The 144,179-nt window shown below is 41.4% G+C and overlaps 1 protein-coding gene across 5 annotated transcripts; it reads left to right on the top strand.

Moving 5' to 3' along the window:
* Positions 1-32,845: 32,845 nt before the first annotated feature.
* ZEB1 (zinc finger E-box binding homeobox 1) lies at positions 32,846-135,291 on the top strand. Of its 5 annotated transcripts, XM_054390174.1 has the most exons (10): positions 32,852-32,909; positions 114,748-114,952; positions 118,236-118,251; positions 120,944-120,989; positions 122,136-122,297; positions 124,042-124,244; positions 127,697-127,802; positions 129,463-131,264; positions 132,841-133,021; positions 134,642-135,291. In XM_054390174.1, exons 1-10 carry the CDS (start codon positions 32,852-32,854, stop codon positions 135,181-135,183), a joined length of 3,321 nt encoding a protein of 1,106 aa, XP_054246149.1. In that variant the 3' UTR covers positions 135,184-135,291. The 5 variants fall into 5 exon arrangements, with proteins under 5 accessions (XP_054246153.1, XP_054246149.1, XP_054246151.1 ...); XM_054390178.1 differs by lacking the exon at positions 118,236-118,251 and having other exon boundaries at positions 32,846-32,909; positions 114,748-114,948; positions 120,927-120,989; XM_054390176.1 differs by lacking the exons at positions 114,748-114,952; positions 118,236-118,251 and having other exon boundaries at positions 120,927-120,989.
* The last annotated feature ends 8,888 nt before the right edge of the window (positions 135,292-144,179 follow it).

Below are 144,179 nucleotides of genomic sequence, written 5' to 3'. Positions count from 1 at the left end.
GCCAGCTCCCCTTTTCATCACCTTCCCTCTGTGCTGAGGGGGTTTCCTGCTCTTTCAGCCCTTCTCCCTGCCTCTCTGCTCAGCTCAGCAAGCTCTGGGCCGCCTCAGTTCCTGGCACTAAGGGTCACCAGCCCTGTCCCACTGCTCCTGGCACACACTCACCAGCAAAGTTGCACTAACGCTTTTCTTTGCCTTCTTTTTTCTCCCCTCCCTCTTTCTTGAGGTGGGATCTGTCTTTCCTAATAGCAGATAGTGTGAGCAGAGAGAAACCAGACTCGAGGCAAAATTCCCATTTACTTCAGTGGGGGCAGGTTTTCACCTCAAGTGTTTCATGTTCTGGGTGCTGGACAACAACATGAAAGGACTCCACACCAGTAAAACCTGAGCCGCCACAGCCATTCCAGCCAAGCAAACACAGATGCAGTTCCTGGTGCCCCCTCCAAGCCCCTCTCCATGGCCATGCAGGCTCTTTCCAGGACCTGTGAAGGTCATTAATCTGTCCTCTTAGCTGTTTATTGTCACTATGTTGGCAGCTATTGCTGAGTGCTTAGTTACCGCTGCATAGCCTGAACTGGGCTCTGACTTTTACTGCTACTGCCTGGCATTACCTTCAACTTTCTTGACTTTCAAGTCTGCTCCACTTCATCCTTTCACATCTTGTTTGTGTTATTGCTACTGATGGGGCTTTACAAGACTCTTTGGTTGCCTGAGTCCTTCTGGATGCTGCCATGCTGCTCCTCTGGCTTCCTGGGACACTCATGTCCCCAGCACTTCTGTGTCAAATCAGTTCATTCCTTAGATCTTGCTATGTCTTCCTTGTTCTCCCCTGTGCTTTGCCAGCTTCCTTCCCCTGATCTGTCTTCAGTTCTATCTCTACTGCTGCCCTGAGTGCCAGCTATGCCCATATGTCACTGCAGATCACACTGATGTTTGTTTCCTGATAGATGTTCTTCCCCTTGGTCACTGTCCTGTAGTGGCTTTACCCTGGGCTCCCTTTGTTGCTGTGAGCTCTGGCTGATCCCAGTGTCACTGTGCCTGTGGCTGCTGACAGCCTGTCTGTCAGCTTACCCTGGGGTCTTGATTTTCCTACTCTTCAGAGTGTTGGTTTGCTGGTGTTCAGTCCCTGGGAGGGTTGCTGCAAGAGCACAGCATTTCCAGGTAGACTTCTCTTCTTGTCTGTGCAGGTTTTGCTCCTGGCTCTTTACAGTCACTCCTTCTTTTCACTTGTTTTGTAGTACCCAGGGGAAGAGGTCTTGTGCTCAGATTCCCATGGCACTGAATAATTTGCATTTTGCTGCAGTGCATTACAACCTAGTGTCTGAGAAAATGTACCTTGTGCTTCGTGATCTTAGTTCTTGCCTGAGTGCCCTTCACATAGCCCACATTTTAGAAGGAGCAGTAACAGTTTAGTATGGCCATGTAGTTCCTGTCTTTAAAATTGAAAAAGTCAGCTCTGACTCTATTTCAGTGCTGGTATTTTCCTGGCCTGATCACTCAGTGATCTCTCTATTTGATGTACATCATCCGAGCATCCCAATCTGGTTGGCAGAGATACTCACTGGCTTGCCTGCAAGACCATCTCCTGATGACAGTCTGCTGGGACTCCTGCTCCCACTATTGCTGTGACCACAGATGGTCTCTTACCAAGCAGCAGGATCAGTTTCTTTGGCATTATCCCTTTAAAAGTGGCCATGAGCTGCCTTGCTATAGAACCCAGAATTCCTCAATATTTTGTTAGATTCCCAGACATCCCCACTGATTGTTGAGAGTAGTAGAAAGAAAGTAAACAAAAAGGCTCTAGCTTCAATTTCTTCTTTTCATGACTATGGCCATGGCATTCAGGTTTTCCTCCCACTTGTCCCCTGCTCAAAGCATCTTTTGCCTGGGAATCCAGCACTGGTATATCCCAACTCTCTACCTGCTTTAGAGATCATTTATTAATCCCACAACCTGCTAACTGCACATCCGAGGTCTGGGGGCCGAAGCTGAGAAAACAAAGGGGATGACACACAAAGGTGTTGCACCTGTAGCAAACACTGAACCATCTGCACACAGATTGACCTTTTACTGCTTTCTCCAAAATATTCTACTTTGCATGCTGTTTCCCTCCCCCAGCTTCCAAGCAGGTTCATATATCCAGAGTCTAGCTTGAGACCTCCTACCAGCATGACCTCCTACCTTGAAATCACTCATCTTATTAAAACATTCCTCCAAGGTAGTCTGGCTCTATTTCACAAATAGGGAATCAAACAGTCCAGAAGTGCAACTCTTGCCTTAGAAGGGGGGGAAAAACAATAACATATTATTTGAATAAAAATTGTAAGAAAGAGACAAAAAAAATTATTTTACCCCGGTAATGATATAAGAACAGAGAAGAGAAAGTTTTACACGGCCTGGTGCATGCTAGGTTAGGAATTCACATGGGTTTAAATCATTCCAAGCAAAGAGCAATGATAGTAGTGTAATTGCTTTAATATACAGAAGGCTAACAGCATTTCCTTGTTTAAAGTGGGGTAGGAATTTAGGACATCATGAAGAGCAGACTTTGCAAATAGAAAGCATTTTATAGAGTAAAAGTTACTTTCACTAGGCTCTTCTGCTTGCTTTGTCTAAACAATACAGGTGCTTGCAGGTCCTACTCCAAAAGTGCTGCAAGTCTTCTATTAGGACAGAATCTGGCTAGTGCCTTGTTCTCTCTGTCTTATGCAAAGAGGAGAAACCACAGCTTCTCAGAGGCATATTTTGGTAAGGCAAATAAATTGTGGAAGGAATTGTGGCCTCTGAGGGAGTTTTAAAGTTTCAGTGAGGTAGAATGCTTAATACTGTGATTTAATTTAAAAGTTTTAATTATGCATTTTTCTAATTAGGGAGCAAAAACATACAAAATTAAAACTGTCAATAACATAAAGAAATGAGCTTGAGACTGAAGGATTTGTGTCAACATCTGGACCTGGGGCTTGAAAACGATGTGGCTGAGGTAATTCCATTTAATAAACCCAGCTTATGAACAGTATACACAGCATATGAACAAGTGCAAAGCCCAAAGTCACATAAAGAGTGTATTTCATTCCTGGACATTGAAATAACAAAAAGGGCAGAGTCAAAGGGCTCCTCTCAGCATATATGCTTTAAATGTATGTGGAGGGCCTGTGTGACACTGAAATAATAACACTGGGAATATGGAAAATGAGACTAAGCAATATTTACATTACCCTTTCTTTTTTTCATTGGGGTGAAGGGTTAAATGTGGTTAGCAATAGGCTGATTGGGTCAAGAATATGAGTTCCATCTCCTTTTGAAAGCTCTCTGAATAAAAAAAAATTAATTAAATGTTTTCATAAGGTCAAATTCTCATTGTAATCTGAAGCCATTTCTCCCAGAAAACACATATTTACTCATTAATGCAAGTAAGAGCTTTACAGTGCCAACTGAAATAAAATGTTTACATGGACTGCTCCTTCAAATCTTTGGCACCCTTTTTCCCATGTGCCTTTCTGTCGCAGTCAGGAGGTCAGAGCTACCCACTAATGCAAAGGGATTAATTGTGACAGCTGTAGATATCAGCTATGACTGCATTAGCAAGAAGCCTGCTCTAGTCTCAATATGACTATGAAAAGCTGTATCTGCAGCCACACCTGGGCCTTGTGCTTTTAGGTTGAAATCACAGCAAGTTTAAGGGCAGCTCTAAAAGCAGAAATCTCTCCACTGTCAAGGAAAAAAAAAAAAAAAAGAAAGAAAGAAAGAAAAAAAGCCTGAAGCCTGTGTCCCTCAAAACCAGAGATGTTTCTGAGAGAGCTGAATCTGAGCACACCAACGTGATGATGAAAAGACAAGCAGCCTCTAAGAGTTACTTGGAGACAAACAGCAAGCAGTGTGTCATTGCATCAGTCCTCAGTGCTCCTGCTTCTTATGGATCCAGTTATCTCATTTCAGACAGTACACAGTAGAACTGCAAAGAATCAAAGGTGTGTGATTGAGGATCAGAGATCTGGAACAGCATTTGCACAGGGGACCTGCAGTTGCAAGCAGTCTCCATTTCAGAAAGGAGGTGGCTCCTCTTTAATAGGGCTGTAATGGAAATCTATAAAATTATGAGTGGTTTGTGGGTGAAAAAAAAAGGAAAAGGAACAATTAGATACTGTCACAACAGAACTGGGGGCTGCCAATGTGCTTATCCAACAGCAGGTTTAAAGCAGCCAAATATAAATCCTTTTTCTTGCAGTTCATAATTAGTCTGAAATCTGTTGTCACAGGATATAGCTGAAGGTATAACTGAGTGCAAAAGAAATGAGTTGTGCTTCGTAGTTAAACACCATCATAGAGGATATGACCACCAACAGGTGATGAGCCCCATGCTCCAGACTGGACTTCCTACTGTAAAATTCCTTAAAATGCTGGTTGTTATCAAGTGGGAGTCTATGGCTCCTTCTGTAGTTCCCCCTTTCTCCATGGGGCTCTATCATGGCTTAAACACTCTAGGGACAGTACCAGGGGCTGAAGTAGCTGGGTTTGATCAAATTTGCTAGTTTTGATATTCCTAAGAGTGTCGTGGGCAGGTGGCTGCTCAGCATGCAATCACCAGAACATCCTCATGGCAGATATGTGAGTATACAGACCACAGTCATCATGAGCCTGGAGTTGGAAGTAGAGAGTATAGAGGAAGACTACAGCATCAGACCCATTTACTGGGGATGTGAACACAACCCTTCACAGGGGATTTGCCTCCAAACACAGCCTAATTTACACTTGTCTGAAGATGTCTGAACTGTGATGATGGTATCTTTTTGGTAGATACTTACTACCTTCACCTAGCTGATGACCCCAAGTGTTTCAAAGAACATACCAATGATTTGCATGATTCATACCACAAAGCATCTATTAAGTCTGTTTCACTGAGAATTATCACAGGGCAATCTTTAGCTGAGAGTGCCTTTAAAACAAAAGAATGTCCACTTACACTTCAAAGCTGTTTGTCTACTTTGAAAATAGTAATTGGAAGCTCTTTTCCCTTCTCTGCCTCGTGTTTGGTTTTGCTGCATAAAATAATCTGTAAACCGGTGCTGCCTTTCTGTCAGGTCAAACCACAGCTCAGACTGCAGCTCTATGATGAATAAACCTCTCAGAAATCATGGACCAGAAAGCAAATGAGAGATCATTCATAAGTGATGAATGAAAGTGTGTAACCAAATTGTGAAAGCTTTCGATCCCGGTAGAGGCACTCAATGGTTAGCCAACGTGATTTCCAAGGTGTAAATCTGGGTCTGCAGATGACATGGGGAAAGCCAGCCTCTGCAAGATAAATTAATCTAGTTTACATACACCTGCCCCTAAACAAGGCCAAAGACAAAGTAGAAGAATTTAATGACTCTGGGAAATGACTAAGGGAAGAGAAAACCTTTCATGTATTGAGGACTCACTCAGAGGCTGTTTCTCAGCTGATGGCCAAGCTCGTTTGAAGGTACACGGAAATTGCAACCAGCATAGCCCAAATGGTTTTCCTTTGGGTGTCAGGACAAACCTGAGGATTTATTAGGCCACAAAAGCCACAAGGCTGATGATATTGGTTCTCTGGGATGGAGCTGATGCACTGCTTTGTGGGATGGGGAAGAAAAGCCTGGGCCCCCACTGCAGCTGCTCAGTGGGCAGGCAAAAAAATTTTCCCCTCAGCATGCTCCTTCCACCTCAGCTTTACACGACCATGAGGTCCAATGAGGGAAAGCCTTAGGTAGATAAAGAAATACAGTCCATTTTGTTTTCTCCAAAATGTCAGACTGTTTCTTGTACTCATACATTCAAAGAAAAACTCTGAAGAAAGATGATGAGATTTTTTCATGCGGTTTGTCACTTGAGACCTGTATTTTCATGCTTCGAGTTTTGCCAGTCATGTTGAGGGTTTCAGCATTGTTTCCACAACCACAAGCAACATCAGAACAAAGCAGATCCCTCTTCCAATTTCAGATTCAGTCTACTGATTTATCAGAAAAAAATCTTTTATAAGATGGCTGAATTATTTGGGTTTGCTGCCTTAGAACAGTTTTCTTATTTAGATTCATAGGTTCAGTATTTCTGCTAATGTTGCTCTTCAGACACTCTTCTAGGTGGATGCTTCAGCTATCTTTTTCCTTCAGGAATGGAAGCTGATGATGGCAGTAAGCACTTTATCTTTGCCTTTTGAATCTGTCTTGCTTTTCCAGTGTAAGGGAGAATATACTTGTTTAATGCATGCCTTTAGAACGCTCACAAAATGCCAATGCTTTCTCTGGCCAGAGAAAAAAAGGCCTGAAGTGAAGTCTTAACCAGCATGGTTGCACATCACTGTAATTCTATGGAGTTCTGTAATTGTGCAGTGCACAGTGTGGGCTCAGTTTTTAAACATTTGAATCACATTTTATTTTATTTGCCTAATTTTTCTCCTCAAATCCTTGTTACGGCAGCCTGCATATTTTAATATTAAGATTTATTTCCTTCCTATTTCCTAATGTTCCCCAGAGACAGCAAAACAGCTTGACTACAGTTAACACAAATTTTAAAATGGAGTCCAAATATTTAATTGAATTGGTCTCATGTCAGTGACTTAATCACCTAATTTCTGGGATTCTATTTCTGTGATACAAATTGTCAGTGAGCTTGGAAGATCGGTTACATTGCTGGAGACTGGAAATAATCTCCTTCCAAATGACATAAATAGTTGAACAATACAGGCAAAATATGAGCTGAATGTACATCCAATGCAAACTTTGGCTTAAACAAGTCAGAACACTGTGTCTGTTTTTCTTTAAATTTATTTTTATAGAATACTAAGTGTCTATTTGAGTTATACTTTAAGATTATGGCATTATTAATATAATGCTTCTGCATGCATGTGCTCAAAACCACATTCATGGTTTTTATTTCCCCCCCCCCCCCTCAGTGTTGTCTTATATTACTTGGATGAAAGATACAGGAGCAAACAGCTCATTTTTGAACACATGCAATCAATATCATGGTTCTCCACCATCTGCAGTGCAGAAACAGAGACAACCTTGAGTGCTGAGGATTTCCAAAAGGAAATATCATAAGATGAAAGTTGGGAACCACACTGGAAACTATATCTCATATCTTTGTCTTAAGGATGGGTTCTAGATACAATCTCATCTCATTATTTAAATAAAGAATGTACTTTAATGCTTAATGATAACAATATCACTCAGAATCTATATATTGTTATATGCTATATACTCTAAATGTTTTTTTATCATTACCAGTTGATGAGTATAGAGCAAACCTGGCACACTCAAATAGTGCTCACTCAGCTCTTCAGTTTGCCTGGGAATGCAAAGAGAGCCAAAACACTTTCTTGAAACTGGAGAAGAAAACCTGAGGTGTGGCACAGAGCAAGAGAAGGGAGTAGATGTGCTTCACAAAACAGTGCTTTGCCTGCTCCTCTGATAGTAGCCACCTTCTAACACACTAATGTCTTTGGAAATGGCAATTTCGTGGTAAATCCAAGATGTAAACTTACCCAAGTCGTGCTGCAGTACTAGTAAGAGGAGAAAGCCTTGTGGCAGTGCCAGGAGAGCTCGTGGAAACTTTACATGGGGACTTTGCATAGGTAACTGCTGCAGAGAAAGAGGTTTGTGGCTGCGTGGTAGAGGCACTGCTTTCCCATTGCCTGCAGCTGAGGAAGGACACCTGGCCTCAGGGACTGTAACATTATACACTGCCAACAGACCCAAGGGTGAATTCAGTCTCCAAACATGAAACCTGATGACTTTAGCAGCTCCACTGTTTATGGGACCTTTTCCTAGGTGACTGATAGCAAATCAAAGGCTGGCCATAGCCATAAGGCCCCCCAGGTGGAGGCAACCCAGCTGTGCACATCGCCAGGCTGCAGGGAATGGTGTCCAAAGGATGCCCCAGCTCCTGCTGCGGAGTAAGGAGCAAAGGGGAAAGAAGAGTCAGGCCCCAGCAGAGGCTGTGAGAGACAATGCTCACAACTCTGTGAAACAAAAGTACAAAGTATAAGCAAAACAGGCATATTTCCCCACCATCAGAGCAGGTCTGGGGCTTGATTATGAACCATGACAAGCTGCCCAGGAGCTCAAGCTGGGCTCCACTCACAGGGGGAGCAGTGGGAGTGCTACCTGGAGAAGCGCAATGCACAACACTCTGAAACTTCACCATCTGAATTAAACTCACTGCAGTGTGCAAATCTTCATGAAATGTTTTAGGCTTTGACACACTTGGATTTTATGGTGACCTGGAAAGGGGGAGTCTGGAGCAATGTGCCTGGCAGGTGGATACTTTGTGAGCTTCAATGTGTAGGCTCAGTCTGTCGCTAAGAACCTAAACAATTACGACTTGGATACGGCCAAACAGATATTGCATTGTTCTCACTTTTTGTAAAGCAAATTCATTGCCAGACTGAGACTTTGTGTGCCAGGTTTCAGACTGGAGTGCACTTTATGGCTGAGTTATAAACCTCTGGAAGAAGAGGTTTGTAACCTAAGTGCTGACACAGCCAGAGCCGTAGCAGTGAATGGTATTGCAATGATATCTTATTTACCTCTAGCAAGAAGTATGTAAGGAAAACTCAATAATGTATTCCTGCCTCTGCACATCATTTAAACAGTAAAACTTTGATTTTATTTGGTAGGTTAGAATGACAAAGTTGGTGCATTGATCAAGAAAGAGTAGCACTGGTCTGTATATTCCTATGCATCACCAGATTTACATATTTGCACATGATGAAGCACTGCCATATTTACTCTAAATTTATTAAACACTATTTTGCAGGAACTGACAATTGAGAAAGACCAGAAAACCATAGCACAGAGTAAGCAAAACCACAGCAGCTTATTGCCAATGACTACAGCTGTTATAAAAGGAACCTATAGGTGACTGCTCTATGTGATTGAGTACCCAAATGTTAGCTGGTGCTGTTTTTTATTTTTTTTCCCAGATATGAATAATTTACAGCAGAAACCCCAGAAATGCTCTGCTGTAGTATGACATCTGCTTAGCTGAACAGGAAAGCATTGCATTGAGCTAGAAGATCAAAACAGGAGGATGGTCATCCATAGGTAATCTGAAGATAGCAGTCTGGACACTATGGCCAGTGACTGTCAGTCTCTGCCACTAACTCACATACAGTACATCTGTTGGGGATGTCCATGGTGTAGAATTTGCTGTGCAAGAACCAGTGCCTATGCTTTGGTATTTCTGTACTGTGACCTCTCTGATGTCCATTACTGGGTCTGGAAACCTGAGCTTGGCAAGCTGCATTACAAAACAAACTTTCTAATTCTGAGAAGTGGTTTTTCAGGCACCACTGGCACTTCTGGATGAAACATGTTCTGCCTTCTGGAGTAGACAAATAAGTCTACCCATGCACTGTGTAATGTTTTCTTTTGTCCTTTATAAAACTGAAATGACTGAAATAATATTTCAGGAGAAGATTTTGCTATCCTTGCTCCAGTGTGCCTTGGCAGTCTCCACGCAGCAAAAAGTTTCTCCAACTTCATTGGAATGCCTCTTGGATGGAAGATAGGGCTCATGGTGAATTTAGTTGGCCTGCCGCTGCTGCAGGAATTCAGGGTGTGCTTTTACACACTACACAGGAAAAATTACACACATGTCCACCTACAAATGTATAGTGTCGACATGTATCCAAGAAAAACCATTCTATACATCAAAGAATGTGTCTTTTTGGCACTTGCTGAAATAAGAACAGTCAAGAATTTGTGGCCTGAGCTCTTTTTAAGTCTTTATATGATGAGAGTGAGCCACAGTTTCTGAACATTTTTGCAGCACTTCCCTGGATCAGTCTCCTTCCCTGCTCCTCTCGCCAACAATTCTCTACAGCTTGCCGGGCTTGAGCTCAGTCATTACTGGTAAATTTTACACTGTTCTGCTTAGGCAGAGGAATCAAACTGAAAAACTCAAAACAGATTTTCTCCTTTTTTTTTGGTAATTTGTTTATTGCTCCAGCTACAAAGCAAAGGCAGTCTTTGCTCTGTAATTTGATGTCCGCCTCCTTCTCCGCCAAGGTTGGTTTGGTATTTCCTTTACAAACCTCAATTGTTGGCATTAAAAACTTGGCCATTGCAACTCTACTGGACTAAAACTTGGCAAATAATTTGTCAGCTAGCATTTAAATTCTTTTACTAAATTCTTTTTATGAGCAACCTATAGCCAATCTTTATTCTTACAATCTCCACTACACTTCTCTGTCCCCTGAAGGTGAATCATTGGAAGCGACTGGCTTGAAAATGCTGCTGACTCCCCTTACAAACACTTCACTGCAGAGCTGCAGAGCCCAGGCTCTGTACCAAAACCACAGTTCTCCTTCTGTCTGTCTGCAGGCAGCATTTTTTTACACTTCTCCATATCAGGAATAAGTGTCTCAGCAGAAGAGTCCTTACCAAAGTTGGAAGGGCAGAGAAGTAAGAAGGTACATGGTAAACCTCTCCTCATGCAAGGGTGAGTGAGCCATTGTCAAGGGTTGGGGCTGGGCCAGCCACTAGACAAATGAAAGATGCTCTTCCTTCCCAGAAGGAGAAGAGAAAGAGAATGAGGAGCAAGAGAGACAGATTTACAGAGTAGGAAAAAACCCTAAAAATACTTTAATGAGAAGAATAATAATAACAATAAAATGAAATATATACAAAACCACACAAAATCAATACTGTTACCATCACCACTGATGTTGTGGGCAGGCACTGGGGAAGACTCAGCAGCAGACAGACCCAGATTTAGCAGCCGGATTCTGGAACTGGATTCAGGAATGTGCAGGCGGAGACTGAAGACAGAATGGTCAGAGTCCCCCTTGCACACTGGCTATTGAAGAAGAGGCTTGACCCTTGTGATCCCTCAGCTTTATGATGAATACGAAATCCATGAGATGTAATCCCTTTTTGGTCAGTTCAGGGTCACCTGTCTTGTCTGCTCCTTCCTGCATGTTCGCCCTTTTACTTACTGTTCCCCTGACATGGCACACAAGATCTAGCAGTGACCTTGGCCTCTGTAGGAGCAAGTATAACAAGAGGCTTTCTGCATACCAGTCCTTGGTACTAACTATAAACATGGAGTGTTATCACTGCTGGAAGCAGATACTGTTTGTGAAAAGATGCTGTTATCTTCAGAAAGCGCAGTCAGTGAGGAGAGACTTAGAAAAGAGACTAAAATGACTGAACAGAATTAGTTCTGTTCTAGCTCAGACCAGGACAGCCATTAATCAGATTGAAATCATCATTTCTCTGTTCCTGTAGAATGAATTCAAGGGGAAAGGCAATTTGCCTTCTAACTCTATTGTATCAAGTAGCAATGAGGAAACACCTCAAAGATGCAATTTGTTACTTAATGTAAAGTGTACCCAAGTCCACCCCAATGATGATGTGAGACAGTCTTGACCATCAGCTGACATCCCACTACATGTGGGTTGACACCCAGCCTCCTCCTGAGTGAATATATCAAGGTGGTATCCCAGCAGCACGAAGAGGTCCCTTCATGTGCACAAACTCCCTGCCAGCAAGCCCCACTGCCATGCCCAAGTGCAGCACATTTGCCCAGAGCTGGCTGGTAGTTAAAACCTGATCCTAATAAATTGGGGGCAGGGGAAGTCAGGAAAAATAAACCAAGTGCTTATTGATCTAAGAACCATGAGTAGAATAGAGAGGAGCTTCTTGAAGAAGCATAGTTAAAGGTGACAATATTTAGCTCTGTTCCTCAGAAAGCCATGGAAAGGCAGGTGCAAGTCCCATCCTCCTCATCTCTGACCTCCAACACTTTCCTCCTCATCTCTGACCTCCAACACTTCATGGAAGCTAAGCAGCTGCTAGGAGCTGGATGCACATTGGAGAGGCAGGGAGAACAGGGGAAAGACTTCCTACTGTGACCTGGTCACAGGATTCCTGGGAAATGTAGCAGACTACCTGAGTCCTGGCAAATTGTTCACACAGGTAATTGCAGTTTTTAAAGGAAGGCCTCTTCTGTAATTGCCTGTTTGGAGGTGAAGGAGATATTCAGAGGACTGTGGTTTAAGTTCTGGACAGTAACTCCATTTTTGGCCTGCTAGTTCCTGGTCTGCTAACATTGAAAAATCACTTTGGTTTATGGTGCATCTTAAGTTCTCCCTGACTGACATGGGAAAAACCATTCAAAGCCTAGTATGCCAGGGTGGATGGGATTATTTTTCTGAACCAACCCAGTTGCAAGGTGTTCTCTTGGGATAGGTGGCATAGCATCTGACTCATCTGCTACTAGGGAGTGCTGCTAAGTGACCACAAGCTAAATAAACCTGAATTCCTCAGTCATGACTGAGAGGGATAATGAGGAAAGTTCTCTCCTGCTCTGCAAGTAGCTTCTGCAGGTGTTGAACATCTGGAACTCCCTCAGCTCCCAAGATCTGTTAACCACAGAGAAGAGAACAGATTGAGTAGATTATTGCAGGTTTGGATGATACAAGAACTCAGAGACCTTCCTGAGGAACAAACATTGTTTATAAGTGCTAGCTACAATTTTTTGTTCCCATGTTAAATGGCTTTCTTCTAGTAGTTCCCACAAAGGTTTTGGTTTTCATGAAAAGTATGTTAGCTGAACAAATTACCTGGTCAGGACAGTCCACATAAAACACCCAACTAAATTCTCAAGCATGTGAGTCATTTAGTTTATCATTGATCAGGAAAGCAAAATATATGTTTAAAGCCACACAATTTAGTAAAGATAACTTGTGCTTAAATTCAACAACGAGTGTTATTTTTAGTAGTTGCAGATCATAAGTGGACATTTTACAGAGAAACCTACAAAAGTTAGTTGTGCTTTCTGGTAGTAATTACCTCCCACAAATATGACTCACTTCTGCAGTTTAAATGCAATGGTTTAGTGTCCCAAAATCAACAGTTTTATAAATAAATCTCTGAATCACAGACTGAATGCCTGAAGTGTTTAAATATTTCTTACTGGCCTGGGAAGTAGTTTGCATCTAAGGCTTTTAGTTCAGAACAAATTCCCAGTGAGCAGTACTGATACTAGAAGGGAGTAAATACAAACAAAACAGGGAGTCTTTGGGGAGCTCTGTAACAGAACAGCATAAACTAAGTTTCCCCAGCCTTTAATACTTCTCCTGAGATGAAGTGGGACTGCCGAGTTAGATGTGAATAGGACCCATGATGGAAGCTATTTTCCTGTTTCACAGCATCCTGTTCCGTGGAAAGTGTGCCCGGGGCAGAGGTGGCCTTGTGGCACGGCTTTCCCGGCAGAACTAAGGGGTCTGTGCCAGGTCTCCTGGAGAAGCCAGAGCAGAGCACTTCCCCCCGGAGTTTTTCACCTGTCGGCCTCCTGCGGCTCAGCACAGGGGCGTCCTGCAGGAGGGATCCAGCTGCCTCCTGGGGCGTCACCGTCCCATAGGAATCTGCGAGAGTGCTCCAGCTGCCCCCTGGGGCGTGCACGGTCCCACAGGGACCTGTGACACGGGGAAGGGAGCACAGCTGGGTCGGGCACCCTCTGTCCCCACCACTGCTGCCCGAGATCACTTCCCAGCTGCGTCTGGGTCCCCTCCCATGGCTGCGGCTGCAAGGGAACCATCGCCAAGGGCGGACGAGGCCGCACAGCTGCCGCGGCTCCGCCCGAGCAGGGAGGGCAGGTTCCAGCGGTCGCTCCGCTCTCCGGGGCTGCCCCGCAACCCATGCCGAATGCCCGGCCCGGGAACCCTCCTGTCGGAGCCGTGCCGTCAGCCCTGTCTCGCTGAGAAAGGAGCACAGACCTGTAGATAAGCGGGGAAAGGGGAAAACTAAAGTGATCTTACCTGCAGAGCTCTAACCCAAAGGGAAATAAGCGTTCCCAGAAAAAGCATCATTTTTGTTTCGGTTCTTGTGGGTATTCTTCTAAGTTCACTGCATGTTATACTCAGATTGTCCCCAGTTAGAAAAGGGAAAAACCCAAAAATAATCACTTTGCGGTCTGATCCTGCTCTACCAGCACGGCTCTCTTGACTTAGAGGTGACCTAAATAATACTAATCTGATCAGGTGTAAAAGCAGAAATATTTGTACACATACCCATGTAAAAATGTTCTGCTATACATGCTGTTAAAATTGCAAAACCCACTCAGAAGACAAGAAATGCAGAGATGCAGCTGAAAGCTAGAAACCTTCTATCTTTATTTAATTACAAACTGCCAGTCAAAGTCACCACTGAATCCGGCTTGCTGGCGAGAAGCTATATATCGTAAGTGACAGCACAGAACATGTAGTCCTTGTTATTTATATTTAATTAGAGAAAAAAAAATAGAGAGCAAAAGGAAGAGGCAAGGGAATTGAAAGGTAAAGAAATAGGAGCTGAATAAAAGAAGGAAAGGAGCAGGGACATTTCAGATGTCATCCTCTAGCAATTAACCAACCATTTGAACCAAACTTCAGGCACAGACTCTGCAGCCTTATCTTGGTTTCTAAGCCTTGGTGTGATCTACAAGACAGCCCACAGATGAATAAATGCATTCACCTCTTGGCTGACTCATCCTCAGGCATTTGCCTTTCTCCTTTATTTATGTTTCAGCTACTATAAAATCTCTGCCCACCTTTGTGGGACACGTGGAGCTTTGCTGTTTCTGCTGCATGACCACTCAGAGACCTGCTGTACCAGCCCCATAAGGCAGCAAATCCTCCACCTGTGAGTTCTGAAAAATATTTTATTGGGAACAGAATGGGGAAAGGACTTTCTGTCAGCTTACCTCCAGCAACCAGAAAGTTTAATAACTTTGTCAGGTTTGGTTACATTCATTTATTTTATCTAGAAATCGATGTTCCTCTGAAATTATGCAGGCAAAGCTTAGAATAAAGCTTATCATCATATATTTTGAAACCCCATTTTTGACAACTGTGCACAATATAATTAAATCAATTGCATGAAAAGGCTGCAGTGGTTCCCCACGAGCTGCAGGCTCTGTGTATGTTGCCAGCTACTTCAACACTCACTTTCCACAGGCTGCCAGCGCTGCTGCAGCAGGCAAGCATGTGCTGTGTGCAATGATCTGAGCTGATGCAACTCAAAAAGACCAAGACTTAGAGTTTTACATTATTATTTTACATAAAGTATCAGTGCCTGGAAGAAAATGAATAGATAATAATCACCATCAATATAGCACATAGGTTTTTTTCAGAAAGAGGGAAGTAATAGAAATCAGCTGGAACTTCAGAGTAGAAAGTGAGAGATCAAGAGCTTCAGCTAACAAGAGCAGAATGGCAACCCCAGTGGAAGGAGATAAGCTTGAATGTGCTGGTTGATCACAGGATTACTGCAGCTTACTAGTCAGTGCAGTCCTGAGAAATTACAAATGTGATTATAGAATGCAAACCATAATCATAGGATACAAAACTGTGGGCAGAGCATAGGAAGGATGCAGTCCCTTGTCCAAGGCATTGGTGACACCTCTCTTGACATCTTCTGAATAACTGGGTCACTCACGTTCAGAAAAGACAAAGCCAAATTAGGACAGGTGCAGACAAAAGCCACAAGGTTAAGCTGTTTATTTTATGAGTAAAACTACCTTATTATGAGACTAAAAAAAAACTGTTGAATAAGGACAGAGAGGAGATATGATTGCTCTCTTTAAATCCCTCTTATTGGTGTTATTGATGCCAAAGAGAAGAAATCAAACAAACAAAAGAAACAGATCTAGAAATACCATAGCAATGGAACACATTTACTGAACTAAATGGGTTTGAAAATCCACACTGGCTTTTCTGAACAGTGTCTGAGGGCTGTGTGGCCACACCAGCCTTCCCAGAGCCAAGTCAGAGGTCTTGGAATGGGAGCAGACAGGCCCAGTTAGCCAGATCTAGAGACAGAGTGTATGGCAAAAAACAGCTGGCAGATTGCTGGTATCAGCTGTGCCCAATCTACCAACTTACTCCTGCCTATTCTTACCCCTTAGTCACCCTTACAAGGAGTCTAAAGCCATGGGGGTACTTTAGTAGACTAGAAATGCTGCCCATTTACTACTGAGTCCCTCTCCTTGAGGGAAGCATGTTTCTTGTAAACAGACCTAGGAAAAACTATTTATCCTTTCTTGCATTATGGATCTATGAGGTGCAGGAGGAGGGTGGCTAAAATATAAACACCCCAAGGCTAAGCCATTCAGGGAACAGAGCTCAGATACAGCCTCTCCTGCTGCTCTTGCAGAGTGTAGCTGCTCTGCCATCCCCTCTGAGAAGAAGTGAGTCATTAAAGGTCACGTTTCTCGTCAGGGACAGTGAGTTCCTGGGCAGGTTGTGCCCTAGGCATAACTGCAGCACAGCACCCTCTGTCCTCACTCGCTCTCACCTCCCTGCATAGAGTCCAGGCATAACTGGGTTCCTATTTTTGCTCTTGCTAGAGTGCCTGAAAACATAAAAAAAACAAAAAAGGGAAAAAAAAAAGTCTTTGCAAAAGGAGATTTGAAAGAGAAAAAACGCTTCCCGAGTCAGCTGCGCTTGCTGGCCCTTGTGGTATGCTCCTTATACATGTTCAGACACTTAATGTAGCTCCAAGTCTTTCCCCTGCTATATCTGCCTCTCCAATGCTCTGTGTAGATGTTGATCTTCTGCTTGGTATCACAGTTGTAAGAAGTGGCAAATGCGCAGTCCCAGCCCTGGCTGCAGGGACAGAGAGGACAGCTACGTAACTGCCGGAGGCAGGAGGCTGGCACATCACCCTGAGAAGGCAACACGAAGCAGTGAAGAAAATGGAGGCTGATTAATGCATCCACAGCGCAAAAAAAAAATGGACAGTGATTGTCCTTTGTTTCTCTGTTTGTGACTTTGCAATGTGGATTTGATTACAGCAGTCTGAACTCAGCAGATTTCCTCCCAGTGAACAGTGGAAAACATTGATGCTCTATTTACACACAATTTCTGGGAAGCCTGTTGCACATACATATCAACAACTACTTGCTTGGATGGTTTTTATTTAATAGGCTTTTGAAAAGCATATGGAGAAAATTTCTGCTGTAGTGCATTTAACTTAGATATGTGCCGTGCCTGGAGGAATAAGCTCGTAGGAGTTACAGTGCTTTTGTGTCTGGGTAAAGTGTTCTGCTGTAGGGATGGGTGTTTGGTCTCCCCTCTTGTGATAACCTCTGGGGCCTGTGGTTGGATTATACCTTGCTGGAGAGTTCATCCTGTGTGTAGGCAAAGCTCTGTGAAGAATTTGTATTTGTTAAAATGTTTTGCTCAGGGCCTTGAGTTTTATAACATTTTTTATGACATTTGCTCTTTGGAACAATAGCTACAACGTGCTCGTTTTCCTTTTATTCCAAGCTCCAGCAATCCCTCCAAAATGGCATTACATAACATAGCACATCTGGCCTGGAAAAGGACACTTCAGATGTTCTATATTTGGGTTGCGATCATTATTTTAATGTAGGTCTAGTGAGAGGATTTGAAGATAGATAATGTGTCTAAAAGGAGAAAAAAAAATCTACTTTCTCCTTTTATGGTGTTTGTTTTAGCTGACCTTTCTTTATTTCCAGATGACAGGAGAAGCCCTTTGGAGCTGACATACAGGAGCAGTATGGAGTACAAGCAAGGTGGGTCTAAAGTCTGCAGGGACTCCAAATATCCTGCATTTGTAGTTAAATGAGTAGGAATTGCAGCCCTGGAACCCCACAACCTTTGGTTACACTTCAGCGTAAGGGATTATTCACTTCCTTACAAATAGTTTCTGAATTTCCTAGTGTGCAGTAGTAAGTTTGAACATACAAAAAGCAGGCCAGTGCTATTCAGACATTTTTTTATTTCAAAATAACCCAGTACCTGATGCAATTCACTTTAAATAGTAGATCCTCAAATAATTGTTTTAAGAGCTTCCTTAAAACTCATTAAGGGACTTTTTGTGTTTCCCTATTGAAATTCACAGTGATCTTTTCAGCAAGGAAGAACCTAATGAGGGTCCTAAATCTAAAAAGTCTTTACACAGTTAACGAAAATGAAGTTAAATATACAGGTTAATTCTTTGCAGGAATCCAAACTCATCCAGCCATAAAAGAGAAGTTATAAAATCTGACTATGCTCTCCAAAGCACAGAGCAAAACAGAAAAGTGAGCCCACTTAAGAACTTGTCTCAATTTAATCAAGTTGCAAGCACACGAAGTACTCATTCCTCAGCCAACACTGCGATTTTCAGGTGGGAGGCAAACCTGCAGGATAATTCTGAACAGGTCTCACAAGTTGTTTAAAAGTGCATATCCATTATTTAGAGCTGAAGTATTTGTCTTGTTTCACTTCCAGTGAAGGTCATATTTCAAATTTTTAGAGGCTTAAAAAGCCCCATTCAGGCTGGTTGAGCAGCTACTTCCACAGTGCAGAAAGCAAAAGACAGCACACTCAAAAGACAGCAGTTTAAATGTGAAGGACAAGGACATACATGCTATGTGTAAGGCAACAGATCTCCTGTTGGGAAACGAGGGGGAACTGAAAGAGAAAAGACTGGGAAGTAGGCAAAAGAGGAAAGGAGACAAGAATAAGCACTAAAAACCTGAGTCAACATTAACAAGAAAAGACTCCCTGAAGGGAAGAGGTCCCTTTCTCATGACTTGAGTCATGACTCTGTTTATTGATTTAAATGAAAGAAGATAGATACCACATTGTAGACATGGTTTTTAATTAGCAAACAAACTAAAAACTATAATTAAAGCATCTGTTTTAAAGAATGCATGAAAAGCAGCCTTAGTGTTTTGACTGTGACCTGTTTAGTCTGCTTTGAGCTCTCTGGAAGCTCAATATCAGAAGTTGTGGACCAGATGGAAAAAAAAAAAATAATACCAGGCCGTTTTTTTCACCTGAAGATAAATCATAGGACATGAACTAGGTAGATAACAAGTAAGCAATAGACAAACCCTTGGTTTGGCTTCTGGAATTTGTAAGCACCATACACATTGCTGGTTTTAATTATGGAAAATCAGTATTATAGCTTTAGTCTGAAAATAACAAACAAACAAAACTTCTTAGAGGATTTTAGAATGCAACAATGTCTTAAATGCCTTCAGGATGCAGCAATGTGTTAAACTTGGACATCAGAAAGTCCCAGTCCACATTGCTTTTTCTTCTGTATCTTACATAGGAGGGGTACTTTCAGCATGCTGTAGATCAGCTGCATATCCAGCGTCATTAACTCTAACACAGTCTTCAACAAGGTTTTGAAGCTCTGCAGTGTCCTTGGTCATGCTCACAGCTTGCAGCAATCACGACTAAGTTGCCTACATACTCCCACTGGATTTTCTAGGTCCAAGGGAGCCACAAGAACATATGTGTTTGCACTGATCCCACACTTAGCTCACCACAGGAAAACCTGCTCAGGCTTGCTCTAAGCCTCCAGTTAAATGGAAGAACACAGATAACCTCTAGGGCCTGACCCAGTACCCACCAGTGTCTCAGGGTGTCTTGGCAATACTGCCATTAGCCCATCAATCAATCCCTTTGGTGTTCAGCTCCAGGAGCTGTTTCCAAACCAGCAGCACTCTGTCTCTGTTAAAACTTGTTGGTTTGTGAACTTATCTCTAAATACTCCCACGGGAAAACAGCGAAGTGTCAAAACCCAGTATCTTAATTTATTGACATATTCATTAACCTGCAAAGGAAAGCAAACACATTTGTTCTCATATAATGAAAACAAAAGTTTCATACTGCTACTGTAAACAACCATTTTTTTTTTAGCAGTAGTAATGCAGGTTCCACATTTTTTTATTTCTTAGAAGATTTTATTGATGACAGAAAAAAAAAAGAACTAAAGGGAAGGATACATGGACAATGAAGAGCAGAAGGGATTTTTACTTTTTTAGAGCACAGAGAAAACTTCAGAACCAGAGCCTCTGACTATGGCACATCAATATTATCCCTGTTTGGTAGCAATGGGATGGATATTAGAACCAGGCTTAATGGAGAATGGAACTAAGACGTAGCACCATGTACAGATAATTTCAACTGATCTCCACTGACCAAGATCCCAACATTGTGTCACCTTTAAATATTGTTGATATTTTTATTAATACGGTTAAAAATGTCAGCACCCAAAGAGGATTTGGTAATACCTTCTAGAAAAACACCCAACAAGAAATCAGTGAGTAAGAGGGGCCTGTTTTCAGTTTTACTGTGATGCTAAGGCCAAAATTCATTTATAAGAGGGAGAATAAAGTGTGCACATCAAAGGGAATTTTACTGGTAAATCAAGGAAGAAGAATAACTTTATACATTCCATCAGCTGATCCCCACTAAAGTAACAATTGCTAGGAGGTTAAATGTGTACATGTTTCTGCTGCCTTTCAGCATTTTACAGGTGGATCAATCAAGTGTTCTTCAGGGAGTTCACTCTGTCCCTGCATTGGAGCATGGTTGGATAGATGGATTTTTTTTTTTGGTAGGTAGGTTGGTTGGTTGGGGTTTTTTTGTACATCCATGAGCTAAATTTGTACTAATTTCTACTGCCTATGTATCAGTTGAAGTTTGCCACAGAAAGCAGAGTAGACATTGCAAAAAGAGGGTGACTTTAGCCAAATTTTAAGCAAGGCATTTCGAGCTACTCTACATGGTCAAAATAATGCATTTTGCTTAATTGCTGATGAATAATTTGCTGAACTTCTCACTCTTTCTCTGATGAATCCCTCTTTTAAAAGTCAAACCACAGAAGACATCCAGAAAAGAAAACCCCTGCCTAATCAGTTAAATCTTAAACTAACCAACAGCTGAAATTATAGCCAACTAAAACCTGCCTCTCATAATGGAAATGTCAGACATCCTTAATTATAGGTCACCACCAGTTCTGTCTACAACAGCATAATTTTACTTTCATCCATAGCAATGAATGGAGTTTAGGGGGAAAAAAAATATCCACCTATTAAATCCAAAATCCAGGCTGTTCCTTCACTACCACTCTGTTTTGGGCCAGCCAAACAGCTACAAAATTCCCACTCCACTTGTTTGCTGTGGTTACACAGTCCTGTGTTATTTCCACTATCTCACACACATAGCCAGAAGAACTTGGAAGATGAAAAGATTTTTGCTTTCAAATATTTTCCTTTTAAAAGGAGAAAGCTAAGTGTAATTCTATTAATGCATTATTATTTTGGAGTGACTGCTGAAGTCAGGAAATTCCAAGTCAATGCTATCCTATATTCATTGTGCAGATGTACCACTTTCTCTTCCTCTTTTTCTCGTTAAATATAAATCTGTTGCAGGGTATTTTTCATTACAGAATGTGCAGTGGGACAGTTTCTGCAGCAGTGCTGGAGTCACCATGCAAGGGAAATTTGTTTTGCCTGAAACAAAGTGTAAAAAATGGATGAAAGCAAGGCAGAGTGTGCCATACTCCACTGGACTTTCACGTTGATGCACTCAAGAGACTGTTCATTTTCAGAGGATTTTCTGGGAGGTGTCCCTGATGTTGCACTACAGGTAGCTTTGTTGTGGTTTGGTTGTTGTTGTTTTGTTTGGGTTTTTTTTTGTGTTTTGTTTTGTTGGGGTTTTTTTGTTTTCTTTTTTTTTTTGTTTTTTTTTTTGTTACACCGCGTACCAAGCATTCGTACTTAAAATTCAAATGTTTGAAAATTCTCTTGTTCTTTAGCTGTGCTTCACTATTTTGGAGCATTGCGCTCTAAACCGCTTAGGAATGTAAAATCGAGGTATTTAGAACGAGAGAGAAAACAAAACCCACAAAAAGTCAGACAAAACCAACCAACCAAAACCGCCTCCAAAACAAACAAACAAAACCACCACATCCCAACAAAATCCAAACCAATCAAGCTACTGACACTAACTTACAGCCCAACTTTTCCTTCCCAGACTTAGGTCATCTTCCTGCCTCGGGGCTCTTCCTAATTGAGGATCCTTAATTAGCGGATGATGCTGTAGGTTCAATCTGACCTTGCCTCTTTGTTCTGCTGAACAGGGAGCTAATGGGCACTTTCCTCAGGCTGCAGGAGGGGTGGCGAGGGGTGTCCCTGGGAGCGCTGGAACAGAGCGGGCAGGGGCTGACCTAAGCCCTTCCCTGCCCTGATCCTCTCTTGAAGCTGTTGGCTGCCGACTGCAAATCAGAAGAGTTTTCGGAACGCTCTGGTTGATGGCTCCTCTAACCAAACAGGATTTAAACACAAGAAGGCAGCTTCTTTTGCCGCTGCAAACCTACTGTCAGCCACCACTTTTCCAGAAAAAGCTGTCTTGTTGGACTTTATACCCAAAGCACATTTTTACTTCTCCTCTTGTTGCTTCTCTCTGCCTTTTCATGAGCAGTCTTGCCGGCTGTATGCCAGTGACACCCACTTCCACCCATCCCTCCTTCCATCTGCACAGACAACTCCAGGCAATATTGCCTACTCTTAGGTCCAATGACTACTGTAACTGCTTTTTACTGCCCTTAGATGAATGAAGGACAATTACAGGCTGATTACTCCCAACAGGTTGGATTGAAGCACTCTCATAATAACATGAATTGCTACAAAATACTAAATACATATGGAAAAAAAAACCAAAATCCAAACCAAAAACCCAAAAACCAAACAGATGCCATATGCATCAATTTAAGCAAGGAGAAATGGACACTATGCACCAGCACCTTTGTGTTCAAAAGATCACAGAATCATAGGATTCCAGGTGGAAGGGCTCCCAAGGATCATCTGGTCCAATGTTTCTAGGTGATGCTGTAGTTGAAATTAAATGGCCCAGCACCCTGTCAAGCTGAATCTTAAAACTGTCCAGTGTAGGGCAATCCACTACTTCCTTTGGGAGATGATTCCAATGTCCAAGTGTTGTCATTGTGAAAAATTTTCTTCTAGATTCTGACTGGAATCTCTCTGGGAGTAACTTGTACCCATAAGGTATGGCACTGATGCAGGCATATCATACAGTAATGTCCACTATAGACAGCTCTGTAGGGTCTTGACAAAAATTCTTCTCCAATAGAAGACCTGTGGATGAAATCCTTATGGGATGAAGCTGGGTATAGCCTGCAACTGTAGTTCTTGGGTGCTGTGTGTCATGGGTCTCTCCTTGTATTTTTCCTGGATATTCAAATGCAGAAGCTATGACAGCACTTCAGCTCTCCTATTTCCTTCTATAACTTCCTCAGATCCTCAGCTGTAATTAGGACTCCCAAGGGAGAATTTGTAATCACTTAATGCTGACTTGACTCAGCAAAATGTGATGAGGCACTGGCCAAAAACCTCTTTGTGTTCATCTCAGAGTGCTGCTTTCCAGAGCAGCTTGCTTGCCTCCTCTGTCTCTTCCCTAAGTGCCTTCTGCAGATTCCCACTCTGGGAGCAGTTGGATAAGCAGTGCTGTCTGGTGAGGAGGAAACGTGCTTCAAGTTGTGGATGTGCCACCAGCAAGCACAGCAGTGGACAACTGGTCAGATGGGCTCTGTTTGGGAAACGTGGTTAGAGCTTCACAGAGCAGCACCAAAAATTCCATAATGGAAAATGGTAACAAGGAGATTCCCTCAACCTCTGTGGAATGTGACCTAATCCCTAGTGGAAGAGGAGTGGAGACAAATCTGACACTCTCTTCCACATATATCACCACCTCTGTGACATCTTAACATATATAATAACCAACATTTCTTAATATTTCTGTGTTTTATTATAATTAACTATGCAATTATTATTAAATGACTGCTCATTATTATTTTCTGTGTTAACACTAAGCCAGTAATTTCTTTAACTCTCTCTCTCTGGACAGGAGAGGGTTGTACTCAGCCAGCATCTAACGGAGGAGTTTAGCTTTCATCTGATACTGCTTTGCATCTTGCTTCAATATGTTCTGATTAAATGTGGCAAGAAGAAATATTCTAATATTGGAATGGTGCTTTACTTATAAAAGGATCCCAGATGGTCAGATAAGAGAAGAGAGGTCTCTTACACTGAAATGAAGAGTAACTTGAAAATAGGAGATTACTAGTCCCTAAAATCATATGGCATCCTCTAACAAGATAGAAAAATGACTGCTGCATCATCATCCTGAAACTTGCATTCTCAGGCTCGAGATCAAGGTTTGATGCCTGTGTTTTCTTTTTGAGATCATACCTGCAACTAGGCTGTAGGAAGGGCTCTGCATAGTGTGGTGATGGATTGTGGTCCAGTGAGCACTGGAACCTCTTGAGAAAGCATGAGCATCCCCATGACTTCAGGAAGTGATGGATCTTCGTAAGCACACTTACCTTTCATAAATTGTCTAGTGAAATACAGGGGAAGCCATATGGCAGCTGCTAAAATTAGATCTCACTTAACATAGTACCTAATTGCAAGGCCACAGAGCCTACATCTGTCAGAACTGGGCGTAGCATGAAATGTCAAATGCAGATTTAGGTCCAAGTAGAACTGCAAAAGGGAAATTGTTTTTGACATTCTTTTAATTGTCAAAGAGCTTCCTAATGAATTTGTTGAGATTCTAATGTGGAAGAGCAAAAGATTTGGAGACAGCAGGAAAGTGGAATAAAGAATATTTGGAGTTTTTCTATTACCTGTCCCCCCATGCCCATGTCCTGCAGAGATACAGAGATATATAACCCTAGATGGTATTTCTCATTATAGTGGATGTTCCTGGAACAAGGAAGTCCAAAGGAATCCTAAAACACTCTTCTTGGTTAAGGAATTTCCCATGCTGTGATTTTGACAAGCTTCTTAAAGCATTTGGGAAGCCAACTGTGATTAATGGAACACGTCTGACATCATGTATGGCTTGTTTATATTGCATGGCATACAAGTCAAAATCAAAAACAAGCATTTGCCTACTGCTGTCTTCCATGGATACTCCAGGATTGTCTTCAGAATGGGGTTTGCATAACCTGCATGATTAGGATTTGGGAACTATTTTGAAGGAGGAAGAAAGATACATTAATGCTTTGCTGAGTGACACATCTTTGCAAGGTGCAGGAAGAGATGGGTTAATATAGCTAATGACATAATATGGGATAAAAGTGAAAACTCTGTAACTTGCAAAGGGAAGCTTTAATATCTCCATTCTGTAATGTTGCCATCCATACTTGGATATAGCTGAAGCAGCTGAAAAGAAAAACATTGATTACACAAGTAGAAATGGTAACCTCTTCAGATAAATGGGAGGAAAGACTGAGTCTGCAGCTGCTGCTCCAGCGTGGTACTTTTAATTTGAACTGCTGCTGTTTCCAGTTTGCTAATACATGGGGATTTGAACAGCAGCCTGGGCTGTGGTGGTGGTAATCTCCTGGGGAGGGATGGGGCAGGCAGATGCAGCTGTAACCACAGGATCACAAATCTAGGCCAGGCCCATGACTTTGTGACCTTCCTAATCTTTAAAAATAGCTTTATGCATGTGTTTGTGTATACAAACAGCTGCAGTGTAGTAACAGATACACACCATCATTTTAGGAAATTTGTTTTGTATATTTTTTAGCATTCTGAAAGACAAGTTAGTGAAGAAAGGCACTCAGCTCTCAGGCAGTAGGACACAAGAGACAGCATCAAGTAGCAAGCAAGAAAAAGAACATACAGACGAACTTACATCAAATATTTCAGTGTTAGTTTAGCCATGGGTTTTGCTCTGGTACATTTGGTGATCCCTGGCTGGCTGGACAGTCTGTCTAGTATTTTCTTCTACACATGAAGGATGACCTGTTTGCTGAATTTGGCATTTCAGACCGGTCACAGCAGTGGGCAAGTCTCTCCATTTGGATTTTTTTTTCCTCAGCCTTGCCCAAGTCAACAGAAAAGGTTATCCATCAGTATATCACAGGAAAAAACAGGCTGTGAGGAACAGTACCAAGCCCATTTGCTTAGGATTTGTATCAATATGCATCAGTTGCCTATGTCCTTAAAATGCAGTTTCAGAGGCTATAAAACTAATGTGCATTACTACTTGAGAGAAAATGTGACTGTGATTTAGTCTGACTCAGATTAAGACCAGACTGTAGTTAAAATGTCTTCAAACAGACTCTAAAAAATAGTTGTGCACAAGCTACCTTTCACAGGGGAAATTAACAGTAGCTGCAAACATAATTTTTCAGACTTTGTGGAATAAACATTTAAGCAAGCAACAATGTTAAGATAAAAGCATTACAGAACCCATAAACATTATTTAGGAACAGAACAATCTTTATGAAGCCATCACCAACTACAGATAAAGCAGTCTAGGGTGAAGCATGCAAGTAAGCATAGTCCTGGATTCATGGTGAAGAATGTTATTGTAGTGAGGAGCTTTTCCATTTTGCTAATTGACCTTCCCATGAAGTTCTAGATGTTATTTAGAATAAATGGCATGGCACCAAGAACTATTATTAATAACAACTAGGCAAATTTCTTCTGCCCTTTTTTTTCAAGATGCTGCAGTGATGAATCCAAACTCAAACACACCTGTGTGCAGGGATACACTGAGCCTTTGAATGGAATCTTTGCGGGGTAAGGTTTTCACAGTTATCCTCTCTACCCTAAGCCTGCCCAAACATTTTATAAACATTTGGCTGGATTATAAACAATTTTTTAAAGGCTTTATTTTTTCATGCCATAACAAATGCTTTTGTTGCCTTTGGTGTTGGGTGATACATACTACATTACACAAAAATGCAGAGAGCTGGTATGGCCTTGTCAGGCAACAGAGTCTAAAGATACTTGGCAAAAAGAGACACCAGCTGCAGGTGAGGCAACAAATTCTAGGACTTCACCCTGCAAAATTGGAAGCAAACATTAGAGTGGAGAGATGAAGTCACTTCCATATAATCCAACAATTATATGACAGGAAAACATATCTCACTGACTGGACCGATGTCAAGAGTAAGAGATGGGGTGGAATTCATCTCACTTAACTTCAGATGCCTATAAAGTATACCAGGCTCTACTGACTAGATCTCCACTAATTACAGAGGCAGTCTGGAGGGACTAGCCCAGGAATCTAATACAGGGAATTCTCAAATCATTTGGCTCATGGAAATCTCTGGATCACCTGCCCTGCTTGAAGCAACTGCTCTAATCCAAGCTTACAATACTGGGGTAAAAAGGACATTTTCTATTTGATTTCACATAAAATCTTTCCAGGCTTTTATTTCCAAAGGGAAAAAAAATTGAAAATTTTTTGGGTGGATGGATCCAAAACTTTCCTTTTTTGATCTTGCAATCAAGAATTCCTGATATGCATAGCCTCACAGGAGAATTAGAACAACTTTCCAGGTCTTTATCAATTTATGACCATTCTTGCACTGAACTGCTGTTCCCTGTTCCAGTAAACTGAACTCAGATAGAATTACACTAGATTTTACATGGCTCTGTGGTGCCAACAAACTTGGGCTGTGCATTTGAGTTTCAAACATGCTGTTGTCCACTTTCATGCCATCTCCTTGTACCTACCAGACCCCTACATTACCAAACAGTAGAATCAGACCAACTATGCTGAGTACATCAAATCTTCAGCAAATCTTCCCATCTCAGAAAATAACCATTTCAGTATCTATGCTTCTACCCATGGCATTGATGGATGATTTGTTGAGGTCTTTTAAGCCAAATTGTATTTATTTGTTTTGGTAGACTCTTACATTCTTTTTTTTTCCTCTGGTTTTCTTTATATTAATTCTGTATATTCAGAATACATACTACAAGTTCCAAAACTATAGCAGCTCCAAAACAACAGCTTTCCCTTTATGTATTATCAAACATGTCCTGCAAAAGTATGATGCACTTTGCAGTGAGGAAAAAAAAAAGACAAATAACAAATGAATAACATCTAACAATAGAATGTTTTCCAGCAATTAAAATTCCCAAATATAATTAAGAAATCAGTTTTAAGCTGGGATTTAAAGAGCTGGGTGAGCCAGCTGTACAGATAACATAACAAAGAGAACGACTCCAAATGAGAGCCAAATGAGCAATCACACAAAACTGTGAGACAGCAAACAACAAGAGGGCTGGAGAGCAGAACTAAATCAGAAACAGAGTGTAAGTTACAGAAGGAAACAAACATGAATCATATGGGGAACTCTTTACAATACGTTAGTGTTTAATTAGATAATATAATGGCTAAGGACACTCATGCAGAATCATCATGAGCAAAGACAAATGGAGAATGTGCTACTAATAAAACTGGGTAATCTAAAGTGCACCACAACAAGCTCAGATGTAATTTAAAACAAGAAATAATATTTTGATGCAGTATTTTGCTACTGCATCTAGTAGTAGAAAATAAAGTATTGAAGCAGACATCCTCAACTGAAGTTCCAGGTACTTTGAAAATGAATTAAAAAAAAATTCACAACTGTTCAGAACCCAATGCTTGTACCCAAATTTGCATCCCAGTTCTACTTTGAACAGGCAAAATTTGCCTTTTGGATGAAGACTGTGGAGTATCTTTTTGATGTCTTTCGTTTTCTAAACCCATTTTCTGCTTGCGTGAAGGCTCTGAAACAGAGATCACATCTAAAGTTGAAATTAGCATAAGAATGGAATTGTAGGTCCTGGTTATGTTTTCATACTTTTGTGCCCCATACCAACCTGACATAGGCATGAGAACAGGTTAATTGCTTTCAAGAGGATAACAGCATGAAAGAAGCAGGGCAAAAGGAGAGCAAGGGAAACAAGATGGTTTAAAAGGCCTTTGTGACCTTCACAGACACTTTCTCATAACAAGGAAGATTTCTGAAAAGTCAATCACATATGTGCAAGTCATGACAGCTATAAATAGCCATGTACACATCCATGCTTCCTGGCAGCTTACATCCTTGTACTTTCAAGCAGGTACAGCCTTCTCAAGCCATGACAATTTATTAGGAATCATAGCTCCAAGCTTCAAACAAACAGGTATATTCATGGTAAAGTACTGAAACAGAAGAAAAAAATAAGCTGAAGAAAATGGAAAAAAGAGGTCATTTCTCTTGATAAATATTTACAAACTTTAAGTGAATGTGGAGATTTCAAGTGGCTTTGCCATTTTTTCAGACTGGAAAACATCCCAGGGTACATCTTCAAAACTCATTAGATTCACTTGGAAGCAAAAATAGAAACTGAAAGACCGTCTGGAAGGGCACCAAAACTGTATGTTGATATCTCTAAACTCCACATTTTATTCAAGATTAGTTTCTCAACTTGCCATAGTCAAGCTGTGTATTTCTGGGTCAGTTTCTATAGAGGACAAAAAGCATATTTCCAAAACAGGAAAAAAAAAATTCTAAGAACTGACATTTCAAGAAAATGCAGGGAAGTGAAAATGAAGTTTCACTAATGGAAATCAGAAAAGAAAAAAGAATCTCCACAAACCAGAATTGAAACGAGAAAACATTCACTGAGTCATTTTCCACTATAATTCTGAATTCATTCAACAAAATGAAAACCATTAAATCTAGAACACTTAAGATAGAATGTGAAACTTCCTTTCATAAACATGAGTAAGGAGTGGGCACACAGAGAACTGGTTGCTTTTATTTAATAATACAAATTTAAGAGACCATAAATCACAACACAGCAGACGTGACTATTTTTAAAATGGCAAAAACTGTCTGCAATAATCAGAGGTGGGTTTGAGCATCCATACTCCAGTGTGACTACTGGAATGGTTTTAATTCCTGCTTTTGGACAATGGAATCTCAAAACAGGTGAAGTACAGTTGCTATGCAGTCTGACATTTTGACCCAATATGCCTATTTTGGTTGCCTAAATTCCCCCCTCACCCCCCACCCCCAAAATTATGTCACTGGAGACAAAATTATTTGTTATGGCTCACCACTGTCTTTGAATTCCTCCTTTGAAGAACCATATTCTCGAGGCAGCCCCATTTAGGAGGATGCAGTAAATACAGGGCTTTGCTGAGATTTTGCAGATTTGGACATTAATTCCTGCATCTCTGACTGAGAAGTCAGATGAAAGCTGTGCACCATAAAGAAAAATGGAATTTTTCACTCTTGCAGCACAAACCAGTTTAAACTACATATACAATGTACAGAGCACTAGAGAATAGGAATTTTAACTAGTGGGTTTGCATCCAGGATTAGAAGAATTTATTAGGTCCAAACACTTTGACGGTGGCTGCATCCTTGAGATGCTTTTTAGGACAGTAAATAATGGGAACTTCGTATACAAGGATATGATGTGCCCAGTTGTATGGATTAAATACATCAAAAGTTTAAAAACCAACCCAACTGACATACCTATTTAAAAGCTGTGAATAAGATGCTTCCACAATGAGTATATCAATATATAGTATAATCAATCAATATATAATCAATAACTTGATGCAAAACATTCTCCTCTGCTCTTTTAATTTCTAAACCTCCTTAGGTTATCTAACATAACATACACAAAGCATACTTTGGTTTTCTCTTCTCATTTATCAAAACCATAGCAATGGAGAGCTAGCAATGCTCCTGCCAGTTTCAGTTCTGCTCTTCAGAAACTAATGGGCAGCAAAAATTGTCACCAGCTACTCCTAGCTGCTTGGAGATCTCAATAAACTAATGCTCAAACAGACACTATGTCTATTTGAAAAAGAGCAATAACAAACAGCAGGAGACTGTTTCTCTCCTTGTTCTGCTAGGAAGCATAAATTGCTCAAAATGAAGAGACAAGAATTCTTATCCAGAGGTGAAAAGTGACACAACTCGATGAAAACAAGCTGCTTAAAGAAGAGCCTGGAATTCTGTGTGGACATTGCAAGGAAATATTGTTACAAATCTACAAATGTCTCTACAGATATGTTGTTATTATTTTGACTATTGCAAGTACCTTCTAAGACACGACACATTTTAAGGAACAAAACCCTGTACATGATAATTTGGTTAAATTCATCCATGGAATGATAAAAAACAATCAAGAATTCTGGAGCACCTTTTGCCCTCATTTGCAAACAGCTTTACAGCCACAGGTATCTTCCGTATAAAGACTTGACAAGCAAAGACATTGAACATTACAGCTGAATAAAAATGAGATTTTCCCCCTTTGACTTCGCAGTTCACTTAAAATTTTGCTGGAAAGTTTCATTTTTATCTTACTGTTGGTTTGATGTTGCAGTTCCTGGCTACCCCTCTGTTTGTGCAGTACTTCCAGCTAACACCACAACTAATGCTTTTTAAATGACTTCTAGTAGTCCTTCAAACACTTTGTACTGTTTGATTTGTTATCTCTCTAACCACTCTCAGGTAGATCAGCATTAAATGGTTGAGGTAAGCAACCAGTTCATATTGGGTAAAGATAAGTATGTAAAAACACTACACTCAGATGGACCAACTCTTTAGAGAGATATCAGTCAAATTATTTGTACCTGTCACAGGTATTTTCATGCAAGTACCCAAACTCATGTACATTTCTGAGGCCACAATTAATTCTGGAAAAAAAAAAAAAACTTGCTAGATCCTTGAGTAACTGTATCCATTTTAGCCCCTTACCTCTTTTCTAAGCATTTGATTGTTTTGACTTCTGGGGAAGCTTCATATGCGAGGTATTTCCACAATCTTCCAGTGTTCAATAGTTACTTTTCTAGAGACATCTTATGCTGCTTCTATCAGATGAGGTGGCATGTTAGAGTGTGTGAACACAGCACATGCAGATAACATAGAGTAGCTAAAGACCTCAAATTCACTAGTGGATCAATTACTTATTACAAGTATTCCACTAACAGAAATTCTTTCATTGAAAGGTAATTTGTTTGGATAAAAGAATTCCCCACAGAGTTATTCTAGGATAAGGGGGGGGGGGAGGAAAGTAAATAAAAAAGCCTAGAAAGAAATGGAAATTTACTAAATTATTTTATTGCCTGAAGTGAAAAGCAAGAGTAAATAAACAGTACAAGTTTTTGATGGTAATGCTTTAGCTTTTGATACATTACATATGTTTATTAAGCCCAAACGAGGTTGTTTATGAAATATCTGTAAAAAATGGATCCCTTCCCTTTTTATTTTTTAGGGCATAAAATTTTATACCTCTTCTCTTCTTCGTGAAAGCAGGAAGTATGACTAAGGAAGCCCCAAGAGTGACAGATTGCCCATACTGTGGGAACAGCATCACTGTCATCCAGCTGTTTGTTTCTTGATTGGATCTGTAACGCAAAGATTACCGTCACGATGTGAACCAGCCCGTGCCAGCACCGCTGCACTGCCCTCCCTGCCGGACTCCTTCCCGGCCGGGTAACGCTGAGGGAGCCCGCAGGGGACACAGGCTGCAGAGGCGGAGAAGAGCGGACCTTGCGGCGGCAACGTCCGCATCACCGCCTCAACGGCGGAGGCAGGTGCCGGGCGCGGGAGCGAGAAGCTGGGTCGGCACAGGCTCGGCCTTGCCGAGCCCGGCCGTTCCCGCTGTACCTGGAGGCGGCTGCCGGCGGGCTTGCACCGAGCAGGCCGCAGGCCAGCGGGGCAGGAGGCACCTGGAAGCGGGGCGGCCCGCCCGGGCCGGAAGGCAGGATTCGTGCCGGTCCCTCAACGCGGCGATGTAGGACGAGCGGAACTCCGCCGCAGGACACGCGGATAGCGAGGATCCCCCACCACCGCCCCGGGGACCGGAGCCCACCGACACAACTCCCGACCCCCAAGACTCCAGCCCCCTCCCCCCGCCCCGCCCAGCGGCGATCTCCCCCATTCCCCGCCAGCGAAAAGCTGGGGGGACGCAGCCCGCGGCGGATCGGGGGATGTCCGGGCGGCGCCGCAGCCACCTCGCGGAGCCTCCGCCAGCCGTGGCCGCCGCTCCCGGTACCTGCGGCCGTAACTTTTCCCCCGCCGCCGTTCAAACGTCCTGCCGTAAAGCGCCCGTCTCCCCTGGCAACAAGGTTCCGGCCGAGCACTAGGTGTAGGAAGGTGATGTAAAAGTAAAACCACCCAGTGTCGTAAACCAGGTCCGGGGGGGAGGGGAGGGGAGGGAGGGGGGAGGGCGGGGGAGGAGGTGACTGGAGCATTTAGACACAAGCGAGAGGATCATGGCGGATGGCCCCAGGTGTAAGCGCAGGAAGCAGGCGAACCCGAGGCGCAATAACGGTCAGTCAGCCCGCGGGGCAGCAGCCCGGCCGCGCTGGGGCGGCGGCGGGGCCGGGGCGGAGACCGGGCAAAACCGTCCCGAGCGCGGAGGGGGGAGGTTGGGCGGGCGCGAAAGTAATTCCCCCGCCGCTCCTCGCCGGGAGCCCGGCTCCCTCCGCACCGTTATATCCGCTACCTGGTGCCTCCCTCGCCTCGCCGCTTGCCTCCCTCCTCCGCCTAGCGGTGCCTCCGCACTCCGCCGCCTGTCCGGGACCGTTACACGCTGCCTTCCCCCACACGCCCCGCGACCGCCCCGCCGCCGCTGCGGGGAGCGGGCTCGGGGGGCCCCCCCCGGCCGCGCCGCCGCCCTCCGGCCCGGGCGGGGACACCGAGCCCCGCGGGGAGCGGCGGGGTAGCCTCCACTGCCCGGCCGGCCTCGGCAGCCGTAACTCCGAAACTTGTTACCTGCGCGCCCCGGCGGAGCGGGGCCTCCCCGCCCGTCTCCCCTCGCCCCGGCCCCGCGGGCGGGATTGCCCCGCCGCCCGCCCGGGAGCGCCCCTCTGTCGCTCGCCGGAGTTCCCCTCTCTCCCGGCCGGCGCCACGGGGAGGGCTGGCGCTCGCTTTTCGGGGGGCGGTGGTGGGGGACTCCGGCAGCCACCCGGGGAAGGGGAGGGGGGCACACCCGGGGAGCGCTGCTGCCGGCAGTGGGGGTGGCACCGTGGCCGCAGCAGGCAGCGATTCGCGCGGGGGCAGCGCGGCGCGGCCGCCCCGGGCCGGCGGGAGGGGGCCGGCGCCCCCGCCGTCCGCTCGCCGCCTTCGCCACCTCCTCCCCACCGAGAGCTGGTCCTCGGCGGCGGCCGCGCTGCTTCCCCGCCCTGGGTCCCACCGGGGCGGTGGGGAAGGGAGGGCTGCTCCCGGGCGGCGGGGGCGGGCGGTGAAGTTTCTTGCCTTCCCTCTGGCTTCGGAGGTACCTGTTTGTATAATGATGGGTGGTAACGGTTTGGCCAGGGGCCCTCGCTCCGCTCTCCGTGCGTGTGTGACCGACTGCTGCAGTCTATATAAGGAATTACATTTACATTTCAGACTTCAGGGCTGCCGTGGGGCTGGTGGTGTGCTTTTTTCCTCTTTGGTACGTGTGTTACTTTAAGATGCGTTTGGAAGGTACACGGCAGGGGGAATAAAACGCTCGTAACACCCACTCTCTACTTATTTTCTGGAAAATGGAGAAGTAGTTCTCGTAGCGACTCCTCGCAATAGGGTGCAGAGCAGGAGGTTTTGTAACCTTCCTTGGCAATTTTAGGTTGTATGTGGCATTTCCTGTGCAGGGTCACAGATAGGAAGGCTTTCGCCTGCGATCCGAGATGTTGTCATACGCAGCGAGCGGTCTCCGAAATAGATCAGAGTCACGATCGGTGCCTGTCCTCTGTAATCCTGACTGTTTCGGGCATAACGTGGTGATAAACAGCGGCCTTTCCAGGGGCTAACGAGTTGGTTTGATTGCCCTGAACTTAGGAGGGCTTTCTTATTATTGCCGTGTGCGTTTGCTAGCAAGTATTTTCGTTTGCACGCTCGTGTTACTAATTCCTTGTCCTAGTGTAAATATTTATGTTTAGCTCATGATTGGGCTGTGCTAAAGGTAAGTTTGCAAAGTGCTCTTCTCTTTACCTTATTAAAAATGTTGATGATCAGAGAAAGGGGCTTTTCTTGTTGCTGACGACATGTGTGTGACATGTGAGTCTGAACCACCCAGCGTCTGTGCAGGAGCTGTAAACATGTTTACCTGAACAGGAAAGAAAATGGATTTTTCTCTTAAAGATCCGGTGATATGACTGTCATACTCTTCGAGCGTATCAACAGATGACTTGAGAGAGAGATTTGGTGAAAACCTAGCTGTTGAAATCAACAGGGAAAAGAGATTTTTTTTTTAATCGCTGCAGCAAATGGCAACTTGTGCAGGTAGAAAAAAAAAAAAAGATGGTGTTTAGTTTTCTCCTGCATGCATGTCAGCCCCCTCCTGTCTGCTGGTTTCTCTCTCAAGGGAGGGATTTATTTACCACACTTGCTGTCAGTGTTTTTCCTTTGTGCTTAATATTAGAAAACCAGATTTGAGGCTGTTTAGCACAAAACATTTTGTCTGCAGCATGTCTCACTTGCAGAAAACAAAAGGTGTATAGGACGTGGTATCATGCCAGGTATTTTTAATCTTCATCACTTTTAGACCTCGTTGCTGCACCTATTTTATTATTAAAAGCCTCTGAGTCAACTGTTTCTGCAATGTAGCAAGTAGTGTGTATTGGTTTAGGCAGGTTTTGGTTCCTATTTTTGAGGAATTAAAACCTATTTAAGTCATGGTGCAGTGAAGCATCAGGATCAGTTAGATAATAGATTCTGGATAATAGAGATTTCTCAGCGGTGGGTTTATGTTTGACTTGCAAATGTTTACTAAAGAAAATGACTAGAACAATGTTAACCCTTTAACATTTAAAATAAGTGTGAGACTGTGGTTGGTTTTTTTTATTTCCTAAATCTCTAAATGCGCTTTGCTCTTCCAGGTGAGTTATCTTCTGTCAGAGAGATCCCTGTACAGGAGATGCTTCAGCAACTGCCTTGTTTGTAGTATACACTAAATCAATTTTGTGCTGGTCCAGTTGCCTTTTCCCCCACTTTCCCCCAGAATGTGGGATTATTAGACAGAGATTGCACTTGGCATTCAGTATACCAGCTAATAATACTGGGCTATGACATGGAGTTATTCTATTACAAACTTTACTTCTGTTTGTCTGTTGGTAAATATAACACAGCTATTCCTGTAAACTTTTGGGTTTGGTTTGGTTTTCTCTCCCTGTGCTTGTGGGCCAGAACTTATGGCTGCCATCCTGCTGCGTTAACTGTAGCTGGAAAGGTTGTCTTAATTCTGGAGCTGGTTCTTTTTCTACCTTGTTTACTGGCCTCTACAGAGCCGACTGGCACTGCCATTAAAACTTCCAATTAAAAGAAAATCTGGCACTTCCCTACCTGAAGAAAACTGTCCTGTGTCATTGTCCTTACTTCTGGCTAGTACATGAAAGCATCTGCTGCAGCAAAGGAGTTAGCAAAGTGTTGGGACGATAGCACCATACTGATAAAGCAGAGACATAGCACCCATTGAGAGTCTGTTTCTTTCTACCTTTCCCCCTTCTCTTTTGATAGAGCAATGAGGAGGATAAAAGAGGGGTGTGATTTTGGCCAGTCATCTGAATTGCCACACTATGCAAATCCTGTGTGGTCTTTTAAATAGATTCAGTATCAGCAAACATTTGTTGGGGTTTTCTCACTCTGTTTTGGCTTACAGGGCCAGCATTAGTTGCTTTCTTAGCCTCTTTCATGTATATTATAGCATTCTCTTAATTCTTATTAAACAGCAAAAGTAGAAGTAACGTTCTTTAGCAATGCTATGGGACAAAGTAAAACAAGCAAAATATTTAAAACTTCCCTTACTTAAGGGGAAAAAGAGGTACTAATTTATAGTGATGTTCCAAAAAAGATTAATCTAAGTTTGTCTTCTGTTCTTCAGATGTGTGTTTACTGGGGAAAAAGAAGAATGCATGAAACTGAGCGAATTCTACATGCTCTCAGGTCTGTGTGAGGAGAGGGTATGAGGCAGGCATTTTTGTTACTCTTTGGTAACTGAGTTCTTTACCAAAAGGTTACATGGATTGACTTGTGCTATTTCAGTTGCTTTGCAGTTGGATTTCCTTTCTTTTTATGTTTATTACATAATAATAATTTCATATAAAGTTCTGCTACAAAGCAAAGGACTGCAGGAAGATCGTTAAGTGCTTTTGAGTAAGGCAAGTGCGTGGTGTATTTCTGTTAGCTCCAAGGTGTTAACTCCTGGCAGAATGTCAGGTGTAAGTGATGCCTGGGATACAGCATTCCTTGCTGTGTCCGTCTTCTTTTGCACACCCTTCTTTTCTTTTTCACTAGGTATTGTGTTTTCACTCCAGCATTAATTTAAACTTGCAATTTGGGAATTGAGGAATGTAGCCCAAGTTAAAATTCCAGGCACAGTGAGAAGGTCTACATGGACAACTGCATTAACTGTTTGAGTCCAAGGAAATCTTCTGTCATATAAACAAATTATAGTTCTGTTTTAACGTTAACTACTGAAATATAATAGGAAGGCAGTTAAAAATGTCATTGTATCTTCATTTTTCTCTGGGTAATCTGTGTTTGTTGTTTTAACAGTTGTAAAGTGTTTTGAAGTAATTAGCTACCAGAGGCAGAGGTGCTTTTTTAAGGTGATTAGTTGCCTGAAACTGGTTTCTTTGCTCATATGACTCTGGTAAACATGCTGCTGAAACAGTTGATGACACTTTCCCTCTGACATGGGCTTCCCTAGCAGAGAAGTTACTCAGATTGAAACATTTTTTTGTTGTTAGAAGTGTGATAATTTGATTTCTGTGGACTCAGCCCAGGTTTTCTGTTGCATGTTTTACTGTAACGTTGTATATTTGTGCCCACTGAGTCTTTCTATGGGCTTTGGGCTTTGTGACTGGTCCAGTTACTGATGGCATTGCTGACTTTAGGGTCCTGCTCTCCATCATCAGTGAAGGGTGAAGGGGTCCCACAGGGCTCTTCTGTCTCCTTCTCTGCTGGGACTCAGGTGGTGGTAGCAACCTGTCTGTTCTTCTTAGGAAGTTTTACCATGGTGGTGGGAGAGGCTGGAGTAGTCTAACATAAAAGTCAGTGCCATTCCTTTCTTCATGTGGAAACATCTGTTTTAATAGGGTTTAAAATGCCAGGGAGGGATGGCAGACATTTTTAACATGCGTGGGACAGTGTTACTATGTTAAAGAAATCAAGCCAACCTCTGTGAAGCTTGGCTTGTGGGCTTTTTGATTCTCAGTTTTTAACAGTTTTTTTTTTTTCCCCTGAGCAAGTGCTCTCTATTACAAGGAAACTGCTGGAATGACAGCATTTAGCCAAATGGCTCTTACGAATTTCTTCTTGAACAGTCAGTCATTATTATTTACCAAAAATATAAGCTCATAGCTTTCAACTCATTAGCTGTTTGTAGTCATTTCCAAAACTAGCTAATTGATATTGCAAGCTGATTAAGGATACAATATGCTTTGTTGACTGTAAATCTGATATTTAACACTACATACTGCATCTCTGGAGATCCTAAAGATTCTGCTGGTGATAGGTTTCACACAAATATTCAAAACAAGAGCTTGAAAACAGAACTAACTGGGTTTATGTAGGCTTTCATAGCAATTTTCAAAGTGCAGTTGCAGATGAACTCTCAAGTGCTTAATAACAATATTCCTGAAGTTCTGGCCATACTTACCTACCTTTTTAAAAAGAGCTCACCAGGTAGGATCTTTGCTGTTCCAGGCAAGTAAGCACAGGACCTGGCTTGCATCTGCAGTCTCAGAAACTTTGGTGCTTCATTCTGGCAGCTATAATGGGCCTGTTATTTTTGAGAACTAAATTCTCAAGTGACTTACCCAAGGTCACACAGGAAGTCCATAGCAAGACTGAGTTCAATCCATTTTTAATCCTTGAGACTACCCTTACATTTGTCCTGGTCTTGAGCCTTAAAGAGAAAGAACAGATTTATCATTGAGCAGTTTACTGTTCCTTTCAGTTTTAAGTAATGAAGCTTTTTCATATGTATTGTCTTGAAATACTTTTACTTGCGGCTAACAAGTGGTGCTGTGCAACCCTCAGTTTTCAGCCAATTTTTAGATGGTATTGAGACAGTATCTTCACTGGTGATGCTTCCTGTCTGCATGATCAATGTTGATGTAATGATGTGCTGGAGAAGTAGTATTTTGTCTTCTTGTGTTTATTACATTCCCAACTCTCAAGTTCAGCCATGTATACATAAACAGAAGCAAAACACAACAGGAGGGAGTTGGTTTAAGACCTACACTGTTAACACAAATATCCCTACTCTGATGTGTGGGGTGTTTTGAGGACTGTTTTTTTTTCTTAGAGGTTAATATCTGAGCACAAATTATGTAATTAGATATTGGTTTTCTTGGGACAGTAACAACTAAAGAGGAGTCTCAGCATGTAGTTGTTATTTCTGGTATTTGGAAATGATTTCTAGGTAAATGTAAAAGCATTAAGTTCTCCTTAAAACAAATTCCCCCCAGAAATACATAAATGTTGGGTCTATAAAGTCTGCTTGATTGGGACAAACATGTGGCTAGTTTAGGTTTTACCACTGCAACTGTTTGTCACAGGGGGCTGCTGTTGCTAAGACAGAGCCATGCGGGAAGTGGCTCTGGGTGCAGGTGGGTGATGCTCTTGCTTGGGAGGCCTGGGCAGTGTGGGGTAAGGCAGGTGGGAAGGGTAATCTGGTAGCTTCATTAGTGAGGATGTGTGGTTAGGTCTAGTCAACAGGCAGTGCAATAGGTCAGCTATGGTAGGGACACCTTGTTGAAGTAAATAGTGTTTGAGATCTTCAGTAATTTAAACAAACCCAACTAAACAAAAAAAAAAACCAGCAGCAAACAATCAACAAAATCCCCAGTTACACCATGGAGAGTGAAAAGATATGTGTATGAGCGGACAGAAGTTATGGACAAGGGCAAAGAGCGTGTGTGGGAAGGAGGGAGGCTGGAATAGGGGAAGGGAGTGTTCTGCTTCTCACTGGAGATTTGATACCTTATTTTTAATGCACCTTGGTGGCTTTCCAGAGAGCAGTGAATCTAGGTCCTGGTTGGTTGTATGAGAAGATCACACTGGGAAGTAGCTAGATGATGCCTTGAAACATTGGAATCATTGGGGGATTCTGTAAGAGGGTTTTGTGTTTCTGTAATGCTTTCTGCTTGTATGTTACAAGTTTCTTAACCCTCTAAGTCATTGCCTCTTATATTCCAACTGTGTCAATTTATTGAGCTATAGTTTTCAATTGCACAGGTATTTCTGAGTCTTGGTTAACTTTTCTGGCTAATGCCTGCTGTCTTATTTTAGGTTATTGGAAAGAGTAACAGAAGTTTGATATTTTTAAAACCTGTTCACACTTGCAGCTTGCCCCCCCCTCTTTTAAAGAAAGGCTAGGATTATTTTCAGTTTTCCTTTTGTGTTGAGCTGCGGTTTATTTCATAACCTATTTGTCCTGTTCTTGCATAGGTAAGTAAGTCTTGTGTGACAGCTGAGGAAAATGGGCAGCAGAATCAAGAAGAGTTGGGAGCTGACAGATACTGACTACAGCATAGCTTTATAAATCTGTTTCAGTGCTGCTGAGAAAAATACTACCCCCTTCACCACAGTATGTAAGCCCCGTTCAGGCAGTAAAGATGTATGTAATGAGTCTTCTCTTCCTGTATCTGAGCCTATACATCTGATTTCCTTGTGTGAGTGCCTGACAGCTTACATTCATATGTTAGGAGGATAGGTGGTGGTAGAGCAGAAAGAAGAACCTCGTTAAGTTTGTATCTTTGTGTGGAGCAGCCAGGCAGCGATTCACATTTGGTTAGTGCTGAACATATTAAACAGGATTCTTTAAACTTGTACATTTGTCCCTAAAGGTACTCCAAGTAGGGAAGAAATCATTATTTATTTTATTTTACCTTTGCCTCGCTATGTGCTTGTTTCTGATGCTATTACTGTAACTGTATCTTTTATTTTAACATGCTTTTTTCAGAGCAACAGAAGTTAACTAAAAATACACTTTCTCATCTTTGAGAAGTCAGTACTGTTTGAAAGCAGCCTGTTTCAGTTCTCTCCTTTTCAGCTGTCATTCCCAGCTGTCACAGTCTCCTTGATGTGAGGACTTTACCCCCGTTGTTGCAAAGCAGTTTGGTTAACAACTGCTGTCACCCAAAGGTTAAAACCTGAAAACTGGAATCCTTTGTTGCTTCCCTTACAAATGTTTGCTTTCTGTTTGGTGGCATCTCCCTTGTTGCTCTGCCTTCACTGTGTTCCATCTATCCTGGTTTTGCAGAACTATGTAAAGCAAGTGAACATGTCCAATGATGAATGTGTTCTTCCAGATATGTTAGGGGGCTCAGTTATGACTGAGGAGAGGGTAAAAAAACCATAAATTCTGTCTTGTGCTGACGTTTCATCCTATCCAGTTAGGATCTGTTAGTACAAATTAGTACAAACAGTAGCCCTTCTTGAGTAAAAGGATGTGCAAAATGACTGTTTTCAACTTTCAAGACCCCCATATGATATTGGAGTATATCAGAAGGAAAAGGAACAACTCTTCCTTAACTGATTAACTATCTGCATAGTATTATGTGCTTCTTTTAAGTACATTTTTGGACTTCATGCAGATAGCCTCTGTGTTTCTAAGAACTCAAGAAGTGTTTTGGGCTTCACACAAGTCAAGTTAGATCAGGAACGTTGGAGGAGCTGGCAAGATGATAAACTTGGCCTTTCAGTGTGATGCTGAGAGTGACTTTTATGTACAGTGTTTGAAATAAAGGTGTTAAAAGAGTGGTGTGGTAGAGAATATCTTTACTTATGAACTCGTGTGCCTGTTCTTGTTGAGATCAAATGCTACTTGGGCCAGTAACACTAGGGAACACCTTCAGTTGTTGTGATATGAGGTGCTTGTGTTATTTCAGCAAGCATTCCTTCTCATTTTCACTGACAGACACTGAGGGCAGTTTTCTGTTCCATTTTGTAGAGACATCTGTCCACAGACTGTATATGGGTGAAAGCAAAATGGAATTACAAAACCTCACAAATGTGGCATGATGGAAAAAGGCCTGGGGAAATCTATTCCACCTGAAAAAGGGCAATCTAAAGAACAGAAAAAGCAGACCTTAATTACAGAGATTAGGTTGCTTTTTGCTAAACTGGTAGATTTGACCTAAAGAAGCAGGTTGGGGTTTTTTTTGTTTTCTTAACACTTTCCCTCTCTCCCAGTCTAACAATTTTTGTTAATGCTCAGAAACGTAAGGGAGAGGAGTTGTCCTTTTTTTTTTCCTCAATACATTTGTTTTTAAACAGTTTTTTTTCAATGCCTGGAGGAATTTCTGCTTTGTGTCATTTCAGGTGTGCATTAAATTTTCCTTCTTCCTACCTTCTAGTCCATTTTATTCTTTCTTAGTATCCTACATATTATCTACTGTAAGTTATGTGGAATTTAGACTATAAAAGGAGGTGCAGAATCTGTAACCTGTTCAGTCTTCTGTCCTGTTTTGTTTGTCTTTCCATAGCTTTTCCTTTCTTTCCTACTATTTCTGGGACAGCTATGCAGTAAATTCAAGTGAAATAGAACTAGTCACTTACTACTGGTTTCATTCTTATGTGATTGTTCATAGGAAGGACCTAGGTACAGTAGGCCCCACAAAGAGCATGAGGTAGTGAGTAAGGACTTTGAAGCAGATTTGGAGCTGTAATGACTGGCTTCCTTCCCTGTTGCTGTCCCTTCCCCTTCCTTGCAAAGCATTTTCATTTGAAATACTAAGGTGTGGTCGTCAGGCATATCTGTTCTCAACTTCCAGTAATTTTTTGTTCACTACTGAGCTACCCCATAATTACATATGCAAATGTAGTATTTCTTTTTTCCCCTCTTACCTTGTACATGTGGGAGAGAAAGATAAGGTTACAGAGTATGGCCAGGGATGGTGCTGCTGTTGAGGAGCTGCTGCAGATGGCCACAGAAGGGGAGAAGTACTCATCCTGCAGGACAAGACTTGCAGGGGATTTCAGAGCTTCTGTGACTCAAAGACAAGAAGAAAATAGTGTTCTTGATAATTTTAAGTTTTAGGTAGGAGCAGATTGCTGGACAACTTGTTATAATAACCTGTCTTGATATATTTTAGCTCTGAGAATTAATTTGCATTTACAGTAGGAATTTGTTTTGTAGACACACACATGTATAGTTGTATCAAATCATTTTATCTTCTTAGGCTGCCTTGAATGCTCCCTGTAGTCACACAAGCTAAACTTCTGTTGTTCTTAACAGTGTTATAATGATATTAAAACTACAGAGACTAAGTGGAAAAGACTATTCATGGTAAGGCATACCTTGTATTTTTTCCCAGATTTTAAATTGACTGCCATATTTTATTCCTAAACCCCTAAATATCTTGTACAATAAGTAGTGGAAGTAAGATAGCATCAGTTCTGTATTTCAGTCAAAATGTTGGGAGACACTTTCTGCACGGAAGTGGAATAATAAACAGAAATGAGGAGCAAAATTGTGTAGGTAGTTGCAGCATAGGAAAAGGGAAATAGTTCAAGTGACACAGAATGCAGTCCAACATGCCATAGTTCTCTGTTTCACCATGTGATTAATCGTTGCCTAGAGGGATCAGCCTGCATAGCTGATGTGGTAGTGACACGATGGAGAGACATGACTTATAAAGATGAGCCAGGTTTGTACCTCAGCATGTGAGTGACTAGAACTAGTGGCAGACTTTCTGTTTCTCTTAGTCTGTTCACTCGAGGGACAATTTTATCTTTCCAGCTGCAAAGGACAAACAGACAATGCATATAGCAGAGGTTTGTAATCCCGACAGAAAATTCTTACCATATATTTAATGCAAACTGTTGCTGTGGCTGTGATGCTTTAAAAATATTATGGCCAGCACTGCCTGTGGCTGCTGAGATGCTCTCCACCAGAACAAAATAAGTTAGTTAAGAACTCCAGCAAATATGGGCATTTTCTATATTTTAATATGAAGCTAGAAGCCTTCTCCACTTAATTACTCCAATGGCTTTAAAAATAATCAAAAAGCTCCTTGTTATGCAGTATGCTATGCAAATCATTTCACTGCATTTGTGCTTGCAGATTTACAATGTCACAGTAGTTTGAGATATAGAAAAGTATATACAACTTTTTAAGTAAATCTGAGTTCTTTTCAGAGCAAGTAGGAAAACAGAAGTGCTGAAATTGACAGCTTGCCAAATGTCTTGTTCTCATAGTTTATAATTGCTTATAAACATAGCCCTTATTTCATCTAACTTTTGCCAATATTTTTAAAGCATTTTGAAGGTCTTTTATAGCAAATCCTCTGACTAGAAGGATGCTTGTGACTTTTGAAGTTCCAAGATGCTCACTAAGTAAAGCCTTCCAGGTTTGTGTCTTAATGTATCTTAATAGGCATCCTAATTAAGCCTGGTTTGTTGTTTGTTTGTTTGTTGTTGGCTTGTTTGTTGTTTTTTTTAATGTCTCTCTAGCCACATTGTCTTCTTTCAACCACAGAAGCATTAAATAGGCCTGCAATCAAATGTGTGCCTTGTTGATTCTTGGGTCTACTCTCAAAGCACTTTGTAGCTGAAGTGTGTGTGCGTGTGCACGCAACCATGTGTGCTGTTTTCCTGCCTTTTCCTTTTGTCTGTCAAGCTTCTGGCTGATAGCAGATTAGCCATCTGAATGTGGGCAGCAAAGAGTAATGGGCTGTACAAAATGCCTGAGGCTTCTTGGATGCAATAAAATGACTCCATTATAAAGCAAAAAATGACAAGCCTGCCATGGAGGATATCTGTATTGGGGAGACGGAGAGAGTAGCCTTTGGTTTATGGTTGTGTTAATGAGTGTAAAATAAACGTAATTTTTTTTTTCCAACTGTCAAAGGTATTCCTAGGTGCTTTACAGTGTAGTGCTGTAGATCCTACCTTCCAGCAGGAAAACGAGGAGCTAAATGGATGATGTACTACTTACTGTTCCTGGTTGCTCTATGTGTATGTGGGGAAAGGAGGGAGTGATAGCATGAGGGCTCAGTTTTGTTTTACCATGCAGGTGTGTGTTTGGTTGGTTTTTCTTTTCTTTTATATATCAGAGGTTGGAAGGGACATCAAGAGATCATCAGGTCAACTCTCCTGCCAGAGCAGGATCACCTAGGATAGTCCACACAGGAATGCATCCGGGTGGGTTTTGAAAGTCTCTAGAGAAGGAGACTCCACAACCCCCCTGGAGAACCTGTTCTAGGGCTCTGTCACCCTCATTGCAAAGAAGTTCCTTTTCATGTTGAGGTGGAATCTTCTATGTTCCAGTTTGAACCCATTGTTCCTTGTCCTATCACTGTATACTACTGAAAAGAGCCTGGCCCCCTCCACTTGACACCCACCCCTCACCCCTATAGACATTGATCAGATCCCCTCTCAGTCTTCTCTTCTCCAGACTAAACAGCCCCAGGGATCTCAGTCTCTCTTCATAAGGGAGATGCTCAAGTCCCCTAATCATCCTCATGGCTCTCTGTTGGATTCTCTCCAGCAGGTCTCTGTCTCTCTTGAACTGGGGAGCCCAAAAGTGGACCCAGTATTCCAGGTGTGGTCTCACCAGGGCAGAGTAGAGAGGTAGAAGAACTTCCCTAGCGCTGCTGGACACACCTTTATTGATACATCCCAGGATCCCATTTGCTCTCTTGGCCACAAGAGCACATTGTTGTTCCATGGAGACCTTGCTGTCCACCAGCACTCCAAGGTCTTTCTCTGTGGAGCTGCTTTCCAGCAGGACAGCCTCTAACCTGTCCTGGTGCTGTTGTTATTTCTCCCCAGATGTAGGACCCTGCACTTGTCCTCATTAAACCTCATGAGGTTTGCCAGCACCCAGCTCTCAGCCTGTCCAGGTCATGTTGGATGGCTGCACAGCCTGACAGGTGTCAGCCAACCCCCCCCAGTTTTGTATTATCAGAGAACTTGCTGGGGGTACTCTCAATGCCCTCATCCAGGTCGTTGATAAAGATATTGAACAAAACTGGACCTAGTACCGATCCCTGGGGGACACCACTTGCCACACACATACTTTTTTTTTTTTTATATTTCTAATGTTTTGATTAGTTACAGGATTATATAATTGGCCCTGCAGAAGTGTTTGGTTTATTAAATCTTTTGGAAGATGTGCTAATAGAGTTTTGAAGGAAATTGGGCCAGAAACGTGACTGACTGAGACAGAAGATCCTGTTAGAGTAGGATATAAACTATGAAGCTGTAGTGAATTGGATGAAGCAGAGCCACAAGTCTGTGTGCAGACATACAGTAGCAGGATAAATGACTAGGAATCCTATCAAGATTTTTGATAGCTGTACTTAGCCACTATAAGAACCTGGTGTTTAAAAAAAGCCCTCTCAATTCTCTAGTTTACTGTGTCCATAAGCAGTAGTGGCTGCCCTTGTTTTCATAGAATGGCTTAGGGACCTCAGAGATCATCTACTCCAACCCTTCTGCCATGGGCAAGGACACTTCAACTAGTCTTGGTTGCTCAATGGTTTGTCCAGTCTGGCCTTAAGCACCTTCAGGGAGTGGGGCATCCACAACCACTCTGGGCAACCTATTGCAGAGTTTCACCACCCTCATACTGAAGAACTACTTTCTAAGATCTAGTCTAAACCTACTCTAACTTCCATTTACAGCTTTAAAGATTTGTTTGTTTTCTGGAATACAAGTTCCATAAAAGTTGCTCTCCAGAAAAAAAGAAATACTGCATTCATTTGTACTAAATGGAGGATCTTCCTGGATTGCATCTGCTTGGAAAATGAAGACAGCTTCTCGTAAACATGGGCTTCCAAACTGTCTGACATGTCAGTATAAAAGCAATGGAGGAATTGTTAAATCATGCAAAACTTGTCCTAATATTCTTAATTTTAAAGAAACCTCTTAACTTGCATTTGGTTTAATCTGTCTTGTTGTGAGTTGGTTCAGTGTGTCAATGTGGATGCATATAACCGATGTGGACTCTGGAAATTTATGCTTCAGCAGCAAAATGTAAACATTGCAAACTGTCATAAATAAAACTAGAATACTCTTTGAGTAACCTTTGTGGTGTTTTTCTCATTCAGTCAGCTGCTGCCAGATCTCACTTGGCTGTTCTGGATATATATTCCATGCATTGCATGGATTGTGTCCCTTCAAGTTCTCCTTTTAGCTGCCACACCACCTCTTCCCCAGCTTCCTAGATTGATTGCCCCTAAGGGAAAACCCTACCTCAAAATGTGTACTTCGTGTGTGCTTCTTTCTTTCTCTTCCTCTCCCCTAGTGAAGTCTGACACACACACATCCTCCCTCCCCACCCAGAAAAGAGACAGCTGAGAGCGATTTTGAGATTGGTTGTAGCACAGAGCTCTGCAGGTGCTTCTCCCTTGACAGCAGGATTAATTCACTTTACATACACTTTTGTTTTGCAGTTCAGAATTGTTTCTGTGCTCATATGAGCTTTTTATGGCACTGAAGACTGTAGCTGCTTTTGACTGAAGCCTGTAATAAAACAAAAGCTTAGTTAACTACCTCTAACAGTGGGTAGTCTGTGGATGGTGACAACTAAAATCCATTCCAGGCTAGTTTATTAAGAGAGGATCTGTGGGGTTTTTAGCCTCTTCTCTTTCCTTGCTCCACGTGCTTGCTGTGGTTTACAGTAGGGAGGCACGAGTTTCTGCAGTCACTGGTGGCTGATTTGAAAGACATTTGAGTGAAAATAAGCAGGCTCTCTTATGGGGGAAGGAGGGAGCTTCCTGTTTTACAACTCTTTCCTCATCTGTGCCCGAACTGGCACTACTGAAAGTAGGATGTTATACATTAATGCAGTATAGAGAAGTCAGATTTATGAATATGAATTAAAATCTAGAACTAGTTATGTCTTTTATGTCATTTTTATAATTGGACATCATACTGAGAGAGGTGTTGCTGCCTTGGTCTGACCTGGCTACGGTGTTGTGCCGTGATGGCTTTCAGACGGATTTGGGAAGCTACAGAATACCAGAGACAAAGTGAAACACTTGAAATCTCAGCTTCTCTCAACCACAAGAAAACGTAGGAAACGGTTTGTTACCTTAAAGGTATTTAAGTAATAGGGGGAAAATGACTCTTTTGGCACTCAGTTTTATTTGCTGCTTTCTGTGATATTGAGACTACAGTGGAGGAGTAGCTGGTTGATATGAGGAAAGTTGGAGTGCAGGTATGAGGAAGGTATGAAAGCATCAGTGATTAAATTATTCCAAACATTTATAAAAGTCTTGTGTTGTGGTATGCCATGAGGGGAAGGGGAATGTACTGTTCTTGCTTCCTAAAGGTGTGTGATTGCTCTTAATCATTGGCAAGTGATACGGTATGTCAAATGATATAGTATGTCAGTCTGACTGAGCAAGCTGCAGACTATTTCCAAATGTCCCTTTTGGACAAATTCACTGAAGTCAGGAGCTTTTGAGAACTTTAACAGGGTCTTTGATGGCTTGAAAATAAGCATTTAGTTAACTAGTGGGATTGAGGTTTTGTGTTTAAAAATACAGTAGTAAAATATAATCCTAGCACTAATAAACAGGTTTATCTTTCAATTCTAACATCTTTTGAGTTGATATTTAAAAAATATCACTCTATTAATTTCTTGTTGGCAAGTACTAATGCAGCAGACTTGGAATCCCAAGTTTAGGACACAATTATGACCACCAGCTGCAGAGCTATGGAGTGCCTGAGGTGGTGTGGGGGAGAACTCTCAAACCTGGAAATCCATATTTTCAGGTTTAAAAGATAACCAATTCAGTGTACCACTACATTTAACTCAAAGAACAAAGGATTTTAAAACTTCCTGTGGACAAATTGTCTTTTATTTGCTAATTGTAGTGAGGAGGAGGCGAGACCTTAATGTTTCCTTTGTAAAGTGTGTAATCTACAAACTATGAAATCACAGAAGGATTTGTACAAATGAAGGTGCAGTGTTTGGCACAGAATGATATGTCTGGAGGGTACAAGCCTGTGCAGGCCCTGTGTGAACCCTGGTGACTCCAGTTTTGAGGAATCTCCATGAATCCTCTGAAGAATTCTGAGGAAGAGTCTCTTAGATCTATTTCACAGACAAATATTAAAAAGCTTCATGCTTTTTCCTTATCTGGTAGTTCTTACAAGAAGTTAAAGGCCTCAGTACAATGTTGTTCTCCCTCCTGGATGAGGTAGTGAACTCTGCTGTGCTTATCTCATCTAGCTCTACAGGAACTTAATGATTTTAAGATATGCAGGGCTACAGTGTATTTTCATCTCCTTTCTTCTCCATCCTCTTTTATGCAAGACTAGTTTAGAGAAGGAAAAAAAAAAAACAAAACAACAACAACCCCCTCACCCCCAACTTACTAAAAAAGGTCAAAACTATGTTTTTGAGCATAAATAAGGGTTATTATTATCTCTGCTGTAATAATAGGTGGTTCAGGTTTCTTAGAGCAATTCTGTAGAACCTCTGTGCCTATCACAGAGTGCTTCAGTGGGCACTGTGTAATGGATGGGAACTCTTTGCAAGGTATTCAAAGATTGACATGTAATCCCCAGCAGATCAGCCTGTAGTATGCGAACAAGGAGTATCAAGCTCTGTTCTGGAGGAAGCATATGTTCCAAATCTTACATATTCCTTCACATGTGCTTGCCCTTAGATTTCCTTTTTTTGCAAGAGTGTTTTGGAGAACCACACAGCCAAAAGCACTTTGATGCCACTGCCTTGGATGCTGCTGGTGATAACCTATTCAATACCTTTGATGGGTTTTGTTTTTTTAATCTTCTACACCTCACAGAGTCCTACACTATCTGGTAGCTATCACAGCTATCTACAGAATTTAGAATATTCTAAAACTAGTAAGCAACTGCACCAACATGATGAATCTATTTGTTTACACAGCATGATAGAATGGAAGGCTTTCCATGTCCTGAGCATGACCTGCCAGTCATTAGGAAAGCAAAGTGCTTTGTTTCCACTTGGGGACAGAAGGGAGCAGAAGCAAGGCCTGCCTTGCCTTGTGAGATCTGTTGTTCTCCTTGTAGTATCGTGTGAGGAAGAACAAACTTTTTTTTTAGTAATCTCTCTTGTCCTAACCCCTTGAAAAACGTGTTCATGTTTTGGGTGTTTTTCTCTGTTTCTGCAGGTGGGATGCTCATGGAAAGCCTCTTACTTGTGGGTGTCCATTTAGGCAGGAGAGGTCCCAAACAAAATATTCTGTCTTCTGGTTTCTTAGTTATTTGTGGGGAAGGGGTGTGGATGAAGAAGTCATACTGGGCATCTTGAAGTCTGAGGGCCTATTTCCTTAGCTAAAAAGAGCAAGCACGTTTTGTGCTTCCTTGAGAGGTTTTTTCCTATTTGTCAAAAAGGATAAAGGCTGTCTTCTGCCCAAAGGTTATTTAAACTGATGTCTGAATGTATGGGAGCATGTAATGCAACTAATTCCTGTTGGCTAATGGCACACATCCCACTAAACACAGGCTGTCTTGCTACTTCCTTGAGTAGCAGTAATGGGTCCTTTGCCTGTCATTACCAAACTGTATGGCTTTGCTGGAAGCCTCAAGGAGTAAAGGCTGCTTTTTGGCAGATGCACTCAAAATACTTTGGCATAGAAGCTAGGGGCAGTAGTGGGAAGTGTTGATGTCCTACCCTTCAACTGATCAGAGGGCTGGAGCACCTCCCCTGTGGGGACATGCTGTGAGAGTTGGGGCTGTTCAGCCTGGAGAAGAAAAGGCTGTGAGGGAACCTTAGAGCAGCCTTCCAGTACCTGAAGGGGGCTACAGGAGAATTGGGGAGGGACGTTTTACATTTTACAAGGGCTTGTGGTGATAGAACTAGAGGGAACAGATTGAAGCCTGAAGGTGGGGGGGATTTAGGCTGTATATTAGGAAGAAATTCTCTACAGTGAGAGTGCTGAGACCTGGAATAGAATGCCCGGGGAGGTTGTGAGTGCCCTCTTCCTGGAAGTGTTCAAGGCCATGTTTTATGAGGTCTTGAGCAACCTGGGCTAGTGGGAGGTGTCTGTGCCCATGGCAGGGTGATTGGAACCAGGGTGGTCCTTTCCAATCCAAGTCGTTCTATGAATCTATGAACTTGGGGAAGTCTGAGTTGCTAACAAAGCAACAGAAACATACCTGCTTGCCAGCTGTGGCATCCTTATGTGAAGCCTCCTCCTGGAATAAAATGAGATTTACAATTTTCACCAGTAAGGAAGTCTACTGAGATCTGCTGGTGGCAACCTGCTTTGTTATTTGTAATATATAAAGGCATATGGTTGTTCCTAGGAAAGCATTGCCTCGGAAATGCCACTTTGCAGCGAGGAGATCTCTTCATCTGCAGTAAAAACAAACAACAACTCGTTTGCTGAACTGTGACCTGTTTTGGAGTGTCAGTCTTGCAGCTTGCTGAATCGACAGCTGGGCTTACCACTGTGCTGCCTGTAGCTTAAAGCAAGCTTCACAAAGGCTTTGGGAGAATACATTTGTTTTGCCTGCACTGTTATTTCTCAGAAGGTTTTCAGTTGCTGCTCCCTTACTTTTCATGGCCCTGAAGCTGTCTAGCCTGATACTACTGATCCAAGGTAGTTTCTAAAGCACCTTCTTCAAATGTATTTAATGAAGGCTGGAATACTCAAATAATGTTTGATAAACTGAGAACATCAATGAAAAGTTATTCATTAAAGCTTTTTGAGCTCTCTGGTTTAGCTAAGTGACTTAAGTGTGACTTTTTCTACTTGAATCAGCTGATCAAACTTTAGTTAGGTAGAAAAAACTGTGGTTTACTTTTTAAAGTGTGAAGGCATATAAATGCTTGTTCAGACTTTCTAATAATAATTGAATATTTTGCAGATGACTTACATGAGTTGACATTAAGAATCTGGCTAAAAAAGAAAATTGCTCATCTTTTCTAGGTATGATGGTTCCAGCTGTGAGGATTAAATGTTTGTCCAGAATTTATATTATCTCTTGAGTTGAATTTTGCTTCAAAATGCTAAGAAATATTCTTGGCTGGCACAAACTGTATGTCGGTGTCTGTGGCAATAGGAGTTTAAACTAGTTTATTTTAAATCCTAGCTAGAAGCAGCTGAAATGCTGCTGAATGACCTTTGACATAGGGACCCATGAATGCCCCAAGTATGATTTCACTTTCACCATGTTCTTTGTCAATCTGAATGCTTGTCAAATCAGATGTGTGTTTAGACCTTTTCACTGAATGTGCTTGGAGGGAAAGAACAAAGCCTGGGGTCAACTTGGCATAATCCCTGCGTTTATCTTTATTCTATTATAGTGGCTTGTGGGGGATGGAGTAACTATTCTCTGAGGTGAAAGTGCAAGTAGAGTGTAGGTAGGCTATCCGTCTTTTGCCTCCAGACTTTCCCAACAACCTGACTGGTCTCCCATGATTTCCTTGTGCTGATGCACAGTTGATTAGGCTGATTGCTGGCTGATCCATGTGATTTCCTATTTGTTCTACCCATAACTATTTTGAGGCTGCTGCACCTATCTGCTGATGTAAGCAACCATGCAGAGCCTGCCTTGGGTAGCATGCAGAAGTGGATCTGTGTTACGTAGTGCTTTGTTCTCTGTGGTGGACATGGGAGGGGAAATCACACAGGTTGTTATACTACAACTACTTTTGCTTCATTGCAAGTTGTCTTTTTATTTTAAGAGATGAACAGCTTCAAGTATTGGCTGCACATATATATCTTTTTGCTTCTGCAGGCTATTAGTCATAAGTAAGGAGTGACTAAGTCTGTTATTATCCATTCAAATTGGGAAAGGCTTTGTCTCTTCAGGGAAGAACCGTAGAGTTCTACTAAATTATTGTTAGAGACTTTTTGTGGTATTTTTAGATTTTACTCCTGTGGTAGATTCACTTCACAATACAGGATTGTTTCTGTGTGGAGCTGGAGTGGTCTGAATCTGTAAACGAGCTATTGTGCAGGAAAGTACAAGTGGGTGGAGGAACCTTATGACAAAAGGCCTGGTTACCTTTACAGTTTGTTCGCTCTACCTCATACACTTTGTTTCAGAAGAAAAGCACTATTCAAAGCCTTGGGTATAAGGAGGCAGTCTTTCAGACGAGGCTTGTGGGAAATTTCTCTCTGACTTGTGGGTTTTCAGCTTGCGTCGATTTACCCTGCACCTTCGGAGGCTTTGCCCGAAACAGCTTAACTTGTCCCTCGGAGCCCCCACGCCTCGCGGGGTGAGCGCTTCCTAATCTGACGCTTCAGCCAGCGTTTGCCACCTTACATGTGCACTTCTTTGCCTTTTTTTCTCTTTGCTTTTTAATCAGACTTTGCAAAGTTTAAGTAAAGAGGGACTTTTGTTCGTTTTAAGGGCTTCCAAACTAGGAAATAACTTTTCCTCACTAACTTCAGAGATTAAAAGCAACATTAAGCAACAAAGAGATCTCTCTTTTAAACCTACTAAGAGTCATTCTGAAAGCATGAGTGTGCTTTTTTATTATTATTATTATTATTTTAAACTAAATTTTGAAATTCGATGTTCTCTGTGTTAAATCTGCAGTTCTCTCTGGCTTCTTCCACTGCTTTCATTGTTTACTTTCTCTTTTCATAGCTTACTGGAGAAGTGCTTAAAATTAAGCCTGTTCATTGTGCTTGAAAACAAATATGCTTTACCCAGCGCCCAATTTTCAGATTTAAAACACTTTCTCAGAAGACTTTGATGATGAACTGCATGGTTTGGGGTTGGTGTTTTTTTTTTGTTGTTGTTTTTTTTTTTTTGTTTTGTTTTGTTGTTGGTTTTTTTTAATAGGAGAATTGAACTGTTTCTGTCCACCTTGGAAGAGAGTGGAAGGAGTACTGTGGAGAGAGCAGGGCTTTGCTTTTCTTCCTGGACCGTGGGTGGCTGCTCAGCTTTGTGGCTGGACATGAGCACCCAGAGCAGGCTCCTGCTTCCGTTGCAGAAGCAGCTAAAGGAGCCCACAGCCTCACAAATCACAGCCCAACACATGAGCTGAAACGAAGAGACTAGCCCAGCAGAACAATTTTAAAATGAAGTAGTGGAGGCCTGGACCTATGCCCATGTTAGCTGGCTGTGCTGTGGAGGCAGTAGCCACTGGCAGGAGGGCAGAAGAGGTATTTGGTGTTAGGAAGCAGTCTGATAGGATTACAGTGATGGCTTTCATTCCTTGATAGCTGCATCCTTTCAAGGTTTGCGTGTGCTGGAGAGAGACATTTTTGCCTCCAGTCTGCTTATTGCTGCTAATAACTGTTTTAGGAGAGTAATTTGGAGGTCTTACTGTCATCATCACCTCTTGCTGCTCTAAGGAATAAGTAAGTTTAGTGCCTTTGTTCAGCATTGCCACAATAATTTTGCTCAGTATCTCAGACAGGCTGAGCAGCACGGTGTTCCTCCAAATTGTTCACCCCCTTCCCATCACAACCTGTCCCCCTGTACTTCTTTGGATGTTGCACTTACATAGCTGAGTGTCACCAACCTGCACCCAGAAGCCTACATATCTGACTTTGTTGCCTGTATAGTCCTGTAAGACTAATGGCAGCCAGAACTTGCATCTTAGAACTCCCTTATTCTTACAGGCTGTAAACTAGTAAATTATATCTAGAATATTAACCTACAAACACATGCCACAGTGTTTACTGTTTCACAGTAAGCAATGCCCTGAACAATTTCACCATACTTCAGGGAAAATGATACATGTTTTTCGGAGTTGTTATGAGCTCTCATCTACCAGTCTTGGGTACTTGTAAATTATACCAGAAAATATTTTTATTGTATTAATCATGACTAAAAGGCAACAGTTCATTGTTCCCTTTTGCTTTTTCAAAGCTTTTTAGCTGGTAAATCAAACCTGCCTTTCTTCAAATGACACTTAAGCTGCCATTATATAACAGCATTTATTCTCTTATTTCTGCCTCTCTGTTTTTATGTCAGATTAAGAAAATACATGCTGTGTAAAAGCTTCTCTTTATGCCCTCCTTCTCCCAAGACCGTTTTAATCTTGAGATGCTAAGAAACATTTTCTAGTAACTAATGCTCTGGTGACTGCCAAATCTGCTGTGCCCTCTTGGGTTGGTTTTATTAACTTCTAGTGGTGTGAAGATGGGATTTGGAGAAGCAACTCTACCAGCTGTGAAGTGAGAAGGCTGAACTGGAGAAGCAGTGCTAAAGGAAAAAAACTTGCTGTTTTGTACCTAGCTACATGCATAGTTGCTTCCAGGGTCTTCTAAAAAGGTTGAAATACCTGTTTCCTTTCTGCCAGCCACAGGTGGGAAGATATGCAGTAGAGGGAGTGAATTAGTGGTGGAGCAAGCCAGTCAAACCTGCTGTTAAGCAGCATTTCTTTTAAAAGATAGGAATAAAAGAATATTCCTTCTTCTAAGTGATAGGAATATTAAGAAAGTAACAATGCTCTTGTTACACAATGCTAATAATCCATCATGGAAAGAGCGAAACGATTGAGCTGTGTGCTGCTGATCTAATTTTACAGATGGTCATAAATGCAGTTTAGTTTACAGAGGCAGCTGTATACTTCAGTAGCACCAACAGCAGACAATTCAGCAATGTAAACTTAGTGTGTCTGATCTTACATTCCCTCTTACTGTCCTAGAAAAGGTGCCTGGGGAAATAAATGAACTCTAATGAGCCTTAAAGGCTCTCTCATTTGGATTAATTTAGACCATAAAGGCACAGGCAGAAGTACTTTCAAAGCCACAGCTCCTGGGCAGAATAACTGACCAGAAGCCTGCCATGCGGGGGTCCTTCAGCTCATCTGCCCCTGCAACTTGCCACACGGCAGAACCTCCCTGCTAATTTGGAAAGCCTGCCTTCCGATGCCTGGAGTCCACTGGTGTGTCAAGCCTTCCTTCAAACTGTGCTGAAACCTACATGTGCAGTAAGCCATGTGAACAGCCTCATCTTAATGCGGAAGAGGTGGGTTTGGGCCCCAGGTTTTCCTCTGGGCACAGTGGAGTTGACCCTTCTAGCATGTCTGGCAGCCCCAAGGTGCTGGGTTTTTTCCTTACTGTGAGCTTTAGCTAAATACTCTGACTTGGTTATGTTGTAGAATACTTTATTCCAAAAGGCAAACTTGAAGTTACTTTGCTTGTTTGTTTGAAACTGACATTGATCCTATTTAAACAGCAACTACTGAAGACTTAAACGAGCTGACAGCTCTGCACTCCTCGTACCGTGGAATTGTTTGCTGGGAGTTTTACTTGTTGGTTGGTTTGGCTTTTTTCTTGGAGCTGTTCCTGTCCCAGTAGCTGAAAGGGAATACAGGGCAATCAAAATAATTACGAATTTATGTGCTCAGGTGAAGTAACAGAGAAGTTGCTGCTGGGAATGACTTGACAAAGTATGAGATGAAGGAAATAAAAGGCTTAGGGAAAGCATTGGCTCTCGTAGTCATCAGACCTTAGTTAGTGTGGAAATGACAGCTTTTGTGAGACTTCAAGAAGACAGAATAATGTAGAATCAATGTCACACTATTTGCAGCAATATTTCGTTCAGATTTCCCTGTAATTGCTGCTTGAATCTATGCTTTTACATTTTAGTCCTTGACTGGAAATCGTTCCTGGTCAAGGTGGCAGACAACCCAAAGGAGGATGAGCTGAGGTGTCAGCCATCCTCTACCTTGGAGAATCCTGGTCACCAAGAAAGCTGGGGGCAGATCAAAATCTCAGCAGGCTGAGTTGGCCTCTCAAGGGTCAAGAATGTAGCCTTCTGCTCTTGTCCTTTTCTGCAACTGTGTGATACTGAGGGACTGAGAGAAGGACATTAGCCTGCATAATTGTTGAACACGTGGTCCCAGCATTATTCTATAGGCAAGCAATTGGTGCAGTCCTTGGCTCTGCCAACAAGTGGATCTATGCAGAGGATGCAGAGATTATCCTCTGTATTTATTTTATCTCACAACTGGGACAGATTAAGAACAAGTGGTCCATTTACAGCAATTGACAGAAGTGGTACTTCATTGTCATTTTGTAGTGTCCAAGCATACAGTAACTCAAATTCTCCTGGCTTCTATAGTGTAGGGTTTTTTTTTATTATTATTTGTTTTGGTTTTTAAGAATAGATTATTTTCTTTTGCTCAACCTTTATTTACTTAGCTTTCTAGTTTTGTAAGTCCAGCACTAAGTGCTTATGTATAGCATCTGATGAAAAATGGGGCACAACTATAATGCTTAATTATTAAAAAGATAAATGTTTGTCAGCCTTCCTCTTCTCACACAGTTCATGAATGAAGGATATTTTCCCTGACCAGTTGTGTACTGGACGTTATTCAAATGTGTTGCTATTTTTGAAGACACTTTTGTAGGACAGGGTATCTCCCTCCTTATGTATATCTAGAAACCATTTGCTTTGCATGCTGACTGAAACGTGTATGGAATGTAATTCAGGATTTCAACTCGTGCTTCATCAGCCAGGTTTTCTTCTACTGAGTTGTGTTTTCTCATGAGAGTCCTTGCTTAGAAAAGGGGTTTTTTTAAAGGACTGTCATCCTAGCAGTTGTCTACAGCATGTGTATGCTTGGCCTACCAGCATGCCCATGTACTTTGGCTGTGTGAACTGTAGAGTTGGCTCACAGACTAGAGCACCTAAATTTAGATGCCAGGGTGTGAGCTCATTGCTTGTGCTCCCATTATAGTCTGCAGAGACCTAGTCAGTGAACCTGAAGAGCTGTTCAGCTCACTGTACATAGGTACCTGCTTTAGATACCACTAATGATAGTAGGAACTTAGGCAGGTAGTGATGCATAAAGTCTGGATTTTGTTACCTGTGAGCTGTATCTCACCCTCTTACTATTTTCATTTCTAACAGCTGAGAAACTGTTTCATATCCTTCTTGCTGTTAAAACTGCTCTTGTGAGTTCTGTCCTGTGTTCTTCTTTTTTGAAAATTAGAATCGTGGTTGAAATTCCTGAGTGCTAACAGCTACATCTTGAAGATGATACCTGTCTCAATGCTTTCTCTAACAGTCTGATCTTCAGTATCTTACAGTTTTCTGGGACTCAGACTGGTATCTTAATTTGGCTGGGAAGCAGGCATCCTGTATTGTTCCTGCCCTTTCAGAACACCTCCTTCCAGAATACCTTCACAGAATCACAGAATTAACCAGGTTGGAAAAGACCTTTGAGATCATCAATTCCAACTAATCACCCAGCACCATCTAATCAACTAAACCATGGCACTAAGTTCCTCAGTCTTATTTTAAACACTTCCAGGGACGGTGACTCCACCACCTCCCTGGGCAGCCCTTGCTCAACAAGATACCTTGCTGAGCTGTAGCTGGACCCATCTGATTCAAGTGAGGTTTATGCTATCTCATAACAGGAAATGAATGAGCTCCTTGCAACCAGTGTACTATCTTGAAGTCTTGTTAGGAAACAGCAACTACATTGTTCAGTTTTCTCTTATTCAGTTGCATGTTCTATCAGAGTTGGTCACAACTAGCTTTAATGTAATGTTAATTTCTATTGATTACTTAAATAGTGCTTCTGAACTGAATTGATGATCAGAAGTGAAACTGATGTGTGGCACATTGGGTCAGGGAGGTTTGGTAATGGGACAATCCACTTTGAAAAGTAACAAACCACTCTAAAGAGCTAAGATTTTTTTTTCCTTTCCCAGTGATTTATTTTCTTTTCCAGTGCAATGGCCTTGAGTTCAGTGTGGTTAGAGTTATTGCCATTTTTTTTTTCAGATTAAGGAGGAGTCAATTATATAACCGAGCAACTTAGATGCAGAAGTATCTTTTCTTACTGCCTTGTTCTTTTTTTTCCTATTATATTAATAAATTTTAAAGATTTCATCATAGCCAGAGAGTGTCTCTCTGGGTATACAAACAGCTTAGATTTTGCCATGCCTCAATATCGAGAGTGCTCACTAACCACAGAATGTGTTCTGTACTTAATGAGTTCAATGACTGGGGAACACAGAAGAAGCACCTGAAGAATGGTGCTTAAACAAGTAGGTGGCTTTAGTTAAGTCTCTCTGCAAAGCTCCAGCTAAAATTCCTCCATCTTTTAGTTTTCATATTTATACATATTTTTTTCTTCACAGGTTTTTCAACTTTATTTGTGGAGGGGAAGAGACTTAAGTTAGAACAGGAGTAGCTTTGCACCATTGCAATGAATCAGTGGAGTGGTGAAACCCACAGTAGGTGTGCCGTAGGAACTCAGCTTGTAACCACCTCTTGTAAAACCTCAGGTTCTGACGTCAAATGGTGAGATTTTTTTGAACCATCCCTTCAGGTGCAGGTTTCTCAGGAGTAGACTTAAGAGGGGACTGTAACTCCTTTCTCAAAGTTCATGGTGAGTTTTCTTCAGTAGATACAAATTCATGCAGCCTTGCAAGAGTCCTTATGTGTCCTTCTCTTCCTTCCCATGATTGTATCAGAGTAGTGTCTGTGTACTTTGAAAGAGTGGCTTATATCTGTTCCTTGTGTCCTGGCTTTGACTTGAGAGTTGTCAGGTGACTTAAAATTGCAGAGAACCTAAATTTGTAAGTTCTGTATTCATTTCTCTAACTTGCCACTGAAAAGAACTAATTTAATTTTGTGGACTAAACATTATGTTAATCTATTCCTGTAGAAATCAAAACATCTCTCAAGTTATGCAATAAAACCTATTAAAAGTCATCACATTTCTTCAGTAGTCTGATCCTTCTGTTAATGCAAATTTTAAGAAGTCTTTAGGGAAAGCCTGTTGGATTGGTTTTGTGTTTTGTTTTTTTTTTTACCTCCAAACCTGTATTTTTAGCTGTTCCAAATACCCTTTTGAGGAATTTGATAGATAACCTTATAGACTGTAGTGTAAAAGAAACAGGTGACCTGAAAGTTACTTATCCAGCATGTAGCAGTAAGTAATTGAGATTATCTACTCAGAAGGAATCTTCACTGGATGAATTCATATCGACCTTTTTGGGATTTCAGTCTCCAATAGCTGGCTTCACCTGGAGTGCTCCTGGAGAACTGCATCCAGCTCTGGAGCCCTCAACACAGGAGGTACATGGACCCGATGGAGTGGGTCCAGAGGAGGGCCATGAAAATGATCAGGGACTGGAGCAGCTCTCCTGCAAGGACAGGCTGAGGGATCTGGGGTTGTTCAGTCTGGAGAAGAGAAGGCTCCAAGGAGACCTAAGAGCAGCCTTCTAGATGGGACCCTACAAAGAAGGCTGTAGAGGGACTGTTTATAAAGGCCTGTAGTGATAGGATGAGGGGCGATGGTTTGAAATTAGAGAAGATTTAGTTTAGATGTTAGGAACAAGTTCTGCCCCATGAGGGTAGTGAAACACTTGTAAGAGATTTCCCAGGCAGGTACTTGAAGCTCCATCCCTAGAGATATTCAAGGCCAGGCTGGACAAGGCTCTGAGCAACCTTATCTGGTGCAGAATGTCCCTACTCACTACAGGGGTGTTGGACTAGATGACCTCTGGAGGTCTCTTCCAACCCAAACCATTCTATGATCTCAGACCGTAGCTGCTCACTGCTGTTAATGTGTGTACACCTTGGGAAGTGTGGTCCTGAAAGACACTGAGGTTTGTGGTGGCTAACTGCAAGCTTGCAGAAATGGCTTCTTGTTTGTGGGAAAATGCTAAGGAAGTGGTGGTGCAGTTGTATGTGTCACTAGTAAAGATTGGAGCTAGGGTATCATACCTGCTTCTTGGGCCAGCTCTCCAGAATGGTTGCCAGCATAGCTCGATATGCAGGAAAGATCATGTCTGTGCTCATAATAAAAACAAACAAACAACAAAATACCCTAAACCACTGCCAGAAACAACAAAAATATGGCATAAAAATGGCAGTGGAACTGTCAGTGCTTAGAATAAAGCAGCTTAGCTTGAGGTCACCCGAAGGAAGGGTAGGAGGTCTTGTGGTAAGTCTCATAGCTCAGAGAAAGGAAGGTGTGAAAGCTGAATTTCCAGCAGGCAAAGGTAGACATAGATTGCTCCTCAGTAGGTACTTTTAGCATTGCTTCTGCTGCTATGTGCCAGATCTTAAAAGACAGTTGAAACCAGGGAATTTACCAAAAGTTGGTGAGTGATGTCATAAGTGAATTTCTTAAGTGATCCTAACAAGCCTTTCGAAACAGTAGATTCCACATTAGCTAGGAATTGTGGACTTCTTGAGTTGGTGATGTAGTCAGGACCTCTGACCATCATGCTGGTATCTGGGGAACACAATTCTTTACACGTGTACCCCATGAACCAGTATAGACTGGGGGCTGACCTGTGGGAGAGCAGTGTAGGGGAAAGGGATCTAGAGGTCTTGGTGGACTACAGGATGACTATAAGCCAGCAATGTGCCCTTGTGGCCAAGAATGCCAGTGGCATCCTGAGGTGAATTAGAAGGGATGTGGTTAGTAGGTCAGAGGTACTCCTCCCCTTCTACTCTGCCCAGGTGAGGCTGCATTTGGAATATTGTGTCCAGTTCTGGGCCCCTCAGTTAAAGAAGGACCTTGGAGAACTGCTTGAAAGAGTCCAGTGCAGAGCCACGAGATGCTGAAGGGAGTGGAACATCTTCCTTACGAGGAAAGGCTGAGGGAGCTGGGGCCCTTTAGCTTGGAGGAAGCTGAGGGGTGACCTCATTCATGTTGATAAAGATGTGAAGGGCAGTGTCAGGAGGACAGGGCCAGGCTCTCCTCAGTGATGTCCAATGGTAGGACAAGGGGCAATGGGTGCAAGCTGGGGCATAGGAGGTTCCATGTGAATGTAAGGAAAAGCTTTTTCACTGTAAGGGTGACAGAGCCCTGGAACAGGCTGCCCAGAGAGGTTGTAGAGTCTTCTTTTCTGGAGACATTCAAATCCTTCTTGGATGTGTTCCTGTGTGACCTAGGTGATCCAGCCCTGGCCAGAGGGTTGAACTGGATGATCTTTTGAGGTTCCTTCCAACCCTTAACATTCTGTGATTGAATGAATTATAGTCTAGATACAACATTTACAGTATTTGTGTTCTGAGAAACTTTTCTAAATACTGGTTGCTTAAGAAAAGATAAGAAAACCTCACTGAAACACAGTTTAGTTAAGACACTGTGTGCATGCAATGCATCTCTAAGCTTGCAGAATCTAAGCAGCCTTCTTCTTAAATATTCTTTTAGATGATAACTTAACTACATACCTTCTACACTATGTCCTTGCTTAAATTGGGTATTCCTGCATCCTTCTCCTGTCATATACTGCTGTGAAAGAGTTGGTGAATAGCATTGATATCAGTGCTGGGGAAATCTGAGATGTTAGAGGGTTGTTATTTGCCCCAACAGGCAAATTGGGAGGTGAATTAAAAGCTGATTCTTACACCACTTCCACTTTCGAATTGTGTGTGATGTCTAAAGGGTCATAGGAGGATGTCTAGTTTCTTGGGTTATATCAGGAGAACAGCAAGTAAAGCTTCTGTTCAAGTAGAATTGTGGATTACTTGCATTACTTACCTGCTCAGAAACCAAATATGAGTTTTTGAATAACACACCTGGTCATACTTTCTCTGGGGGCTGGGTGCTGCTAGATTCACTTCCTCAGTCACATGTTTTATTTGTGTGAAGGGACAGAGACATATCTGTTAAATAATTGGGTTTTGTAATGGGATTATTTTTTTCAGTAGTCAGTTACTTGTTAGTTTGAACAGGTCAAGAAAATGTGTGTTATTTATAAAGTAAAAAGCAAACCTGTTGCTTTCAACTTCAGTGTTTTGGTATTTTCCTTGCTGCCAAGTAACAGCAGCAAGTTCCTGCTGCTGTGGAATCAAGATTAAAAAAAAAAAAAAAAGACAGTCTTGCTAACTGATAGACATCTCTTGTCTTGTCACTGCACTAATTGCTAACAACATTATCATATCTGTCAGTGATTTCCCTTGAGGTATATCAAGCAATTTTTGGTAAAGTTAAGACCCCTGCTGTGGTGTCTACTGGAGTCTGGACAGCTGGTGTCTTATTTTCCAGAGGCTATTTTGAACCACCAAAGCAGCAGTTACATGATGAGGGACCATTCAAAACCTGTATGTTCTGCACTTACTTTAGGAGAGTTGTTTAGTCAAGTGAAGCAGCTTCAAATAAGTCAGAGCAGTTTTTGGAGCAGGTTCAAAGCGTTTCCTGAGGAGTAACATCTGAAAAGGACCCATAAGGAATTTCTTTTAAATGCTTCACAATGTTTTTGATACCCTGAGCTCTAACAGCTTTTCAGTGTAGAAAGCAGGCAGCTGTCAGACATGGTTTGGAAAGTCAGTGAAAGTTAAGGGAGAGGAAAAAGGAGGAAAAAGATGAGAATTTCTTATCTTGAAACTATTAGTGCTACCATAGATCCAGCCCCCTGTGTAACCAGCATGAGAAGCATGAAATAAGTGCAGTATTTGCCCTGAGCTTATAACATACAGGATTTGGGGAAGAGTCCCATGAAGAGTATTTCTATAGCTTTGAGCTCAGTAAAAATCCAAACCAACTGAAAATGTGGTTGGGACAGATGAAACAAACCACAAAGCAGACTAATGCAGAGATGTCTGACAGTCTGTTCTGCAGCTCATTTCCAGGCAAGATGTGTGTCATTTAGCTAGTGGTAAGAAGCAGTTCAGACTCCAATTCAGTAATTCAGGGTTTCAGAATCTAGATACTCACATTTAGAAATAAATGTCAGAGGCATTTGCTTTGCTGTTTCAGATTCCAGGTTGCCACATGCTTTTGTTACATTGATAAATAGCACAGCCAACACAATCTATTTGGTATGGCAAGAAGCACTATTAAAAAGTCTTCCACTGTTACCCATGGAGGTGAGCTGTAAATGAAGAGCTCAGCTTGTATTTTGAATTGGAGAATGCAACTTTGTGGTTGTGCTTTCAGTGATGCAAACCTGAAAGCTGTTACCTCCTTTTTAGCACCTTTGTGGGAACTGGAGTGCAGCTTGCTAATGAATTGATTAAAACGACCAAACTTCTTGAAATACTGTGATGCTTCTGTGTTTTTGCACTATATAAACATGTGCTGCCACCATCCTTTCCTTCCACTCTACCTTTGGATTGAGACAGGTAAAACTGGTAATTCTCTTCTATGATACTGTGCCATCAGCAGGCTCAGTAGAGAGGACTGCTGCAGTGCTAATTGCAGCTATGTTTTGGCACTTCTGCAGTATATGTATGGATGCCTCTTTAGCATATACAAAAGACACCAAAGAACTGTATTTTCCAGATAACACTTGTCTGGTCATGGGTGGCCTCTTGGATGTTTTCTGTTCTTCTTCCAACTTACTCTGCTTTTATGAATGCTAGTGGAGGGGGAAGAGAGAGGACTGCAGGGAAGTGAAGTTATGTATGCTTAAGCTGTTGAACTCTGAACTTCTTGAGGTGCAGGAACGATGCTTAGCCTTATCTTGAGTGGGCATTCTTGTGGTTCTTACATTGTGCTCTAAATGCTTTTAATGGCACACTTAACCATTCATGACAAACTTTCTGCATAGAAATACCTTCAGAAGCCAAGTTTTGTAATTTGCTGCTGTTATTTAAGCTCAAACCTTTCCATCAGAAATAGGGTAAGCAATTCCAAGAGTAGCATGTCCCAGAGTAAGAAGGCCACTTGGTCTTGCGTCAGGAGAGGAACCTCCTCTCTCAGGGCATGTTAGAAATAACTTTTAGCAAGATCATGAAGGTAGACACTGTGATATATTCTCATTGCCCCAAGCAGTGTTCTGTAGTTGCTTGGAATAGGAAATAAGGACAGAGGTGGTAGATTGTAAATCCAGAATCTACTGCTGCATGCTAGTGTATCTCATTGTTTAGCATGTGTAGTGCCATCTGCTCTGGTGTCTCAAATAGATTTGTGTTCTGAAAGCTTTCAAAACAGAAGGGGTTCTGCTGTTTCTCAAGCATTAGGCCACCACTGGTTTTGACAAAAACCTTTGAAACACAGCCACCTCTTCACAAGTGGTTATTTCATATTTACTCATGTAGCTAGACTAAGCAGATTTCTACAGCATATTCTTGCACTGTGTAGTAACTAATTACAATGAACATGGATTTGGTTTCTGTTCATCTAGGTCATCTAGGAATGGGCAAATTCAGAGGCATTGAATAAGCAAGATGGATTTTCTCTTTCACGTAACATTGCAATTCAGGTTCTGAAACTTGTTGGCCTTTTCTCCTGTGTTGGAGTATCCACAAGCTTTCCTCAACAATAATTAAATATACTAAGGAGTAAATTCTTGGGTTGGGTTGGCTTGTTTTGTTTTGTTTTGTTTTCCAAAGGTGTCTGGCATAGAGGTAGAAAAAGTCCTTATCCTGATATTGAAGTATTTATTATAAAGTGCCTGTTCACTGATCTGTGAGAACGATTCCTTTGGTAAAGCTTTTGATGTGATCTTTCACAATGCATCTCCCTGTTCCGTTAATATAGATTTCTTGTGTTCGTTTTGAATAAGAAAAGATATTTCTGCTGTTACAAGCAATTACCTCTCTTTAAATGTACTATTTAGAATGGAAAGAGTTTGGCTCAGTAGATACATTTAATCCTGAAGTGCCAACAACTTGTTTGTGAAGTTGTGGATGGGGGAAACGAAATTGACATTCCAACCATCCATTGATACCTTGTCCCACAGCACTATAGGACTTCAGAGAAAGTAGGTCACCAAAAACAAGATAGTAGTTGGTTACAGTCACTTCAGTGATGTTGGCAAGAGGTGTGGCAGTGTGTCTTGTGACCAGTGCAGGTATGGCAGTAAGAGTTGGCTAAATAGAGAAAACTCTGATTTTCCTGTAATGTGTTTGGAAACGCTAGGTTAAGCCAGTAGAAGTGATTAGAACTATCCTTTTCTTAAGCAATCTGTGCTTGGCCAAAGCCTTTCAGTTGACAGGCTCGTGCTGCACAAAGTAGAACAGGATTCTTGAGCATGTAGACTGTAGGCTTCCTCTCCCGTGAGTCTGAAGGACAGCGTAGCACAACCTCCCTTCTGAGCTGCTGCTGTCTAACCTGCTGGCCAAACGCAAGAACGAGGTCTGTGCCCCAATAAAAACTGCAATTTTGGACAACCAGATTTTCCTCCTCAAGCCTGATTAACTGTTAATTTCCCATCAATTTAACTTCTGCTGTGTCATGCCCTTGATTTGAGTAGCTGTAATTGACTCTGTGTGCATCAGCACATTTTCCTAGGTTCAAATAATAGCCTTCCCCTGGCCGTGGCCGTTCCTCAGCATCGAGCTGTAGCTGTGAGCGGCGTTGGGTTACTCACGAGAGGAAGGGTGTGGAGGAAATGTGATACAGCTTGACAAATGGCCTGTAACCCTTTTAGCCTGAACCTGCCTGAATGTACATGCACAGTCAAGGCCATATGCTGCTAGAGATTATTTTATATGTGAAAAGAGAAGAGCAGCTGGCAGACAGAGCTGATGAAAGGGAGTTTGTGGAGTTGAGATGTCCCAAGCCTGAAGCTCCAGGCTTCTGGGAACCAGCATAGTCACAGGAGAGCTGACGTGACTTAAGGCTGTGCTTTAATTCTAGGTGAGGAAAGTAGTTCTAAGGTGGGTTTTTGGTTTTGTGTTTTGTTTTGTTTTGTCTTCTTTAAGGAACTTAAGAAAAGCAGGAAGAAGGATCAGGAATCCAACTTTAAGAACAGGTGGTTGGTGCAGTGCTCTTTCTGAGGGAATGGTAGCTGGAAAAAAAAGCAGAACAAAAGCAATCCCATACAGATGGAGGGATTCATGAGGTGCTTGAACATGCACTGTAAAAGCCTGAATGTGCAGGTGCAAAATTGAGTGAGGATTTCAAGTCTTGGAATAAGACGTTTTTTGCTTCTTGGCTCGTCCCGGGTTTGTATTTTTCTGTAATAGATCACACAATGTGATATTTGAATACTGTCATGTGTTTTTAGCTAATAATAAGATGAATGCAAGCCAAGCAGAGTCATGCCCTTAAGTCTCTTGTAAAGATCTCTTGCCTCCATGATGCATTGAAGGAATCCAGGCATTATGACCACATAAAAACCCTAAAGGAAAGTGTGTTTGTAACTGTCAATGAACTGTTTCTTGAGAAGCTGGGGCTTTACTGAAGTCTCAGTGATCCTCTGACAGCTTTGTTTGCCATCACATGAGCCAAAGAGCAGGGAAAATAATGACTTGATTAGAGTGTGACCAGAAAAGCACTGGAAGAAGGGTGCATGTGTGCATTTTACAGACATTTCCCTTGTGCTTACCTGGGCTTGGTTTGTTCTAAGTTCATCTTCTACCATCCACAGGAGGCCTTCTCCTCAACTGCTTATCTCCTTCTGTATCATGCTGTGGGGGAAGAAGAGAAGTAGGAATATTGTCCAGTGTTTGGGGAAGATTCAGGCAGAAGTGGCACGGGGTTGTTTCAGAGCTGTACCCATTCTAAGGAGGTGGGCTGCAGCAAGAGGAGAGCACAGAGAAGCAAGCATGAAAGGAAACATGGCAGACTCTGTCCTGTGGGATGAGGTGCATTGGTTTAATCTTAATTTAATGTGAAATGTGGGGGAAGGCTGTGGAGGGGCATTGTAAGCTCCCTATTACATAAAGAGATGAGATTCTGGAACATACCTCTGTGTGAAGGAAGCATTATGTAACAGAATAAAATATTAACGTGAGATTTTCTTAAATTTGTCTGCTTGCTGATTTAACACAACTATCACTTATAGCCAGCTGTATTAAAGCAACTGGATTTGTAGGATTCAAAAATCTTAAGATGATGTTCAAGGGAGTCTCTCCCTGTGTGTCTTCAGTACTCCCGTCCTTTCATCTTCCACCCATTTGCTTCCCCTCTTTTGGGGGAGGGAGAGGTTTCATGACTTTTATGAATTTAAGACTGGCTTAATATACACAGATTTGCAGTAACTTTTTGTAAATGTTAACTGTTAATAATGGTTTCCTCCTCCTTCTCCTGAAAATACGTTTTATGGTTGGGCAACTTGTGGAAAAATTCACTTAAATTTTCTGACAGTGATTTTTAATGCTCCATTTGCCAGGGCTGAGGGGAGGGGTGGCTGAAGGGGGAGAATCAGTTTGGCTGCAAGATTCATGTTGGATTTGTTTAGCTAACAAAGGTCAATGTGTACATTTTCACTCCAGGAGTGTTTGGAACTTGTCTTTGCCTAGACCTCTGGAAGAAGCAGTTTGTTAAGCTTCATTGCCTGTTGAATAGATTTTAGTCAATGGTTAAATTGCTTTGTATCTGAACTATGACTTTTTTATGACCTGTTTAAAACTAATTAACATGCCATACTTACTGGAAGCAACTTGTGAGTTTTGACTTTGAACAAAAAAACCCCCACAAAACCAACACTTCAGCAAGAACTAAACTCCTTCAGTTAGACATTAGTCCACTTCAAAAGAACGTCCTCTGCATCAGGACTATGAAACTAACACACTCTACTTTTCTCTCTAATTGTATTCATCTTTTTTTTTTTTTTGTCCTCAGTTGCAGCCAGTTATGTTCTACCATAGGAGGGATGGCAATAGCAGCACATCTGGGAGTTTGACCTTTAAAGGTTCCTTCCAACCCAAATTCTTTTATGATTCCATAACTCTGGTTTAGGGAAGAAGAATATACAGTGCTGCATCGTAATTCATGTCCAAATAAAATTCTCATTCATATGTTAAAGTTGGAAGGCTTAAACTGTGAACAGCTTGATATTGTATAGACTTTGCATACTTCTGCATTAATAATGTGGTTTCTATAAAAAGGGTTTAGTTGAGTGTACTTGTTCCAAAGGTATCAAGCTGGAAAAGCTACCTTTGACTAGTTTTTAGAAGTGACCACTTTAACTGTTGCATCACAGAATGGCTTAGGTTGGAAGGGACCTCAGAGATCATCTACTCCAACCTCCCTGCATGGCAGGGACACCTCCTAACTAGATTTGGTTGCTCAAGGCCTCATCCAGCCTGGCCTTGAACACCTCCAGGGAGGAGGAATCCACAACCCCTCTGGGCAACCTAGTCCAGAGTCTCACCACCCTCCATTGAGGAACTTCTTCCTAAGTTCCAGTCTAAACCTGCTCTCCCTCAGCTTCAAACCATGCCCTCTTTTCCTATTGCTAGACATCCTTATGCAAAGTCTCTCTCCAGCTTTCCTGTAGGATCCCTTCAGCTGCCTGAAAGGCAGCTATAAGGTCCCTCTTGAGCCTGCTCTAGGTTGAACAGCTTCCTCAGCCTATTGTCATAGCAGAGGTGCTCCAGCCCTTGTGCTCCTCCTCTCGACTCTGACAGTTCCATGTCCTTCTAATCATGGGGACACCAGAACTGAACACAGTATTGAGGAATAACTGTCCTGTGGAAATTAAGTCTTCTGAAGCTGTTTGGCTTTGTTGTTTTGTTTTGTTTTTAACTTCTAAATTGTTTGGTAGATAGATTCTAAGAGAGTGTAGCCCTAAAAAACCCACTTGTTGTAAAGCAGAGAATGAGGAGGAAAAGAGTAGAAGTACTTTAAATCATGCTACTGTTTGGTAGGGCTTTCTATTCATTGTTTACATTGGTACTGTTTGGTTTTAACTTGTTTGTTGGCTTCTTATTTCTTACACTGCTTAACTCTGAGTCATGCACAACGTTTCAGGAGCAGTATCAAAGTAGATACCTTCAGTTTCTGTATCTAACGATATCATTCTTTCCTTTTGGGCAATCCTTTGCCTAATGAATGCCTGAAGATGACTTTTTAATATCAACACGAAGGACGTCTTAAATTGTCTTTCCCCTGCCTCAGCGTAGGTTTGCAACATGTAGTTTAAACCAGAGCTTCTTGTGAGGCTTTCCAAAGCTGCCTGTATTAAATACTGGAGAGTCAGTTCTAATCACTAGTATAGCAGGTAAGCCTGCACTATTGGAGCATGCAGTTATGGCACATACTGTCAAGAAGAAATCTGATTTCAGGTAACACAACGGCAAAGAAACTCTGAAGCCACTACAGCTAAAAAAATAAGGAACCTGAGTGGGTAAAGGGAACAGATAGTGTCAGATCTTGGTGCGCCTTTTAAAATGTTCTTTTGCCAAGAACTGAATGCAAAATTGGAAAAAATAAAGGTTTGGGGTTTCCCACCCCCTGGGGTCTTAAGAATTCCAATTTCATTAACATTTAGCACCCTGGATTACTCTTCTACTCCTATCTTGCTTCCCAAAAATCCACAAATCATGATACTGTGGCATATCACTATGTGACATTGTGGGGGGAGTAGAAGATAATTTTAAAGCAAAGCATGTATGTTAAGTTTGAGATCAAGGTGTAATAGTAACATTGAATAAATACAGAAGGGTCAAATTTTGTGCTTCTCTGATTTGAAAAAACGTAAGTAAAAAAATACTTGAAGCAGAGCCCAAATATGTACATCTTCAGGTTTAAGAGCCCTCCAGTGGCATAAGTGTACTTTCAGTTATGCAGATGAAGACAATGTGGATTAATATGGTGTTATAGAGATGAGACTAAGCACATTTGTAGTATTTCCTAAGGTCTCTTCAGGCCTTATCCTGTTTAATGCCCTATTGTATTGCAAAAGGGAGAAAGGTGGCACCAGTGGTTTTGTTGTGGGCATCTCCCCCTCCTCCCCTCCCTGTTGTTTCTTTTTGCTTGTTTTTGGGTTGTTGTTGGGGTTTTTTGTTGTTGTTGTTGGTTGGTTTTGTTTTTTTTTTTTTTTCTGATAAAGTGTCAGCATTTACCCAAAGCCCAGGAGATAATTGCTCATTAAAACAATGGCTTGCATGTGTTGTTTTCTTAATGTCATGTAAGAGTTATGCTAAATCTCCTTGATTGTAAGACTACTGCCACTGCTAGGCAAACTCTGCCTGTTACTTGCTGCTGTAGCGTGATGTGAGGCTCCCTTTCATCCTTGCTAAACAGCACAAAAATAGTTGCTTGGAGTTCCTTGTGACTGTCCTGTCGATTCCTCTGTCTTCCAGCCTTTTCTGGGGAACAGCATTACGTTTTCTTTGCTGTGGTTTTGTGTGTGGATAGGGGTTTGGGGACTTTTTTTGGTCTTTCAGGGACTTGTGCATGTTAGAGCTCGACAGTAGAGACAGCTGGCTGATTGCTCGTGTGGTCTTTAGCAGGCAGATGGAGCAAAAAGCATGTCAGTCTTTTTGGCACTATTTCAGCTACACTTGCCCTCCGCACAAAGGACTTTTGTGGTGTGGTTTTTTTTTTTTTTTTCGTTGCACTGAGGATCCTTGTATAGCAAAACAAGTCATGATGGGAAAATTAAGTGTATGGGATATTTGCACCCCTTGTGACTCTTCAGTATTGTAATCCTTCTGTTCAGCTTGTGATAGACTTCATGTTGAAGCCTTTGTTCTCCCCCAGGGAATGGTGCAAAGCCTCATCTTGCATCTTAGAGTTAAGGCACTGAATTATCTAGAAGCCTGAAGGTCCAGACACCAAAAAAGAATGCAGCTTCATGTCTGCTGGGGAGTGATGCCCTATTTATATATCTGTGAACAAAAACATGCAAAGCATGGAAGTTAGGAGCAAGGAGTGCTGAAGAAAGCACTTTATGAAACTGAATATTATTACAGGAAGGTAATTTCTGTTAGACATCAGCCTGGTATTTGGATTACCACAAGAGAACAGTAGTAAACTTTTTTGAAGTGTATTTTTTCCCCTGCCCTCGTTGTGTTTTAAACTCTGAAGATTGATATAGAATCATAGAATCAAGAAGGTTGGAAGAGACCTCAAAGATCATTGAGTCCAACCTGTCACCCTAAACCTCATGACTATCTAAACCATGGCACCAAGTGCCACGTCCAATCCCCTCTTGAACACCTCCAGGGATGGCGACTCCACCACCTCCCTGGGCAGCACATTCCAGTGGCCAACCACTCTCTCTGTGAAGAACTTTCTCCTCACCTCCAGCCTAAACCTCCCCTGGCGCAGCTTGAGACTGTGTCCTCAGACTAAAAAAGATAAATTTAAGATTTAAGCATCACACCTTGAGGAAACTGAGGTGTTTCTTTAATTTTCAGTCTTTAGTATATGTTTTTATCATTTAGGATCTAGAAACTATGGTACAGATGAGAAGTGGAGAGTGTTCTCTGACTACAGTAAACAAAAAAAGTTAGGGGGAGATAGTAAAGTCCCAGAGTATTTCTGACATAGATAAAAAAGAGATTTGTAAGGCTGTTGGTTAGGCATTTTTGGCTGCCCTGCTGTATCCATTTTGTGTTAGAAACCTCTAGTGACATTACTGACTACTCACACACTCCAGAATGCATTTTATTTTAAAACAGTGATGCCTCTGAGGGGGATGGGATGTGCCTAGAACTGCTTTTGCACATGTTGAGTTGTTGTACCATTTCCTGAAGAAATGGCCTTGTTTAAAGTTTCACAGGAGGTCATGAATAGGGAATCCGGAAACAATTAAACTTTAGTCTTTTTGCATGTCAACTACCTCTTAATCTCACAGAATTGATCCAAGTGAACTCATTGGAGGAAGAAATGTAGTTTAGGAACTTCTGTGTAGTGGACAGCAGCTCCAATATCTGTGAGTATCTTCAGGCAATTGGAGTTGAGTTTTCTTGGGTTTGTTGCTAGGTAATTTGTGTGTTTCAGCAGAAGAAGGCTGATGTTTTTTTCCCAATCTAAAAAGTCATTTAACTCTGTTTAACCGTAAGGTCTGTATTTCAATATAAGATACATGGTGTTTATCTAGACATCTCTTTGTGCTCCAACTAGAGAATTTACCCTGATAGTTACTGTTCTCTTCACTTGAACTTGAGATTCAGAATCTGTAAGTTTTAGGATTGAATTTAGAAAACTAAAACAGAGTTTTGTCTTTCATCTGTTCTCTGTACAGCATGAGGTAGCACACACACACACACTTTGTGGGGATGCTCTTCTGTGAGAATGGGAATTCCCTCTGCAGTGGATATGTATACATTGAATGGGCTTTGCTGCAGGATTAAAGGAGCACAGGTGCATTGCTCCCCTCTGTCCAGGGCTTCTACATCACTGTGGAAAGTATAAAACATTTCAAGTGATCAGGCAAATGGTTCGTGCTGTATGCTTCAGCTCAGCCTTTGGGTTAGGCAAGATGTTTTGAGTAAATAATAGAAATGCACATTCTGTTTATCACTTGAATTGGACAAGGTGGAAAAATCTGTAGAATGTACAGTGCTTGAATAATCATTAAAGCAGTTTTCAGCCTGGTTAGAAAAATTAGTTCTGGGAGCACTGAAGAACTCAGACTAAAATGAGAATTAATATTTATTTATTTTTCCTGGAGTACTTGGTGGTGTTCTTTGCATACTACTGTGTGCATCAGGTGCTTCTGGGACTGAATAATTGTAGCCTGAGGGAGGTTTATGTTACCTGTCTTAAAGTATGGGTCTGCAAGTGGTGGGGTTGCATGTGAATATTTTTGTGTTTATATTTAGGAAGGGAGGCTATTGTTTAACCTGGGTGCTTCCTGAGCTACCTGTAGTCATCCAAGTTGGCAGTGTGGTTGCAGCTCCTTAGCAGTTCCTGAGGATGGAGGATAACACCCCTATTGCTTGTTATCTTCTGCTTTGCTTAGAAGCCTATCTCAGTTCACCTAGACAGCCAGTTACACCTCAGTTTATGTTTACAGTGGTTTACTTAAACCTGAGTTTAAGTTTACAGTGGCTCTTGCAGATGTGTTAAGCAGAGCAGCCTTTACATCCAGAGTAAAGCTATGTAAAAGAAATGGCCATGCCTCAGGAAATCCTCAATTGAGTTACCTTTGTTCTCAGGGTGAAAGAAGTACAGTTATGTTATGGTTTTGATGTTGAAAAAGAGTACTTCACAGTTTACCTGTTACTGAACAAGGAAAGCTGATACATTAAATGATGAAGCATACTATGGCCAGAGCTGTTTTGTGAAAGCATCAAATGCAGTGCATCATAAGGAGGACTTTAAGTAGAGGTTTTTGCTTTCTTGTATAATTCTGCCCCAGGGTATTGAAGGGTAAGTGTGGTATGAAAGGACAAGCATTCTTTTAAAGTAATTGTAACAGATCTATCTTTAATAACCTTGATGCACCTCCCTGAAGAAATAAATGCCTGTCTTATTACACTCTTTTTCAAGAAGTTTCACAAGGTACAGAAGTTGAGCTCAACTTAGCTAGCTCTAAGGAAGCATGCATTTTTGTAGCTAACCACTTCACTGTTTCCACACTGAATCTCACTGTTTCTGTTAGTCATTTTTCCACCTTTTATTTTTTTTTTACTTCTTTCCCCACTAGTGTGCAAGTGCTGACAAAGTGAAACAAATGACTTGTTTTAGCCTTGCTGGAACTGTCTAGTTGGAAGGATTTGGAGATTTTAGGTGCACCTCCTTGTAATAAACACTCACCATTTCCTCACAAATTACACACTTGCTCTTCCTTGCTAGCTTATGTCAAGGTTTTGCTGGCACAGAATCCCAGGCCAGCCACAGGCTGCAGGGCATGAGCAGCTCTGAGTCAGCCAGGACAGCTGAGCTGAGTTGGCTGCAGGTGCATCCCAGATCAGCAACATCACACTCAGTATAAAGATGGAAGTTTGCTGAGGAGAGAGGAGCTTCCTGCTTGGGCTTCTCACCCTTTTCAGGACTGTCTTCCTGGAAATTGTGACTGCTGCACCTTTGCTGGGCTAAGTATAAATGTATATGGTCTTGCATTGGTATTACTTTGGTTATTTTGCTAAATCCACTTTCATTTCAGCCTGTGGTTCTTCTTTTCCCGATTCCCCTTGCTCCGCTGGGGAGGGGTCATCAGGTGATAGAGTAACTGCTGTAGTTTATCTTCAGGGAGGAGGTAAACATAGCCATCCTGAAAGAACAGGTATGATGAAAAATCTACCTACCCTATGGAGGAAAAATAAATCTCATCTTGTTTTTTTCCTAGTGTTTGACTCCTGGTTTGTCATCAGATTCAAACAGGGTAGTTGTGTTTGGTTTTTGGTGCTATCTAGCTCTGGTAATCAGACTCCGTTAATCTGAACGAACAGTTGTCTGGGAGAGTGGTAGACACTGGCTCTAAAGTGCTTGGTTTGGGAGTTTTTTGTTTGATTGGTTTTATTTTGATCAATGTTTTATGTAGAGTATCTCCCACTCACTGTGCCTTTGGATATAAACTCTGTAACTTAGAGCCATTAGGTAATTTGTAGCCCCCAAGTGTTGTCAGCAGTGTCCAACCACTTGCAGCAGATGACTGTTAGGCACCAAGTTACTACAGAAAATTCTGTACAATAATGATTGTCTGCTTTGTAAGAACCTACCTGCTGAATGTTCAGGGTATTACTTGCTGCTTTTGACCACCACTTTTATATAATCATCACCCTATGTAGCACTTGTAATGTGGGGCGACATGTTTGTTTCTGTTGGTAAGCAAAAGGCCAGGTTGGATGAGGCCTTGAGCAACCTGTCCCTACCCATGGCAGGGAGGTTGTAAGGAGATGATCTTTAAGATCCTTTCCAACCTAAACTATTCATAGAATCTATCAAAGATGATCACCAGCTTCTTGCAATAGACTAAATGATGGAGAAGTTTCACCTGTCTAATTAAAGCCAAATGTAAAGACTGTCCCCAGAATTATGGAGAGCTTTTCTAAGGCTTGATCCAAAGGTGTTTCACGTATTGTTAGGGTCTCCTCACAGTTACTATCTTCATAACTAGCTCACTGCTTTGGCAATACTACCTGTTCCATGGGTTATAACAATGACAAATATGATAATGGCCATTTTCAAAGTAGTAAGGACCAAATAACTCTCTATCAAGAGTCTCTAAAATTTTTAGAAACATCTTAGCATTGTTTAGCTCTTGATGCCTTTTTTTCATTTCTGACTTCAGGTTTCTTTCAAATAAATACAGAATCACAGATTAAAAACTTGGGTTTGGTGAACTATTTTTTCTAGACTACTCTGATTCCTTCTTGGCATATGGATATCCTTGTTGAAAGTCCTAAAGCTGAGTGTCCTACAGCTTTAACCTACTCAAGCATGTGCAAGAGATGGCGAAATCTTCCCAGACTGGAGAAACTGCTAGCTGCATACATTAAATATTCTCTTCAGTTCAATTCAAGCTGCTGTGAAGCAATGGGGAAATTAAACTTGCTGTTTATTTAAGGCTGGTGATGGACTGGAGCCATCAAGAGCAATCCCTCAAGCAGAGCTATTTTGAAAAATTATTTAAATTATATTAAGCTCTTTGCCAAGACTGTTTTTAGTTTATTTTGTTTACCTGAAAAATTAAAGCTCTTGAACCAGATCATTTACCAAATGAAACACAGACCAAGAATTTGAATGCTAGTTTTGCTAGTATTAAATCAAACCGTGACACTCTAGAGATGCCTCATATAACAAGGACAGAAGTTATCAGAACACACATCAACCAGCTCCAGGAGTGCAGTTTCAGAAGTCAAACCAACTTACATTCATGGTTTGAGTAAAGGCTGGTGTGGACCTGAGTCCCTCTGAATGCTTTGCAGATGTTTTGTGAAGTGCTGTGTAACTCAGAGTAATGCTCTCGATGGAGAACAACTGTACACTGGGGGCATAACAAGAAGTGGTGTTATTAATAACTGCTTCTAATTAAATTCAGTTTATATTAGCAAAATATTAATTTATAGTAGTGCATGTTACAGTATTTCCTGACTAAGTAAATTTGAAAGGCAGCTTTTGTCAGTATAATTAAGGCTTTTATGGTATTAATATATCCAAATCATATCTGTCAGGGTTTTAAATCTAGACCTTCATAGCGAGACCACATCCAGAAATGCTGTGGCAAGATGGAAATGGGCACGTGCAGAAATGTAGGAACCTTCTTTGTGTCTGTCTGTATTAATAACCTCTTCTTACACTGTGCAGGATGACAAATGACAACATACCCAAACAGACAAATTATTGCATAATAATGATGAATAACTTCAGATACTTGTGCTATCAAGCCTGTCAGCTATAAAGCTTTTAGTAGACGTAAAGGTCGTTGAAAGCTAGGCAGTGCAGTTGTTCATGAAGTTAAAAGAAATACTCAGCTTATCCAAGTTCTTCAAGCTGTAATAGTTTGTTTGTCAAGCTTTCAAGTACCATCCTGAGGCACTTCAGTACATGAAAGAAAAATGCTTCTGCAGGAGACTGTGCAATCTCACAGCTGTACTGTGTGTCCTTGGCGTACTGCTAGCACCCATGCCTGTGGAGGTTCCCTAGACCTTCATGTTCACCAGTTTCTGCTTTTCCTTAAGACTCTAGCTCCTTAATGAAGTTAACACTAGCAATCCTTAAGGAAAGTTTCAATCTGTAATCCATGGGTTTTTTTTCTGCCAGATAGTCTTCTGTTCACTGAAGCTGCAGTTGGGAGCCTGGTTTTCATTACCTGGATTGTAGTTTCTGCAGTGTAAGGAGTGGTCTTAACTGGTGAGGCAGCAAGTGTAGGTAAGTGATTACCCATCTAGGATGGGAGTGAAGCTGGGAAGCAGGACAAATTAGCTATGTCCCCTCTTCTGAGAGGGCAAGGAGATTGCTGAACTAATTGCACTAGTGTGTGTCCTAGTATAGTAGAGGATCTTTGTGTTCTGGGAAGATAGGCCTCCTATTAAGCCTAAAATAGCATTCCCCTAAATTTTACGATGTTCCTTATGGAAAGGTTGAAGAGAGGAAGGGCCTGACTTTAATCAATATTGACAAGACTGTCATTCTGTTGCAGGGGATTCTGTTGAGGAAAAAGCCTCCCACCAAGACTAATGCTGCCTGCCATTAGCCTAGCGCATCCTTCCAGTGATCCAGAGGCATTAATAGCAGCTCCTCTCGCTGGAAATGGCCCTTGTTGGCTGAAGGCTGTGTATGTACGCTGCATGGAAAGTGAGAGAATATGTGAATGCGAGGTGTAGAAGTATAATGGTGTTGGACTGCTGTTGTGGTTAGGTGTGGAGATGGCCTTCATCTGTAACTGTGTTGTCCTGGGTACTCAGCTGAGAGGTTTGGTAGTTGATAGGATTGTGTGTAAATGCCAGTTGAAGTGTCCTGATGATATTTAGTTGGCCCAGAAGAGCATGTGTTTTGCAGACTGAAATAATTAACTCGTTTTGGACTTCATTTTAAGTACTGATGATCTGTGTCTCCTAATTTAGATGAGAGGCAGGAACGAGAAGGTAGAATGAAGGTTAATACTTAAATTTAGATGCTAAAGTTAAGAGTGATATTTCAACTTTCCCCCCCCCCCCCTTTTTTTTAAACTGTGGCCTTCTCTGTGCCTGTCTTCCAAGTTGAAGCATTCATCTCAATTTTAATATTACTCTTGAGGTGATGTGTGGGGGTTCTGGGGGAGTTGCTTTGTTTTGTTGTGGGTTTGGGTTTTTTAATTTGGAAAGGGTGAGCATTTCCATAAAACTGATGCTGGATTCTCTGTAAAAGTCTCCTCACATCAGTTATGATTTGTCTAACACTTTCTGTGATACTTCTGTTACTGTGCCTGGGCATTAGTGTTTAACCTGCTATGCCCACCCATGTGTTAGTTAAATAAAGTTGTTCATGGGGAAGGTGGGAAATTAACAGGCTGAAAGATGATCCTTCTAACATCTAGTCAATTCAGGCTGGGATTTTCATCTTCAAGTGGTAGTATTAATTGACAGTTGGTGTCTAAATATCTAAATTTGTTTAATAAAGCTAAATATGCAAACTGCTTGGGAGGTTGTTCGTCTTGGGGCCGAGGCAAGGCGAAGTGTTCTGTTACAGGTTTTTATATGTAATGCCTGTTGACTTTCATCATCTACCTGGGCATCTTCTTGATTTAGGTAACCTACACTTGGATCTCTAGCTTTTTAGATTTTTTTTTTTCATTTGTCCTCTTGACAAGTGCTACTTTTAAGTGTCTTTTTGTGATCATTTAAAGTTGAGAGAGGTGATGCTGCCACTTTGCTGTGGTGAGACCTCACCCAGAGTACTGTGTCCAGCTCTGGAGCCCTCAACACAGGAAGGACGTGGACCTGATGAAGTGGATCCAGAGGAGGGCCATAAAGATGAGGAGGCAGGGGAACACCTACAGGCTGAGGGAGCTGGGTTTTTTCAGCCTGGAGAAGTCTCTAGGGGCACCTAAGAGTGGCCTTCCAGTACCTGAAGGGGGCCTACAGGAAGGCTGCAGAGGGACTGTTTCCAAAGGACTGAAATGAGAAAAGAGTGGATTTAGATTGGATGTTAGGAACAAGTTCTTTGCTACAAGGCTGGTGGAACACTCGAACAGGCTGCCCAGGGAGGTGGTTGAGGCCCATCTGTGGTGATATTCAAGGTGAGGCTTGATGGGGCTCTGAGAAACCTGATCTGGTGGAGGATGTCCCTGCTCACTGCAGAGGGCATTGGACTAAATGACCTTTGGAGGTTCCTTCCAACCCAAAATTCTGTGATTTATTTTTTTTTTAAGTGTGTCTGCTGAAGGAATTTTATCTCTGAAGAAGGCAGTTGTCCTTGCAGAGAGCAGTGTAGGACTGCATATTCATCTGGCGTAACAGCTGCAAATTGAACTCCTGAAGAATGTATCACAAGCTACACAAGTGTTTATATTTTCAGGTTTTTTCTCTGAAAAGCAGCACAGAGGAGACATTTCAGTATCCTTCCTGAGCACTTGCACTTGCTGTACGCAAGCAAGTGCTGTTGCACTTCTCTTGATGGCATGTAGAACAAGTTGAAACGATTCAAAACTGTTTCTCAAATGAGTGTGACTGGACCCCACCGTAACAGAAAAGCAAACATTTGCAGTTTGACTACATTTAAAATTTGGCATGGTTTGTTTTCAGTGGAGCAGATCGATGGGTGATAATGCTCAGCATGAAGTAGACACTTCAGCTTTGCAAGTATTTCATATTAGCATAACAGTTTGCAGTTCCATACCTTGTTAAAGTAGTGCTGTGGTAAGTGTCTCCCTCTTTACTCTTCAGCTGTCAACTAGTATAATCTTTGCTCATCCATGTGTTTGTGCTTCTTTCAGCTAAGTTACTGCTCACTTTTAATGTTTCCAGATGCTGTCTAGTTGGTAGTTAGCAGCTGCACCAAGCAGTGCAGATTTTTAGAACACACAAGAAGTAAGTTTAAAGAAGAAAAAGTGCTTACAGTTAATTAGTGCTTAAAAAAATATAATGTAAGAGAGAAGGGGAAGAGGGAAGAGAAGGGGAAGAATGATTAAGAATGAAGAAGAAATTGAAAGAAAACTGGAGGAATTACACTTGTTCTGTGTGTCTAACTTCCCGTGCTTCTTGTTAAGAGGCACAAACAGTTTAATCTATGTAGATGTCTAATGTAGGTTTAAATGTGGAGTGTTTCAGTATGTAAAATGTAAAGCTACTGGGCCAAATTAAAACACTGTTCTCTTTGACTTCCACAAACATCCTCTGTTCTTATGGAACTCATTGGAAAACTACAACCGAGTAGTGCTCTGAATTAGCAATGTAAAACTGCATTATCTATATTCAATGTCAGTTTGGTGGTGTGAGGGATTTCAAAAAAGAGAGACTGTGAACTGTATTTCTCAGTGTAAACTACCATCTCTTCTACTAGCTTCCTTTTTTTTTTTTTTTTTTTTTTTTTCCTCCTTACCCTTGCTTCTCCCTGGCCAGTGTGTAGAACAGCAGCAGGAGGAGAGGAAGCTGGATGTATTTCAGATGCTGAACAATTTACAGAATGTCCTTGCAAACTATTTAAAGAGGCTCTGCTCTTGTAAGATGTGTGCAACAGTTGGTGCTAACGGAAACTGCTGCATCATGCTTTCTGCCCTGCAGAGCTTGGCATAGCAGCTCATAGGTTTTGCTTTGTAATCAGCCCAAGGGTTCTTCACAGGAGAAGGTTGATGCATACTTGGTGGTGGAATTGTATTTGCTTGTAGTTGGTTGTCATTGCCTGGGAATGGATCAAATTTACAGCTTGAACACATGTTACTCCAGATGAGATGAAATTTAGACTGCCACCAATGTAGATTCAAAACCAGATTTTTGACTTGAACTTGGGAGCACTTGTAGCAAACCATTCATTCTTCTATGGAAGAGTCTTGGATGCAGTTGCTCTATTTGTGTTCAATATTTAAAATGCATAATCTTGTCAAAAGTGAAGTATGCTTTAAAATCACTGTTAATAGAGAGGCAAAAGTTTGTATATCTGTGGCTTTAATAGTTCTTAATTGAAAATAAGTGGTAATAAATTAAAATATTTGGCTAAGCTTTGCACTCTTAAGTAAAGAGACTGCAATGCTGTTGTCATACTGATGCTAAAAAGTGTGTTGAAATAAAGTTGTTCAAAGTCCAGCCCAGCAATGACATTAATTCATGTTGCTCTACTATGCATAGCAACAATAAACCCTGCCAGTCTCCTCTGTTTGGGAGGGACAAAAGGGTGGGGAAGAATGTCAGACTGTTAGCATAGCTTGCCAGTTCTATTTCAGATATTTATTGAGCCTGCTAACAAATAAAACCAAGCCAGAGTCTTTGTCAAAGAGAGGGCTGGACTCCTTTTGTTGCCCTTGTGCCATTATGTAATGCAAAGTTACAGAGAAGTCAAAAGATAACTTCTGTGTTTTGTGATCCTAGTAGCTCTTCTTATTGTGTGTGGAACATGTAAAGCCAAACAGGGAACCAAGCAGGCTATGTTTAAAACCACAATTCCACAAGCATTTTTCATATTAGCATTGCTGTTGAGAGCTTTCCCTTGAGGGTTATCCCTTATTGTAGGAATATATACAAGGCTTAAAACCAGGATTGTTTCAAATTAAAATTCTGGATGAATTGGTTGTGGAGAATAATTAGAAAACAGTGCCAGGATTGCTGTGTGATGATACAGGCTCTGAACTTTCTTCCTCCTTTTCCCTATTTGTGGTGGCCTAGATACATCTTCCAAATAAATGTTTCTGGGCTGGGAACAGCACGATAGTAGCAGCAGTACCCTGGTCAAGGGGTGTGGACCTTCTCTTATGTAACTGTCATTAAGCCATGCAGCTTTCCTTAAGAACATCAAACATTCAGTGTAGCCAGGAATAGTTACTGTGAGGGGGGTGTGTGTGATATACCTGCTTCACCATAGGTACTGTCTTGGAAAATGTGTGTGACTTCTGAGCAATGAGCTTGCACCTGCTCTCTTGTCTCGTAGGATGGTTTGATTTTTAGAATGTTTATGGATGTAGGTAAAGGGTTTGATGATTAAGAAATTCTTAATTTGAATGCCTTTATCTGGGAGGTCACTCTTGCTTTATGGTGAGAATATGAAAAGGCAAGAAGATGCATCATGGTGTGATGGGGATACAGCTTCTGGCCATGGGCAGAACAAACTCATTCTCCTGTGTCACAGATTCAGATTGTATCAGGTTGGAAAGAAGCCTCAAAGTCATCTTCTCCAACTCTGTAGACGTGATCTATTTTAAAATACTTTGTGTAGTCTGTTTTGAAGTCTGTCTTGGTTTGTATTATAAACACCAAGTAAATAGACCCAGAAGAGAATAACTTTATGCATAGTACTCCTCTTTGGATTGTTGATACCTGTGTGTAATATGAGCACAAACAGATTTTGTTCTAAGTATTGTTCTATGTTTTTCTTATTAAAGGCAAGTAAAAAAATATTCAGTACTTGAAAGTACTTCACTACTTAAACACTGAAGTTACACATCAGTATGTTTCTGTGACCTACATACCTCCTCCACAGGCTTGTTTGTGCAGAGGCTGTGGAAAGTTAAACAAGACAATTCAAAGGAAATCTGAAAGGTCGGGTGGAAGAAGGGACTTGCCACATTTCATAGGTAAAGAATGCTAGCCCATCATAAATCCTGTTACACACTTGGGAAGATGCAGATGCCACTGCAGCATCTAAATGGGTGTTGGTTCCCTTAGCCAAATGCTGCTCTTTTTTTTATGTAGTTTATTTCTTACCCTTTCCCCTCCTTTTCCCTCTTCCCTTTATGAAACTTCATAACTTCCAGTTGTAAAATACTTTTCTATTATTAACTTGGTTTTAAATCTTCATAAAGCAGTTTTATAAGATGTCCAGTTGCTACTTTTGATAATGCAAAAGATCTCTGTATTTCTTCCATGCAAGTTAAAAGGGAAAAACTGTGACCCCTGAAAAAGTATCATTTTTTTCTTTCTCCTCCTTTCACTTAAACCAGAGCACATCCTGAGAACTAATAGTTTTGATTTTAACCCCAGTGTTATTATTTCCTCCTTGCTTTTAGATTAAAGATGAAAAGTAATTTTACACAGCTATGACATATTAATGGCTTCCAGGTGTTTTAGATAGGAAACAAGAGCATTCAAGAAATAATTATCAGAGACTAGGTGTTCAGGGCAGTAGGTGAAGTGTTGCTAAATATTTCTCTATTTTGAATAGAAATAGGTATTAGCATATGCATTGTAGTGAATAGCAAAGAACAGTACAGTCCAGCTGAGGCAGTTATCTATCTGATTAGGATAGTATGATCATACTCCATTACTTTGCTTTTCTAACATAAAAAAGCTGCTTGTAATGTTTACTCCTGTATGCTAAATTTGAGTTCATATTCTTGTCTAGTGATAGTTTTCAGAAGTGCTAAATTCTGTACTTAAGCCTGCCAGAAACTGACAACAGACTTTCAGTCTACTGTCCTGAACTACAAACTCTAGCTGATCCTCTTGCTTGCCTGAATCAGGTACAGTATTGTAGTTTTTGGGGGGTGGGCTTTTTGGTTGCCTGTTTTTTGAGGTGATGTGTGTAATAAATAGGTTCCCCTATTCTTAGTACTGTATCAAATGTCTCATGGCCTACATTCAAAACCTCAGAGCTAGGATCTTATGCTTACTCATCCATGGATGGTGTTGTATAGCACTTCTGGCAAGATATTGGACCTGGTCAGATGTTCTGTGCTGTTTTGTTCTGAATGCTGCTTTGCAGTGTCAAACCAGCACATTCATTGTCTGTGTTCTGCAGCAGCTTTATCCTTACTAACTAGCTACTGAGACTTTCCCCCATCTCAGATGGATTTCCTGTCTTTTCTATTTCCACTCCCCTGCCCAATGCTTAATAATTTCCAGTGAACCAACCTTTGGTAGCCTTTGTTTCCTCACTGCAGTAGTTGGTGAACTCTTGTATCTTGTGTTTGAAGAATGCAAGGTAAACTCAGATTAAAACATTAATCTAAAATGATAAAAAGAAATCTTGATTGGAAAAGGAAAAGATACATTAGTGGCAGGATCCATCAGAAGGATTTTGGTCAGCTTTTATACTTTTATATGCTCTTTAATTGTCATGACTAGAACAGGTCAAGAGAGGTGATTCTGCCACTCTGCTCTGGTGAGACCTCACCTGCAGTACTGTGCCCAGCTCTAGAGCCCTCAACACAAGACAGACATGGACCTGCAGGTCAAGAGGAGGCCACAAAGATGATCAGAGGGCTGGAGAACCTCTCCTGTGAAGACAGGCTGAATGAACTGGGGCTCTTCACCCTGGAGAAGGTTCCAGAGAGACCTTAGAGCTGTATTTCAGTATCTGAAGGGGACTTACAGGGAGGCTGGGGAGGGACTGTTTAGAAGTGATAGGACAAGGGGCAATGGTTTGAAACGAGCTGGTGGATTTAGTTCTGTAAAAATTACAGTAGATAATGATTTTTTTCCACTTTAAACTTCTTTTTTTTAAAGAAAAGGTAGCAGAGAGGGATTTTCCTCTTAGAGATTAGACACCCTTTTAAGGAAAAAGTGTGTGAGAATTAGAATCACAATTCAAAAGAGGTGGAATGACAGCCTGCAAGTTCAAAGTGGCAAATAGGGTAGAGATACAGACTAAAGGAGAAAGCGGAATTGGAAAGCAGTTGGACACAGACCCAAGTGAAATTGCAGTTTTGTCAAAGTTGGGTTTTGTTCTAAGTTTTGGTACTAAGTAGTACTGCATTCTAACAGCTGATTGTGAGTTCAAGTATGTAAAATCTATTTTTCAGAAGTACAATATCAGGTGACACAAATTGTGCAACTGTTGCCGGTGTTAAGACAAATTTCCTAAGCATAGAAAGTGAGAATTGGAGAGAGGGAGCTGGAATGAAACGTGGTAAAACCTGTGGTAGAAAAACCGATTTCTCTTAGAGTCTTGATTTATATTTAAAGCATTCATCTGGGGCAAATGGTTTTGCTTACTACAGCTATAATTAGTCTCCATCTCTAAGGATAAGGAAACCATAATACACCATGAAATTTAACCAATACTCTTATACTGGCACACTGGAAAGGGTTTTATAGCTCGTTATGTATCAGATTATCATATTTACCAAATTACATAAAGGGAAAAAAACAACATTTCATCAAGTCTCTAGCCAGCATAATCTAATTTAAAATGAGTATGATACAAACCCAGTGCAGAATAGGAAATAACAATGAAAGGAAAAAATATGATCTAAGAGGCAAGTGTAATGCAAGAAGGAAGAAAAATTTTGCAACATAGTTGTTTTACGTAGTTGCTGCTACCACAGAGTTAGGATTTTTTTTTTTTGTAAGAACAACCAAAGGAACAGATTAATTCACTGTCAAATCAAATTTTCCCCTTGAGACTGCAAATAACATTAAAAATGGGAACAGTAGTGACTCTCCATCTGAACCAGCATGGTGCAGACTCCAGAGGGTCCATGTGGTTGCTGTAAATGTCTTCTTTTTCAAGAGACATGCCACTCCCCAACATTCCCTTTTCTGTTGCCTCTTATGAGAGAAGACTTCTTTTAAAATATATTCTGTTCAGTCTTCAACTGCAGGAATGGAAATTTTTGTTTCTGATGAAGCACACCCACTTTAAATATGCACTGCATGCTGAATTGCAATCTTTCTCCAGGTTTCTTTTTTGTTCCAGCCTTTCAGACCAAGCTTTTCCAATACAGCTGAAGAGAATACATGTAGCAAAGGAGAGAACATGTCAGCAATGCTGTTAATTTATATTTATTCTCTAGAAATGATTGACAGGTTTAGAAGTTTATTTTGGACAAAGGGTTACTATATTTTGCAGGGAGATTCATCGTTAGTCATGCCTTTGATATGCCTCTAAAGTGAGTCACCATCACCCGTTCTTTATTCATGGCGTAGAGGTAGAGGAGGTGACCTACCTAATTGCATGGCATTATAGATTTACAGATTGTTTTGGGTTGGAAGGGACTCTTAAAGGGCATCTTGTCCAACCCCCCTGCAGTCAACAGGGACACCTCCAACTGGATCAGGCTGCTGCATTGAGGCTGATCTTGAATGTCTCCAGGGATGAGGCTTTAGGCATATTCCTGGGCAACCTGTTCCAGTGTTCTGCCACTCTCGTTATGAAGGACTTCATGCTGATGTGCCACCTAAATCTACCTTGCTCCAGTTTCAAGCCATTGCCCCTTGTCCTGTCACTACAGGCCCTTCTGAACATTCCTCCCTAGTCTTCCTTATAGGTCCCCTCCAGGTGTTGAAATGTAGCTCTATGGTCCCCCTGGAGCCTTCTCTAGGCTGAAGAGCTCCAATTCTTACAGCCTAACTTCACAGGAGAGGTGCTCCTCTTACCATTAGAAACCATTAGTTTCTTCTCAGCCTTTGCCAGATCTTTGGATATTCTAACTAAGAAACAAACACTTGCATCTGACCAGAAAAGGACTGTTTTTAAATACTGGTGTCTTTTTCCTGGCAATTTTACTTATTAAACTTTAGGAGCAAAAGAAGCTTTTAATGTTGTAAGTGGGCTGCAAACATAATTTACCACTTTGCGTTTAATTAATTGTTGATATCCAAAACTTGTAAAATGTAATTTGCTTTGAAAGAAGCATGACAGCAAATGGAGTACCTGGAGATTGTATTCTGGGACTTGGGAGCCATGTTCTATTAAAAAGAGGAAAAAAGCCCTCAAATGCAACCCCTTTCACTTCCCATTCTCCTGGATCTACATGCTTAAATGTTTGTTTGGCATTAAGTGAGCATTCAGAGGTTAAAAAATGGCAAAGCACATAGTTAATTTGGATCTCAGTGTTTTCCCCTCTGTTCTGTCTTCTCCAAACACAGATGTGAATAATCTTCGGTGAATGTGTGTGCATGTATGTGTATGGATAATTGCAGTTCATTTCCTCATCACTTGTGGGGTTTTTTTTTCCACAGAACTCCAGTTTCAGTGCAGATGTCTGCTATGTGTTTAATAGCAAGCTACTCACAATGGTTTCCCACCGTATTGTTCCCTGTGTTGCTTTGTGTCTTACTCTAGTGCTCCTCTGAAATAAAAATTACCTCTAAATGGATGTTTGTAAGGCTTCACAATCGTTGTCTTGTTTCACAGAATGTTAAGGGTTGGAAGGGACCTCAGAAGATCACCCAGTCCAACCCCCCTGCCAGTGCAGGATCACATAGAGTAGGTCACACAGGAATGCATCCAGGCAGGTTTTGAATGTCTCAAGAGAAGGAGACTCCACAACCTCTCTGGGCAGCCTCACAATGAAAAAGTTTTTATTATGTTCACATGGAACCTCCTCTGCTCCAGCTTGCACCCATTGCCCCTTGTCCTGCCATTGGCCATCACTGAGCAGAGCCTTGCTCTGTCCTCCTGACACTGCACTTCACATCTTTATCAACATGAATGAGGTCACCCCTCAGCTTCCTCTTCTGCAGGCTAAAGAGCCCCAGCTCCCTCAGCCTTTCCTCATAAAGATGTTTCACAGAGCTGTTTTCAGGGGAGATTGTGTAAAGGGAAGGGTTTTTTTTTTGGTGACTTTTTGCATTCTCAAATTCTTGAATGCTTAAACCTGCTTAACTTCTGTCTGAAGCCCAGAAATACTGTGTAATACTGAGAACAGCTCCCACTGGCTGTAGCTGCAGCTGATTGTTTAGTAGCTGTTTGCTTTAGGAGCAAATTAAGCTGGGTACCTGAAAAAAACCTGAGAAAGTAGCTGTAGGAAATGTGATTGGAATGGCCTGGTCTCTGTAGCAAAGACAGGAATAGCATGTGGTTGTACCAGCTTAAGAGGCTGTCAGACTGCAGTCCCTGTGTCATTCACAACTTTGCAAATGCTGCAGTAAATGAGCCAACGATGCCAACACCACATACAGATTCCCATTCTTTCCCAGTGGAGGTGCAGCTTCTACGTTGAATAGCAATACAGCTGGTGGTAAGGACCATGTAAATCATGGCTTCTTATTACTTCAGCTTCATGTAGAGTGGGAGAAGTGGAACTGAGGAGTCTCGACTGATGGCTTTTTGTGTTGTTTCATTTTATCAGCCTGTGTGCAGTTTATCAGCAGGTTGCAAACTCCTAAATTCCACACAAATTTGTATTGCTTGGGCTGTTGCCTTAACCACTTTAGAGCAGAAGGCAGCAAGCTGTGTAGTGCTTGCTAAGAGAAGAAAGAGAACACTGAGAAGTTACATGTTCCAGTAGAAAATTTGAAGAATTCTTTCTAAAGGCACAGATGCTTTTACTTCTCCTGCAGCTCTGACTGTGAAAACTTCTCTCTTGCTTTCATCCCTCCTATCTCTGTTGGGGTGCTTGTCTTAGTCTTGTTCATGATACTCAACTGCATTAGTCATAGTTCCTGTATCAATCATACTCTCTGTCTATACCAGTATGTTTATGGAAGCTTACCTGCTTCCCTTTTCCTGACTAACATTCTTTGTTTCATTCCTGGGATTTTTTTTTTCTTTTTTTTTTTTTTTGAACTTCCCCCTTTCCCCCTCTCCCTTTTTTTTTTTTTTTTTTTGACCTCTGTTCCATCTTGTTGTGCTGTTGCCTCTCCTGTGTCTATCAGGACAACTGGAAAAGAACTACATGAATGCCTTCTTCCTGCTGCTTTCAGCACCAGTTCTCTTGTCTCCTTGTCCCTTTCCTTGCATTCCCAGTTTCCCAGCTCTGGTAATTGTGCCTGCTTGTGCCTTTCCTTCTGTTCCCAGAATTATCTCACCTTTTCAGCATTTCTGTTCTCACTCTTCATCTGTTAGTTCTTTACCATTTTTCTTACTTTTAGTCAATCACCTTCTCTGTCTCCCATCCTCTTTGCCCAAATGATTTGGCTTTCCACTGACCCTCCCACTAATTCCCACTGGCCTTGCCAAGTAGGCTCAAATCTTCACTTGCCAGCTTCCTGCAGCTTCCCACTCACCAGCTCTGTTACAATCTACTTTTTTCCTTTTCCTTGCTTCATTCATGCTCTTTGTATTCCAGTCACATTTTCCTTTCTATGTTGCCTAGGTGTCAGCACAGAGTAGTTGAAAGCATAGGAGAAACTTTCTGGCTTCTGGGTTGTATTTTCAGTGCTTACCTAACTAAAGGGCTAAAACTGTGAGGGGAAATCCATTTTTAAAAAGACCAACTTTATGTCTGAGGTCATGTTTGTTAAAGATAGATTGTAAAACTTTTCCTAGTGCCACTGTGGCAGTACTCTTCCAGATAATGTCAATGGACTAAAGACACTGTGTCAGTGTACTATATAAATCCATTTGGATGCTCCAACTTACAAACTTTCATTCTGGTGAAAATGGAGCATGGAGACCTCTGAAAATATTGGGGGATGTTCACAGCTTTTAGAAATCTGAGCTAATAAAGTTGAAGGAATCTACTGAGGCTTGCTATGTGCTGTTGTGGATTTCAGCTTTTGTTATGTTACTAGTATGTACTAGTGCATACAAGTTTTCTGTTCCCGCAGTGCTTTAAAGATGTATTTTAGGCCATCTCTGGGGGACAAATCCAGTAAAAGGCAAATTCCTGTAAATTTTGCATTGTTAAGCATAACAGGTTCCTTCTGAAGCTGCACATAAAGGTGTCAGTATGCACAAAGATGAGGTTTCTCTGTGTGTGCACAGAGTGCATTTTGCTAAGATTTTGGAATTTTTCCTTTATTTAAGTTTCTTGGTATGATTGAATCTGATATATGACAGATAGGATCCATGTTGAATATTTGCCTCAAATTAGATTATATACCAAAACTGTAAGAAAGTTGGCAAGTGAAAATCTGGTATTCTAATGGCAGCTTGAGTATTGAGCAATCTTTAATTGCCATTCTAGCCTGTATAATTTTAAACAGCTCTCTTGGAATAACAACAACTGCCTGGGTTCCTCTTTGGCGTGTTAGAAAAGGGAGCTATCCCTCAGCTGTGATGACAAGATAATTAGAGCTTCTCTTCTGCCTCTTGACCTCAGCTGTCCCTTTGTTCTTCCACCCTTAGTGGTGAGAGTGTGTAAATCAACCAGAGGCAAACTAGTAAAGTTTGGTCTCTGATTGGGATTTTTAGTGTCCTCTAAGATTAAAAAAAATCACTCATCAAAGCTGTTGCCTCTTTTTCTGCAACTCAGTCATCAGATCTGATTATAAGGGCTGTCTGCACTGTGTCTGACTACAGATCTAGCTTGTGAATATCCTGCACTAGTTCTCTGTATGGTTTTTGAGGTCACCCATGAATAGAAGGTGGGATCAGGACCTGGTCTGCATCTGCATTCAGGTTCACACCTTCTGTTTCCAAACTCCACAGAGATTCCCGTGTGGTGGAGGCTTTCTTGCATGCAGTGTAATGGCATGGGCTTTCTTCTGTTCTAAGGGCTCCAATATGACCAGCAGTTCTTTATCCTTGTACCAAAAGGTCTTTTCCAAGACTGTTCTGAGCTTCTAGGCTTCCACCACAACCGCTTTAGAACATTAGAGCTTCTCAGAACAACTGAATCCTACTTGCTCATCAAGAGAGTGGGTGGAAACCTTGCTGAGAACCTGCTGCTCAATCCCCATCCCAGCATGCAGACCTGAGAGCTCTCTTACCATGTGCTGGTTCTGACAGGTAGCCAAGGCTAGAGAGCTCATGGGCTATATTTAACTTACCTTGGTGGATCTCATGCTGCTTGTCTAGCCCACCTGCTGCATCTCCCTCTGCTGCAAAGGTTGAGGGATTCCTTACATCTTGCAATCTCAGTCCTCCTGGACTCACATTTCTGGTCAGAGTACCACCGGGCAGCATCCACCATCTCCTTGGACACCTTCAAGGATCAGCGGGTATATGTAGGGCTGCTCTGCTTGGTGTGTCCTTCCACTTGATCTTTCAGTCTCCAAACCCTATTGATTATTTAACTTTTTATTCTTTTTATGACAGCTGGCTGTTTGATTTTGCTACGATGAGGCTCTTACTCAGCCACAGATGGAGAAAAACATGAAAGACAGAGACTAATGGCAGATGCTGAGGAATAGCAAACCATCCAAACTGAGCAGTGTGTGGCTCCAGTAACCTCCTGAATCAAAATCTCTGCCCACGTTAAAAGTCACAGGATCACAGTGTGTTAGGGGTTGGAAGGCACCCAAGGAGATCATCGAGTCCAACCCCCCTGCCAGAGCAGGACCATAGAATCTAGGTCAGGTCACAGAGGAACACATCCAGATGGGCCTTGAAAGTCTCCAGAGAAGGAGACTCCACAACCTCTCTGGGGAGCCTGTTCCAGTGGTCTGTGACCCTTACAGTAAAGAACTTCCCCCTTGCATTGAGGTGAAACCTCCTATGGTGCAGCTTACATCCATTGCTCCTTGTCCTGTCACAGGGAGCAAGTGAGAAGAGCCTGTCCCCTCCCTTCTGACACCCAGCCCTCAGATATTTATAAAAGTCAAGCTAGAAGGATTTATATCTCTCTGCTCTATGGAATGTCTCCTGTATGATCTAGTTACACTGTATTATGTCACTCTGACCAAGTTTTCTCATCATCCTTGTGTGAGGATGTTACCTTTCTGTTTAGATCTTCTGACTTTGTAGTTCATTCTACTTTTTCTAAATCGCTGGGTTTTGCTCATAGGTCCCTTCTAACCCCTAGCATTCTGGGATTCTGTGGTTTTGTTGTTTGTTTGGGATTTTTTTTTTTGTTTGGTTTGGTTTTTTTGTAGTGGCAAACTAACAGTATTACCACTGTTTGCTATAGTTAACAGCTATTTGGTATAACAATGTATTACCTGAAAAGACACTTGCTGTGTTTTTAGTGGATGACAACCAATATTTCTACCTGAGCTCTCACGCATTTCATAGTTGTTCTGTTCAGCATGTTAAAAGCAGCAGTGAGTTTTACATCTGCTCTGAGTTAGAGCTCTGTCAACGTTTCACAGCTGTTATGAAATGCACTGAAAACATTCTCAGCAAATTAGGCACTGAATATGTGAATGCTTGCAAAGACTTTCGTTTTCTGTTGTTATCGTGGGTGTTTGAAAGTTGATTTCCACATTTCCCCTTCTGTTTTAGAAACTTTGTGAGCATAGTTTTGCTTTTTTACCAACAGCCTGTAGCAGTACTCGAAAGGCATTTGATGTGGTTGTTTCTATGTGCCATTAGTGGAATTACACTGACTTTTACCCAGCTTTCACTATATGTAAAACTAGATTAGAATTTCTGTGTGCTGGTTTTTAGTTTTATCACCTTAAGCACACAGATGCATGGGTATATGCTATATTTCACTATCAGAAGGGGACCTACAGGAAGGCTGGGGAAGGACTGCTTATAAGGGCTTGTAGCAATAGGACGAGGGGCAATGGCTTGAAACTGGAGCAGGGTAGATTTAGGTTGGGCATAAGAAGGAAGTACTTTACAATGAGAGTAGTGAAACACTGGAACAGGCTGCCCAGGGATGTGACTGGGGCCCCATCACAGGAGGCACTCAGGATCAGACTGAATGTGACCCTGGGCAGCCTAATCTAGTTGGAGGTGTCTCTGCTCACTGCAGCAGGGTTGGACAAGATGCCCTTTGAGGGTCCCTTTCAAGCCGATGCTATCTGTCAATCTGTATTTGTAAGTGTGTATATGATTTTCACTATGATTGTAGCTCTTTAAATACCTGACTTCAGTAAGTACAACCTTCTTCCTGTGACACAGAGGAAAAACAAACAAACAAAACCCAGTAGCCTGTGCTATTACATAGAAAATACTTTGGTGACCTTTTGTATCCTTGGTCTTAAATATGTAAGAATTGTTCTGAATTTCTTTTCTAGATTTCTCTACCTCTTTCTTATGACTGTACTAAATAAGTGAATAAATAAATCTCTCTCTCTGGTTTTGGTGAAATCTAGGAGAGAAAAAAAAAAACCTTAATGGTAGTAACTTAGGGTTTCCTCGCATGACACATGAGCTGGAATTGGATGTGACAACTGAAATAACAAATGGTTTTGAGGAAATCAGTTGCTTCATTTTGCCAGTTTATCATTTTCTTGCTGTTTTAAATTAGGGACACCTGTAAAACTGAAATGGAATACATTTACTGTGCTTCCTTAGACAAAATAGAAAGTATTTTTAAGTAGGTAATGTGGCAACTAGTGAGCTTAGTCTGTTCTGCTTGCAAAATTGGCTAACTAGTTTTTTTCTTAGCAATACTTATTTCTTTTGTTAGGTTCTCCTTAACTTTTAACCTTCTTTAATCAAGTTATTGATACTTTTCCCTGTTTTTCAGTGTTTAGTTTTATATTGCAGCACTGAAAACATGACCCTTTGAGATCCTTCCTGACTATTGTAAGCTGATATGGCACAGATCTCTTTGGCAAGAGGAGTTGAAAGGATCTTGTTTGATTTGTTTGGGGGGTTTTCTGGTGTTGGGGTTTTTGGGGTTTGTTTTGGTGGTGGTGGTTTTGGGATGACTTCAGCTTGTGAAAGTTGTCAGAGTTGCAGCTTTACCTGCAAGTGGCACTTTGATTTAAACATTCTAAGTCTGGAAAACAGCAGGAAGCAGTGGCTAAAAATAGCTGTAAATATTTCCTTATCTTCTAGAGTATTAACTGACAAAAATCTACACTGCCCTCCTCTGTTCTTTTCCTTTCCATTCTTAAGCATCTGCATCACTAGCTTTTCCTTGAAGAGCAGTTTCAGACTCAGACTTAATCTTAGAACCAACATCTGACTAATGGTTTAAAATATATATTAAATACTTTTTTGGGGGGGAGTTGCTTATTGCTTTGGAAAAATGTCTACATTCACACTGAATTTGTGCTACATTTCCACCTTCGTGCATGAAAAAAATCCTGTTTGTACTGGAACAGCTTTGTAAAGTTTGAAGTGAAATTGGAGCAAATTATTTGTCTTAAGTTGTGAACACAAATCTTTCAAGATTTCATGAAGTATTTTCATTTGATTTTTAATTGGAATAAAATATCTAGAACGTCATGGGTTGAGTTGAATCTGGTGATGACATTCAATACCAGGCTGCTGTCAAAAGGACTACAAAAGGATGGCAGATTCAAGGTCAGGAAAGAAGGTTCTCTTATGGTGAGTAAGGTAGCCTTGAGGATGATGTATTTGAAATTAAGGGCCCTCTAGTGCAATGTTGTTAAGATTTAGTTATCAGAGAGTTGTTAAATAAAGTGTATTCCATCTTAAATAGCTATACAAATGTTTTGCTACTAATCATAATAGCTCTTGTCATTACAAGAGTCCCAAAAATGATCATTTGTAGGTGGTTTTTGTATCACCCAAATTGAATCCATGGCTGGAAACCCACTCGACTCAGCAAGATTTTGCTGCTGACCTTCAGAGCTGAGCGTAGTTCCATTTAACATGATTTCCTTAACTGCTTGTAATCTTGAGATATCATCTGAAAGAAAAATAATAAAGCAATAAAGGTTTTTTAATTTGCAGGAAAACTGCTTGCAAAACTTTGGTTCTGCCCAATGATGCTTGCACTGAGAAAAGGCTTTTTAAATGGAATCTTAAATTCTCTGTGCCTCTTGCATTACTTTGATATGACATTGACCTGTTTGAATTTTGTGGGTTAAATGAAAGGGAACTGTAAAGAGGAGACTTGCAAAGTAACTGATGGGGAAGAAAAGGCTCTAAGGAAACAATCCAAGAGCAGGCTGCAATCCCTTGCCAGGGCTGCTATCAGCCAAGCTTGGGTGGACGTGAGGGGCATAAATGTTTGCAGAGGCTTTGAAGGTTCCAGAGAATCCTGTGCAGATAAAGCTTTGTCTTACAGACATTCATATCTCTCTTGAGATTTTAATTAATAGCATATTTTGAAGATATCAGTGCAAAGTTATTTCAGATCTCTGGAAACTCTTGAAAACCAAATAAATTTCCCAACATTATTTGCAGTGTTGAGAGGAGAGTAAAGGTGCAAGTCTGAGATGCAGTGTGAGCATTGAGCTATTGCAGTGCAGCCACAGTGCAGCCAAGGTCTGAGAGATCAGCCCAGTCACCAGCTGAAGAAGAGCAAATGTAAAATGTGAAGCATGGCCTCTCCATACTTGGAATAGTAGTGGTTTACAGTGATCTTTAATTATAGCTCTATAGTTTCCATCACATCTGTTCCTCATTGAGTGGTCAGTGAACAGAGATTGCTCTGACTCTAACTGCTTCTCAGGTCACTTCAGTGAAAGCACTTGGTGTTCACAGGAGCAGCTGCACTGTTGAAATTCTCATCTGCACGTATACACGGCCGTCGAAATGAGAAATACTTTTAAAAACTTGGACTGAAGTACTTGAAATTTAAGTTTCAAGTTATTGAGCAACTCTATAGGTGTGGTTTGGAATTTTAATATGGTCTCTGTCAGGTAGACTAAAGTCTTCCTATTGTCAGAGCGGTGTAAAGATGTTTAAGTGCGTGAACACAGAGAAGGAATGCAAGAAATTATGGAGTGAGTGATCGCTTAGTGATACCTGTGCAGGTGAAATCTGCCTAGTGAGAGATCATTGCTTGTCTTGTACACTGAGAGAGACAGAAATCACATGGAGAAACAGCAGGTGATCACCTAAGTGAAAACTCAGAAGTGAAACATCTTAGGGACTCATCCTGATGCTGCAGATGGAGCCATTATTTTCCTCTGAGCAATCTCCTTTAACTCCAGATTATGTGGGGTTTTTTGAATGTAATCTATGCTGAGTTATTTTTATAGGCTGAGCCTGCTCTTACCTCTTCTATAAGCCTCGATGCTTTTCAGATTAATCCCTGCACTGTGTTAGTCAGGACGTTGATGTGTCATGTGCCACGCAGATGCTGTCTGCCAGCGACTTCCAGCCTTCCGTTCTATGAGGATGCAGATGGCTGGATCATTGATTCAAGTTTGTTAATACATTTTCCTTCTTAAAAATATGTTATTGATCTCTGAAATAAAAACTCACAGCTTTCCTCCTCCTAATTGCCACATTTCCATCAAACACACCCTGGAAATCGTATACTTGTGGCAACGGAGTTTTCTTTTCATGAAACAGTTGTTTAGTGTGCCCTGCAGAAAAACCTCAAAATACCAACTTCTAAAGATATCTTAATTACAGCAGGGAAATGAAACACTGACCTAAAGAAAAATTACTTAAGGTAGATTTCAAGTCTTAAAAACAAACAAACAAAACCAAAGCAAAACAATGAAAAAACCCCAAACAAAACCCCCAAAACTTAGGCCTGCTTTGGCTTTCTTTTCCTTTCACGTGCATGATTTTCTGCAGTTCATCTCAAAGCTAGCAGTCATGCCTGCCCACACCTCTTTTTGAGCATTTAGAACAGTGCCAGAATTAGAATACATGTTTCCAGATACGACATTTTTTCTTCTGATACTAGCAAATGTTTAATACCATGAATTTTTATTTTGCTTTAAGCTGCCAACTGCTATTAGCTTCTGAAATTTCAGACCCCTTCATGGCCTTCTGAAATTTCTTATTTTAGTCATGCACTTGCTAATACTTTACCATATCTGTTTCTTCTTTACTCAGTGCAGAAAACTTTTTTCAGTGTTGAAAGGACTTCTGTATCACTGAAGGCACATTTGCTCCTATCCAGTGCTGTAAAGACCAAATCTTTATCTCTTGAAGTGGCAGTCAAGGTTTCCTTTCTGCATTGCAATCATTGCCACACATAGAGAGCACATTTGTGCAGAGAAAACAAAAATTGAAGTGTTTCTTCTGGTCTCTTACCTGTGATTTCAAAATTGTAAGGGCTACCATGATTTGTTTTCTGAGTTTACAGGGAGATGTGTGGACAAGTGCTGTGTGTTCAGCAGGGAGGCTGCACAGCAAAGAAAGGCTGTGCAGTATGCAGCCTTCAACCACTCCTGCAGAGATGCTGAGTCATGATGCTGGTTTGTGACTAAAACGTTACTGAGACACTGCTGAAAGTTAGATTAAATAAGAAAGATCTAATGATTAGGGTATAGTAGATATTACATTACTGGAAATAATGTAATTGGCACAGCTAGCAGATGGCACCTTTCTGGCCAGTCATCTGTTAACTGCTTGTCACTGATTTTGGAGGAATAATTTATGTGGTGACGTTTCTTATCAGTCTGGTTTTAGACACTTTCTAAAGCTAAGTTAGAATTTATTACTTATTTTTTTAGCAGATGAAATTAGTGTATAAGCATTTCTTAAATAAAAGCTTTAATTTCACATGGTAAGATGCAAAAATAACTTTCTCTTTACCTTTTCACTTCCTCTTTTCTCATCTCAAAGACCAAGTCTTAGTTTCAAGTTAACTTTATGTGATGAGAAACTTTTTCTCACCTTCAAACCTGTCTATTTATCATTTGCTTAAATGTGGCTATTTCACATTTACTGTTAGAGAACATTTTAAAGAAGGCTTTTCTGTACACAGATTTGGGTTAACTATCCTGTGGGAGGAGAGGTTGCCATGTAAATACTTTGTGGCAAAACTCTACTGGAGGAAATAAAAGGATAGTCTTCAGAAAATTTTTAGTCTAAAGCAGACAATGCTACCAACACAGACTCTAAGCTGCTAATTAATAAAGTAGACGTAAGTAGACACCTACAGACCTGGATTCCAGACCTTTTTTTGTTGTTACCTAAGCCTGTCTTGATACTGCCATCTCCACCTGTCCTGAGATTTCTTGAGCCCTTCACTTAGCTGGGAAATCTGCCTCCTTCCCACTCTTGTTTCTTGTTCTTGTGTGGTCAGCAGAAGGCCAGGAGCTCTGAGAAGTTGGAGCCCCAGGCTCTGACCTTTCATAAAGCTGGCAGAGGTCTGAGGAACAACGTGTTCTGTCTCTGCACCCCTCACCTCCCTGGTGCTGTGTGAGGCTCTCCCTTACTAGCTAGAAAGAGGAATTAGACTCATTATTGCTTACCTTGCAAATGTAGGCTTTTCTTTATCATTATCAGTGGAGTCTGCCTTTATATTTTAGAGCAATTATTAAAAAAGTAAAAATACAAAGATATCTTTCCCTGAACCCTTTTCTACGTTCTGAAAATAAATATCATTATGCTTTCCAAGCCTAACAGAGAGGGTACCTGTGGAATTCTGCCTGTATGAAGTAATTTTAAATGCAACTGGTTATTTGAAAGATCAGGTTTACTGTCTGAAATATTTTATTAGGTGTAATAAGCAGAAGTTTTTTTTGGCTAGGTTAATTGAAGCTCTGGTGCAGGCATAGAGGTGAGAGCCTTTGTCTGAAGGGAACTACTTTTAACGTTGTTCCTCTTGCAGTCTGATAGTGTGGATCCAAAACACTTGCTGACATTGTTCAGGTTTTCTTCAGGAAGCTGTACATTACATTCCAAAGTATTGTACTAATTCATTGAAGTTTCCTACTACTAATAAGCTTTTTATAGTCTGTCTTCAGCGTTTGAGGTTAATAATGAGTTTAAAGAATCAAAATGGGGTATAGAAATCACTCTTTGATGTATTTTCGTCTTAGTTATTGGGGATGATTGAAATGTGGACCTGGGTGTCCTGTAAGATATAAAGTAGGAAAAAAACCTGTCCTGTTCCTTCTGAACAGACCTACCAGCTGCACCAGTGTGTAGCTAATTCAGAATGACTTCAGAAAGCAAAATAGACCTTCCCATAGATACTTTCTGACAACTGGCTCATCTTTTCAGATTATTGGCAAGAACCACATTAAGCCATTCTGTCACTGATCCTTTTTTCATCGTTCTAATTCCTTGCTCAGCAGGATAAACTACAAATTCTCTTGGAAATTCCCCACTGGTAAGCTGAGAGAAGATGTACTCAGTGTGACAGGACAGCTGAACGTGGGCTGGCGTGTCCACACTGCAGCCGGTTGTGCAGGACGGCTTCCGAGTAGCCCACATTAGCCTGTGATAAGCAGAGTTCAGAACTGAAAATTAGGTGTCACCTTTTTCATGTGTTGTACCTAGTGGCAAGTTAAATTTATCATGAAATAAATGTATCATCTGCTTACTCTGATTTGTTTCTCTAGGGTCTTGATAAAGCACCCATTGGTCCCTGGTGTGTCACTTGGCATCAGTGGTGTAGATGTAAAGCAAAGGAAGAAGCACACTCTAAAGCCAAGAGGAATTTGAGCATCTCTTAGTTGCAGTAATGAACATTGAAAGCATGCAAATTAAACTTTAGAAAACATGAAATTGTGATGGAGGTGATATCTTGAGCTTTAGAAGGATCCCTGTCCTCAGGTGCTGCACTGGTTAGCTCTTGGCTGTATTGCACCTTGTGTTTCTGTTTGGGCCTGTGGGTGGCTATTCCTGTGTGCAGATCCTCCTGCAATCACTGATGTATGACTGGATATCACTGAGAAGAGACTGGCTTCATCCTTCTGACAGCCACCCTTCAGATATTTGTAGACAATGGTAAGGTCCCCACTCAGCCTTCTCATCTCCAGACTAAACATTCTCAGGTCTCTCAGTTTTTCCTCACAAGAGAGATGCTTCAGTCCCTTAACCATCCTCACAGCTCTCCATTGACCTCTCTCCAGCAGTTCCCTGTCCCTCTTGAACTGGGGAGCCCAGAACTACACAATATTCCAGATGTAGTCTAACTAGGGCTGAGTAGAGGGGGAGGATAACCTCCTTCAACCTACTGGACACACTCTTCTTAGTGCACCTGAGTATACTATTGGCCATCTTGGCCACCAGGGCACATTGCTGTATTGTGGGGTAACTTACTATCAACTAGGACTCCAAGGTCCTTGTCTTTTCATAAGCAGGGCAGCAGACTAGCTTGTGTGGGGTTTCAGTTTATCTTGCATATGTTAGGATAATTCAGTAGCATTGGTTTACACAGTTAAAAATACTGGTTTGGGTTTTTTTTAATGGTATGACAAAAGAAGAGTTGTGCTTTTGGGAGTGCTCCTGCTGCAGTGAACTCATGTTCATGTGCAGGTTTCTTTTTGTGTGTGCCCCAAAATGATCTTTGGATAAAGTAGAAGGGAGTTAGATGAGATTTCATTCTATGTGGGCTGCTCACCTGCTAGTTTTTAAGGTTTTACTATGTGAGTAGTGGGTTTCATTCTTATTTACAGTTCATATAGGTGTAGCCACTGTGCTTCTTTCTCTGCATGTGTACCACGTTCTTCTGTGCTTACCATGTCATGTTCCTAACATACTGAGTAATACTCTTCTATCATGTGTGAGTTGTGTTTCTTTGCAACTCCTTTGGATCTTAGCTAGTTGTACTTTTCCTGTTTCATTGTTCCCTTTTCCCCTTCTGCTTCTGTTCTCAGCAGAGATAAGAGAGCAAACATAGCAACAAAGACTGGAGGGGTCTCCCTTGCAGGATTTCCAATAATATTTTGTTCCCTGTAGGTTAGCTGACTGTCAAATAGGTTGCAATGCTTTTCAAGGATGTCAGGCACTTTCATAAATAACTGTGGTTATTTATATATATATATATATATGTTATTGTAAATGTGTGTGTGTATTCTTTTATATATATTTTATAAAACTCAATCCTTATTTTTCTTTTTTACTCTTCATAGAGGTCACCTCTGATACAAACGAATACAAATGCAGGTATTGTTTTGTCATGTTTTATGTCTTTACTGCTTTTCATTGGTTTTGGGGCTCATCTTTTGTACTTTGGTGTGCACTTGCTTGTTTTGGTGCTGGGAAAACGTTGCATCATTGGTGGTGCTCTAAGATCATGGGATTTGACCAGTTTCATCTGCATGGTCCTCTCATACTTTCTTGTGGAGTGTCACTATGGGACTGCAGCCTCCTTCATGTCTGATGATAGTGCTGAGTAGCTTTGTCCTGAAAAACCTTCACAGTTCTTTAGTTCTTGTAGATCCAAACTATCCTCTTCTTACTGTGGTGGGAAACACAATTCTTTCTTCTCTTTATCAGAACCTAATACTCCTCCATTGCTTCTCCAAGGTTGTGAAACACCTGAAAGAAAACTGTCTTGAGACTTGCAGCAGCTAGTGAAACTGCTGTACATGAGTCTTCTCACAGCTATCAGATTGCAAACCAAGTTCTATATCAAATGAGAAGAAAGGTTTCTGTTTTGTTGCAGATAGTTCAATGACAATGTTCTCTCAATATTAAGAAGAGCTTGAAACTCCCCCTCCCAAAATGCTCCTACAAGTAAGAAATCACCTATGGTTGACTCTTGTGTCTCTTCCAGAAAACTCTGGTGGTGAACATACCATAAACAGCATGTAAGAGACTTTGTTCTGGTCCAAAAAAATTTGGTAGGATGAGAGTATAGAAAAACTGTCTTCTACAGAACAGATGGGAAAATCAGGGGTGGTTTATCAATGCATGTAGAACAACAGAAGATGACACACAAAGCATAAAAGGTAGTGCCTATTATTTTGAGGGAAAAAAAGATCACTTTCTATTCAGTCAGTCATCCATTTCCCTGACATAGGTTAAAAAAGGGGGCAATTAATAAAACTTGCAGTTGTCTGGAATACCATTCTAGCTATGAGAAGGGTCACGAGGATGGTCAGAGGGCTGGAGCACCTCTCCTATGAGGACAGTCTGGAGAAGAGAAGGCTCTGAGGTGACCTTATTGTGGCCTTCCAATATCTGAAGGGGGCCTACAAGAAAGCTGGGGAGGGACTTTTTAGGATATCAGGTAGTGATAGGACTGGGGAAATGGAATAAAGCTGGAAGTGGGGAGATTCAGACTGGACATGAGGAAGAAGTTCTTCCCCATGAGAGTGGTGAGAGCCTCGAATGGGTTGTGCAGGGAGGTGGTTGAGGCCCCATTCCTGAAGGTGTTTAAGGCCAGGCTGGATGAGGCTCTGGCCAGCCTGATGTAGTGTGAGGTTTCCCTGCCCATGGCAGGGGGGTTGGAACTGGATGATCCTTGCGGTCCCTTCCAACCCTGACTGATTCTATGATTCTGTTACAAACAAATTGTGGGACTTAAGCTAGGTGGAGGGTGTATACCTAAGAAAACAAAGCTTACAAGCTTTGAGGCATTAGCCAGAGTTTGATAGTATGAAGGTTAAGAAGGACTATTTCTTTGGGTAAGCTATTTCCTGGTTTCTTGTTGTTGTCTGTCCCTTTTTAAGTATTCAGTAAAGGCTGTTGTGACTGAGATGACACTGAAGTAGAAGAAAAAGTAACATGCCAAATGCAGAAATGAACATTTGCTGAGATGCTGCTGACATCTGAACCTTTTCTACTTCTGTATTACTGAAATTGTAAAGTTTGCTCCCTAAAGTCATGCCTTTTCTTTTATGTAGAACTTGCTGTGGTCAGCTGCAATTTTATCCTTTCACTGCACAAGCTGTTGTCGTGTGCTTGATTTAGGACATGGGAATCCAGTTAGAAGGTAGAGCTGCCTAGAATAGCAGCGCTGCCTTGTTGTGGGAAAAGACTGGGAACAGACCACCACTGGAACCTTTACACTGATCTCTAGAGTGTTTATGGATGTAGGTAAAGGGTTTGACAATTCAGAAGTTCTTAATCGATCTGAATGCCTTTACCTGGAAGGTGACTCTTGCTTTGTGGTGAGAACATGAAAAGGCAAGAAGGCACAGCATAGTGCAGCAGGGATACAGCTTCTGGCCATGGCCAGAAGTATAGAGTATGGGCAGAATGGACTCACATTCTTGTGTCTCTCCAGATGCATGAGTACTTAAACATGACACTGTGATACTAAGGTATGTTTTTAGCCTGAAAGGTTTAGATGTGGTGTTGTTTGTGTGAAACGTTTGGGTTTTTTAAGAATCAGATACACTGCAGCCTGTGAGCTAAACAACCTGAGGCTCAAAATGCTTTTGAGCTCAATCTAGAAGATAATTGAGGCTTAAATTGTAGCGGGGTTAGACACCTCAGAGAGGTTGTGTGTAGAGGGGTGTGGTATTGGGCTCCCCTACACATGAAACCCAATTCTTGAAATATACTGTCTGCAACAGAGCCAAAAGGGCCTATTTGGGCAGACGCAGCACAAGGTACCAGTAGCAATTTCTTTCATCATTTTGCCAAGCTGGAGGTAAATATCTCTCTGCAAAGATGAGTATCACGTTAGAAAAACAAAACTTGTAATAGGAAGAAGCTTTCCAGTACTTATCATAATAACTCAGTAGGGAGTCAGTGGTGGGGATTACTTGTGGTTTGTTTTTCCTTCTAATTCTTTATTTTTCTGGTAGTGTTAAATTAACATCCACAATTATTATTACGTTTCAGAGAAAAATTTTACATAATTATAGATATTTCTAGCTGCTTCCCCCCACCCAAGCTAATTTGTACCAATTTGATATTAATGTTATTTTGTCATAACCTTTTGTCAAGTATTCCTGAACCTGAGGAAAAACTGAGCAAGAGGGGCAAAAAAAACTTATCTACTAAGTGTGCAACTCTTTTCTTCTTTTTCTTATATTCATTTCTATTTAAAATCTTAAGAAAAGTAGAAAAACAGGGTCTCATATGAATCAGGGTTCTCCATAAGTTTGTTTATGTTCGGCTTTTGTGAAGGCACAGAGAGGCTGTTTCATATTCATGTAAAATCTTGGCGTAGTAGATTTACTGATACAATGCACGCATTGTATTAATTTAATTTGTATCACTGTGTATTTGTAAATAATACTGTTGTAGCTGGATTTTATAAGCAACTCTTAACAGTTCCATTTCTTTCGGATCTGTTTGCAAACTATCGCATAATTGGGCTGGTTTATTGATCTCCCAGAGATTGCACATCTGACACTGCACCAGTTAATAAGCGGTTTTGTTGGCTTTCTTTAAACTGAGTATTTCAGAATGCACAGTTCTGTTATGCTGTAGAATTTAAATTGCTTATGTACTGGAATATTTACTACCCTCTTTGTTGTTTCATTTCAGAATGACCTTATTTAAAAATGTATGAGGCTATTTATAATCGACTCTGTGGCAGTGATTAAAGAGGTGTGAATAATAGCTTATTGGAAGTTGACAGCTCCTTGTTTGCTAAACCGCTGTTAGAACGTTTATGCTGCTCAGTTGTACCTCATTTTTTTTCTGAGGGGAAGCTGCACTTTGACAAGTGCATAGAACAGGTATATGTGGCTGACATTTTTATTTCTTTAACTCTGTAAGGTTAATTGATTGCTTACCCTGTGTCTAATGACGTGTCTTTAGTGTATTATTAAAATAAGAGTGAACAAATCCTTTTTTACTTGGAAAAATCAGATGCTGTTCTTCCTGAATAGAAGTAGTAGCTCCAAGCGAATTTGATCAGACATCTGTTTTCCTGATGAGAGTAAGACTGGTCTCTGATGGTTTTGATCTCAGATTAAGAGTCTCAATATCTCTACCTCCAAGAAGGCAAAAGGCAATCAGGCACTTATTTTCATTCCTATTAAAAAATAAGAATCTGGGGACAAAAAACTGTGAATTATTTAGTTGTAAATCACATAGAAGTAATTCAGGTTTTTCTAGCGTACATAGGTACCTCAACTGGAGCACTGCATCCAGCTCTAGAGCCATCAACACAGGAGGGACATGGACCTGATGGAGCAGGTCCAGAGGAGGGCCACAAAAACTATCAGGGGCTGGAGCACCTCTGCTGCAAGAACAGGTTGAGGAGGCTGGCATTGTTCAGCCTGGAGAAGAGAAGGCTCCAGGGAAATACCTCCAGTATCTGAAGGGTGCCCACAAGATGACAGAGGAGGGACTGTTTGCAAAGGCCTGTAGTGATGGGACAAGGGTCTATGATTTGAAATTAGAGGAGAGCAGGTTTAGGTTTGATGTTAGGAACAAGTTCTTTATCATGGGGAACACTGGAACACGTTGCCCAGGGAAGCAGTTGAGGCCCCATCCCTAGATATATTCAAGGTGAGGCTTGACACCAAGGCTCTGAGCAACCTGCTCTAGTGGAGGATGTCCCTGATCACTGCAGGGGCTTGGACTAGGTGACCTTTGGAGGTCCCTTCTAACCCAAACCATGCTATGATTCTATGCCAATGAGCTAGTATGATCTGATTGATGATCAGTTAATACTTACATAGAGATGATAAGCAGAAATAACTCTATGGCTTATGCTCTGCCATTACTAGAATCTCATCTGACCTAGTGGTCCCATTTAAAAAATGAACAGTAATTAAAACCTTTGTTTACTCTTGTGTCTTGACTTACAGGAATATGTAATTCCTCATAGGTCTGTACACCCCATGCTGACAGTGTAAAACATAAGACATTTTAAATTATATTGGAGAGAGTATGTCAGAACTTTGCAAGGATTTTCACATGCCTCTTGAGTTTCTTGCAACTAAGAATTGGTAGTCAGTTTCTTTCATTACTCTTCTTTCAGCAGCGGGCTGAATATACTCTACATCTTACTGTGCACATCAGAACTGTTTACTCAAAGTGTTTAATAAGTGATGCAGAAATTCATCAATTTGGGTTTTTTTTGTATTGGCTCATTATAGAAAGAACAGATTTATAATTTTGCTAGATCCTTTAAAAAATTTTATTCTTAATTCTCCCTAGTATCAGATGATGGAACAAGAGGAAATGGCCTAAAATTCTGCTGGGAGTGTTCAGGTTGGATGTTAGGAACAATTTCTTTCCTGCAAGAGTGGTCAGGCATTGGAACAGGCTACCCAGGGCAGCAGTGCTGGAGTCACCATTCCTGGAGATGTGCAATAAGCGTGGATGAGGCACTCTGGGACATGGTTTAATGGCCATGGTGATGTTAGGTTGATGGTTGGACTCAATGATCTTACAGATCTTTTCCAACCAAAACAACCTTGTTCAGAGTGGAACCGAGATAACTGGCACAAGCAGCAATCAACATCGTCACCATGAGCTGCTGCTCTGTGAAAAGCAAAGATGGCTTGAGAAGTTACATCATCCTCAGTCACCACTGCTGCACAGACAGCTATCAGCAGCAGGGGACAAGAAGCAGACCACTGAAGAGAATCTTATCTTCAACTGTAAAAGCTAAATCTGACTCAGACCAGGAACCACGGCTGTAAGCCTCTGTAAGCAGGTCACCAGACAAGCGCATCTGAGGTCTAACACATACAGGCCTGTTCTGTCCACAGTATAAGCATGGAACCTTAGCACAAAAATGTCCATTATTACATGAAACAGTTTCATTACTAATTTGAGCTTTACTTTCACAGGTGATTAGAAAAGAAGGCCCTGTTTTCAACATACGTATTACCAATAACACCGAAGACTAAATATTTATTCAATGAAACTATTTTTTATATCAATACTATATATCTTCTGAAATAAGGATGAAATATTCATTTAAACCCCTGAAAAATGAACTATAATTACTCCTTTTCCTGTTGATCACTTTCCTGCTACAGCATCCTGATTCTTAAAGAATAAATTACTATCTGTACTTGAAGCTTTCATTGCCCTAGTAGTAAATGAATGCAAAATGAATTGCAGAAAATGAGCTTTGCTTTCTGGATCTTTACAGTGCTAAATGTAGAGAAGATGTATGATGTTGCACAATTCTAATTAAAAAAGAACTATGTTCAAATGGAATTAGTGATTAAAGAGCTAAACCAGAGAAGTGTATTATTGTGCTGACTGAATACAGCACGATACAGATATTTAGTCAAATTCAAGATGGTATTTACAGGGAAAAGAATCTTTAGTTCTCTGATTTAAAACTAATGAATGCAGGAAATATGTAAGTTGAATAGTTAGACTGTGATGATGAAAGTCTTTGTTTCCTTAGCATACACCATAATGGGAGAGCCCCTACAAAAGGCAAGTGACCTGGGTAGCAACAGAAGCAAACCTCAAAAAGCTGGAAGCAGGACCTGTTCACCACTCCCCCATCCAAATCTGCCCTCAGAATCATTAGATGGCATGAGAGACAACATTCCCAACAAGAAGAATGACCCAGTCATGTTTGTCACTCATTCTGATAGGAATTTACACAGAGCTGTTGGAGCGAGTCCAGAGGAGGGCCACAAAGGTGATCTAAGGGCTGGAGCACCTCTGCGATGAGGACAGGCTGAGGCAGCTGGGGTTATTCACCCTGGAGAGGAGAAAACGCTGAAGGGACCTTAGAACTGCCTTCCAGTACCTGGAGGGATCCTACAGGAAGGCTGGAGAGGGACTTTTCATGAGTGTGTCTAGAGATAGGAAAAGGGGGAATGGTTTGAAGCTGAGGGAGAGTAAATTTAGACTGACTCTTAGAAAGAAGTTCTTCAGTAAGAGGGTGCTGAGACTCTGGAATAGGCTGCCCAGGGAGGTTGTGGATACCTTCTCCCTGTGGGTGTTCAAAGCCAGGTTGGATAAGGCCTTGGGGAACCAAATCTAGTTGAGAGGTGTCCCTGCCCATGGTCGGAGTAGATCATCTCTGAGGTGCCTTCCCACCTAAGCCATTCTATGAGAACACACAGTGTGAAGCAGCTGCTTAAACCCAGTAAAAATGCCCTACAAATGAGATCTCATTGTGTGGAAAGTATGAGGAAACTGTGTTTTACCCTTCACTAAATCATTCAGGGAAAAATCCACAACTCCACACTAGAGATTAGTTTCTGAAATAATCTATTTTAAATTTTAATTTAAAAGCATACTTGTCATTTTGAGAAAAGTCATTCTTGTTTTAAGAGCAGTGTTTGTGCTAGATTTGTGGAGAATAATTTTTATACAGAAAACACTGGCTCGTTTATTTAGGCATATCCACACGTGAGTGTGGTCACACAGGAAAAGGGGAACTGAATTCAGTCCTTCCTCTGCCTGAAGGGACCAAACTTCCATCTCCCACATGTGTTTGTATAAATATATGACTAGTTGTAAAAAAGCAAGTCTAAATATTTATATGTGCTGAGCACATTTCTGATAATTTTGTTTAACTAATAAAAATCTCTTTCAAAATGTTTTTCCACCTCTCGGCTGAATACTAATGTCCAGTCACACATTTTGATATGATAAAACCCTTAAAATTCAAGAATCTCAATTATACACTAAGGTATATAACAAAAATTAAAAAAAAATTCTCAATAGTGTTGGATTATTTGATCTTCTGGTCAACTGAAAGAAAATTTGAGTTTAAAATAAATGCTTTTTACAAGTGGACCACATACTAAAACCTCCTCTAAATGCTGTACCAAAGGTAAGACTGAAGCTTTGGCTTGCACAGCACACATTAAAATCAGTGGTGTAAATACCGATTTTCTGCCTGTCAATTTTAAATCATGGTTTTAGAATCAGTCAGTATTTGACATTAAAACCAAACTAATCCTCAGTGTCAATTTTTTTTTTCTATTTATATGACAAATTCTGGAGCAAAGCCTGATGATCTAAGTCACAACCGGTTCCCCACCATTAGGGCGATGGCCACAGCTCTGGCACTGGACTCTAAGATGACATAAGTGATACTTGGAGCAAACCTGGCAAATACTCCTGCCTCAGCAATTAACTTTTTTTGCTGCTTGTCTTTGTCCATAGCTTGATTTAGGGCTAACTTAGTCCTTATGCACAGTTCCATTGGGACAGGACAGTTTGGTAGTGCACTGTTTAGAAATCCAGAAGCAGCTCCACGTTTCCCAGTGGGGTACAGTGAAGTTTCTGTCAGGAAGGTGAACAAAGGCAGAGAGCAGCTGGGGAATCTGCTGCTTTGGCTGCTCCTGGCAGGCAGCTGCTTTAGCCAGCCACCTGCTTTGCCCGTGACTAAGGTGAGCTCTGGGCAGAAGAATAGATGTTTTCCCTTTGACTCTGCCAAACTATTCAGAGACACACCCGAGACACTAAATTTTAATTTTGTATCATTTCTGTGACACTGAGCACAACAGCAAGTCAGGAGAGGGATCCAAAACCAAGTCCCACTGAGTGTGAAGGTTTTGTAAGAGTTGCTGTTCCCAATAGCAAGGGATAGCATCTTGTACCTGCAGGCAGCGTGGTGAAAGAGCAACAAAAATACATGGTAAAACTGCTGACGCTGGGGACCTGATATTCACAGTCCTTGTTTTAGAGTGGCTTCTTAATAAAACCAGCTCTCATCTGGTCTTCTGGAGTAAATTTTCCTTAGTGACTGCCAACACACTTGTGTTGTGCTGCCAGAGTGTATCTTCTCATTCTGTATAAAGAAAAGGCATGCTCCCAAGTCAAAGCACAGTCAGTGAGGGCAATCAGGAGATTCACTTCAAAAACACAGTCCTGATCTGAATTAAAACACTGAAGGTCATGCACTTGCAGCAAACACCTGTGGAAGGGGGACATATTTCTTGCTTGCAGAGTCTGAAGGAGAAAAATTTCCATTGCTCATTCTATTATAAAAATGATTAAATATCACTGGCACCAAAATCTCAGCCTGTAGAGGGGAGGGGCCTCTTAAGCCAGCTACCCTGTTCCTTCCTTCTACAAGCAACCAGGTCATATATTCCCTTTCACAATTTACTTTTTGAAGGGATCAGTCAAATTTCTCGATGGACTCTTGAGTGTGGGACATACAAGTGGTTGAAAGGAAAGCTGTACGTGGTCTTTCCAGACAGCCAAGAGCTTGTGGTGACAGATGCCAGCCAGAACTAGTAACTACTGTCTGTTAGAGATGAAAGTGGATTGAATTCCATACTTCTCAAAAATACTCAGGATTTATACTGATAACAGACATCCTGACAGAGGAGAGATAGGAAAGCTTGAGAAATACCCTTGGGAGACAGAAAAATGATGGCGCAGAAGGTATGGATGCTGGCTAGTACCCAAATAACTCAGCACTGCACTGGAGGGTTGAAAATCAGTGACTGGCAGTGGAGCTCTAGGACTGGTTACAAGGTGTCATATGCAATACGTAGAGTGCAGTAAACGAGAGACCACCAGCACCTCCTCCATTTCAGTTGCTGCTTGAATGAAAACCTTTTCTTCCACTTCTCTGCAATACGTTAAGATCAGAGGCATGATCGTTCCCATCTGCAGTGTGGATTGGCATTAACTCTGAATATTACATCATCTAGTAAGGTGACCTGACCACAGCAACCATATGTGTTTAGGTAACAACCTCCTTTCAGGGTTGTATAGAGAGCGAGAAGGTCTCCTCCGAGTCTCTTTTTCTCCCCTTCGAGTCTTTTCTCCAGGCTAAACAATCCAAGTTCCCTCAGCTGCTCTTCATAAGACTTGTTCACTTGACTCCTCATCAGCTTTGTTGCCCTTTGGACAAACTTCCAACACCTCAACACCTTTCTTATAGTGAGTAGCTCAGTTTTGATATCCCCAAATCAGATTTGGAACTGTATGCCTATGTATGTATACCAACATCATCATAAAAAAAAAACTTGAATTTGAAATAATTCTCCTATTAGGGCTACTTCAGAAAAGTAACTCAAAATGGATTTTGCAGCATGCTGCTTTGAGAATTTTCAATGCTCTGCAGCTCTTCTTTGCTGAAAATGGAAGCTTTATAGCTCTGCAAAATGAAGGCTTTCAGTCTTTCTGTGAAATAGAAGGGTTTGCAGTGGTCATTTCTCTATTGGATTTGCAAATGATGGCCCTTTTTAATGAAAGAGCAAACTATTGTCTGAATAGTCTCTCCTTCCAGTCTCTGGATTGATGTAAATTCTACATGCAAATAAGAATGGCAGGAAAGGTCTAAATTTGACTCTAGGATTGATCTGGAGAAGGGAGTGGGGGAGGATGGTTACCTTTGGAGTTGGATGCCAGGTGCCATAGTTCCAGGGTTTCTTTAACATCTTCAAAGAGCTGTGAAAGGCATGTCTGAAGCAAGAGAAGAGAGCAGCCCTCTGCTACCACCCATTAGTCTCACAGGGCAGGAGCAGATCTGCATTGCTAAAACCAAGCTTTGCAGCCAAGCAGGCATCGCTATAGTACCATATAATGGGATTTTAATTAGAATTTTAATTAGATAAAAATACATTAAATTACAGGGGTTGATTGTTTTTCAACCTTTGTTTCTATTGAAGAATATTAATATCTTCTTTGAAATGAAACACTTGACGTTGGAAGTTGAGAACCAAAACAAGTTGGAAAATGTCAGCATGAAGGCTGTTCAAGCTGTTTTAATTTGTCCCTTGCGTGTACGTGTGACGATAAGATCTTTAATTATGTGATCACATAATTTTTTCACAGGAGGAATGGTGCCCAGAGAGTGAATCAAAGGTGTCTGTTAAAGGAAGCTGTTGCCTCCAGAACCCTTGCCTTAATTGCTGGAAAACTTAGTAGTTTAAGTAGAGGACTGCTGGAATCAAAAGCACACTCTCCAAGGCATTTGAAACTCTACTGAAAGACTGGGATTTGTTTCTTTCTTTCAAGATTTCTATGGGATTCTGGAAGGCAACTGGTTGTGGAGGTGATCTCTCTGTATCGAGTTGCTGTGGCACACAGGCCAAGGTGCCTGGGCTCTGAGCTCAGCTGCATTTGGAATGAATGCAAGTTTGCTTTGAATATATAAAATGCTGTATAAATGCAGAGTCCTCTGAAAAGTAAAGCCTGAATTGCGTTACTCTGATGTGTCAGAACCAGGGTTGTCGAAAGAATCCTCTGGGTTTAAGTAGCCAGTTCCTTCTCTGTAAAATGGCGATACCATCACCCTACTGCAGTTCAGTTAGTTGTATGCTTTGAAGCATTCCTGCTGAGTGCCATGTCAGGAAATTGTTTCATATGTAATCATATAATTATGTAGTTACAATGTATATAAATATATATATAATACCTTATAGAATACATAATGTATAATGAGGAATCCCATTTTGGCTGATGTCCTATAAGTGAAGGCTGCTGGGGATGAAAAAAAAAAGGAGTGATCACTCTGCAGTCTGAAAACATGAGGCAGGGTCCTACAAATGCTCAGTTTACTGTAAAACTGAGTGTTCCCCCCCATATTTGCAGTGAGGGAAGGGTCCTGTAGAGGCAAACCAGCAATCATTTAGTTGGAGCTACATGGAGATGTAGAGATGTTTCCACCATTTGAAATGTTTGACTCAACATAAGCTGGCAGTGGGTGCTTTCAGCCCAGCAGTGTCCTGAGCTGCATCAAAAGAAGTGTGACCAGCAGGACAAGGGAGGTCATTCTGCCCCTCTGCTCTGGTGAGACCCCATCTGCACCACTGCATTCAGTTCTGGAGCCCGCAGCGTAAGAGGGACTTGGAATTGCTCGAGCAGGTCCAGAGGAGGCCACAAACATGATCAGAGGGCTGGAGAACCTCCCTTATGGCAACAGGCTGCAGGAGATGGTGGTTGTTCAGCCTGGAGAAGAGAAGGCTCTAGGGAAATTGTAGAGCAGCCTTCCAGTACCTGAAGGGGGCCTACAAGAATATTGGGGAAAGACTTCTTGCAATGGCTTGTAGTGATAAGACGAGTAGGAACAGCTTTAATCTTGAGGGGAGATTTAGGCTGGATATTGGGAAGAAATTCTTTCCAGTGAGGGTGGTGAGACACTGGAAGAGGTTGCCCAGGGAGATCATGGTTGCCCACTCTCTGGAGGTGTTCAAAGTCAGGTTGGGTGAAGCCTTGAGCAAACTGGGCTAGTGCAAGGTTTCCCTGCCCATGGCAGGGCAGCAGTTGGAACTAGATGATCTTCAACATCCTTTCCAACCTAAACCATTCGATGAATTTATGACTTTCTGCTGTCTTTGGTGTGTAACTTTCCTGGCCATCCCATCCTTTTGGATCCAGGGTTGGCAGTTTATTCCCACCAAAGCTCTTTGTAAGAGGGAAAAAGGAATGTTAAAGCCAGAGTTCTTGCTGTTTTCTCAGTTGCCTTGTTGGCAGCTGATCTATGGTGGATTATATCTTCACTTCCACATGACATTACACTATCCTTACAGTACCTATTTTACTTTGCAAAATCTGTTACAGAATATGAAGTGAATATCAACTTATGAATTGAAATGGACCAGATAGGAGTATTTAGGCAATTTGCCTGAATTTGTTGTCTTAGAAGAGGTTGATGCCATGAATAATGGGGTGTTAGATTTTTCAAATAACACTGTGTGTATAAAATACGGAAACACAGAATGATTGTCTTAAATTCAGAAGGCTCTTTTGTCATACTTATGCATGTTCTAAATGAGACATTTTTCTCCTGAATTGGAAGAAAATGAGCTAGTAGCTGTCAGTTGATAATGTTACTCACTTTCCCCTGCTTAAGTGCATTTTCAAATTACTATAATACCTGTTTTGGTTTTTTTAAAGCTAACTTCAGAAGAGCAGGAGTCTAGTTTGCTACTTATCTACCTTAATAGGCAGGATTCAACATGAAAGAATCAGTCTTCTTGTGTGCTAACAGTGACAGGATGCAGGTATCATGAAGCAGAGTGGCTGTGCCTCCCAGGTGTAATTCTGGTAACAGCTGGAGGAGCACTGTAGCCAAGACAGGTCTTACTAATCTATTTATCAATAAATGTATTCTTTCTTAAACTCCATTTCAAAGCATTTCAGTAATAAGTTTAAACTTGGGTTTAAATGAAGAAGTAACACACATATAGATGTGAGTGTTTCATATTTCATTTCAGTGAGTAACAAAACATTTCAACAGATAGTGAAAGCAATTTTTTAGTGTGTAATCATTCCAGTTTAAGTTCAAATGGCTGTAAATGACCTTCTGTGCTAACAAATAAAGACCTATTTTAACAATAATCACCTCCCATTTTACAGAAACATGTATTTTCTTGTAATCCTTTGTCCATAAGAACTCTCACAATGTGTTCTCCATGCTGAAAAAGTAGAATTATTACCTTGTGATGGTACCTGGGGAAAATGTTATGTGAGCTTTTCTTTCTAAGTCACCTCTGAGGTTTTTCCTTTCACATTCATCCTGCTGAGTCTTTACTGTGGTCTTTGGGTGTGACCACAAGAGCATTTTCGTTTGGATCAGGAATACTTTAGCCCTTCTGAATCAAATCTACTTATTGTTTCCATTTGTTGCCCTTTGATCCACATATAAAGAGCATGGGGATGGCATTGGTTACAGAAGGCTGTGGTAAGATGGACTGGGTGAGCACAGCTAGCGTGTGCTAACTGCAGACAAGGGCTTGCTCCATAGGAGTGGACAAGAGCAATTGCTCTTTACACACCCAAGATGGGCTCTTCACAGCAAGTCTCCCTAGTAACAAGTGTTAGAGCAAGAGGGGATGGCCTCAAGTAGCGCCAGGGGAGGTTTGGATTGGATATTAGAAGAAAACTTCTTGACCGAAAGGGTTCTCGACCACTGGAACAGACTTCCCAAGGAGGTGGTTGAATTCCCATCCCTGGAGGTGTTTAAAAGATGCAGAGCTGTGGTGCTGGGGGACATGGTTTAGCACCAGACTTGGTAGAGGTAGAGAATGGGTGGACTGGATGAGCTTAAAGCTCTTTTCCAAACAAAACAATCCTATGATACTCTGATTCTAGGACTGAGCTGCGCTTTCTGGAGCGTCACTTGGTCTTCAGTGCTGGCTGTTCCCTGCAGTTTTATTCCTTCTGTAGCCCACTGACTGCTATCTACATGCAGCCCATCCTCATTACACACATCTGTCTAGAACAAAATGCTGATTATCAGTATGAAATATTTCACAAACTATTGAGCAGGTCGTAATAATCTTAAAGGAAGCATACAGTAATCATAGAATCAGTCAGGGTTGGAAGGGACCACAAGGATCATCTGGTTCCAAACCCCCTGCCATGGGCAGGGGCACCTCATACTAGAGGTAATGCTGGTATCCAAGTGGGTGTGATTCAGATGGATGCTTCAGTGTGTCCCAGAAAACAACTCTACTGCCTTTTCATGTGTGTGTGCAGAAGTGAGAAGTGTCCTGTTTGCTGGCAGTGGTGGCAGCCCAACAACTATCAGATCACAGAATAGGTGTTGGGAGGGACCCCTGGAAATCATCTTACCCAGCCACCTCTGCAAAAGCAGGTTGACCTAGATCACATTGCTCAGGATCATGTCCAGGCAGATTTTTAATGTCTGCATTTCTGGGCAGTCTGATCCACTGCTCTGTCACTGACCAAGTAAAGAAGTTTTTCCTTATGATCAGACAGAATTTTCTGTGTTAGTTAGAGCCCATTGCCCCTTGTCCTTTTGTTGGGCACCACTGAAAAGAGTTTGGCCCCATTCTCTTGATACCCACCTCTTAGATATTGATAAGCATTGATAAGATCCCCTCTCAGTCTGCTCTTGTACGATCACAGAATCTCTTGTTATGTCCAAGCTGCTCGGAAGCCACTGCCATCCCCATATAGACAGAAGAAATAATAATGTGTCTCCATGTAACCCAAATACAGCATGTGGCCACAGTACTGAAAGCTTTGGGCCTGCACATTGTAAATCAAGAGTATATTGATCACTGTTTTCCTTTTTTTGCCTCTCTGCAGTCACCAATTATAATAACGTGGTAGAAGCGAACTCCGATTCCGATGACGAAGATAAATTGCATATAGTGGAAGAAGAAAGTGTAACTGATGCAGCAGACTGTGATGCTAGTGTGCCAGAAGATGACTTGCCAACAGACCATACAGTATTACCAGAAAACAGTGAAAGAGAAGGGAGTACAAACAGTTGCTGGGAAGATGAAGGTATGTTCATTTTGTCTGATGCTGCTATGTGGAGAAAGGTTTCTGACAGACAGATTCAGTAGACATATTTTGTGGTCACTTTGTCACTGAAATAATGTGTAATATGAAAAAATGTGTAATGTTCACCATCAAAAAAGTTGTGTCACTTAGATTTATTGTAATACATTTTATGTTCTTTATTTTACTCAGAGGTGCATTCGTTCCTTTGGCTTTGCTAAATAGGAGCTTTGAATCTGTAGATGCAGCATTCTCAAGGGTGATCAGAAACTGGTTACTTGCTTTGAGTTCTTCCAAGTCTTTTTGCCTGGCAGCTTTCTGTTTTAACTCCCAGTAAGGTTCAGGGGTAGCTCAGCTTGAAGAGTAAGCAGTAAGCCAAAAAACATGAAACAAAATAATATTCAGATAGAAATTTCTTCCTGTGAGCTGCTCCTGCATTTTTCCATGTAAAATATAGCTAGAAAAAAACCCAATTTCTAGATTAATAGTTATAGAATTGGCTATCTTACTTGTAATGGATCTGTGTTTTGAAAACACTGGAAGGAGGTAAATCTTGTATGTATTATACAGCAGCTTTAGAATCTGAAAATTTGAAGCAATCAGGAAATGGGCCTGGAAACAGATAGGGAGTCTCATAATGTCACACAGCATGCTTACATTGGAGCCAAATTGGGATAAATGCATAAATTAGCAGAATTTATTGTGGAATTTTGCCTTGATCTCCTGAAAGACACAAAACATTTTATGGCATATCCGTTTGTGTCTGAACTCCAGCCACAGTTCTTCAGCATCCACCTTGTGAAAACTGGTGGTTTAAGACAAATTGCATGACCTCACATCTAAATAAATGGAGAGCAGTCATATGGTCCTTAACTGCAGTCCAGCTGAGAGAGAGCAGCTGAGAGTTCAAAGAATAGCATCAACTCAGCCTGGTTTTACATAGCTGCTATTGCCAAGGTATGCTGTGCAGGGAAATTAGGATCTGGGGACAAAATTATTAGGTATTTTTCTTAGTCCTGTAATATATTTGCTCTTCTGCATGCTGTATCTATCAGGAACTGCAGTTACATAAAAATGAGCTGTGTATAGAGTATTTCTTGAACCTTTCAGGCATAGGTGTAGGAAACCTGACATAAGGAGTGAAGAAGACCACTGGCTCACAGGAGCATTGGGTGAAGACTCTTTGGATTGAATGTTTCCTGGAGATGTTACCTACGTGGCACAGCTTCTTGCCTCAGAAAACTTCCTGTTTTTTTTTCAGAACTCTAGATGTGATGGCATCTTTTTTTGACTTCTTGTTTCAAATGTACCATTTTTAATCTTTTAAAACTCGTTTGCTTATTTGCAGCACTTGAACCAAATCCTACTGTGCTTATAGAATCACAGTGTAAGCAGTTTTTTCTCTGCTTTGGCCACTGCTGACAAAGAGAGGCTTTCATCAGCACTTAGACAAAAGATTTCTAGGATCATAGAATGGCTTAGGTGGGAAGGGACCTCGGAAATCATCTACTCCAACCTCCCTGCCATGAGCAGGGACACCTCTCAACTAGACCTGGTTGCCCAAGGCCTTATCTAACCTGGCCTTGAACACTTACAGGGAGAAGGTACCCACAACCTCCCTGGGCAGCCTATTCCAGAGTCTCACCACCTTGTTACTGAAGAACTTCTTCCTAAGATCCAGTCTAACCCTGCCCTCCCTCAGCTTGAAACCATTCCCCTTTATCCTATCTCTAGACACCCTTATGAAAAGTCTTTCTCCAGCTTTCCTGTACCATCCCTTCAGGTGCTGGAAGGTCCTCCTGGAGCCTTCTCTTCCCTAGGTTGTACAAACTCGGCTCCCTCAGCCTATCATCATAGCAGAGGTGCTCCAGCCCTTGTATCATCCTTGTGGGCCTCCCCTGGACTTACCCCAACAGTTCCATGTCCTTCTTATGATGGGGAACCCAGAACTGGACACAGTATTCAGGAATAACTGTCCTGTGGAAGTTTTATGCAGCTTTGATTTGTTATGGTGATGTTGTGTTTACTTTGGTATCTTTCAGAGAATGAAAGATGTGAGCTGAAAATCATCATCCAAACAATTCAATGAATCTATGAATCATTGGTTGGACTTGATGGTCTTGGAGGTCTCTTCCAACATGGTTGATTCTGTGATTCTTAGTTGCACATTAGAAATGTGGACAGAGAGGTGTTGAATGCATGATCTTTCTCAAACAGGGAGTGATACTGGGGTAGGTGTATGTGCATATCCAGGACTGGTCATTATTTTCAGGGAAAAAAAGACCAGTGTAACAGTTTTAATAAGTTTGTGTTTCATGGGTAAAGCAGCGCTCTAAGTCTCTTGGTTTAGCTGAACCTAAGAGACTGAGTTTTCAACAAATTCTGGTCAAGAACAGCCAAGAATAGAAACACCGCACACAACATTTCTTCATCAAATTGGCTTCCTTCCGTTTCCAGTCATTCTAACTGAAGTTCTAGAAGACCTTTGCAACAGGTGTTTTAAATATAAGGTGTATATCTCAAGAAGCTCAACTGAAACACTCAAAGGGGTTTGACAAAGCAAACCACATGTATCCTGCACAAGTTGTTGGCAGTGTGCCAGCGTGCATGTGTGCAATGATTCTGTAGTGGGGGGGGGAGGATTTGCTTTAGTTTACTGTAAAACCTACCCTGCAGTTCAAAAATAAAAGTTACACTATTCACTTACTGTATAAATATACATAAAAAGCATTGTTATGTATTATAAGTCTCTAGAGATCTCAGGCTCAGAACTAAGAAATGCCTTTGAAAAATAAATTTTAAAAAAAGGTCTAGACCTTGAAATAACCTTTAAAAATTAATGAAGTTATATTTTCTCTTTAAGATCTTCCTGCAACTCACAAAATTCCTTCAACTCACTAAGATTCCTTCAACTCACAAAATTCCTTCAACTCACTAAGATTCCTTCAACTCACAAAATTCCTTCAACTCACAAAATTCTTTCAACTCACAAACTTCCTTCAGCTCAAAACGTGAGGTCAAGCCTGTGTGCTGTAAGATGGGTTTTGTTCTCCCAGTGTGACGGGCTGCTGAGCAAGTTTGCTGTACTCTTTTGTATTCATTTAATTTGGGAGGAAGGCTAAAGAAGTGTGGCATCTTTTAGATGCAGTTTTTACTCACTGAAGCAAAGAAGCAGGGAATATTGTAAGCTGTAAATGGTGCTTGCTGCATGCATATCAGAAAATCAGCCCTAAAGAATTTCAATTAGAAACTCTTTTGATGGGCTTTGGAATTGATTCCTTTCCCTGCAGTGAAAATTGCTGTGAAGTTTGTCTTTCTGTGTACAACCAAAATTGCCATTTTGCTAGTGCTTTATATTTGATCAGTTCCCTTACCCATGCAGAGGTTTTTATGGTCAGCCTATGACACAGTGATTGTGTCATACATGTTAATTGTTAGTACCCTTTGTTGCCTGTCATTTGAAAATCATTAACATTGACCCCTAGGAAGTCACACCATATGGCTAAGAAGCTGCTTATAAGCAATGAGGAGATCCTGAAGTCCAAGAACATGTTTTACAGTTATCTGGTATGTCCAGATGTAATGCCAAGATGGATATTCACGCCCTAGATGCTATTCATGGAGACCTGTATGTAAGCAGGTAGCTCAAATTTCTTCTGGAATTCAGTGCTGTGACTTCTGCTTGGTGGAAGGGTGTCTTAAGATCTGTTCCTTCATCATCACATCCCTTTCCCTTTCTTCCCAGCAGTCTGTAATTGGTAATTGGGCTTCTGAGGGTAAAATTACAAAGTTGCCTTTGCGTGTGGACCATGGGTAGCTATAAAGATAGAGCTCTGCTTAACACTTGCCCAATGATTAATTATTCCTGCAGCGTTAGAGATCACCCCCTGTGGAAAAGGGCTCCTTCATGTAGATATTGGGAAGAGACAGTACCAAAGAGAGGTTATTATTATTAGAATTGAGAGAGTTTATCACTTCACTGAGATTAATCTATAGTGCCATAAATTCCTTACTTTCCCTTGGGAAGCATAGCTCTTATTTGTACTGAAGCCAATAGAATTTTCTAGAGACGTTGTAATTTAAATTACAATGAGTAATAACTTACTGATATTCCCCCCTCTTCCACAGAGCCTATTTCATGATGGAGAGAAATCAGTAACCCTTTTCAAAGGAAAAATAGTGGGTTTGCATCCTGATTGGTTTTAAGAAATTAAATTTTGGCTGTCAGTTTGCATTGCATGCAGCCATCCATCTTGCAAATTCTGAACCAAGGCTTTGGTATCATGAGCCAAAAATATAACCAGGTCACAATCCAGTACTGACCAATAAAATGTACATTGTTGCGGGGGATTTTAGGTGCCAATTAAGACTTAAGTAAGATTTAAGAGGTACGGCATCCTTTTAAGCATATTTCTTGTTTCTGACCACCTGCAAGTATCAAAGTAGACTGAATTAACAGTTTTTTCCTTTGTGGAAGCTGGTGTTATCTGAGAACTGGAAGATCTCCTGGAGTATGACTTCTCTTGTAATTAGTAAGATGGAATCTTCTAGGGGTTTGGCAAGCCAAACCAAAGGATTTTTCCCTGCACTGAAGTAGAGTGCAGTAAGGTAACCAGAAGTGTAATAGTTGCCATTTCAGCTCATAGCAGTTGTGTGGTTTAACCACCTGTAGTATCTAACTCTTTTTCTGCAGTGTAGCTCTGAAACGTTTCCATGATAAAGGTGTGAAATAATGCTTCAGTTTCACATACATTAGCAGAGCTACTCCTCATAAAGGAGAGAAGCAACAAACACAGCTTTCCTATGCACACCTGCCTTAAGCCAGGGACCTTCAGAAATTTCCATAGTGGTTTTTCCAGTAGGACCTTCCCAGCCCAGGCTACCCAACAAACGTAAGCTGGGAACAACTTGATCAGTTTATGGATTTAAACCAGCAACCTGCAGTGAGTTCAAGCCTCCATTCTGCATCCTTGAATGCTGCAGCTCAGCAGGAGCTGGTGGAGTTTCAGAGGCAGGTGGACTCCACAGTCTTAGTTCTGTGGATGTCTGGTAGCTGCAAACTCATACTGAATACTGGAATTTGTAGGTGAAGTGTTTTCCTACTGCACAGCTGATCTGATGAGGAGCTTGTCTTTAAAGTCCTTCTTTGTTTAAGCAGTCACAGCCTCCTAAGTGGTTTCAAGACAATTTACAACAAAGAGAACATATTAGATACCTGTTTGCAGATAGTAGCAGCAAATTAGCAATCATTTCTGAAAATTGCTAATTGGAGAAAATACTGTAAATAGATTTGTTTTGTTATGCTCTGCTATCCAGAAATGCTGTTCCTATCTTTACATCTCATCAAATAATGGTTTGTGGTTAGTGTTGCTTCAGCTTAAAATTGTGTTTCTTTAGCTGTGGAATATCATAGAATGGCTTAGATTGGAAGGAACCTCAGAGATCATCTACTCCAACCTCCCTGCCATGAGCAGGAACACCTCTCAACTAGACTTGGCTGCCCAAGACCTCATCCAACCTGGCCTTGACCACCCTCATTGAAGAGGCAGCCACAACCTCCCTGGGCAGCCTATTCCAGAATCTCACCACCCTCTTACTGAAGAACTTCTTCCTAAGATCCAATCTAAATTTACTCTCCCTCAGCTTCAAACCATCCCCTGTTTTCCTGTCTCTAGACCCTTATGAAAAGTTCCCTCTCCAGCCTTTCTGTAGGATCCCTTTAGGTGTTGGAGGCAGTTATAAAGTCCCCCTGAATTCTTCTTTGTGGTTCAGGTGATTACACATTGCTGAAATGCTCTGCAGTCCATATTTTGGAAATAACATGGTGTTTGAATGCAATTCTCCTAAACAATACATAGGTGGAAAAAAATGTTGAAGAAATAACTCAAATACTAAGTTGTTATGTGTGTGGTTTTTGTTGTTGTTATTCAGAGTGTGTTTTTAAATATTAAGTTTTCTTTTTGTGAAATGTACTATTTCAGCTGGAAAAGAAACAAAGGAAATCCTGGGGCCTGAAGCTCAGACAGATGAAGTTGGATGTACAGGTATTTATTTGTTTGTTAATCTGAGTCCCTTATTCATAAAGTGCTATTGAATTTTGGCTGGGTGAGTATCCCTTTGAAATCTTTGAAATTCTTCCACCTGCCTTTATAAAACCCTTTCTCTTCCACACTAGAGTGTGAACAGTGTTTTAGCTAAGGTAGAGCATGTCTGGGCTCCTTTTGGCTGCTCTGGGTGGGGAGATGTAGATGGCCAGTGATCCAGAGCAGTCTTCTCACAGAAGGGCTGACCCCAGTTGTCTCCTGAGAGAAAGCAAGAAGCAGCACTGTTCTTAGGGGTAGTTGTATAGAATATAATAGATACTGGTTCAAACTAATAAGGAATATACCAACATATGCTAATACTAGTAAATCCTCTGTTTGTACTGATTCTACAAAAGACAATATAAAACATGTACTTCAGTTTCAGAACCAAAAAAATCCCTGGTTTTTGATATGTTGTCATTTCTCTGGCTAATAGTTTAATGCCTTTTATACTATCTAGTATTTAGATGTTATCAGGGTAAACCTTATTTCACAGAATCACAGAATGTTAGGGATTGGAGGGGACCTCCAGAGGTCACTGAGTCCAAGCCCTCTGACAAAGCAGGATCACCTAGGGCAGGTCATAGAGGAACGCATCCAGGTGGATTTTGAAAGTCTTCAGAGAACAAGACTCCAAAACCCATCTGGGCAGCCTCTGTGAGGGCACCATAAGAAGTGTCTCCTCATGTTGTGGTGGAAGCTCCTGTTGTTCCTTGAAATATTACTGGACACCACAGAAAAGAGCCTGGCACCTTCATCTTGACACCCACCCTTCAGAGGTTTATAGACATTGATTAGATCCCCTCTCAGCCTTCTCCTCTCCAGACTAAACAGCCCCAGGTCTCTCAGTCTTTCTTCATAGCAGAGGTGTTCGAGTCCCCCAGTCAACCTCATGGCTCTCTGTTGAACTCTCTCCAGCCAGATTTTTGAGTGTCACTGTTCCACTGGTTCTGTGTTTTAAAATTTGCATCTTACAGAACTTGACCTATGCCAGTATTTGTAAAGAGTTTTGAAATCCTCAGCTGGAGAGTGATTTGGAGACGTGAATTACTGAATCTTATTTTTAAACTGCTCATTTCATGCCTTCTGTGTGTTTTTCACTCTTAGTAAAAGAAGATGAATGTGATTCTGATGCAGAAAATGAACAAAACCATGACCCTAATGTTGAAGAATTCCTTCAGCAAGAAGATACAGCTGTTATCTATCCTGAAGCACCTGAGGAGGACCAGAGACAAGGCACGCCAGAAGCTAGTGGTCAGGATGAAAATGGTAAATAGACCAGCAGTTTGGTTCTTAGGAAATAAGTTGTACTAACTACTTGTAGTAATCTGTGTGTTTTAGGAGCCAGCAATACATATACATGTAACTTTGGGGAGAAAAGAAATCTTCTAAGTATAAGAGCATGGTATCACCATGCAAAACCATTACTACTTGATTTTGTGAAACAAGATGTGCACTGGGATTCAGTTGTATGGGTACCTGAGTGATAACCTAATGTAGTTGGAATTAAAAATCAGTCCCCATCTTTCTTATAAACCTCCTTCAAGTTCTGAAAGCACTTGAAGCACTTACTCCCCAGAGCCTTCTTTTCTCCAGGCTGAGCAACCAGAAGTGTTCTATCCCTCTGATCAGGTTTGTGGCCCTCCTGGACCCATTCCAACAAGTCCAGCTATAAGAATTAGAAACCACATTTCTAGTTTGTATTTTTTCAGTTCTCTTTTTACTTGCAATTCTGTGTTAGGTAAAAAGGAAGAAAAAATGTTGTCTGCAGCTTGAAAATATTATTTACTCCTTAGGAGCTGAAAACAGGATGAGTATTAAATGTGTCAGTGATAGACTTAAATTTGTAAACAGGATTTGAGGATTGACTGTGATTGAGCTAAACAGGTCTGCAAAGATTACTGAATCTTAAACCATGTTTCACAAATTTCAGGCCACTATTTAAAGAGAGATACACACAGAGAAGCTGTGTTGGGAAGTCCAAGGGACTGACTGAGAAGTGCAATTTTGAGTAATCCTTATTGTGATGATTCCAGTGTACTCTGGGGCAACTGGAGTTAGTAATGGAACACTGGGGGACAAAAATAAATGATTGTTTACCCTTTTCTAAAACAAATGGAGCTCCTAGCAGCTGCATCTTTTCTTGCAGTGATATATGTAAATGTAAAGCAAGTCTGTTCATGGTAAGTCGAAGTGCAAGGTCCTGCATCTGGGTCAGGCCAATCCCAGGCACAAATCCAGGCTGGGTGCAGAGGGGGCTGAGAGTAGCCCTGAACAAAAAGACTTGGGAGCGTTGATTGATGAGAAGCTCAACATGAGCTGGCAGTGCACTCATGCAGTCCAGAAGGCAAACTGTATCCTAGCCTGTATCAAGAAGAGTGTGGCCAGCAGGGCAAGAGAGAGGATTCTGGCCCTTTACTCTGCTCTGGTGAGACCACATCTTGAATACTGCATCCAGTTCTGGTGTCCCCCATTATAAGAAGGACACAGAGTTGTTGGAGTGAATCCATAGGAGGGCCACAAGGATGATTGAAGGGCTGGAAGACCTCTGCTGTGAGGATAAGTTGAGGGAGCTGTGGTTGTTCAGCATGGAGAAAAGACGACTCTGGGAGGACCTTATTGCTGCCCTCCAGTGCCTGAAGGGATCCTACAGGAAGGCTGCAGAGGGACTTTCATAAGGGTGTCTAGTGACAGGACAAGGGGGAGTAGTTTGAAGCTGAGGGAGAGCAGGTTTAGACTGGATCTTAGAAAGAAGTTCTTCAGTAAGAGGATGGCAAGACTCTAGAATAGGCTGCCCAGAGGGGTTGTTGCTGCCCCATCCCTGTGGGTATTTAAGGCTAGGTTGGATGAGGCCTTGGGCAGCCAAGACTAGTTGAGAGGCATCTCTCATGGCAGGGAGGTTGGAGTAGATGATCTCTGAGGACCCTTCCAAGCTAAGCCATTCAACCATTCTACGATGTAGTCAGTTTGGCACTTAGGTGTATTCAAACATGGTGTGTTGCCCCCTGTGTAGGAACACCTGATGCATTTTCCCAGCTGCTCACCTGCCCGTACTGTGACCGAGGGTACAAGCGGTTCACCTCTCTGAAGGAACACATCAAATACCGCCACGAGAAGAACGAAGACAACTTCAGTTGCTCCTTGTGCAGCTACACGTTTGCCTACAGGACGCAGCTCGACCGCCACATGACATCACACAAATCAGGAAGAGATCAAGTAAGTGCCATTTCAGTTAAGGATTTATTGTCCCTTCTAGCAAGGCTGTGATTTGCTGTGTGTGCAGAAGTGTGCAGAGCGAGTAAACTGCTCCCATCAGATTACCTGCGTGGTGAGGTCGCGGACCTGGAGCATGCACTTGTGTTGGCTGTTGAAGTCAGACTTTTCCCATAGCTATCAAAGGATGAGAGCTGATTTCCTGTGTTTTCATTCATCTAGGAAGTTTCACAGAATCACAGAATGTTAGGGGTTGGAAGGGACCTCAAAAGATCATCCAGTCCACCCCCCCCACCAGAGCAGGATCACCTAGAGCAGGTCACAAAGGAATGCGTCCAGGTGGGTTTTGAGTGTCTCCAGAGAAGGAGACTCCACAACCCACCTGGGCAGCCTGTTCCAGTGTTCTGTCACCCTCACAGGGAAAAACTTTTTCCTCATGTTTACCTGGAACTTCCTATGCCTCAACTCAAAACCATTGCCCCTTATCCTATTGCTACAAGCCCTTCTAAACACTCCTTCCCCAGCCTTCCTGTAGCCCTCAGATATTGTGAAATGCTGCTATAAGATCTCTCCAGAACCTTCTCCAAGCTGAACAGCCCCAATTCTTTCACCCTATCTTCATAGCAGAGGTGCTCCAGCCCTCTGATTATCCTGGTGGCCCTCCTTTGGACCCACTCCAGCAGGTCCCTGTCTCCCTTGTGTTGAGGGCTCTAGAGCTGGACACAGTACTCCAGGTGAGGTCTCACCAGAGCAAAGTGGCAGCATCACCTCTCTTGACCTGCTGGCCATGCTTCTTTTGATGCAGCCCAGGATGTGATTTGCCTTCGTCTCATTAGTGGGGAAAGTCCTGTGATTCTGTTACAGACCTTAATGCTGGTGTGTCTTCTTGACTCCTCAAAGGAATGCAGAGGAGTCTTCTTTGAATGCTGTGGTTAATTCTTTAATGAGCAGAAAACAGCAGTTTTGTACAGTGCATTAAAAAATAAATCACACATCAGAGGCACAAAAAAGCATGGATTTAACAGTACTGAAAGGGGAAAAACCATTTCAATCTGAGAAAAGGAAGGTGAGAAACTATCAGAGATGATACTTTAGAGAAGAGTTATGATTGCTCAGTTTTAAAGAAGATCCTGGAGAGTAGCTCTGAGGATGTCCCAGTTTTATAAAAAAAGAAATGTATAGGGCAGATGCAGGAAAGTGGAATAAAGAATTACAAGAAGGTGAGGTGAAACAGATGGAGACACTACCTAGCAGAAAGTTCAAAGCAGCTTATAGCTATGACCAGGAAAACAGGAAAACTAATTTAAAATGTGATAAGAGAAATACGGGCTTCCATGCCTTGGACACAGAAGACTGAATTTTAAAGACTGGAACAGAAACATTTCTGACAGACTGAATACATGCACTAATGTTTAGCTTGAATATTTATGTAGTCCAGCATCTGCAGTAGCTGTATATATGCTGAGATCCTTGGACTTGTATAATCTCAAGTCAAACAGTAGTAACTGACTCTCTGCAAGCTTAAGTAAATCCTGACATGGTCCTCCAGACTGATTGAAGTTGGATCATTAAAGTGAAATGCAGAAAGTTAGGCACAGTTATCTAGATCATCTTCAAGAGGCAGTTCACCAAAGCTGAAAAGCTGTGTGGGCTAGCAAAAGACAGCTGACAAACTTTGGAATAAGGGTCAAGTGCTAATCAAGATAAGTCAGAGTGGAGACCTCACTGCAGAGCTTAGCAGGAGGTGGGAAGGAGCCCACCCCAAGGAGAATGGGAGCAGTGTCTGCTGAGAGGTGAAAACTGCAGCTTAACCAAATGCTTATCCCATGGGAGCTGTCACATTAGAGTACTTGGAAGCAATTTACATTATCTCATTTCAATTTGTCTTCTGTTAACATCTGCATCCTACGAAGGAGGACAAGGTGTAGAACAGGGAGGGTTGATAATTTGGGCAGCACATCTCGTAGCAGAGTGATCAGACTCATCCAGCAAACTGCACAGCTGAGAGTTCTTCAGATCTAGAGGCCTAAGTCAGAACAGTAACAGCATCCTGCCTTTCTATTCATCCTCACTTCTCCAGCGCAGATCCTGTCTCCCAGTTGCTGTGTCTACAGTCAGGGAATAACCTCAGCACTGGGTGAGCGTCTGCTTTCAGCACTGCTGCCAAAGCAGATCAGACTGAGGTGTAGGAACGCCCCACCGCTCTTTGACAGAATCACACAGAATCACAGAATGCTAGGGGTTGGAAGGCACCTCCAGAGATATTTAGTCCAACCCCCCTGCAGTCAGCAGGGACATCCTCCACTAGAGCAGGTTGCTCAGAGCCTTCTTGAGCCTAATCTTGAATATCTCCAGGGATGGGGCCTCATCTACCTGCCTGAGCAACCTGCTCCAGTGTTCCACTGCACTCATGATAAAGAACTTGTTCCTAACATCCAACCTAAACCTGCTCTTCTCTAATTTCAAATCATAACCCCTTGTCCTATCACTTCAGGCCTTTGCAAACAGTCCCTCTGCAGCTTTCTTGTAGCCCCCCTTAAGTACTGGAAGACTGCTCTGAGGTCTCCCTGGAGCCTTCTCTTCTGCAGGCTGAACAACCCCAGCTCCCTCAGCCTGTCCTTGTAACAGAGGTGCTCCAGCCCCCAGTCATCTTGTGGTCCTTCTCTGGACCTGCTCTATCAGATCCATGGCCCTCCTGTGTTGAGGGTTCCAGAGCTGGATTCAGTATTCCAGGTGAGGTCTTACCAGAGCAATGTGGCAGAATCATTTCTCTTGATCTTCAGTGCAAATAGTGAAGGGGTGTGGTGTTGTGTACTTGAGAAGCCCCTCCACGTTATTATTTGTTTTAATTCAGTTTCTTTGCACTTATTTTGAGAATTATTTGTATGTGAGAGTGCCTTTGTTGTCACTGAGCCGTCTTCTCTTGAGCAATCCTATGGCATCATTACATAGAGGAATCCAAGGCCAACAGTAAGCACTTGGAAGCATGTAAATGGAAAAATCAAGTCAACTGATTAAACTTTAAACAGGCTTTTAGAAGCTTTAATGTTTCCTCTGTCCTGTGTGACATATTCTGTGGGTGGTGGGCTTGGGGTTTCTCTTGGGGGTTTTTGCTTTCACAAGTAGCATTAGTGTGCATCCTGGAACTTCCTACTCGCATAACATGTCTCAGTGCACGCTTCATCTGAAGTTAGGAGAAAGGACAAATATATTTTGGGGCTGTTTTATTTTTGTTTTCACTCTACCAGATTGCTTCAGAAGATACATGTGGTTCACTTGTAACCTGACTACTAATCTGTTTCTGTTCCATGCATAACACATACCACCTTCAGTCTCTTCAAATCATGATTGATTCTTTTCAGTTTTGTATTGTGCTGTCTGTGGTGCCATGTGAAAATCCAAGATGCTTTTCCTGCCTGCTGTCCTCTGCAATCATTACAAATTCTCTCTTACAGAGACATGTGACGCAGTCCAGTGGTAATCGAAAGTTCAAGTGCACTGAATGTGGAAAAGCTTTTAAATATAAACATCACCTAAAGGAGCACCTACGAATCCACAGTGGTAAATAAACCCAGCATTGAGTTGTGTACTCATCTTGCCATTTCTACTCTTTATAGCTTTGATGTAATATAAGTCTTGTAAGTCTAAGTTTAAAATACTAATGTTGCCCTTGTTTTTTTTTGCCCTCTGGGACTCTGTAAGCACTGAGTGTAGCCTTCAGCTGTGCACAGGAAATATGGGGAATAACTCAAGAGGATTTACAGTTGCAGCTTAGGCTTTGACAGTTAAGGATAACTTCACTAGTGACAGAGGCATCCTTCTGGTTGTCTTTCACTTGCCTGTTTTTTTATTGGTGCTTGGAGGTCATTCAGCATGTTAGGAGCCGTGCTAGAAAATTTTAATCAATAATAATTGGGACATAAGTACTACACTTCCTACTGTGGCTATGATTGTCATCCTTTAAACTATTGATATTAAAATAGTCTCAGGATCAGAATATACTGTCACAACAGTTTCAGTTTGTAAGAAAAGCTCCAATTTATGAGAAATTTAATACAGAATATATTTTAAGATAGAACAGTAAGTTCGTAGATTCATAGAATGGTTTGGGTTGGAAGGGACCTTAAAGGTCATCCAGTTCCAACCCCCCTGCCATGGGAAGGGACACCTTCCACTAGACCAGGTTGCTCAAAGCCTCATCCAGCCTAACTTTGAACACCTCCAGGGAGGGGTCACCCATGAACTCCCTGGGCAACCAGTTCCATTTAAATGTGGTCATTCAAAAAAGATTCTCAGTTTCTGTTTCAACCCAAATTTACCCATTGGCAGAAAGTCTGAAAAGAAGTTTTTAGGCCATCTATTCCTTTCTTGTTAGTTGCTCAGACATAATAGCAATAAAATAAATCCTCACTTACAAGTCTTTCTTCAGCAAACATCATCTTCATTGCATTTCCTGTGCCTGTGAGTGGGAAAGCCTCAGTCAACACTTTGCAGTCTGAAGCAAGCCAGCTGCTTTGAATCTTTTTTTCCTCTGTAGCACAGGGTGTAGTGGTTGCGTAGTGGTGTGCCTCTTCCTGGAGATTTAAGCTGATGTTCATCTCTGAAGGCAAACATACATCTGTCTTCTACATCTGTTTTCCCTTTACCTAGACTTTGACTGGTTTTCACCAGATGAGTATTGTAGGGAGAGATGGATATTTTGCATTTGGGTTTGCCACAATAGAACATGCATAACTCCTTACACAATTATGATTTAATTTGATGGCATTAGTTCTTCAGTTAATCATATTCTACTTTTTTTGTCCATTCTGAAGTAGTCTTTGCAGCTTCTGAAGTTAGTAGTGATACTAAAGTTAGTAGTGGTACAACTTGATGGAGTTTAATGAAATCTGCAAGTATCCTGTAGACTCATTTATGTGGAATGTAGGTACTGGGAAATACTGCAACATGGCATGATCATGTGGGCTTCATCCTATACCTGTTAGTGGATCACAAGCTTATTAAAGGACCCTAGGTTCAGATTTATAGATGACGTCATTACTTTTACTGTTCAATTCACTGTGTAGGTTGGGGGGTTTGATTGGTTTTTGCCAAGTTTGTTTGGGTTTTTTTGAGGGCTCATTTTGATGCATTCTTTTCTAGTCACTATTGCTTGCTGAAGTTATGGTATAACCTAGTAAAATCCTGCATATACCTTTTCTCTCTATTTGTCTGTCTGTAGGAGAGAAGCCATATGAGTGCCCAAACTGCAAGAAGCGTTTTTCCCATTCTGGTTCATACAGTTCCCACATAAGCAGTAAGAAGTGTATTGGTTTGATGCCCGTGAATGGTCGAGCCCGCTCGGGGCTCAAGACGTCTCAGTGCTCCTCCCCTTCCCTTTCTGCATCACCAGGTAGCCCAGCAAGACCACAGATACGACAAAAGATAGAAAACAAGCCCTTGCAAGAGCAACTTCCTGTTAACCAAATTAAAACTGAACCTGTGGATTATGAATTCAAGCCCATAGTGGTTGCTTCAGGAATTAATTGTTCGACCCCTTTGCAGAATGGGGTTTTTAGTGGTGGTAGCCCATTGCAGGCAACCAGTTCTCCTCAGGGTGTGGTGCAAGCTGTTGTTCTACCAACAGTAGGTCTGGTGTCTCCCATAAGCATCAACTTAAGTGACATTCAAAATGTACTTAAAGTGGCAGTGGATGGTAATGTAATAAGGCAAGTATTGGAAAACAATCATGCAAATCTTGCATCCAAAGAACAAGAAACAATCAGCAATGCATCTATACAACAAGCTGGCCATTCCCTCATTTCAGCTATCAGTCTTCCTTTGGTTGACCAAGATGGGACAACCAAAATTATCATCAACTACAGCTTGGAGCAGCCAAGTCAACTTCAGGTTGTTCCACAAAACCTAAAAAAAGAGAACTCTGTTCCTGCAAATAGTTGCAAAAATGAGAAATTACCAGAAGATCTTACAGTGAAGTCTGAGAAAGATAAGAACTGTGAAGGAGAGACCAATGATAGCACTTGTCTTCTTTGTGATGATTGTCCAGGAGATCTTAATGCACTTCAAGAATTAAAGCACTATGAAACAAAAAATCCTCCTCAGCCTGGTGGAACAGAAGCTGAGAAGCCCAGCTCCCCTGTCCCATCAGAAACTGGGGAGAACAACTTATCTCCTGGTCAGCCACCCTTAAAGAACCTTTTATCGCTCTTAAAAGCCTATTATGCATTAAATGCACAACCGAGCGCAGAAGAGCTTTCGAAAATTGCCGATTCAGTAAACTTGCCCCTGGACGTGGTAAAAAAGTGGTTTGAAAAAATGCAAGCTGGACAAATTTCTGTGCAGTCCTCTGGACCGTCTTCTCCTGAACAAGTGAAGTTAAGCAGTCCCGCAGGTAACGACGATCAGGCAGCGGCCACAAATGTCAGTGAGCCCCAGAGCAGCACAGCTAAGCCACAGAATCCTGGCAGTACAATCAAAGCCGAGACTTTGCCAGGGGAGTCAGCTCTAAATGGCTCACGCAGTAGCACACCGTCCCCGTCGCCACTAAACCTTTCCTCAGCCAGAAATTCACAGGGTTACACGTGCACAGCAGAGGGTGCACAAGAAGAGCCACAAGTCGAACCTCTTGACCTTTCGCTACCAAAGCAACAAGGAGAGCTCTTGGAAAGATCTACCATAACTAGTGTTTACCAGAACAGTGTTTATTCTGTCCAAGAAGAACCTTTGAACTTAACTTGTGCAAAAAAAGAACCACAAAAGGACAACAGTGTTACAGACTCTGATCCTATTGTAAATGTTATCCCACCAAGTGCCAATCCCATAAATATTGCTATACCTACAGTCACTGCCCAGCTACCTACAATAGTTGCCATTGCTGACCAGAACAGTGTCCCATGCTTGAGAGCTCTTGCTGCCAATAAGCAAACCATTTTGATTCCACAGGTTGCTTATACGTACTCTACTACAGTTAGCCCTGCAGTTCAAGAAACACCTCCAAAACAGACCCAAGCCAATGGAAATCAGGTACTGCAGTCCCTGCATTCCTGTATCTTGTGTATGATGCCTGCACTCTGTATCCACGCTCAGCTGACAGAAAACTGTCAAGATAAATGAAATAAAAATGTCAGTGTGAGCTGTCAGGTTTATTCGGCTTCATTGGGGATGGGTAGATGATGTTACTCTCAAGTCCCCTGCAAGACTAGTTAGCGCAGGCAGCTTGAGTCCAGACTGCATAAATTGTCCAGTTCTGTGCATGGACAAGTCAGTTCTTTGCCAGAGTCTGTCATTCAGAAGTGTCTTCTAGGTCGTCAGTGCTCACTATTTTAAAGGCAGTCCAATTCTCCTGCTTGCAAAGCAATTGAAAGCCATGGCTTGTGTTTCTTGCTGGCTCTGTGTCTCTTTCCCCACATCCAGCAAATAAACTCTTTGGAACTTTTGGCTACTCCCTTCACACCGCTCTGCTTTCCTGACTTGCAGAGCAGCTGGATTCATCCTACACCATAATGGTATTTAAACAAAATTCAGATGTGTTCTCAATCAAAAGTCAGGCAGGTATTTGTCTTCTTCACCTGTCAGTCCTGTATCCTGCCCCATTTCTCCTTGGATTTGTCCAGATGTGATTTAATCAGAGTCAGTCCTCCTGAGAAAGACCTGTGTGTGCTGAGGTAAGGACAGAGCAGCACAGTAAAGTGGCCCATGTAAAGACTGAGCATTTCTAGTTAAATCTAAGAAGCTGGCTCTTCAGCATTTTAAACAGGCATCTGTATTGCTGGAGTTTGAGGAGCATTGAAGAGTTACAAGGTTGTTTATACGGTACAGTTTGAGAGACACAATATTTGAGTTTGCTAACTTGTACATTTTTCTGTTCAGCTTTGATATGCAATAAATCAAGTCTGTCTGTAGTGATATTGCTGAAACCAGCAGATAATATTGGGCTTCTTACAGGTGAGCTGCAGCCCTTGAAATGCTTAGAAATAGACAACAGTTATGGTATTTTTAACTTTTCCTTAGTGAAACATTCGAAATTCCCCCATATCTTGCGTTCAGGTGTATTTGTGGTAGTTTTATGAGGAAGAGGGCAGTCAAATATGCAAATTCAAACAGTAGCTTAAATAGCTTTTTGTGAAAACTTCACCAAAAAGTAGTCTTAACTTCCACCAGATCCACAGGGTAGCAAAATGCAGGTGACAAACATTAGTTTAAATGCAGTTAGATACCAAATTTGCTCTTCCAGCTTAGGTACTTCATAGGTCTGTAATCTTCTTTTCCTTCCTAAAGTTGCCTTTATTTTAGGAACCCTAAATGTGATGTGTCAGTGTAGCTTGGACCTGGCCAACAGTCAGATTTGGATCTGATTAAAGTCAGCTCCAGTAAGAATTCTGCATCTGTATGGTGGCAGGGATTGCAAAGCACAGCAGTGCAGCAGAGGATTGTTATTATTTGTGGGGTTTTTTGTGTAAGTCTAAACGGTCTTGCTTGGCTGTTTATGGAATTGAATGAGAATAACAGTGCAGCTTCAGCTTGCTTTTATAAATTATGTGCTGCATCAGTGCCTTTTTTTTTTTAATTGAACTCAACCTGTTTCATGATTTTTCTTAAGGATGAAAGGCAAGACACTAGCTCAGAAGGAGTATCGAATGTAGAAGATCAAAATGATTCTGATTCAACACCCCCAAAGAAAAAGATGAGAAAGACAGAGAACGGGATGTATGCATGTGATTTATGTGACAAAATATTCCAGAAGAGCAGTTCATTATTGAGACACAAGTATGAACACACAGGTATGTACTAGGAAAAGCAGATTCAGATCATTATCTCTTTGGTAGTGTGTAACTGATAATCTCAACTGGAATTCAGTTCTCAGAAACTGTAGGGAAGTGCAATAGTCCTGATTAGCATCTGTGCTCAGCTTTGTTTACAATCCTGTGTGTTGTATATCTGTTGGGAACACAACTGCAATTCCATGTTCTTTTTAATTTGTAAGACCTAAAACCCTGAGTAGAAAAAAAGAAGAGTTTCTTCCATCTGCCTCATGGACAGTCGTCTGCCAGCCGCAACCTGTAATCGAGGATATATTACTTCAGATTTACCTTGCCTGGTTATAAATAGAAGTCATAAATTAAGGAGAAGGGTGGTTGTGTTCTGTGAATGATAGTTTGTATGAAAGGCAGTGTGTCTCTCTCTAACATGAGGGACTTGCAGATTGAGCCACATTTGTAGTGATCTGAAATGTTTTAACAGCCATTCCTTAGGCATGGAATCTAACTCCGAAAGAACACCCTTGTGGCTTTTATTTTTATATTTAATTTCTCATAGTTCTTCCTTTTGGTTCCAATTCTGGTATCTGTGGTCTTTTTAATAATAACTGTTGCTTATTTCTTCTGTGATGTCTTAAAAAAAAAGTCATCAGTCCCAACTGTTAGCTAACACTGCCAAGTCCACCACTAACCCATGGCGCTAAGCACCACATCTGAACACACCTAAATATCTCTAGGGATGGTGACTCAACCACTTCCCTGGGCAACCTATTCCAATGCTTGACAACCCTTCTAGTGAAGAAATCTTTCCTAATATCCAGTCTAAACCTCAACTGGCACAACCTGAGGCTGTTTCCTCTCATCCCATCATTTGTTATTTGGCAAGAGGGAACAGCTCTCACCTCACTGCTTGTTTGGCATAATCTGACATGGAGGCATTGATATCTGTGTACTGGGACGAAAAAACTGCTGTCTTCTTGTCTGTGTCCTTCATGTCTGGGTTAAGACTGTGCAAAGTTATTTTGTGTTAACAGCTTGGAGTGTTGAAACCAAAATAACATTACTAGGCTCCTGCTATGTTTATAAGAGGCTCTAAAAACAAGGCAGCAAAGTAGAAAACTGGAAAACAGGGCAGAAAGAGAACTAAGTGAAATAAAGCAGATTTTTCTTGTTAATAAATGTGCCAACAACTTTTGTATATAAGGCCTGTGCCAACCTAGATTTTAGAATTATTTACTTTTTGCCTTCCTCGATTCACAAAAAGCAACAGAAAAACTGTGGAATTAATTACTCCATCAATATAGAGAAGTTAAAATGCTTTTGAATCAGAAAAACTTCTTCTTTTCTAATTTACTTATATTTGTACTTATTTTGTGCTAAAATTTACATCTAAGAATCTGTTTGTCCTTTGATGGTCAACTGTCCTGAAAAACCTTAATGAGTTACCCTCATAATCGTGACAGTGCACCCTTGCCCTTTGGGCTGAGATGAGAAAGTCAGGCTGGCAATGCAGGAGTCTTATTAAACAGAATGGTTAATTCTTGGTTGTCCTTTCACCAACACCATTGTGTGATGAAAACAGCAGTGTCAGTTCTTCACAGCTTCAGCTAGCAGGCGTCCAATTGCTTGTGCTTTATTTTGTAGGTAAAAGGCCTCACGAGTGTGGAATCTGTAAAAAAGCATTCAAACACAAACACCATTTGATCGAACACATGCGACTGCACTCTGGGGAGAAGCCCTACCAATGTGACAAGTGTGGAAAAAGGTTTTCACACTCGGGGTCTTACTCTCAACACATGAATCATCGCTACTCCTACTGCAAAAGGGAGGCAGAAGAGCGTGACAGCACGGAGCAGGAGGAGACAGGCCAGGAGGTGCTCAACAATGAGCACGCTGGTGCCAGGGCATCCCCATCGCAGATTGACTCGGATGAGAGAGAGAGTTTAACCAGGGAAGAAGAGGAAGACAGTGAAAAAGAGGAAGAGGAGGAGGAAGAAAAAGAAATAGAAGGACTTCAGGAAGAAAAAGAATGTAGGAAACTACAAGAAGTAGAGGATGAAGAAGAAGAGGAAGAAGAAGGGAAAAATGAAGGTAAAAAGAATGACGAAGCTGTAAATGAAGCAAGCAATGCAGAACCAGAGGTTATACAGAATAATGGGCAGGTGCCAGAAGAGAAAAACAAATAAAGCTAAAAGGATCCTTTTTTCTATAAGGAAAAAAAAAAAAGTTGGTAATGAAGTTGGTTCTATATTATACATGCTTTTCATGGAAACGCAGTAGCCTGCATACTGTGATTTCTGGTCACTACTGTGTAAAAAAATATATATGTAAAAAAAGAAAAAGAAAAAAAAAAAGAAAAGAAAAAAAGAAATCCAGGTGTGCCTGAACCTCAAACTTAGTAATTTTTCACACAGTTTTCAAAGTTAGGAACAAGTTTGTAACATGAAGCAGATTAGAAAAATACAGTGACTCTGGAAGCAAAGATTTAACAGGTTGTAGGAAACCTGATTTATTAGACAAGCATCTGGCATCATTTGTTTTATCAGTATTAATTTTCATTCTTAAGTTGGTTCATTTTTAAGCTGTACAATTGGGAGAGATTTATATGACTGATTTTTTTTTTTTGTTTTGGTTTTGTTTCGTTTTGTTTTGTTTTAATGGTAAAACATTTCCTAAATCCACTTCAGTATTTTCTTATGTTTTCAAAATGTGAGAACTTCTGCACTACAAAATTCCCTTTTGCAGAAACCTGTAATGCAGTTGCAAACAATGCTTGGCTACCTTGGTAAATTCAACCTGGCAGGTAGCAGTTTATGACATTAGGTGTTGTAGTAGAGCATATTATCATTTAAAGTGTATTGTTAGCCTTAAGAGAGCAGATGATAGAAGAACTGGAGTTTCTTACTCATGTGATAAAAATGTAGTTGAAAAGATTGTCGTTGAGTTCTGATTGCAGGGACTAACAGTGTTGATACTGGTAAGGACAGCAAAGTCGTCAAAATCAGTGTTTGTAATTGTGTTTGGAGTATGTAGTAACCATATGAAGGATATGATATGAAGCTTTGTATCTCCTTTGGCCTTATGCAAGACCTGTGTGCTGTAAGTGCCATTTATCAGTATTACGAAGGCTGGAAGCAGCCTTTATCCAATATGTGGCCTACAATAACTAGCATTTGTTGATTTGTATCAAACTTCTAAACTAATCATGGGGAAAAAAACACTCAGCCATCAGAGAAGTAAGAACACTGGGTATATTTCATTATTTAATTATTTGGTGGTGTTTTGGGTTAATACCTGACTTGCAGAATTTCTCTACAATAATTACAAGGGAAATTTTCTAATCTGCTTTATTGCTTTATTGGTTTACTTTTAATTTCAGACACATACATGACATGTTATCTGGCTCATAAGTATTTTCAAATGTTAGTTATTATGGACCCCATTTATTAACAATGTTAGCTGATTTTTACCTATCAGTATTATTTTATTTCTTTTAGTTTATAGATCTGTGCAACATTTTGTACTGTATGTCTTCAAACCTGGCAGTATTAATACCCTTCTTACTGACATATGTACCTTTTTAGTTTTAGAAAACTTTTATATTTATGTGTCTTATTTTTATATTTCTTTATTTATTACACAGTGTAGTGTATAATACTGTAGTTTGTATTAATACAATAATATATTTTAGTATGAAAATTTGGAAAGTTGATAAGATTTAAAGTAGAGATGCAATCGGTTCTCTTGCATTGAGATTTGATTTAACAGTGTTATGTTAACATTTATACTTGCCTTGGACTGTAGAACAGAAGAATTAAAATGGGAATGTATTAATTTTACAATTGCAATCAATTCATTTTACCTTTACCCAGTTTTTAATATAAAAGCTCTTAAATTTTGAATTTCACTGTGTGACTAATAGCATGATGCTCTGCAGTTTTATTAAGAGATTAGTCTAACCATAAAAACTCTCATTTCCTTAGTAAGCCAAATTAGAATAACCTTATAAACAGTGTTGGGAACAACGTTTAACATTTTTGTGCCAATTTGTTCCTGTATTCATGTATGTATGTTACAAACCTGAAACTTCATTTTTAAGTTCCTTGTTACATCATGGTCATTTTCTAGTTTTTTACCAGACTCCCCATCTCACAATAAAATGCGTCAACAAGTCTGACTTTCTGTCATTATTCTGGTAACGTGGACAACAGTTTGGAGTGATTATTTCTAGCAGATGTGCCTCCTGCTTCAGTGTCAGCTCTTGATTTCAACAGTACAGAAGGGTCACATCAGTGAAAGAAAGATTTGACTGTGTTCAGGCAGAGGGTTTGCTGCAGTGGTTTGTTGATTTTCCAGCGTTCGCAGAAACACGGAGTTTTCAAGACCAGCCATGTAGGTTTGTGATTTATTTTTTCCTCTTGTATCTATCTAATACACAGTTCTAATTCTCTCTTTGATAAGGCTGCTTTTAAAGGAAGGAGGTCTATAACTGTCTCCTTGATTTAGCAATAAGCTGGTGGAAAGGTTGATGTATATATTGCCGTTGAACTTGCCAGAGATGCAGTGCCAGCATTACAGGTACCTGTAATTTCAGTAATGTAAGTCTGAAAGCTTGGAAACTGTATTACACAGGTATGTTTACAACGTTCTTCTGTTACAGACTGTTCTTCAAGCCAAGTTCTGTTCTTTAATGATCCCTACAAGGTCACTCCAGTTGTTAATTTTTGCTTTTTTTACATAAACATTATGCTGTTCCAAAATGGCAATTAACCACTATCGCTTTGTGTGAAAGTCTGAGGATTTGGGATTTGTAATTAATTATTTTTTTTTTTAGGGTTTTGGGTTGTGGTGGGTTTTTCCCCACTCATGTGCATCATCTTCTCCATCACCATCTCATGTTTTTTTTGGCTGCACTGCTGAGCAGGAGGCAGGAGGTGAAGACAGCCAAGCCCTCCTGCAGAGCTGGGCTGGGGGATTGGAGATGGGCAGCCCCTTGATTTCATCCTTCCATTGGCTTTTCCCAACCCCTTCAGTAGGAAACAACATTCTTGCAGGTGAGAGCAGAGAGGTTTGGGGAGAAAGGATGACCATGCTTTTCCCAATAGGGCTTGGACCAGTTCAGATCCTTGAGGTCCCTCCAAACCTGTGTTGAAGGATTCTGTGATCTGTTTTATATTCACATATCTAAGTTTTGAGTAATTCTCAGTTTTCTTTTCTCAACATTAATACAAAGTATTTATTCCATGTATTAATTGTTTTACTTTCTATTTTGCTGTACAGTAAACCAAGTGGAGCAAGCTCCTAACTCAGGAGTGTCATCAAGGTAAACATGAGAAAGCTGTTTTAAAAATAATAACCATTTAAATTGCATCAATAATGTTGCCTCATTGTTATGACCAAGTAATGAAACTTACCTTTTGGAAACTGTTTTAAGATTGTTGATACATCTTTTTCATCTTCCAGGAACATCTGACTTGTCTGTAGTAATAAACCCAGTGAGACGGTTGTTGAAATGGGAGAATTTTGTTCTCTTTAGTAATAGATCAAAGAATTTGAATAAATCCCAAGTTACTCACATAAGTGACAGCTGCATGTGAAAGGGCAGTAAGTTCAGCTTCTAGAACCTTAAATGAAGCAAGAGAAAACTATGCTTGGATAGAGAACAAATTCCAAGCAGTTTTGATTCAGGAAATGTTGTTGGGTTTAGGGAGAAAATTTGTATTCATTATTTAGACTACGAAGCCATTATTAACATTTTTATCTTCAAAATAGATTGGTGTATTGAATTCTGCATCTGTTAAGCTGAGAGATGGCTCTGATGCTTGTGACCTTATAACATCATTTATTATCCATTTGAAAAGCACAAGAACTGTGATGAATCTTCATTTAGCAGAGTAGACTGATCTGGAACAGAGAGGTGTGTAGGAGACACCAGCCTTATTCCCAGCCCCATCAGGGAGATGCCTGCAGTACAGATAGCTGGGAAGCATAGGATAAGCTCAGGCAGCTGGGAAGGATTCCATACACAAGGCTACCAGAAGTAGTCCAGCTGCAACCATGTGGACCTCCTCTCTAGGTTAATGGCAAAGCAGTTTGAAGGGAAGTTTCACATGTGAAAAAAAGTGAAAGCAGAAATGTAAAAGCCTTTGCATTCTGTCATTTAAAGATAAATTTAAGAGTTGGGAAAGAGCAGTAAGAATGGAATAGAGTTTTGGTAAAACTTCACTGTCCTGTGACCTCTCCTTTAGTCAGAAGATGAAAAGTTAATTCAGTTGTCCTGTGTGCCCATGCTGCTATCTGTTCCTGTTTCTTCCTCCTGCTCACCATGGGTGGCTCATCTTAGCTAAGCAATTGGAGGATAGTCATGAGCCCAGACTGACAGAAAGAAATGTCCTTCAGATGCAGCATGGGACAGAGCACTGCCCTGAGCCTGGTGTTGGGCAATTGGGTCTGCCACTGGCCTGTTGTGTGACTCCAGAATAGAATTAATTGTTGTTTCAAAGCTGTCTGAAAATCAGTTCCAGCTGCAAAGTTGTGACAGTGGTATGTCCTCTTTTATCAAGTAACTTGAGAAGGTAAAATATGACAGAATAGCTATAGGAAGAATGTTACAGAAGAAGTAAACATTGAGTGCTGTGCCATGGGATGGAGAATACCCTTCTGAGGTCCTGAGCAAACAGGAGCAGAAACAGGGACTCAGGGCTACAGGGAAACCTGAAGATACATAGAAGAGGAGCAACTGCTTTCTCCTCTTTCAGTACTACTTGTGTGGCATCCCAATAGTGATTCTGGTGACATCCTTAAGTTCTCCATAGTCAGGCTGCTGTCTACTGGCTGGTTTTCTGCAGCAGTTTCTCTATGTGTCTAGTTAGTAACATAGCAATGCTCAGCAATGCTGCATGCACGAGCTTGAAAGGTTTTGTATTGAGTTACAAATAATCAGGTAAGTTCATGGATACTGGAAGAAGAAATCAGGAAGTTTTGTTAGTTTGGCTCATTGCCAGTGTGTTTCACTAGTTACCTTGAATTTCATCAGAAGAATGCACCTTGGCATATTGACCTAGAGCAGAATGTATTTACCCTAAAAAGCCCTCATCTTCAGACAGATTGAGTAAAAATTGCTTAATCTGGCAACAAGTGTTGTGTTTGCACTTGAGTGAAATTATCCTAATGCAATTACTGCTGGTAAACTCACAATGAGTGCTGTACAAGCAGCACTTTACTGATGTTTGTGCTGGCAGAGTGTGCCTGGGATGGTGGTGTCCACAAGCTCGAGCAGCAAGTGGAAAGCAAAGCCATTTCCAAGGGACAAAATAGAACACTGCTAACAGCACAGTTTTGGCCACAGCAAAATGCTGCACTGGGGCTTTTATCATCAAAGCAACGGAAGATCAGGTGTACACACTCCAAACCAACACAGAAGTCTCTACAGGAGCAATGAAAATGCTTTCTAGTGTACAGAAGACCATTAGGGGTGAAAGTAATGATTTCAGGATGAGGAAGAGTCTTGTTTTGCTCATGGTGGCTGTAGTGAAGGAGGTGAAGGATGGCTTTTAAGCAGGAGAGAGGAAAGAGCTTGTTCTGTGCTGCCCTGAGCACCCCTTGAAAGGCTGTTCTTTTTAATTTATCTACTACCAGTGTGTAAGTCTACTCACAGTTCTTTACTTGGATAGAGGGTTGGGTTTACTTTACTTTTGCAATTCACATTCTGGTATTTGAACAAAAAAAGTTTCTTTTTCCTTGGCAGAATGGCTTGTGTGACTGTCATTAGAATACATTTCACAATGGAAACTCAATATCAGAGTGGCTTTTGAGTCTGAATTTTATCATTTATTGTCCTTGGGGTTTTGGGGGCAGTTGTTCTGCTGTTCTTTGCACAGTCTGATTTTCAAACCAAGGAATACACAAGGTTTATGCTCATCAAATTAACTCTTCAAAGTGATCAAATACGTGTAACTTCTGTTTTACCCCTCTGCTCTTTCATGATCTCTGGTCACTAATCTGCCACAGTCATCTTCCTTGTGTGTTACACCTTTCATACACATTGTATGTATGTTGCCTCTGGGAGAAACAACATAATATGATGTATTTCATTGTTTCACCAAAAAAAAAAAAAATCCAACACCTAAAGTTGCTCTTCTTTTAAAATGTAATTAGAAAATAAACTGGTTGTTGGGATTAGACATGAAATGTGCTGATGTCATGACAAAGTTACATGCCAAGTGTGAAAGTCAGGTAAGGTAAAGTTCTCCAAGGCCATACCTCTACACTAGCAGATCCCCCAAGAGATCTTTAAAAATTTTGAGGACAGCGGGCAGTAATCTTTGCAATAAATACATTGAGAATTCCATTTTGGTCTTTCCTTTGGTGTTCTGGTGAGTCTCAAGTTCTCCTCAAAACTCGCCTGGATGTGTCCCTGTGTGACCTGCCCTAAGGGGTCCTGCTTTGCAGGGGGTTGGACTCAATGATCTCTGGAGGTCCCTTCCAACCCCTAGAATTCTGTGGTTCTGCAGTTCTGCTTTACATTGCAACCTTTCTCTGGTGCTGTCCTTGGGTTTTGCTCATCTTTGTGTAGGTTAGGGTTTGAGTAGTAATAATGAGATTTGCATTGTGTGTTAATTCTGGAATTAAGGGCATAAATGAGTTAAACCCTAAAAAAATCTGAAATACAGCCACACTAACAGTGTGTCATCCTTGATGAGTTTCTGTTCCCCTTGTATCTGGAAGGTCTGCCCAAAGACAGACCAGAAGTCTGACAAGCACTTTATGTGTCTGGGCCCTGTTGCCATCCTTTGCTCTTCAGGAGCTCTCTCTTCAGGCCAGATCCTGCATGATTGTTGATGAGTATCTCTGGAACCCTTGAATTCTGCGAACTTTCTACATTTGGAATGACATGTAAGCTACAGCAAAGGTACTGAGAGAGCATTTTGCTCTTTTGTGTGTGCCTGTTGGACCACGTTTTTCAAAGCTGAACTGAAATAAGTTCACTGGAAAGTCATGCAAAATTCTGAAAACAACAAGGACTTCCAGCAGGTTTCTCAGGTCATGTTGCTATACACAAAAAGCCCACTTAGACAGCAGTCCTCCATTTCTTTTGCTCAGGCTGAATGTAGTGCCACTGATCTCCAGACCAAGAGCTAACAAGCGTCTCACCTCGTGGATGCTTCATTTTGAGTCCTTGTGAGCAGTAAGTGTTGGAATGAGGAGGAGGAAGGTTTAACCTTTCTCATGGTTGGATCTGGTTCAGCAGCACCTTTCTGAAAGCTGCTGCTGGCCAGAGAGTGTTTGAAGTGGTCATGGTTACAGCCTGACCAGGTCAAATGATCTCAGCTGTGGCTGCAGAGATAACAGGAGCTTCAATCAAGACAAGCTGACTAAGTTGACCTCGAGTCAGCTTTTATCCCCATTTAGACAGCTCCAAAGAATTCCTCTGGCAGGAGCCAGCAACCATTCTTGGATTTGCTCTGCTCTTGCTACTGCACCAACATTTGTTACCCCGAAATGCAGTGTGACCAGTGTCAAGTGAACAAACCTCTTTGTTCCCTGCATATGTGGCCACCTAGACTTCCAGCTCTTGCTGAAACCTTTCCTGATGCAAGCAGGTTATTTCAATTTTGAGTGAAGAACCACCTCCTCTGCTGGTTGGCTTAAAATAGTGCTTCCCTACTCTCCCCCTCTGTGCTGCTGCTTTGGGCAAAAATAACAAGTAGGGGCTGGATTACAGGTATTCTACTCTGCTGGCTTTGCTTTACTCATCACAGGGTTTCTGAATGTTCTGGTAGGTACCAGAATGAAGCCCAGAGCGATGATGCTTAAGACTGTACTGATGGCCAAAACCTGAAGTAAATTCCAAAGGCAAGCAAGACCCAGCACGAGTGGGCTGTGGGCAGTGCAGCACCTTCTCTGCAAAGGCTCAGGGCTGCTTTAGTCCAGGCTGCTGAGCTATTGTCAGAAACAGAAAATGTCCTTTGCCCTATTGCATCAACATCTCCTTCTCACTTTCAAGCTGTTTCAAGAGCAGAGGCCACAATTAGCTCTATTAGTCATTTAGCATATTCAGAACTAGAATGGGTGAGTTTTTCCCTTGCTTACAAATGAGCTATTGGCAGCAGGATGTCATCATGCTGAGACAATAGGCTAGACAGAAGAGAGGACTTGAGGGCCTCCCTGTGGAATAAAGTCCAGGGACATCAGCAGTCAGGTCACAGGATTATCTGTCTCAGTGACCTGCAGTAATGCTGCCAGAGCTGGGTATCATCCCTCACCTCAAACTCCTGAGCGTTGTTCTGTTCGTCCTGTGGTGTTTTCCTGTTTTCAAGAGGGAGCCAAAGTATAGCAATAATGAGGATATTTTAGTGTGATGACTACAGAGGCCTGTATGAGAATAAAATGTCCAAAATCTTGCACCAGAAATAAAAGGTAGCCGAAGATCTGGAAGTTGCCCACATTGCCTCAATGATTGCTGCCAGCAGCCTACATCTGTGCACCATATGAGCAAGAGAGAAAGTATCTTTGAGAAGGGTGTAGTGTTGTTCCCATGTCAATAATGGATCTAGTCCAAGGTACTGAAGCATCTGCTCTGTATTTCAGTATTTTATTTCTTACACTTGCAAGGATATTCAAGTAGGTGAGCATCTATACCTAAAAGACTGCATTGGAAAGAGAAGCTAAAATGTGGTCACCACCAGCCAAAATACTATGCTAAGAGGTGCTTTGGACTCTCCTTCAGGTAACATGTCAGCATTAGAATCAAATGATCACCACATGTTGGTCTATAAAGCTCCTAAATTAGCTGTGCGGAGAGCAGCTCTGCCGCAGTTACTGTCAAATGGTTAAGTGCCAGTGCAGGTGAATTGAATTATTTTTGGCTCCAAGTGTCACTCCCATATGCTGTTCATTCATTAGCTGCAGCTGAGTTGCCAACAGAGTGGTACAAAGCTCTTTCTCATCTCGGGGAGTATCAGCAGGGAGAAGTGGTCTGTCAGTGGAGCCCCAGCAGAAGTAATCCAAGAGGTGAGTTAAATGCACATGGAAAGAGGGGGATTTGGAAAGCAAGTTTCAGCCATGTCCCATGCACTCATCCCAAATGAGAGCAGAAATATGGACCTTCAGTGTATGTGACATGGAAGGAAATGAATCTCAGACACTTTTTTTTCCTTATTTTCTCTTCCACAACCTGTCG

The sequence above is a fragment of the Indicator indicator genome, chromosome 20 (assembly GCF_027791375.1).
Source record: "Indicator indicator isolate 239-I01 chromosome 20, UM_Iind_1.1, whole genome shotgun sequence".
Classification (NCBI taxonomy): Eukaryota; Metazoa; Chordata; class Aves; order Piciformes; family Indicatoridae; genus Indicator; species Indicator indicator.
The sequence above is the reverse complement of the archived record's forward strand: the minus strand, read 5'-3'. Positions and strand labels throughout refer to the sequence as shown.

Excerpts from the sequence above, each read along its gene's own strand:
- ZEB1 (XM_054390174.1), top strand. The coding sequence starts at position 32,852 with ATGGCGGATGGCCCCAGGTGTAAGCGCAGGAAGCAGGCGAACCCGAGG. Across the intron at positions 124,245-127,696 it reads ACAAATCAGGAAGAGATCAA|AGACATGTGACGCAGTCCAG; the intron begins GTAAGTGCCATT and ends TCTCTCTTACAG. Across the intron at positions 133,022-134,641 it reads ACACAAGTATGAACACACAG|GTAAAAGGCCTCACGAGTGT; the intron begins GTATGTACTAGG and ends TTTATTTTGTAG.